Below are 144,179 nucleotides of genomic sequence, written 5' to 3' on the forward strand. Positions count from 1 at the left end.
TACAAAACCCCAATAGATCATATTATAAAACCAACTGATGCTAGCGCTATTTAGATTTATGGAAAGTTTTATGGTTGCTTTATGGTTGTACGTGTCCTGGAAGCTGTTATTTGTGCACTTAAAGTTGCGAAGTGTTTACGAGAATAAGGATCTCACAGCGAAACACCTTATAGTGTCTGATAAAGCCGAGGATAATTCCAATTTATTTATTTTTCTTTGTTTCTTTATTAAGGAGATTTTTAGCCTATGGCTAGTTCATCTCCGAATTCCAATTTAAATTGCTCTCATGAAACCCAACATATAATCCCAATGTTGATTTATAAGCAGCCACAATAAAAGTAGATGGCTATGAAGCATCCCAGGTAAAAATTTGATGCTTAACAAGTGTTTTTCAATCGATTTTAATTCAGCCTTATTTTGAATAATTGGTGTACATATACCACGTTAACCTTTGTTCAGCTTTTATACATCTAAATGTGGTGATTTTAATCGGCCAAAAACTTAACAGTTTTATAAATTATAAGCTTTTTAAGGCATTCAATAACAGTCTTTCCAATCCTTGTTCAGCCTTCTAGTTTTATTTAGAAAAAAAATGAAGACCGCTTCATATCTGATATATTTTTATGGGACTGCAATAAGGTGCTGAATAACTAATTGGATTGTTATTATAAGTCTAAAAATTACCTTTGCATTTTGGGATTCGAACCGGCTGTCGCTGATTCACAGGCATCAATCATACCTACTGGCACTCACTTAAGCATTAACTTGAAAATTGTAAAATTTATAGCAACGTACAATTTACAGCAATACAGAATTGTAAACAACAACTGGTGGCAGTAAAATATTCCTCTCATTTTTAAGTGTAGTTAACAAACACAATGTGGACACAAGTGTGTGATTTATTTCGATCGTCAAGTGAAAGCTGTTTTAGTGCCATAATCGAGTTATATTTTTAGAATTCTGTCTGAAAATTCAGTGCAATACAGTCAAACACAGAAATACAAATGTTAATGCTTCCGACATCGTCGCTGCCCACTTCTACCTGGAGCTATTCCTAAAAAGCTCCTCTACCTTGTCTCTACTGCTGCCGCTGCTTGGGATTAGAAAGCTAGGCAGTGAATTTAGAAGAACTAAAATGCCGAAAATGCAACGAGTGACACTGACTACATTCAACAAATCAGGCTATCAAAATATTTGTAGTGCATTGCTATTTTGTGGAGTAAAGGTAAGCTAAAATAAGGCTTGTTCAATCTTTAGATCAGATCTCAATTAGATTATTGAGGTTGAATTCTGGGGATACAATTAGCTTTACGCTCTACTAATCAACTATATATTCAGCTTGCTGTTAATCAGCTTTGTACGCCTTAAATCAACCAATAATCAGCTTCTGTTCTTACTGTTCAGCTTGAATTGATTAATTGATTTATCTTTATTTAGGAGGCTTTCAGCCTGAGGCTGGTTCGCCTCCAAGGTCAACTTGAATTGTTACTTTGGATCCTTTTTAAAACAGTGATAAGTACTCAATTCCAACTTGTCAAAATTGTAAACAACCAGTGCCACTGAAAACTTTCTCCACCATTTAGGCATCCCAAACTAAACTTTTGACCTGATATCAATTAAATATTTTTAAATCTCGCATAAGAATTCTGAAGTACGGAAAAGTATTTTAAACCATGATTTTATTTTCATCGTAGTAACACTTTTATATTACGGTTTGCTAGTGTAGTTGTTTGTCGTTGGCTTGTTGTATGCTAAGGCCTGTATCCACATTAATCCGGACACCTTCAAATGACTGTAACTTTTTAAATATTGTACGTAGTAGTGACAAATTTCACATAACTATAGCTGGCAGTCATTGATGAAAAAAAACTATGATTGAAGTTTACATTCCATGTTTAGTGTTAAAGATGGCGACGAATGAAAAATACGTGCGCGAGTGGATTTTGTACGGACATCCCTCACCATCCCTCTCCAAAGGGGGAGTTTGGTAAAGAGAGATGATAAAACCGATTTGTACCTTCCTAAAGTTGTCCTAGCTCGCTTTCTACTCTCTATATGCAATTTTCACACTACCGTACTCTAAACGGAACTATCAATTCTATACTTTCATCTCCTCGTCAATCGTATAAAAATTACCACTTTAGTCTGTTATTTGAAATTAGCATCTTCAACTATGTAAATCGTTGACTTCACGCAGAAGTAATACTAAAAACATATAGTCAAAGTAAACTAAATCCACTGTTCACGGTGTGGTCAAATCATTTTCGGAACGTTTGACGGTCGAGAGAAAACCGAGAAGTGATAAAACATTGAACGTGCTGATCATGCCATGGACCGAAAGGTGAAGAGGATATTGAAGGAAAACCCGAATCTCTCTGTTCGAACGGTGGCTCGTAAAATAGGAATGTCACCTGGTTTTGTCTAAAAATCAAAACAGCTCACAAAATTCACTTAATTCTATGTCTAGTAGGAGTTGGGCCGAATACTCGCGGCTTACTCGAGGTTAGAGAGGTACATTGTCGAAGGATAGGGTCAGGGGAGGAGCTTGAGGGTAAGGTTTCGTTGTCTCATCTGCGGTTCTAGTTTCGTCTGGAGTTCGCTATGGTGACCAGTGGGCGACGATGAGACTCATCGAGACGGGGGGACAAGACAAACAAAAACTATTAAAGAGAGACAATTGACAAAGCAATTAAATTCTTATACTAGATATTTGAAGAAACACATAAACCGACTGCATATAGCAAAACAGCAAAAGGGTTTATCTTCCATTTAATTCCACTTAATTAATTTTGGTATCCATGACAGATACGTATTTCGACTACAATGTGCAGTCTTCATCAGTGTCATTCCCACTAAAGAATTTATCAAAATCTAACCCCCTTAAGTACTCATCCCCTAGGTAAAAAAGTCAAGATCATAGGTATAAAAATGAAACTACAATGTGTTGAATCGGAACCTACCTAACTAATAAAAACCAAAGATTTAAGTAAGCTAAAGGAGAAAAATCTATACAAATCTCTAATAAGGAAAATCCCCAAAGGCTTGGTAGCCATCATAATGAAGTAATGAAATTGGGTTGTTAGCGGAATGCTAAATAAAACAGCAAAAGGGTTTATCTTCCATTTAATTCCACTTAATTAATTTTGGTATCCATGACAGATACGTATTTCGACTACAATGTGCAACGCAATGGCAAGATGCTATTTATATGAGCAACCACCACTACTGTTTTTGGCAATTATCCCAAGCAGGTAATGCATTCCTTATGAAATGTATAACTTGATTGGGAGAAGCAGTCCAGATTTCCCAGGGTTCCATAAGCCCCTTATCTAGATATATACGTCGTTTGTGAAATAGTGCAACGCAGTCACACAGCAAATGTTTAGAGCTCTCACTCTCTAGTTTACAAAAACGGCATCTGTCTTCATCAACTTTTCCGATAAGTTTAAGGTGATATTTACTAGGACAGTGTCCTGTAATCAAACCAGTATATGTACTCAAATCGTGTTTCGATATGGTCAGCAGTTTTTGTGTGTGCAAAGCGTTGGGCTCTATGAAACGTTTTGATTGCCGGGCATTTAAGGTATTATTCCAGTTGCACTGTACCTTTATTCTTTCCCAGTTATTGAACTCCATTTTAAGAGCACAAAAAGATAATCCTAAAAATGGTTCAGGTCCAAAAAATTGCATTGATGATCCCACTTTAGCCAATTGATCAGCTTTTTCGTTCCCTTCGATTCCGCAATGACCAGGAACCCAGTATAGGTTAACCTTATTACAGTAGGACAAATACTGCAATAGCTTAGTGCATTCCCAAACCAGTTTTGAAGTGCAAGTTTTGGACTTTAGAGCATTCAACGCTGCTTGGCTATCTGAACAAATACATTTGTTGCATTATTATAATTTCTTTTTAAGCAAATCGTGGCACATTCTAGGATGGCATATATTTCAGCTTGAAATACTGTTGGCCATTTTCCCATCGGCACCGATAGGCTGATCCCAGGACCACTTATTCCAGTCCCAACCATATTATCTTGTTTCGATCCATCCGTATAGAATACTATTGACCCAGGACGAAAAGATGGCTCTCCTGTATTCCAATCATAACGAGTCACTTCAGGAACTTTGAATTGGTGATTGAAGTTGTTACGCTTTAACATCCAGTCTTCATTCATTAAAATTAGTGGACTTATTTGAAACTCTTTAAAATGCTCAGATGTCCAATAAGATCTCCATCAAAGAAATTCATGGACCGTTTGAGCCTCAGAGCACTTTTCTTTGCATCCATTTGAATAAATTAGGAGTACTACGCATTGCTCCAGTAATGGAAAGAGTAGCAAGTCTTTGTAACTTGTTCAATTTAACTTGTGCCGTTTGTTGTCTGGTTTTCGGCCACCAGATTAGTGATGCATAAGTGATTCTGGGTTTAACAATAGCCGAGTAGATCCAATGTATCATCTTCGGCTTTAGACCCCATTTTTACCAAATGATCTTTTACAGACCCAAAAAGCATTTGTTGTTTTTTCTATTGGTTGTTTCATATGTCTGTTCCAGTAGAGTTTACTATCTAGGATTACTCCCAACTACTTAACTTCTGACGACAGTGATAATTTAACATCTCCTAGTTTAAGATCAGTGATAGAGACTCTACGTCTTTTGGTAAAGGGTACAATTGATGTTTTCGTAGGATTTATGTTCAGTCCTTCTTGTGTGCACCATGATAGTGTGAATTTTAATGCTTTTTGAATTCTATCAAATACTATTTTATCAAATTTTCCGCGAACTATAATAACAATGTCGTCAGCAAATCCGATTACTTCAAATCCTTGATGCTTTTACTTTAAAAGAAGATCATCAACTACCAGAGACCACAGAAGTGGAGAAAGAACTCCTCCTTGAGGACAGCCTTTTACAGCTGTTACTTTTACTAGTGCATCTCCAAGATTAGCTGATATTTCTCTTTTGGATAGCATCTCCACAATCCATTTAATTATTTTCATTAAAGCCACGATTTCTCATGGCGTTTATCATTGACGAAAAAGACGCATTGTCAAATGCACCTTCAATATCCAGAAACGCTGCTAATAGAATTTCCTTTGCTGTGAAGGTTTTTTTCTATTTTAGTAACTAGCATATGAAGAGCTGTTATGGTGGATTTGCCTGACTGATAGGCGAATTGGGCTCTACATAGTGGGTTACCATGAAGAACATCTGATTTGACGTATTCATCTATAAGTTTTTCTACACCAAACCGAGGGATGTAAGATTCGCTTACAATTATGTGGGATTCATCATCAGAGGATGTTAGTGGAGACCGCATGAACCGAGGATGCGATATACCTAGCTGCGGTCCAATGCAAGAAAATTGGAGACCGAAAAATGTAGAGTGTATTAGTGAGGTAAATTAGTTATGTCGAAAAAAATAGGAATCCGATTGCCGACTGGACTCGAACCAAGAACGCTTCGATTATCAGACCTGTGCTTTCTCCACTGCTCTCTCCATGCTCCTGAATATGGATAGCCTAAAAGCAAACATGAAGCGCTCATTTTCTCGCATACTCGACTTCGTATGCTTTTTCTGCTGGAGAGATTCGAGGCAAGTGTGTGCGTCGTTCTACAATGTTCTACAATGTGCGTCGTTCTACAAGCTTACTGGTGTAGTCGAAAGCGTAGATAGAACACGAAATGAAAAAGACAAAAAACCATTACATCGCCTGTAAGGTCAACTTCTAACATTCGCTGCGATGTTCATGAACAGAGGATGATAGGAAACGGAACTAACATTCATTGTAATAGATTTTTGGTTTGCGTATATTAACTTCAAAAATATTGATAAAAGACTTATTGGTCTAAATGATTTCGGTGAAGTTGGAGTTATTAACAAAAAAAAAAAAATAGAGAAAGAGATGGAGAGAATCGATCAATGTAGATTGGTCTATATGAAAAATGACGCAAGATTTCTCCTCTTAGTGGTTTCGAAAATTTGAAAAAAATAATTTATTTTTTCCTGGACGAAACAATTTCTAATGGATTTGTTGCCCCGTAACGTGGGTAGATCACCTTTTCGTGGTACGTTACGGGATGTAAGATCTACCACCGATTCCTAGTCCTGACTACTTCAAACTAGGGGAACAGGATTTTTTAGTAATCCAAGGAACACATCTTAGTCCTTGTTACTTTTTATGCCTTGTTGATAGTGACAAGACTCGGCTTTGTCTACCGAGGATGATCTTGAAATAAGGAAAAAAATGCGTTAGTTAGTCTTCATCTATGTGATTCCTAATCTTCTATTCGTTGTTGCCTAGTTTGAAGTGGTTAAGACTAGGGTTCTAATTATCGGTGTCATTCTTTAATTTTGTTGCTAAGGAATCTAATTTTGACTGACAAAGGGGCGCGCCTTTGGAGGGTGTTTCAACACTCCGAAGGGTATAAATAGCGGGACCTTTCAATTAGAGTCGGATCCTTGCGATAAATGCGAGAATGACAACTGTAAAAAAATCGATTCTCAATAGTGATGGAGTAATACGACATGCACTAAACTAATAGATCAAATTACTGGTCGCAGTGGTGTTAGGTCCCGAACAGAGAAAAAAATGGATTTGTTTTAGATGCTGTTTAGATCTCGTACTGTTAGCTCCTTCAAAAGCGTCATTGTATTATCTATGTTGAGAATCATAGCGATTCGCAGAAATTATAAATTCTGTGCAGTTGTTTGCGAATGGAGTTTCAGCCGGTATTCCTTTTTCTCAATCCCTAGTCGCCTTATCTTTGGTAGTAAGAGTACTGACAAAATACCAAAAACTAGGTATCAAGGAATCCATATAAAAATACCAGCTAACACTCGTACCTCTCTATATAATCTATGCTGCATATATTTTCCATTCAACTACAGTGAACAACAGCCACATTATTAGCGTGAAGCCATCATAAGGGTACTCTTGATGTTTTAATATCTATTAATTGTTCAAGAAAAGGAACAGAACAGTAGTTGAACGTTCAAAATGTTACGATTATCTTAGCTCCGACCACGTGTTTACAAACAAAATCCAAAAATCCCGCCATCAACCACGTGTTGCTAACCACGATGTTTCCCCTCCGCAAAAGCAACGAACTCGATGTGCGCATGTGGTGGGCATGGCGGGATTCGTTTCAGCTGATTTCGCCTCGTGCCTTGGGATGCTGTGTGTATGTTTGAGCGGTTTCGGGAAATGCACCTTGTACATAATTAATAAAACAAATAGAAATGAGGACGACGAGATTGTTTGGATTTCCCGCTGTTTTTGGAATGTGTACATGAAGTATGTGGGCATGATGAGAGAGAAAACCCAGTGAGAGTGGGAAATTCCTTCCGAGAGTTTGATCTGGTTTTGGGATGGAGGATGAAGTTTCTTGCTTGCTTGGTCTAGTTGCATTACAGACACGGACTTACTCGGTTGACATAAATCCGCGCTCGTTCCGGTGTTGGACATAAGTGGTGGTTTAACAACGCCAGAGGATAGGGGTAGTGAAAGGCCTTTCGCCATTCTCTCTGAAGAGTGGACAAGTGGTTCTACTTTAAAGCTTCAATTTAATGGTTATTTGAGTTGGAGAAGTGAATCTCAAGCACACTCGTGGGAGTTGGAGCCAATTTGAGCATTGGTCTTTGTAGGCTCAGTCCATGTGCTAGATAGTACGGAGTGAAAGACGAAAAGATGAAAATTTAAGTGTCTTTACCAGCGCATTTCGGATATTTCGGAATAGTGCCCCACCGGAGGGAATTGCTGTTTGTGCTGATATACTACTGTGATTGTGTATGTAGTGGTTTTGGGGAAAGGGATACGACCAGGCAGTAGAACGTGTTGTACAAGGGGAGTGACAGATTCAAGATAGAAGCATTAAAGGCTATAAATAAATCAAATCGTCGTTTGGCTGATGCGAGCTTTAATGGAAAATCCGGACAGTGAAATATGGAGCAGCAGAATCATCGCCGGAAGCTGTTTGGGAGGAATTTGAACCAACCGATGTGTTATTGCACTGCATACGGGCAACACAAAATGGGACAAATTCTAATTCAAGTGCTCCCTCTCGTACGTCAAGCGGATGGGTTTAACGAGCTGCATTGGAGTGCACTTGTGCTAAATGCAATAAATTAAAATTCAATTACAAAGAAACAGACTGGAGGGTAGAATCGATCGCCAGGCGCACCTCATTGTCGTTCGTAGGAGCGAGCACGGATCAACCTTTCTCGTCCAAATGAGGTTTGATAATTGAGCTTATATTAGAAATTATTCGAGGATGTTCAACTAATATCTTCCTCCTACAATTACTAATAACGATTCCATTCAGAAGAGGTGCAGAAGTCTCGATATGGAATTGAACTGAACGTTAAGAATCCGTTCACATGCAAATGTTCACTCGTGTTGTACAGCATCTGTTGAGCAATTTGCACACGGGTATTTACCTACGTCGACTTCTGCTGACTTACCTATTCTACATGGTACAACACTCTATCGGAAGCCTGGAAAATTATCTGCTCGTTATGCTTTCATGCCTGATTCCTGGCACACATCGTTGTCGTCGCTGTCGTCATTCTGTTGCTTCCGTTCTCTCGTATGCCTAGTGCTTACAACACACATAGCAGCCTTTCGCGTATGGCATGAAACAATAGCTTTTCTGCTGAATTTGCTACTTCTCACGGCCACCGTCGATGGAAACGGATGAAGCTGGATGTTGCCAACATACGGTCTTATATAGAGCATGCAATGGGCATTAGACTGATGCAACATTTTAAATCCACACTGCTCAAATGGTTCTAAATTGGATTCTGATCATTTGCCAAAATTTGAACTCATTTGCTTAGAAACTGCCTGTGCACCAACCGTTTGAAGTTTATGCAAATTATGCTTTTCATCGCCTTCTACAATTTTTTCAAACACATCAGAGAAAAAGATCCATAGCCAATATTGGGGACTGTGCACTAATTACGTAACGGATGTTTCACATTTATCAAACCCCCCTCTCTCTCCCTTAAAATCGTACGAATATTTTCCAAATTACAAAGTTTAAAAAATGTCTTTTAAGGAAACTAAAAGTCTTAAAAAAAAAATCAAATTTAGTTAAAATATTAAACTGCTACCAGAAGTTGCGTGGATTTTAGAGTTCTGCTTCGCGAATATCCGGAAAAATTAACTGGCTATAAAGTTTCTAAAAGTTCTACGAATACGATGAATTATTGACTTGGTTTGTATTAATAAATCATTCATTGTGTGACTCTAATTTATTCTCAACTATATGTGTATGTTCAAGTGATGAACTAGCCTATGGCTAAAAATCTCTATAATAAAGTATTAAAAAAAAAATCAACTATATGTGAACAACTCTGCCTTACTATTTTTTGTGAAACTTGTAATAAAATATAGAACTTAAAACAGTAATCAGCGCTTTTTTTAAGATTTCTAAGACGAAACAATACATCCAATATTCATAAAATTTATATCAAAATACCCGGAGATCAATTTCTTGAAAAAAGGAGAACTTACTGATAAGATCTATATAAAGCTTGAATGAAAATATGCCCGAATCATTTTTAGAAATATTGTAGATTTAAAAAAATAGCTATAAACATGCTATCAAATTTGTTGACAAGCTTTCAGTGAAATCCGCATCATGTGAATTCCACACAAAATACAATATACCTGCCTGATGTAACAGTTGTGAAATTTGTTTCAGAATTTTTTAGCACTGATAAACTATACGTGGACAACGCTCCATCATAAAAAATACAACTTTTGAACTCTTTGAAATGATATTACGTAAGAAGGGATCAACCCCCCCTCCACCTATGATAATATTTTGTAAGACTTTACAAGACCCCTCTCTCCCCTCTTTTCCATTATGTAATCAGTGTACGGCCCCGTGTAAGATATTTTCTCAGCAACAACTTAGCAGCAGATCGTTTTGCAGCCAAACGTCAAATAAAATAGTCATTAATTATTTACAAGATTGGCAATCATATGACATGATCAAGCAGCTGCTTTGTGGGCAACACTGTATTGTGCAGTGTGACATAGTAGCCATGATTTGTGCATTCTATTTCACGCACATTTATCACAATCTCGCCTGCCAGTTGATTGAGCATAATCTTAAGACAGCCCTAATAAACGAGCACCATACATGAACGATATCACAAATCGTGCCACCGTACCACATATTGTTGGGATGATAACCCGAATAGGTTGTTAGCCACTCCTTATGGTTATCGTTTATGCGGGAGTATCGACTTGAATCATTAAGGTGATACTCTAAGGAAGCCTTTGCGTGAAACTTCAAAGGCACAAATGTCAGCTTCCACAAAACATATAAATTTGAAATTGCTACTCTCTGTTTGTAGTAGCACAGCAAACAAGAATTAGCAATTTCAAATTTGTATGTTTTGTGGAAGCTGACATTTGTGCCTTTAAAGTTTCACGTTAAGGCTTCCTTAGAGTATCACGATTGTTCTTTCCATTGAAAAGTTGTATTTGCGAAAATTTCATCTTCATAACAGAAGATTTTGTAGAGCAAAATGATGAGAAAGATATCAACAGAAAGTTTGCTTTTCCCAAAATAATTTCCATATGAACTTCAAATAGTTTGTGCACAGTTAGTTTTTATTCAAATTAGTTAAAATTTTGGGAGAATGATTTGGAACCGTTACAGCATTTGGGAGCGAAAATTTTAAATTTTGCACCAGTCTAATGGGCAACATACTGAAGATAGATGATTTAAAAATAAAAACCCTCTCTGTGTTGGCTGATCCGTTTGGTGCTGGGGCTAGGGGGATGGGTAGGGAAAAGGAATTATGGTACATGACGAGGGAATGAAAGTTCGCCACACCATGATCCCATATCTATTATTTTTACCTAGTCGACCCGCGACAATAAAAGGAGTTATGTGGCGCAATGGGCTGAGCGTAGAATAATTCGCTACATTATTGAATGGTTGGACGTCCTGGTTTTAGTAGGACAATCGGTTTTTGGGCTTCAATGAGTTATCATCGTTTTGTGACTATTAAAATTCATCTCATTCAAAGGAAAACCGACTGGAATTTAGCTAGTCAAGTAAGATTCCGGTCTCTCATGACAACATAAGCTTTTAAGACTGAAAATCTATTAAATAAAGGAAAAAAATAAAAGCTTTTCCGACAGATTTCAGCATGAACAGTAAGTGGTGTTTCAAGCCAATGTTATATTTTTGTGAAATTCAGAGATTCTATAGAGAAGTTCCACGTAGAGGGTATTGTTTCCCGGATTTGATAAAAAAATAATCCCGGGATCCCGGGAACAATTTCAAGATTCATAAAACTAACTAAATTCCCAAAAATAATGCCTCTATATAATTTTGAAGCATGAGTACTAGCGGCAAGACGGTTGCACTCAGAGTTAATATTTTCACAGCGAGTAAATTAGAGTAACTCATAATTACTCAAAAGTAAGCATAGTAGTCTGGCATAAAAAAATTAAAATTAAATCAGTTTAAACGAACATAAGCTGTCAGAGTAATCATTTATTCTAGTTTTGTATTCTTGCAACAAATACTCAATAATCCATGTGTATTTCTTTTCAACATGAATTACTCTTATAAGCGTAGTCTCAGAACAATGGTAGGAATACACAGTTGAAAAATCAGGAATATGTATTTCCGAAATGATCCGAAGAAGGCCTGGTACGAAAAACGAGTTCGTATTTGGTGTGCTTTATGACGGGTCGCCTTAAGTTTTCGGCAAACGGTGTGTTCTTTCAATTATAAATTTCAACATTTTATTGCCACACCACTAATCCGAAATCGTGAGTGAGCTGCAATTCTAAGCTGCTAAGAGGAAGGGTTTTATTTTAAATAAATTTCCTTGACATTACCCTCAGAAATCACGACTGAATTGTCGTAGTCTTTAGGGGTTATTTCAAGAGTCAAAGCGACTTTTGTCACTAGTGAAGTGAGAAAAGTCATGTCGTGGTGACGTGACTCTCTGCGTAAATCAAATGGAGAAACGCGTCACCACGACGTGACTTTAATCACTTCACCAAAATCAGCAATCTGCCAAAATGTTCGCAATGGAGTGCTAAATAACCGTGTTAAATAACCGTTTGTATCATCACTATGATAAATTGTGTCACTACTCCATGTTAACTAGAAATTCCTACTATTATAATCGCCATCCCAATGATAAGATCTTCCTCGGCAAACATCTTTGCTTGACAATTGTGGAATGCACACAAAACAAACAGATTGCTATGTCACCTTGACATTGAATATTGAGCAACTCGAGTTACTCAGAGTTTCTCAAAATTTACTCCAATTTTACTCATTATCCAAAGCTGTCTTACCCCTAGCTTGAGTACTAAGACTGAACAAAACATTGACATATGTCGGTCTTAGCAGCCAGTTTTCTTAGGGTGTGTTTCATTTGGAGAGTTTTCACTTAAAATTTGACAGATGGAAAATTTTCAAATTGACTTGCTATTCCGGTAGACTTATTTCTGACAGACAATTTTGACAGACGCTTTCTCTAAAATCGGCCGATCAACAACAATTTATTTTCGAAGCGTCAAATTTAAGTGAATATTTACCAAATAGAATAAGATTTTAAGAGACAAAATTTATGTTTGCTTTTATTGGAGATGACGTCATTCGAGATACAATTAACTCACTTACTGAAATTGTTGGCTTCATACCAGTTAACACTATTTTCAAACGTATGTCAAGCCTCAAATCAACTCAGTTAGAAAGCTCTTTTTGAATGAACTTCATCTAAAGTTTATATTTAACAAGTCCTAACAAATCACAATTTGATAAAGCTCTTGTTCATTTTAGTAGCTGTTTATCGGGAGTTAATGAATAAAACTGAAGACAGTTTTTAAAGCGTGTCCGGAAATAAATTTTGTATCATCACACGAACGCTATAGGTTTAACAGAAATCCAAACAAATCTTTTTCTCGACATTTATTTTCCTCAAGTATGTTCCTTTACACTTTTGCAATACACTGAAACCTCCGCTTACGAAGTCTTTTGTTACGCAGTATTCAATTTACGTCACTCTTTTTACGAAGTAAATTCCAAAAAACGAGTTTTTTTGTGATTTTGGGAAACTGAGATATACTGTGAAATACCCCAAAATATGGGTATTTTTGGAATCGGAGTGACGTGTAGGAACCGGAAATCGATGTCTGACGCCATTTTTAAATCCAAGATGGCGGCTTCCGGTTACAGAAAAACTTGGAAATTCTGCCAAATACCCCCACAATATGGGTATTTTTGGAATCAGAGTGACATGTAGGAACCGAAAATCGATATCTGACGCTATTTTGGAAACCAAGATGGTGGCTTCCGGTTACATAAAAACTTGGAAATTCTGTCATATACCCCATAATATGGGTATTTTTAGAATCGGAGTGACGTGTAGCGATCGGAAATCAATGTCTGACGCCATTTTGAAATCCAAGATGGTGGCTTCCGGTAACAGAAAAATTGCCAAAAACCACCACGTCACACAATGGTTCAAAACCCCCCAAAACGTGCGTTTTTTATTTTTCGGTATGAAAACGACATTTTAGAAGGATGGTGTCTTCAGAAGAGTTGCAGAGTTTTCAAAGGGCTATCGTTTGGTGCTGGGATATTGCTGATCTATCCACCTAGAAGGGCAGGGCAAAATTAAAATTTTACAAACTTGCTCAAATCATGTTGGTGTCTTGAGCAAAGTAGATTATGTCAAATGAAACAACTTTGCTCAAGACACCAACTTCGTAAAACGATTGTGTAACGAGTTAACGAACGTTTTCTTTAAATGACCCCCCCAAAAACAGTTTTTTTTTAAATAACTTTTTTGGACGCGATTTTATAGTATCGATACGGATCTTATGCCAGAAATTCATTCCGAGGTAAATGGTAATGACTTCCGACCGCGTTTTGATTCATTCGATGAGCACGGAAGCTGCATTAAAATAGATTTGGGTAATTCAAATGGTCGTTCAAAAAACCTAACGTTTTGTTCGAACAAATAGGTCATCGTTCGGTGTTGTTTAATCCAAAGACGCTTGAATTGTTTGCACAGTACTTCTGTAATTTTTGACACCTCGGAATGAATTTCCGGCATAAGATCCGTATCGATACTATAAAATTCTATGACTTTATATGTAACTGCAGAGCTTTTTGTCTTTAACGTGCACATTGTAGACGAAATACGCGTATCTGTCAAGGATAAGCAAATAAAGTAGTGGAATTAAATGGAAAATACTAATCCTTCTCTCTCTCATTATTATTTTTATGTTTTTATGTAACCGGAAGCCGCCATATTGAATTTCAAAGTGGCGTCAGACATGGGTTTTCAGTCCTAATAAGTCACCTCGATTCCAAAAAAACTTATATTGTAGGTATTTGATAGTATTTTCCAGTGTTTCTGTAACCGGATGTCACCATCTTGGATTTCGAAATGGTGTCAGACATGGATTCCCGGATCCCACAGGTCACCCCGATTCCAAAAATATCCATATTGTTGTGTATTCAACGGTATTTTTTTGTTTTCCTGTAACCGGAAGCCGCCATCTTGAATTTAAAAATGGCGTCAGACATCGATTTCCGGTCCCTACACGTCAATTCGATTCTTAAGATACCCATATTGTGGGTTATTTAACATTATTTTTCTGTTTTTATGTAACCGGAAGCCGCCATATTGGATTTCAAAATGGCGTCAGACATCGATTTTCGGTTCCTACACGTCACTCCGATTCCACAAATACCCATATTGTGGGGTGGTATTTGACAGAATTTCCATGTTTTCCTGTAACCGAAAGCCACCATTTTGGATTTAAAAATGGCATCACACATCGATTTCCGGTCCCTAAACGTCACTCCTTTTCCAAAAATACCCATATTGTGGGGTGTTTGGCAGAATTTCCAAGTTTTTCTGTAACCGGAAGCCACCATCTTGGATTTCAAATGGCGTCAGACATCGATTTTCGGTCCCTACACGTCACCCGGATTCCAAAAATACCCATATTGTGGGGTATTTGACAATATTTTCAAAAACCTCTTTTTACGAAGTAAATCCCAAATAACGAGTTTTCTTTTTACGAAGTAAATCCCAAATAACGAGGTTTTTATACGCACTAATTCGATTTACGAACCCCCGTTTTGGTTCGTAAATGAAAGTTCCAGTATAACAGATTTAAATTTCACCCTCACACCGACACTTCCGGACCTTTGACATGACTCCTGCCATGAAGGTTTGAACAAGCTTCTCTCCTCTAGTTTTGTAAGCTTTTGTCCACTTCAAGTTTTGAACCGATTTTCACTCTCCTCCCATTTCCGACAATCAGCCTTCATTATTGCCCAAAATTTCTCGATCGGTTGGAAGTCTGGACAGTTTGGAGGATTAATGTCACGAGGTACCACAATGACATTATTTTCCTCGTACCATTTCTTTGTCACTGTTGAGTAGTGGCAAGATGCCAAATGGCAATAGGCGTTTTCTGAAGGCACTCTTGGATGAAGATTTCACTGTTAATATTCCCGGCTGGGATGAATGGTTGGCTGTTTTTACCGCTCGGCTTGCCAATTTTTCTCATTTTTTATCTTCTGTTCTTTACACTTAGACCCTACCTAGGCTTCCTCTGTCCTTCGCAGTGTAGACTTTATTACCAGGGATTTGTGAAAAATCAGGCTTTACGTACTGTACGATGCAACCTGTATCTGGAGTAACCTGCGAACTTAGTTTTATTTTCCATTCTGTACAAAGCGATCTATATTTATTTAAAATAATTTCCTGTCGCTATAGAATTTTCCATGTCCCTATCAATACTTTAAGCTAATTTCTGCTAATTATAATCGAATTTCTACGTGGGCTTAAAAAGGGCTCATCTATGTTTTCGAGTCCTTCGATACTATGTCCTTTTCGGAATCGGGATTTCTCAATATGCTCATAAATGTATTGCTTTTTGTAACTCAGATCCGATATGGCTCTACAAATAAGAATTCGAACATTGGTTATTATCCTTCGTGAAGGATGAACAAAGAGGGAAAACTAATCTTATTCTACATGCGCAGATATGTCGCGTGTGGGCATGTTTATCCTACTGGAGCATCCTAAGTAAATAGTGCAGTCAGATTATGTTAGTGAGCTGTCGTTGTTTTGCCCTACTTTTCATTTCTTTTCCCTTGCCTTCGTATCGACATCAGCTAAGACTTATGCAGCTATGCGGGTTGGCTTATAGATTTAATCTTAAATTAATTGCCTCGCGGTAACACTTGTCACTCCAAGTAATTTAGTCAATTCATCTTTGATCTGATCCAGGGATTCACCACTGTGCAGACCTTTCATGAGAACCTTGAACAGACGTTGAGTTTTGGTATCGTAAGTCAAAATTTGGTGTTGCTTCTCAGTAAGATACTTGATAAGAGACGTTGGAATCCGTCCAAGGTTTCAGCCAATACACGGCATTCACCTCGACGGCTAATTTGAATGAAAACTTAAATTTAACGAAGTTCAAAAGTTCCGTGCAAAGAGCATGGAAATCGGAAGTGGTTACCAAACATAGAGGGAATCTTTTCCTTTTGGAATCAAGCCGGGAATGTTTAATGGAATTTTGCCTGAATGGACCATTCTCATCATCCGTAAGCATATCAAATTGATTGCTCAATTGAATTTCAAGGGGATCAAGCGATTGCCCTTTTCTTTTGCGCTTAGGTGCCTTGGTGACAGAACCAAGTTGACTTCCAATCAGATTACTATAAGAATCAGAAGGATCGAAAAAGAATTCTTCAAATCGATATCCAAGCAGGATTACCTCGGGGGGGTCAAAACAAGGATCGAAGAGGAATAAGAGTCAAACAAGGTAGAAATTTAAATGGTAAGTATTGAGCACTGAAAAGTACTGTTTAAATTTGTTGAAGCTTTAGGTAGCATGTAACTAAAGGCTAGCTCAACTCTAATTTTCAGGGTCGGCATACCGCACTAGAAGAAACTCACCTGAATCCAACCAGTGACAAAATTCCAACCTGAAACTTTTCTTTCGGTGCATGCAAGAGTTGGAACACAAGCGTTACGTTAAGAGCACTAAGCCAAACCATATATTCAGGGGAAATTCAATAATATCAAGAACCAAACTTTGGAGCACTTTTGTATTTTAGGATAAGGCAAATGTTCTAAGGTTTTGACTCACTGCCTGATGTCTGCTGATGCCGGCGCCGCCGCCGCTGCCGTTGGATGCCACGTGTTCCCTCGTCGCAGGATCGCTTCACACTTAACAGCGCCAATGCAAAACGGGGTGCTACGTCGTGTGTTGACGTACGACCGGTTCAGCGCATCTGGGAAGCGGTTCACTGTGCACAATCTTCACACACTTCGAGAGGAATTCAACCTAACTCGCATCGCGACCCCTTGTCTAACCGGTTTTCACTTCACGGTGTCGACTTAAACTTCACAAACCGGAAGACGACCCTTCGGAATTCTAACTGGTCTCAACGTTAGTGATAAGGAGGTCCAGTTTACCACCACGTGGTCACTACCGTGTATTGTTCTTGGCGAGTTAGGTTACACTTGGAGCTAAGCTCCTTTAACGTTTCTATAGAGACTCAACCGGCAAGAGTAATTAACACTGGCTGTCCAAAACTTCTCTAACTCCGGTAAAATAACGGGTTTGAATCTCACTTTCTGAACTTTTAAATAACTTTTCTGGATGCACCAATCTTCCTCGCTTCCCAGGATACAAGAAACCTCTATTAAGGATCGGGAACCCTTATGTAGAAGTGTCGGTTTTGAATGTAGGTAGCCAATTGGGTTGTTTAGGTAAATACATATTCGTTATCTGCATTAAAAATGGAACCGAAATCCAAAATTTCATCAATTTTGGTACACTGGAACTATTTTAAATAAGTACGATTACATTAGAAAAAATCACCACCTTAGCGCCCCTTGGTGGGACTTTGTATGGGAGCGAGCTGTCAACGAATAGATTTAGTGTCAACGATCAAAAATTTAAATATTGATTTAAAAATCGAGATGAATGTCTACAGGATCGATAAAAATATCGTTGTGCTCAGAAAACAAAGCTCTATCAGATGATGTGTAAAAATAGGTATATTTTTCGAAGTTAAACAAGCCAATTATCATCATACGATCATCAACCCATCGATGACGATCGTATCACGTGATTTACGCTAGCTAGATTTTCGAAAACCCTATCTGCACAACTCCTATCTGACTCGTAGGGTTGTGAGTCGTCTCATTTGACAATACATTCGATATTTTTATCGTGCTGCTCGTCTTTTGGAATGATTTTTTTTTCAAAATTAAGCGTGACAACGGTTCACAACTTCTTCGGTCTATTTTTATTAAAATATGTTTTCTACTTTACGGCATTGGAGTTCATCAAATAGAAATAAATTTAATAGGTTTTAATTTAGATAATGCAATTAATTCTTGCATACAATTTATATTTAAATACAATGATTTGGTATTTCATAAGGCAAATCTGACACCAAAATATAGTATACAGGGTTGAAACATTCGTCGAAGGTTACAAGCAGTAACACTTCCTTCAGCAAAAACCAAATAGATCCGCACGGCAAGAGACAGTAAAGTATTGACCCGATTTTATAAGCCACCATTTTGAAACTGTTTTCCAATTTTCTATAAAATCATGCGCCTTTTTAGTGGTTTTATTGCAGCAAAGCTAAACATCTAGCTTGGAAATGAATGAGAAAGCTTTCGAAATACGATTATGAAAAATTATTGAAATTTAAAAGTCTGAAGCGCGGAGGGGCTGACAAAATCGGTCATTACTGTATTGGATGTTATATTTTTTCTGCAAAAATTTAATTTTTTTACACATCATATCAGTCTATGATACGATACACGATAGATAGGACCTTGAGCAATTTTAAAATCCCAGGGTGTTTAAAACTGTTCCAAAGTGTTCTTTAAGTTAAATATGTTGCTTTTAATAATTCGGCCTAATGACTGATTTGGCCTAATGGCACTAGGCCTAGTGGCATTCGGCACAATGATATTCGACCCAATGGTTGGTTGGCTAAATAAACCACCCTGATCTACCAACTGATGAAGGAATATTGAGTTAAAATTTATATCGCCTGTTGGTCATTGGAACGAAATTTGTTTGCAAAGTGAAATAATATTAAGATGATTGAAAAATATTCCACATGAATCTCACGCTTAGATTTTGACGTAGGACGTATTTCTATATGGGGGTACACTTTGTGAAAACCGAAAATGGAACATGTAACAAATTAAGAAAGATTTTGAACGTTAATAACTCAGCTGCCCCTGGTCCAATTTCAATAATTTTATCACCAATCGATCAGAAATATGGCTACGCATCAATAACAATGCTTCGAATGTTGATTTTCAACAAGAAACTATTGAAAAACTGGTAAATGTCCAGCATTGTCCAAAAGTGTCGAATTAACTAACAAATCCACCAATTACCTACATGCATATGCTGCTTCCCTAGCACAGTCGTCAGAGAGTAGTAAGTAGACGAAACAAGTCGAAGTGGCATTCGCCTTCGATCCTCGGGCGCGTGCGAATAGGGTTCAAGGTCATCAATTCCCGCAAGCATCTAGCTATCAAGGCGCAACCTGTCTATAGAAGGTGTGGAATTGTAGGCCTGAATATATTGGTGCAATTAGTTTTTCCTCGGCTTTCATTCAGCACGATTCGTTTCTTTCGTTTAATCAATTACCCTTGTAGTGACGTCAAAAAGATTGTTTCAATCGGCGCTTACATATGAAATTTAAAGTGGATTATAGAATTTGTAGTATGTTACCAAAATTTATGAATGGTTTGCCACTAAATGTTGAGATAATTTATTGATTATTGAATTATCACACTGTATACCATGAAAAAGCAGCCTGTTTGTGAGTTTTTGCGCATTCCCTAACACAGACTTAAAAATCGAATTCGATGCGGTCCCACTCAACGGTGCTCATTCAATCACCGTAAGTGGTGGTGTCCAGTCCAGCAGCAGCAGTAGTAGCAGCAGCAGCAGCAGTAGCAGCCGCAGGAGTGCTTTCAACAACAACAACAACGAAAGGCTGCCTGCAAGCAGCGAGCTGCAGAGCTCATATGAGTAACCATAGAGAAGGAGGAAGAAGTCCCACCGCTAGGCTAGGATCGGAATCAATAGCTCGTCGTGCTCAGCTCAGTATTCCTCAACCATCACTACAAAATTGTCCTTTTCAGGATCACCATAAATTTGATAAGAGTGTTATTTGGACATTTGTGAAGGTCATCAGTTCCCGCAAGCAGCTAGCTATCAAGGCTCAAAATGGTCTCTATATAAGGTGTGGAATTGTAGGCCCGAATGTATTGGTGAGATTAATCATCGTCCGACCATTTTCCAGAACACGCTGGTAGGAAGTATTAAAAATCCATATAGAATTTGAGAGAAGTGGGAATAATTCGCTTTGGGTGTATATTCAGTCCCCAGAAAACCAATAACATCAAATTTGTGAGAAAATTAGCTCTCACGAGTTCAATCTCTCGAAGTCCCTCCTTTTTTACATATTCTGCACAAACGATACTTTCCGCCCCGCCCCATTCATATAATTCGGAAGGAAATCCTGTAAGGGGTGAATTGAATACACTTTAATACCAAAATGCACAAAACTTAAAAATTCATAAATAACAAAAAAATCAAAATACACCTTTTAAAGTCGAGTAGATGAATCGAAAATACTCAAGTTGACAGTCCCTTGGCTTCTCTTCATCAACTTTTTCTTTGAAATAAATACTACGCTTACAAATAAAAAACGGAAAGAGTTAAGATAATTGATGATTTATCAATTAAAAGAAATGTTCACATTTGTTCCGTCCACTAGCGGTCCTACTTCATGCTTCCGTTCGTGCCCCTAGGCACAGACCCTTCTATTTTTTTATAAAATCTTTCACACAATCCCTCAAAGCTAAGTCTACTCAAAATTAACTTGGGATTTTCCTTAGAATTTTCAAGGGGTTTTCATTTCAAATCCATGTGTATTCTTTTCAGAATTACCGTAGAATTTAAATAAAAAATTGCTTGGAATCATCACTGAAGTCCTTTTAAAACCTTATTAAAAATAACTGGAATTATAAAAAAATCAAGGATTCAATTGGAAAGACAAATACAGCGTCGGTATCCAGACATTTCTTTCAGATCCATTACCCTTGATTTTTTTAGGTACAGTATAGTGATTTTTATTTCACATTTGCACATTTGAGTTCTGGGATTTTTGAAAACATATCTTAGTTCGGGAATCTTAAAAATTCCTGCAAGTATGAAATTTGACTATGTTTTCTATCTTAAAAATCTTTCCATGGCTTAAATATTTAAAAAAAAACAATCAAAAATCTCAATAGGGTAGAGCGTTACTTCGTCGTAATCGCCCATTTCCGTTCTATCGATCAGAAAAGATCAATAATATCAATGATTTCACCGTGCACAAATCAATAATAAGTTTGTTCCTATGCGTTAGTTCATTAGCTACAACATACATCCTATTAGAGCGCATTGTATGAAATATAAGAAAAGTTTAAAGTTCAATATTTCTTAAACCAGAGATGAACAGAGATGGCTGAAAGTCTCTTTAATAAAGAAAGATAAAGATAAAAGATTTCTTAAACTGTTAAATTTTGAATTTTGTGTGGTACAGCGAATTATTGATATTTTAAAATGTCTAGCCCACTGTACCACCATCCATCGGTACACAAATCGTCTAGCGAGAGAGGAAACGGTGCAAAACGGATGCAAGCTCAGGCCCATTTTTACCGCCGTCGCGTCATCAGCATATGGTAGGCCATGCATCACGTACCTACCTAAGTACCTGCTGACCAAAGCCCTCTTGGAAAAGTATGGACGTCTGCCAAAAGCTGTTCCAATTGACATAAACTTTACAATCTTTTCTTGTTACTTACACATACAAAATATTATCATAATATTTTATTATTCCATAATTTCATAAAACATGTTTTTCGTCAAAATGAATGGAAGACACCCTGCTGTCAACATGCACTGCTTTGCTAGATTGGAACAGCTATTTTCAGTTTTCTGATGACAGTCGTCCATACTTTTACTAGAGGACTTTAATGCCGACCCATTCAGAGGAACAAAATCGCAAGCTCCAGTGAGTGAACACCATCACAGCTCAAGCTTTTCCCGAGGGAAATTCCATATCTCTCTTCAGCTTCATTCCACCGTGGTTGGCGCGCGCTCTTAGAACAGTTTCCAGTTAGCAATGGGCAACCCTCGATCTCGGGTTGCTTCCATCATGCGTCCGTCATCCGCCTTCTTCCCCTCGTCATCAAAGGGCACAAAATTCCCATCCAACAACCCCATTAGAGTCGATTTAATATTTACTCTACGACATATTTCCAATCTATTGTAGTAGTCACGTACCTAGCTACCTACCTTGCTGTGGCTAGTAGGTGTAGGGAGGCAGGTGGAAAAGCCCGAAAGGTACAGGTCAGCCGAACCAACCGTATCGGATGGGGATGGATTTCTTCGTTTTGTTTTGCCGCTTGGATGATCGGGCCTTCGTTTGAGAAGAATGTTGCTCAAGAATCTTCTGTTCGTCCATCGTCTGTGTTCACCTCACTTATAAACATATGGCATACACAATGGGTGGGGGGCGGGATGATAGACGCTCGTTATCAGCTCGTTGCATCTATGGAGAACAAGCACGTGCTTCCATCAGATGTAGTGGAGAGCGATTGCGAGAGCCATGGAGCGAGATTCTCTAAAAATCTCTCCGTGATTTGGGTGGGAGTTGGGAGTCGTGTTTAGGAGGAGCAGTGAGGTACTTTTTCAAACTGGCGCCAAGACACAGTCCCACTCAAGCTTTCAACTCGGAAGGACGTTTTCCAATGAAGATGATGGTTCCGTTTTAGTAGAAGTGACGAATGTGTGAAAGGCAAGACAAACAGTGAGTGGAAGGGTGCTAAAAAAGGGGCGAAAGAACCCTTTTAAAGTGAACAATGTTACTGCGGTTGGCGTTTATCCTCTTGTGGTTTATGGAGCTTTCGGGTGCTGGAATGCCATCCCCTTTGTCGACGTTGGGATTGTCCTCGGGGGAGTACTTTGAGAATTTCACCCGTGGTCCGGAGTTTGCAGCGAGAAGTAGGATTCTGCGAAGCATAGATAAATCGGTCCTGTTGGTAAATGAAACGAAGGTGTTGAATAGAAATTCCATTAATACGGTTTTCGAACGAACACGACCAGCCACCGGGAAGAAACGTTCGCGAGAGATCTCCATACTGGGGCTGTTCGAGTTGAGCACCCGGCACGGGATCCGAAAGGAAGGCTACAGTGAACTAGCAGCTGCTCAACTAGCTGTTCAGCATATCAACCGAAGGGGGATGCTGTTGGGATACACACTGAAGCTGCTAACGAATGATACAAAGGTACGTATTCGTGTGTGGCTTTTGGGTGGAGGTATTTTTTGTCTGTAGGATTTGGGGGTCGCTTTTATCTTGTGATTAATTTGCTATACAAACCTTCGAACATTTTATCCTTTTTCGTTTACAATCAGGGTACGATGGGGAAACATAATGATCCTTTAAAAAGGAATCTACGTTCCATGCAAAGTTAACAATAACATGTTGCAGTGTCTTCGTATACGCAATGGAAGTACCGTAGAACGGGGTATATTTGATAATGGTAGAATATAATGATTAAATTTACTCTCTGCACTATTTACGAATTTGAAACATTGGCTCCATTTTGTAGTTTTTAGTATAGTATGGTTTACATAGTTTTTATATGTCTTATCACTTACTACAAATATTTCCGATATAGTCATCACAAATTCAATGTTGTCTTCATATTGCTTATGATGTTTCTGATTATATACTCATTCAAAGTTTCATATTCCTAAATTGTTTGAGATTCACGCAGGTTTTTCAACATTCATCGAGTATTATAAAAGTAAGCCCAAAACACAATTCTATAATTTCCATGAATTCTGAGTATCCTGAGTACTTGTTTAAGACAACTAATATTTGAACAAAAATAAATGTTATAAAAAATATTTAGAATATTCTTAAAAAAAACTATAGAATTTACCCCGGTTCATGGTAGTTACAATAGACTGTAGCGTAAAAGCAAGTTTTTTTTTCATCGAATGAATATTTACGTATTACAACTTTACGACATATTTTCATAGCCAAAAATTTTTTCGAAAATTTTCCGTGTATAACATTTAAAAATTATTTAAAAACCTTCCAACAACCCCATTACAAAATCTGTTCATCCGGTTAAACAGTACGGAATCTGAAAAAAAAATTATACAAATCTTTAATATAATCTGGTGACCAGATAATTGCCATAAATATGTTAGCCGTACAGATTAGACTGGCCCACATTTATATGGGGTTTTTTAAATATGTTTTTTTTTTCAACCAATCCCCAGATTTGTGTCATTAGGTGAGAAAACCACTCTCAGAAAATTTCTGCTCATAAACAGCATGTAACACAAGCTGGCGCTTTTGAATACAAATTAATATGGAGATAACCCAAGTAACATTACTAGTTTTATCGAGGTTTTAAAGCATGCTACAAGTCTAAATCATGATGTCCAGAACCCTCATAAAACTTGGTTTACTTGGGATTGGTTGCAATGTATGGAGAAATAACATCCCTACACTCTTTTGTACATAAAACTCGTTCAGAATCTCGATTAAGCTCAGAATTTCAGCACACTTAGCTTAAATTATAAGGAACAACTTTTGTCAAGGCAGCTCACGATTCAAGTTGGTATTATGTAGATATTATTTTTAAATTTATATATGCATTTTGTTCGTATATTGCAACAAAATACAGGCAGCTGATGATAACCACTCTCTGAATGTTTCAGCTGTTTTTGACGTAACATGGACTGGTGCTTTTGGTTTAATGATTGTATAAGGGGATTTGGTTGAATTTTTTTTCTTTCCTTTATTTAACGTCGGTCTCTGTTCCGCAATCTAGTGCCAATCATCGACGGACATCGATTGCCATCCATTGACGGCAACCGAATGTGCAGGAAGGCAGCTTCCACACCTGCGTAGGATATCGCACCCATTCACAACACACATGGGCCAGGACCAACGGCTTTACTTCCCATCCGAAGGAAGACGTGACCAGAGATTTTTATGCCTCAGAAAAATCCCACCGACCTCGGCTGGGGATTGAATCCAGACCCATTGGGGTGTTAGAAAGCTGTCACGCTTACCACTATACCACCGGCGCCGGCATTTTCGTTGAAATTGTCATATACAAAATTCACATTAAAAAGTGAATATCTCAATAAAATTAACCGGATTCATAATGCAGCAAAGTTGTTACTCATTGCTTGAACTACAAGTTTTGAAAATCTGAATCAAATAATTTTTTCAAACTAAAAGCGCCAGCTCATCTTACAACCAAATGAGCTTAAACTTTCAGAGAATGGTTTTCTCACCTAAAGGCACAAATCTAGAGGTTGGCCCGTGGAAAATCAGAACTTTTATTTTTGTAGGCCAGTCTAGTACAGATGTTTGCCATACGTATAATTGTCATAATGATTATTGCCAGAATAATCGTTTGCCATAATATACAATGGCCGTAATCAGAGTTACGGCCAATCGTTTGCTATAAAAACACGTTTTTCAGAATTATTGAATCATTTGACTAGTCATTTGATGTTTTGATGCTATTTTGTACTAGTAAGCTAGGAACGAAGAAAAAGTTGTAATCTAAGTGTTTGACTTATAAAACCTGTCAAATTATGACTCTCTGCAACCATGGCCATAATGTATGATAGCCATAATAGACGTTAATCATAATTGTGTTGCTGTGGAATTTTAAACCTATTTACTCCTATTGAAGTTTTTTTGGACTATACTGGGATGCAATTAAAAAAATCTGTGATGAAATAGCGTTAGGTTTTGAACGCTTAAAACATGGTCATTTGAATTTCAATTTTAATCACACCATTTGATTTAGATTGGATGTACGATGTGTTTGAAATAAAGATGATAGTTGTTTATCAATGGTTACATATTGAAAATTGATCAAACTTTTTAGTTGTAGTCAACCAATCATGTGCTCGCTCGCTATGACTATTGAGAGAACAGAGAGATGAGCCGATTGCGCGAGAGCGTTCCAGTATATTTTGAGTCAGTTCATCACGGAGAATACTCGACACATCGTTAGACGTTATTGCAGGTCGACTTGAATAATTCGTTGTAATACCTAAATTTCCACCAAATTTAACTATATCAGTAAAGATGTTCAGATGGACAAGGCCGAATGGAGGTCAGTTCAGTTGAGCGGCACGAAAGTGCCATTTGGCTACCTATTGTTAGCTTTGAATTAACATCTTCATTAGATTGTGAACTTCGAAAAATTGGCTCAGATGGATAATTCGTCGGTTTCATGCAATATTATCTCTAATATTAACTCATAATATACTATTTTTTCGTTTAATCGATTTAATGCTTACAAAATTTAAACACCATACACACTTATGGCGGTAAGCTCCAACTCGAATTAGCTTTTAATACCGTCCCTGTTTGTATGATCTGAAAAATGTTTGCTCAGAGTTATGTTGATTAACTCTGATGTCGACATCATACCAGCCGGACATTCTTGATCGGGATTTAATCCGAGGATAATACCGGTTGGAGCTTACCACCATTAGAGTAGAGTAGACGAGCCGATTACGTGAGGCTATAAAAGAGCGTTCCAGTATAAGTTTAGTCGGTTCGTGACGGAGGACACTGGACACACCATTAGACGTTATTGCATGTCGACTTGTATAACTCATTGTAATATCGAAATTTACAGATACCAGTAAAGATGTTCAGATGGACAAGGCCTAATGGAGATAAGTTCAGTTGAGCGGCACGAAAGTGCCATTTGGCTACCTATGGTTTGCTTTGAATTAACATCTTCATCAGATGGATAATTCTAGATAGAGCTGAAATTAGGGCATAAACGATTTCGTAAACAATGACTTCTCTCGATGATTTCTCGAAAGACATGCCTCTCCCTGGCAAATCAACATTACCATCGAATAGGGGAAGGCTTCCCCTACCCTATGGATATGTTGGTTTGTGTTGGCGTGCCTTGAGTTGCTAGAAATCAACGAGAGAAGTCATTGTTTTTCAAAATCTGTTACGCCCTAATTCCAGCTCTATCTGGACTTCGTTGGTTTCAAGCAATATTGTCACAACTCATAATATATAATTTTTCGTTTAATCGATCAAATGCTTACAAAATTTAAACACCATACACACTTAGAGTGTATTGTCGAGATGGGCATAGCTAGGAAATCTCAAAAATACTCTCGTTTATTAGCTGAATCTCGGCATGTTTTTTACTGAGATACAGCAAAATAAAATGCCTAGCTACACTCCAATATGAACGAAGTGTGCACATTTCTCTAACGGTGGATTGCCATTGGAATTCAGGCACAAAATCTACAATTAATGAGCATGAGCATGATTGACAATCAAATTGGCATTCCCATTATTCACAACGTTTGCTACTTTATAGATTTTTAGTTGAGGACAGCTAAAGATAAACTGAATTTAAATTAACTTAAATAAGTTTCAGTTGAAAGCCACTTGTCTGTAATAGTTCTGAAACGTAAAGATTGTTTTGCCACGACTAACATTACTAAGTTTCCGAAAGTTTGGTGGACATGTTTGGAACCTAAATATGAATAATAAAGGATCGAATGTCAAAAATTTAATTTTATTATTTCAAAATCAATTATTTTGTTTTTAAATTATATTAATGAGTCCTACATCAGCAATGCGGTCGTCTTTTGGACACAACCCTTATCCTTTTTTTTCTCTATTTTAAATGAACTGGCCGTTAGCCATACATATTCTTCATGTCAAACAATAAGCCCTGCTTTGATGATAAATATTTTGAGTTCAATAAGAAACACAAACATTGGAAATGAGTGCAAGTCAGTTCTTCCCTGGTCTAGTATCTAATATAACGAACAAACTTAACGGTTCTAACTTTGTGAGAATAAAACTTAATGTACATCAGGCATAACATTTGATAACGGCATTTGTAAACAAAATTTTTAAGGCCCTTTACACGCGAACCAAAGTACGCTCACGCAAATCAATACCATTTTCGGAAAGGTGATAGTTGCCCCTATCCGATGATGTTGTTGGTTTGCGTGGGCGTACTTTGGTTCGCGTGTAAAGGGCCTTAGAAAGTTTGTTTACAAATGCTTTTGTGCTGTTATCAAATGTTATGCCTGACATTACCATATTCAATATTTCGTATGCCATGCGTATAATTTGAAGATATTATAATGTTTTTTCATATTATCGTCGAATTAATGTACTTGTGCATACTTTCAAAACAAGAAATACGTTTTTCATGGAGAAATTATAAATGGCACGTTTTTCTTAGTGAATGGAATTTGTTTCAAATAAAGCTAACTCCTTCTCATAGTACGTATCAAAAGACCATAATTGTTGCTTAATTTTTAATTGCTTATATTTGAGCTATTTATTGTCATTGTTTATAGTTGCGATTCATTAGAAAAGTGGTGAAAAGATCGATCGAAGTGTGCTCTGCTTCTGTAAGGACGTGAAAAATGTCCGAGTGTCAAATTTTAGGTTTCAGTTTTTCTGTGATTGATTTTTTCACAGCGTTTTAGCCCGAAACAATGTGCCACTCGATAACATAGTTCTAGAAAAGAACTTTAGTGCAAAGAAAGTACAAGTGATCGAGTGCAATGCAATTAATTATATGATTTGAGTAGTAGCTATACTGAAGATCCGAGAGATGTCGCCCCTTCAGTGGTAGGAAAATCATTTTTGCAGTACGGAGAATATCAGAAAATCCACGATTTGTGACTAAACATGCTTTCACAGAAGGAAACAAATAAACGAGTGTTTACCTTATCACCATAGTAATGTACTCGTGCAATTTTTGTGCATCTAAAACTGCCCATAAAGACGATAATGAATAAAAACTGAAAATTCTCATGCATTTCCAAATGGTTTCCTACCATTCCCATACATTCGAAGTGACTGGCCCTCTGGATGTGGATGATGTCAAAAACAACAAAACATGATTAATTCAAAGTGTATTTTATCAGCATCCTTTTCGTCAGAGCTGTTATTAGGTGATTGGCAAGCTAGCCCGATGATTCTGATTGGAAGCGGATTGTGCAAGAGTTTCTTTGAAGATCCGATTAAATGGTTTAATGTGTTGAGCTAGAATTAGGAAATGCAACAGTCTTCCAAGTTTTTGCTTCACGGGCAAACCATCGTTCATATGGTGAGTTCGTTCCTGTTTATACATTCACCTGTTTCGGTTTCTACAACTTTGTCTTAGACATCATTTCGAAGAGCCGATTTCGTGCTGTATTTTGATGAGAAATCGAGCGCGCTATTGTCAAAGGTTGGGAACGAGTGGGTATGGCCAAGTTCCAACATAGATTTGCCAATTGATTTATTCAACAAGATAGTCGTCCTAGCCCTTTTTTGCTGGTTTTAGACGTTTGATGTTTTGTTCTTGAAAGTTCATGTGCTCATGATTTACCTGAAGAATTTTTGAACTAGTTTGGAAATAAGCCGGAAAAGTCTTGGAAGTGCCTTTGGTTCAACAGTAGTGCAGCAGTAAAGGCTTAGATCTTCCCTTTATTTTCATTTGTATGTTCCTATATTTTTTATATATATTTTCATTCTATTACTCTTTAATGAAATCTAGTTCTCACCTGTTCGTGTTCAGCGTTGGAAAATTTTGCGAGGTTTTATGAAGCATACAAAAGGAAAAGTTCACGAGTCATTGGCCTTTATTACCGATGTCACTTCACGGTGAAGTAACAACTTGTCACTCACGGTGAAGTGATTCCCATTTGATTTACATGGCAATCACTTCACCGTTAGTGACAACTGGTCACTTTACTTCGTTTTCACCGTGAAGTGACACCCGAAATAAGGGCCATTGTGAGTCTTAGCGAAGTTTTCCTGTAGATTGATTAGATACCCGCTTTTTCTCAAGGGAAGATAGAACTAGGGTTCCTTCCTCCATTTCCTTTCTCCTTTTATTCTATTTTTCTCTTTTCAGAAAGCGAGTAATGGCGCTATAACCATAAGCCACATAGGCTAGGACAAGAGTTAGTGCTCATGTCCCAACCACTCGAGGAAAATTGAGCAACACTTAACTTTTTTAGATTAGATGCTCCCAACGACCAATCATTTATAAATAACAATACAGCGGAACGTACGGTTCGAGATGTCCACGTTTCATCCATTTACTGGATTCTGAAGCATCGTGTTTTAATCTTTGATTTTAACAGGCCCGATGTTTCTGAATCATCTTGTCTCTTAAAAGCTGCACAGTAGGCCTGGCCGTTTTGATATATTTTGCGCATCTCTGATGTTCAAAATATACCAAATAGACATGAAAAAGGATGGAGGTATATCTATCATTTTCCAGGATGCTTTCATGTACTGGCTGTGTTGGTGTTAGATTAGATTAGATTGTTTATAGTTGCGATTCATTATAGGTATTTCATTAATGATAAACTTGCTCTTTTGATTATTATTGATATATTTGATACAATTTTGAGCATCATTCATCAGCAGAATTTCTCCTATTTTCAGTAAATTAACTTTATGATCAAAATGCCAAAGTTAAGAACGGCTGTAAGACATTGTTGAAGAATAAAAAATCGACGGACAAAAGTTTGATAGGACAAAAGCTTTAAGGGATTAAAGGTTGAAACATCAATACAATGGGGCCTCCCTTAGCTCAGTCGGTAAAGGCGCAGCTACAAAGCAAGACCATGCTGGAGGTGGCTGGGTTCGATTCCCGGTTCGGTCTAGGAATTTTTCGGGTTGGAAAATTTCTCGACTTCCCTGGGCATATAGAAGTATGATTGGACTTGCCACACAATCATATCAATGCAAAAATGGTACAGGCATCGAAAGCTCTCAATTAATAACTGTGGAAGTGCATCTTAGAACACTAAGTTGAGAGCACGCAATAAGCTAATATGCGATGTGCAATAAGCTTGAAATGCGAAGAAGAAGAAGAAGAACATCAATACAATGAGTTAAGCAAATAAATTAAACTCGAATACAATTTAAGTAAACAAACACAAAATTTCAAAATTTATCTCAATCTCTAGGAGATGACTCCTTCATTATCCTGAGTTGTTAATTGAAATAAAATCTTTTGAAAACTCCTATCTCTTGGAATTGACGCCTACTTTATATCATGAGCTGTGTACAATTTTTCACAAAACATATCTCACTTGAAGTTGACTCCTTTTGTGCATCATGAGCTATTCTTTGACAGGTTAAAGTTCAATAATCAAACCGTAAATGTCCAAAAGTTGTTTCTTCCTTGGAGTGGACTACTTCTTTCTTCCATGAGCTATTCTTTGAAAGGTTGTTGATTTTGAAAACCGAATATACTCAAAAGTTACTTATTTCTTCTTTAAATCATGAGCCATTTTTTTGGGTGACGAACCTTTTGAGGTTATAAGTAATAGGTCAGAAATGACATAGAATCTTAGACAACAAGTAAAAGTGATCATACAATCACTTCACTGATTTGATTTTTTTTTTTATAAACTACTGTTTTACACGTATTGTTGGAAAATGGATTTCTGTTTGGTGTTGTTTTTCCTGAAAATAATGGAGTTCGTTTACAGCAATATATTTTGGTGGAGCATACTTAATGAAATTTTGTTATGTAGTTTTATCAATTCTCATTGATTTTTTCTTGACTCTATTTTTGAAATTTCCTCCATAATTACTTATTTTTTGACAGATACGAGTATTTCGTCTACTACTTGCAGACTTAATCAGTGTCAAGTACTCAACACCACTTGGCACTGATGAAATCTGCAAGTAGTAGACGAAATACGCGTATCTTTCAAAAGATACTAGGAAAGGAAATAAATCAACACTTTAAAAAAAGCTCCCCATAAAGGGATTCCGTTAAGAGGTTCGACAAAATTAAAAGATTGATCAAAACTTTGACCAAAAGTTCTTGTTCTACGATTTTTGTCAGCTTTCAAGTGTCCTTAGTAAAGGACAAGATTTGGCAAGGACATTTTAAGATTTTGGCGTTTTATATTTTTTCCGTAAAATAAATTAAAAAAAAAACATGATTTGTTTATTCCCCCCACGAAATACACATTTTTTCTTTATGTCTGAGACCGATCGTCATTTCGATCAGAAATGTCGTTTCCGTGCCACAATGTTTTGAAAAATTTCATTGAGGCCATTTTGAAAATGGCGTACAATTACGCAAAGTTTCATACAAATCGAAGCTCCTTCAATCCAACACCCATCGATGGAGACGCATGGCTAATTGTTTGTTTATTTCATTTCAGTGCGATCCGGGCATTGGAATTGATCGCTTCTTCCACGCTCTCTACACCCATCAGGATAAACGGATTATCATGGTGCTAGGATCTGCTTGCTCGGAAGTCACCGAAAGCCTAGCCAAGGTCGTTCCATACTGGAACATTGTGCAGGTTTGCGTTCAATTAAGACAACCCCCGCCTACTAACTAGTATCAATCAATGCACCATCTTTCTAGGTTTCCTTCGGTTCAACGTCACCAGCGCTGAGCGATCGTCGTGAGTTTCCTCTATTCTTTCGGACGGTAGCACCGGATTCCTCGCACAATCCCGCCCGAATTGCCTTTATCAAACACTTTGGCTGGGACACGGTAGCCACCTTCTCGGAAAATGAAGAAGGTCACTCGCTGGCAGTGAACGACCTGGTAACCGAGCTCGAACTGGCCAACATCACCTGTGCCGCCACGATTTCGTTTGCCGAAACTGATTTCAAGGAGCAGCTCAAATTGCTACGGGTATTATGTTGTCAAGACCCCGACCAACCCTCCCTCTCTGCCAACTCTCTATTCCCCCATAAGCCATATTTTTATCTCGTTTATCGTGTTATCATACGTATCCTGTTCACAGTATGAATGCAGTAAAAAAATGTTTACACACACGTAGCATTGTTGTATCCTCGAACCACACCGTAGACCCTTTCTCAGTAGTAGTGCGTAGTATTGTAATGTTTCCTTCCCGGAATGATGCCGATTTGGGGTAAGATTTTGGTTGTTCAAATAGATGAACTGTTATTGTTCCTGAGCGGTGTATTTTTTCTCATGCAGATTTTTATTTTTGCTTTCAGGATAAAGACATCCGAGTGATTATTGGAAGTTTTTCTCATGAAATCGCTCCGAAGGTATTTTGCGAGGTACAAAAACCGCAGTAGGCATTAATTCGATAGGTTTGAAGAGTAGTTGTGTTCCTTTTCATTCTAGGCCTACTACTTGGGTATGTTTGGAACTGAATATGCGTGGATACTTCAAGATACACATATTTCATTTTGGTGGCTTGTGCAGAATCCCGCATGTCCATTGCCGATTCTGCTGAAGGCAGTCGAAAACGTTCTGCTCGTGTCCAGCTATAACAGTATCGTTGGTATGGGGACAGCCTTGAGTGGACTGGTATGCATGAGTCAAACAATAATAATCATGTATATTCACATAATCGAGAGTTTCCTTTACAGACAAATGACATTTTTCTCCAGAAATTGTCAGACATGAATGTAACGGATTCGGTATCGCAATTCGCTCCACAGACTTACGATGCGGTGTGGGCCATCGCGTTGGCTCTGCGTGGTGCCGAACGTACATGGACACAGGTGGCTCATCTAAACCGAACACGATTGGCTCACTATGACTATACCCGCTTCGACATGGCCAAAGAACTTCTCCACCAGTTTGATAGCCTGAAGTTCAACGGTATTTCCGGTCCGGTTTCATTCGACGGTGCCGATCGCGTTGGAACGACTTCGTTTCATCAGATTCAAAATGGTGCACTGCAGTTGATCGCATTTTACTACCCGAAGAACAGTTCGCTGGATTTCGGATGCCCCAAGTGCGGATCGGTGGAGTGGGAATCCGAACAGGTGCCGATTGCGAAGCGAATTTTGAGACTGCGCGTTGACACTATTTCGCCGTTGGCGTTCTACGCGGTAGTGGTTTTATCCATGGTTGGGATTGGAATTTCGCTGTTATTTCTTGGGCTGAATTTACACTTTCGAAAGCTAAAGTAAGTGCGGCTGGAGGTATTTCTTGGACACAGTAATATTATCCATGATCGTTTACTTTCCAGGGCCATCAAGTTATCAAGTCCAAAACTGAGCACGATCACAGTCGCCGGCTGCATTTTGGTATACATGGCAACGATCTTACTCGGACTGGACCATTCTACGCTTCCATGGTCATCGGTGACCTTCTCGACGATCTGTATGGCAAGGATCTATTTTCTTTCGGCTGGATTTTCGCTCGCGTTCGGATCCATGTTTGCGAAGACATTCCGCGTTTATCGATTGTTCACCCACAGTGCCGGGGGATTGTGTAAGGATAAGATCTTGAGAGACACTCAGTTGATCTCGGTGATTGGTGCACTGCTACTGTTGGATGCCTCTGTAGTTTCGTTTTGGATGGCGGCGGATCCTATGGAGCGACACTTGCACAACTTGACCCTGGAGATTAGTTCCACTGACAGGACTGTAGTGTACTTGCCTCAAGTTGAGCTATGTCGATCGAGGCATTATGAGAGTTGGCTTGGGATGTTGTATGCCTACAAGGGACTACTGCTGATCGTGGGTGTCTACATGGCCTGGCAGACTCGGAATGTAAAAATACCCGCTTTGAATGATTCACAGTACATCGGAATTTCGGTGTACAGTGTAGTGATCACCAGCGCTAGCGTAGTGGTTTTGGCAAACCTTCTGTACGAGAGGGTAACGTTGGCCTTCGTGATCACGGCAGGATTCATATTAATCTCAACGACAGCCACACTATGTCTGCTGTTTCTTCCAAAGTTGAAAGACATTTTTGAAAAGGGTGAAGTGTACGATCCGGTGATCCATAGCATGGGACTTAAAATGGAATGCAATACCCGACGGTTTGTGGTAGACGATCGACGGGAGCTTCAGTTTCGAGTGGAAGTTCAGAACCGTGTCTATAAAAAAGAGATCGAGATCCTGGATGTGGAAATCAGTCGATTGGAGAGACTTTTAAGCGAAAAATCTTCCCGATCGTCTTCACGATCGTCGGACCCGAATATCAAGCCAATGGTATTTCAGGAAAATTTCAGTAACAATTCGTCGAAAAATACCAGTGCAACCGGTGGCCTACCAATGTTGTTACTATCAGTCCTACCACCGATCATACCGCGGGCGAGCTGGCCCTCGGTTGATCCTATGCTATCGCCAATGAAACGCAATGTTACGTTTAGTTCTCAACCACAGATCGAAACGGGTCGAGATCGATTGGGATTGTCAAGATTCCGATCATGCAGTGTGGAGGATAGTGGAGGAGTACTGAATCGAATCCGGAATCTGTTTGGAGCACGATTACATAAAACGACATCGGTTGTTGGAGGGTTAAATGTTGCAACCGTACTGCCATCTAAACTAACGATCTTTGCTGAAGTGGATGCAGAGGATGAAATCTCTTCGTTGGGTGATCGTAGCCGAACAGATATTTTTACGATCAATAAGCCATCAGACGAAGACCTGCGCTTAACGGGATCTGAACCGAGGGTGAACTTTGTGCTACCTTCAGCAGGTGCTGGTAATAGGCGATCGTCAATCGCTCCAACGTTACGGGAAAAGATCAAGGGATCACCAAGGTTTCCCCATCGCGTTTGTCCGACCAGTAGCATGACAGAACTGGCGATTGATCGTCCGAAAATCAGCTTTCTGACAGTAAAGAGTTGTGAGATGTTGCAGGGAAATAATCACGATCCAAAAATGAAGTGGAAATCGATGGATTCATTCTCGAAAAGTGTTGGTCAATGTTGAGGATGGAGGAGGATGAGCGATTAGACAGATGACCAATAACCAAATATGTCGGGTTAACATTAGTCAATAGATCATTACAAATGAGTGCTGTGTTCTGTAGAGCAATAAAGTCAAAGCGAAGGTAGATTGTGTGAATAGTATGTTTTATTGAGTTATATATATATAAAGCACTGGCGATCACAAACGTAAGTAGTTGAGTTGAAAGTGTCATCATAGTCACATTACACTGTGCTGCGAGTTCAATAGCATTTTAAATGGTGGTAAGCTCAATTCAGGAGCGCGTGGAAGGAATTGAAAGTTCAGCGGTTTGCTAATCGACATATCCCCTGATCCTTGGAGTCGAATTTTAATCTAAAAAAAATTTCGTCATGTAGTCGATAGATGACGCACTTGAAGCCCAATGAACAATATATATTACGATATACTGTAGACCAAAACCCAGCAAAATAGAAAAATATGGCTGCTCAATTACATCTATACAACAATCGTGTTCACATTCTATTACTGTCAATTAACGTAATTTCTGCGGTGAATCCAATGCACTTCAACCAGGTTGATACAACTAAGAAATATTGCATCTGTAAAGAGACAATATTACTGATTAACAATGCTTTTGGTCAGAGCTCTAGAAAATGAACTCTTACTGACACCGAAGAGAGTTTAGGCAGAGTGCAAGGCGTTTATTGGCAACAAGACGAGTCAATTGAAAATGTCAATCCCTATTCTACCTAGGATCAAAGGTTTACCAAAGATTCACAAACCAGGAAACGAAATGAAAGAGATTATCTCGGCTGAAGGATCCCCCACTCCTAAGCTTGTTAAATAGCTAATAGAGGGATTTGAAAACATGCCTAACTTCTTTGCAACAGCACACAGGAATTCGCAAATCACCTTCAGGCATCAGGAGAGATTCAAGAAGATGAAGTCATGCCAAATGAAACGATGTCAAGGCACTTTTTCCGAGTGTACCAGTAAAGGAAGATATCTGCCTTTTAAAGGACTGGCTTCTGAAGTAACGTGAGGATTCTAGCTCAAGCTTACTCGTCTTTGTGTGGAGGAAAATTATTTCATTTTCAGAGGAAATTATTACAAACAAACTAAAGGTGCTCCTATGGGCAATTCGCTTTCCCCATTTGTATGTGAATTGTTCAAAGCTAGCCTAGAACATGTTCTGGAGGATAGGAATTTGTGGCCCAAGTGTTGGTGTAGGTACGTGGATGACATTTTCAGCATTGTCAAAAGGGACGATTTATGCAAAATTTTGGAGGCCATAAGCAACGTTCACAAGGAAATCAAATTTACTTACGAAAAAGGGATAGACGGCAAACTCCCCTTCTTAGATCTTCTCATCATCAGGGAAACGTCTTCATTCAATTTCGAAATCTATAGGAAACCAACAAATACAAAGAGATTAATACCAAGCTCTTCAAACCATTCCAATCAACACAAAATGACCGCTTTTCACCACATGGTTCACATGATGCAAACTGTTCCTCTTAGCGATTTTTGCAATAATATGGATGATTGTCCATAACACACAATTAATCATATTGTCGAGCAGTTTTGAGATGACCTTCTACCAGCGATTTTACGGAAATGAAACAATAAATTCCAGATTTTTCAAGCATATTACAAAAAAGACCCTATTTTCTCGAGGTTGTAGAAGAAAAAATATCAAAATATTGTTCCACGTTAAAGTTCGAGTGGTAGGAAATGTCATTTTAAACTGCTCGAATGATATGATCCATTATGCAAAGTTTCATGCAAATCGGAGAAGGTCGAGTTTTCCCGATTCATCATTTGGCATGTAACTGCTGCTCATTGATGTTATCTCGATAGAACGGTAGATTGCGACGAAGTTGCACTCTACCCTATTAGGTAGGGGAAATGTTGGCTTCGACAATACCTTAACCTATTATTGTCAGGGTCCTAGAGCACTCAAATTTGGTCAATAGTTGCTCTGAAACACAATGTATGCACACCCAAGTAAAATCTTCTGAAATTCATTGTTTACATTTACATCAATGTCAAACGGTAAAATATTATTGAAAAATTACAAAGCCATTGATCAACTATCAAGTTTTCCATCCCTGGATTTGTATGGCTGACGAATACGGAGTCTGAACACTATGAACCTAGAAGAAGTGCCGGCAAATCTCGGGTTGTTTCGGATCAACAATCAAAAACCCTTTTTTTTATCAAAAACAAATACATTGTTTTAAACTGTCCAAAGCAAAACTTAACAGATTAGGTGTTAATTGGTAAAATTTATGTACACATTGATCGCTTGCTCGAAATACCCTCCCTCCCCTTTCACTTGTTCATCATATACTATTTATCTAGGTTATTTAACCCGTTCGTAGTTAGCCTTGTGAAACTGTCCGAAAGGGTTTCAGCTTCCTGCTGAATTCGTTGCTGTTCCTGTTTGATGTCCGAAGTAGAGATGTTGGCCATCAGCGATTTCAGCTCCGCTGAATCCATACACAGTAGGCTACTGAGATTGAGCTCGTTCGTGTTGCCACTTGGCTGAAAAATCGCAGTAGGCTGGACTCCACTGGGGCCGGGCAGCCCGAGTGACGCCTCCTGGAGGTTTACGAGATTGCTCAAATTGAACTGTTGTGCGTTGTTCACGGCAGAGGGCGTTTGGAATTGGTGCGGGGACGGCTGCTGGACTGGCTGAATTGGCAACTGCTGATACATGGGTTGCCCGTTCGTTGGGGACGGTGTGGCAAAGTTGTACGGATTCTGGAACTGCGGATTGTTCAGCAGAAAATCATTGTTAAGATTGGGTTGATAACCACCCGGTGTTGGGGTTATGCTGGTAACGGCAGCATTATAGGGAGAGGTCGGTCCAACTGGTGTAGTTCCACCGTACCGTGGAGACCGCTCTATCGGAGACGGTGATTCGTTCGTAGGACGATAGGTACCTGGGAAATTGGGAAACTGATGAGTTGGTGAATCTGAAAGCGCACAAAGAATTAAGTAAACATGTGTTAGATTATTTATTAAAAACTGAGCTCACCTCTGGGTTCAGTTTTGATAGGATCTCCCGGTACATTTAAACCCGGCAATTGTCCATAGTAGGCATGGTCTGTGGAAACGAGGAATCAACATTAATTATGAGGGTATTTTTTTCCACTGCTTATTGCAATCAATCCAGTTGTTAGATAAACAATACATGCAAAAATCAAATGGTTAAAGTAAGTGAATGTTGCGTTATGAAAATAACCAATTGGTGGTATGAATCAACGATAGGTGAAAAATGGATGAAGCTAAAACAAACCGAAACCCAAGATAATACAAAAATCATGCTTTAAAACCAACAGGAAAGCTCACATAACGTAGAGTGATTAAGGACACTAGAACTTACATTTGTTACAATATGCAATAAACCTTCACCAATAAATGTACTAACCAAACCTAGAACGTAGTGACTTTAGCTGACAGATAGAAAACCTTTGGATCATGTATGATTTCAATGTATAGTTTATTTCACTTTCAATTGCACCATTAGTTGCCCGTTGTGACAAAAAATCCAGATCTTAAAAAATATTAGGACTATCAATAGGTGCTAGTACAGCTAACAATTGTTTATATTTTATATTCGATTTTGGGTTTCACTTTTTTATTTCCTATGATCAACATACAAATTTTATAAGTAAAAGTAATCTTATCGTTATTATTCTGTCAAGTAGAAAACATTCACCGTACGCCTAAAAAAACTCTCCTAGTAAAAAAAAATCATCGCTTTCCTCCACTTTCTCCAGAATAAAAGTCTTCGATGATTACTTGGCTTCCGGTTGCTTTAGTGAGTACAAATTCCAAATTTCAACAGTTTCCAAATATTGACTTAGTTGAGGATCAAGTTTGACTAGTTATGGTAATCGTTATGATTTTGACTAGCATTTCTTATTTATCAACATGTTTACGCATATAAACTATCCAATTAACAATTTGTTTTTCTGTTTGTTTGTTTGTTTATCGACCTTTTTGTCGCCATCAAATGCTAACAGTTTCCAAATAATACCAATTATCCTAATTCCTGCCCTGTCTTATCTACAACGTTTGCGTTGGCCAATTCTCATTGTGGATAGAGCAACAGTTTCCCAAACAAACAAAGCTCCCAACACCAGTTTATTATGTTTTCCAATGATACCAACCAACACCAATGTATTGAGTATTTTTATAGTGGTTCCAACGCAGATGGCCACGCAAAATGAGAGCAAATTCCAAAGCGCATTCCGCGCGACAAAGTAGGCGCTTCAACGACGCGCATTTAAACTAACTAAGGAGACCGCCAACCAGTAGTATAGTTAGGTGTGATTGTGGGGGTGAGTGTACATATGAGTGATGAAAAGTGATGGAAGATTTGTAAAACATAATGATGAGTTGATGCTTAAATGCGCAGAATTTGAGCGGAATAGAATATGAAAAGGTGGAAGAGATAGAGAGAGAGAGATCACGGAAGATACTGGGGGACACTTACGGGTTGCTTCTGGCATGTGTTCTGGGGTGTCCCAGGTATTAAGCTTTTGCCGTTTGCGTTTCTGTTGCGGATTGGCTACAAACACATAGAAATAAGTACAAGTTGTCAATAAATGTTGTTGAGTTGTGCTGTTAACGTTTAAAATCTAGGGATGATATGGAGAAAATTAGATGCGAAATGTAAGGATGCTTAGACGTCTGCGCTGTATGCTGTACTGTTAGGGCGTAAGTGTGAAAGTGGACCGGGTTCAACTGAGGCGTAATAGGCGGAGGTTTCGTCAAACTCGCTGAGTGAAGCATTGGGCGCTATTGAGGTGTAGAGAGCAAAGTGTTCAGCCTCGGTTAGATCTACACTGGGATCCAGTTTGATGCCGTAGTCTCCTTCGACTAGATTTTTTATACTTCGAGCATCGGCAATGGCTACGAGTTCCAAATTGCCATCCTGCATCGGTACGTCCAGCTGCAGGGCACTGACCGTCTTTCGATCCAAGGGTGGAAGAGAAGCTGTACTGGCCCGTTCGTATGAATCGTTTCCCGGCAGGGAAAGATGCGTACCACTGCCAGTACGAGCAATTAGATTAGTCGTGGGACCATCGCCCTTCAATGGGATGTAGATAACATCTGGATTGGACTCGGTGGTCGGACGCTTGCAGGAAACGCTGCTCACGCTGCGCGCGACTGGTTTACCAGCTTTCCGCTTTTCGCCACCCTTTTCAACAACTGAAGCCTTGCTACGTACCGAGTCACGACTGCAATCGTTTGACTTAAAGTTAGCCAAGCTTGGTTCTTTCGAAGCACCTGAGGTGCTCTTCTGCGTCAGAGTGGTTGTACTGGCGGAAAGATCGGATTTGCTCTTCTTGCGAGAGAACAATTTCGAGAAGAAGCCTGGTTTCTTACTTTTGGGTAACGTGCCGTACTCATTCTTAGTAGGTGAGGCAGGAGGAGTAGGAGGAAGTTTCTTATTGGGGGGACTGTCGGGAGATTTCATAATGATAATCTGATCTGACTGGGGACGTGGGGTGAGACTGCGCATAGAACCCTTGCGAATGATACTGTGGAGAATAGCTTCGTCACCGGTATCGACGATGGCATTTTCCTTATTCTGAGAACTGGGTTTAGCACGTTTCGGAGGAAGAGGAGGAAGTTTTTCATCTTCTTTGCTTTCGCGTTTTAATGAGCTAACTTCAATCATGGGTGGACAGATGAGCATGGGCTCTACGGCATCGTAGACACCAGGCTCCAGTTCTAGCTGAAAATGAGGCCGAGGTGGAACCGGGGGACCTAAAGAGAGTGAAACCGGATTCTTGAAGGCACGTTGCAGACTAGTGTATGTGGCTGCATCATCAAAGACGTCGTCGATATCCATCTTATCCCCATTCTCAACCAGACCGGTAGGAACGGTCTTCTCCAAGTTCTTCAACTCATTCTCAATGATCATATTTTCGCGACGAAGTTGATGGTCAGTGTAGATCTCGTCTAGTTCCGCCACCTGTTCCAGCAGTTCGTTCAGAGTTTTGTCTTCGTCCTCTTTCGGAACCTGCTGTTCAATGGATACGTTCGAGAACAACTGATTGTCGTCGCTGGAAACCACGCTATTATTGTTAACGTCGTCGAATTCGTTTCGCTCGATCCATTCGGTCGTTTTCTGATCGCTGGGGATCTGTTCCGTCACGATCGGTTTGTTCTCGGCTATCGGAGTATCCAACACAATGACTTCATCGGATTCCTGGATTGGGGGAGTCTTTTTCTCCACCTGAACAGCACTCTCCAGAAGGATCTTCTTGAAGACCTCGTTTTCCGGAGAGTCATTCTTAAGTACATCACGCTGAAGTGCCCAGAATCTACGCCTACCTGAGTCTAGTGGCACCAACTCGAATGGCAGCGGCTCGCTGGTAGCACCGTCCGATGGCCTCTTTAACTGGATGTTCACCTGTAAATGAGGATTGTTTATTGAAATCATCAATCCGAGATTTGTAAAAGCAACTCACCATGACAGATTGTTCAACCTCCAACGTTCGGTATCGTGGCGTTCGGAAGCAGATGGCCACCTGTTTGTGCACGTTGGTATGCTGAAACTCACCGTAGTCCTCCCACACGATGTTACCGTGCTGTTCTTCGTAAAACCGCACGGCAATGTCCTCTTTGGCGACCTTCTCACACAGTAGAATAATCTCTCTGCCACCGGCTATCGGGGCGGTAACGTCGCTTAACTTACAGATCACCAGATCGGACATCGCTTTCTTATCGTAGATCACATCGGACACAACTGGCTGCAACGGTTCCGTGAACCGACCCCGCTGTTGACCTTCCAAGAATACCTGGAAACAGAGGCGGATGGCATTGAGATCGATGGTGGCAGGTTGCCTGGCGTGGCCGTATCCAGCTGTAAAGGAAAGAAGAAGCATTCGTTAGAAATGGGACTTGAATGCTGGCAATGAATTTAGAAACCCACTTTTAAACGGATCCACCCGGATTTCCTCCCGTAAGCGGAGTGCTTCTTCGATATCCTTCTTTTTGACGCACTGGATTCCCAGATTGCTAAAGGTATAGCTCATGGTACTGCTGTTGATCTCCACCGTGCAGACACCCTTCTTGCAGCCTTCTTTGCCGACCAGATTGTGCGGATGGGGTCGATAGGGTGGATCCTTGGTGACACAGGACACCACCACCACTGCTCGGCCCTTGTAGCCATGGATTTCGATGCTCGGGAAAGTCTTCTGCTCCGGAGTGCTGTGTACACCGGGAATCGACCCGGCTGAACGTCCTTCACACTCATACCGAAACCGAAGAGCTTTCGACTGTGGCTGCTCGGTGAGGATGACGTACGGTTTTTCTGGCGCTGTCGGTGGCATCTCTTGGTCGATTATGTCAACTGCAAAATTAGAACAAAATGAATGATCAGTGAGTGTTTACCAAGCGATGCAGACACGTGGGGTGAAGTGTTCGGCGGACTGATCATGGTCAATGTAGTTACCTTTCTGACTGGGCTTGGGGTTTGGTGGTGGATCGCAAGGTTCAGTAACCTCAACAACAGGGATTTTGTCGGTTGAGGTCGGGGGAGGTTTCGCGGTATCTTCATGATGGACGACGTAGTTGTATAACCCAGCCAAGGGGGATCGTTTAAGCAGATCAAGTTTATGAAAAAGATTCTCGTATTCATAGTCTGACGAGGACGTCGACGACGACGAGGAAGCGGATGAATTATAATAGTAGCGATCGTCGGCGGCTTTCACAAATGATGGAACGGATCGCGATGGGAAGGACATTTTATTGTCGTCTGAAGCGTCGCAGTAGGTGAGAATAGGTTGCTTTGTTTCACTAGACTGTTTTTGTTTGTCGTATTTTGTTTCACTTGTTGTTCTCTGTTACTGTATAAAAATCATTTACATTGAAAACTTAACTCGATACAATCATTGACAAATATCCTCAAAAATAATACGCCTTATTTTACAAGTGATGAAAAAATATGACTGATGCAAGTGGAACAAGAGACTAACAATATTGTTATGGTGTGTATGAAATACACTTCTAATAAGTGAAAAACTTTCCAACCATTGATAAATTTGATATTGTTCATTGAACCCCTATCTGTTTACAACATACGAACTGCTCTCGAAATGGGTCAATCTGATCGAGTGTTTCCATTTATTACTTGTAGGTTATTCAAAGGTCACTCGAATCATGAATTTCAATGATCTTATTTTCCCGATGCCACTAATTATCACAGAATTCTACAGCAGGGAACATAAAATTCAAAAACCTAAAAAATCAAACTCAACGCGTCTGTTATAAATAGATATCCATCCGCAATTCATTTCCCAACTTCTCCGGAGCGATCATATGTTTTCCACAACTTGTTTCCCTAACCACTGACTGGCAGAGCGCCGCCTGATTCCATCAAACGGCTTCTCCTCCGGTCGTCCCGATGGTAATTCAGACAAATCATCTCTAAGTCGTCCAGCTGCCAACAACATAGTTTATAAATTTTCCCACACCTACACCAACATCCACCAATCGATCGCAATCGTTAATGATCGATTTCGTTTCTCAAATTTCGCACTAGACAGATCGACAGAAAAATCTCTTCGAAACGGACGCGTTTTTCCGACTGGTTGCTTGTTGGTGCATGAACCGGTGATTTGAATACAATCCGTTCGTACTTACCCATACACCGAGGGGCAGAATGCGAGAGCAGCAGGCTGCGATCGCAATGGGTTGGCGAAAATGGAGAAAATCTATTTTTAAACAATTTTAAACTCTCTTCTTCTGGCAGCCCCGGGGTGTAAGTGTGCGGTGCAAACGATCGAACCGGGTTGCACCCTGCGAGGTGGATCTTTTTCACTTTGCTAATGGTGAGAAAATTTTCCTCTTTCATCAAAATGTTTTAAAAAAAATTGACTCGATTAATCGTCAGTTTCCTTTTCAATCGGCTTCACGCGATCGATTCCTGTAGACCGCACCCGAAAACGGATTGCCTTGATCAGTTACCGAACAATGGAAAACATCTAGCAAGCCATGACGGACGGTGACAAGTACCATAAATTGAACGCCGTTCCACCTTCGGTCCGTGTAGTCGTTGTTTTTTTTCACTCACAAAAACGCTGAGCACTGAATTTTAAGCTGATTTCTTGAAAGTTTTACTTGCGGAAAGATTTTTTTATCTTGTTGAAGCGATAGAAGAAAACGTCGGAAGCACTACTAGTAGCGGTTTAGTTGCGCGGTTGCTTAGAAATCTCAGACTGAATGAGGAAAATGAGCGCCCCGACTCCGAGGACTTGACGATTGGGAAAAGTCGTGCGTCGGGAAAATGTGCGCTCTCGCTAATCTCCTTTGATCTCTCGCTCTCGCGTTTCTCATCGTTCTCGCTTGGCGGCGATCGAATCCCATGACGGTAGCTAAACCACTATACATACTGCCGGTGGACGTATAACTGTCCCATGTGCTGTGGGATTTCCTATACACATGGAGCAGTTATTCTTCCACCGGTAGTGTGCGAAAGTAAAAGGAAAAACATTACTCGAGCTACAGGCAGGATGCGATTATGGGAACTTTGTGGAACGGTGTACTACAGATTTTGTTTTTCAGTTAAATTTTCTAATTTTGTTGATCTAATTTTCGTCCTACTAAGCATAACCTGGACTTTACTTCTCTCTGTTGAACGGGTTTGAACAAAAAATAAATGTTTTTATAAAAGATAACTTCTAAAGCTATTCACCTTTCCATACGTCACAGTTGGATTTGATAAAGAGGCACAAATTGTTGAGATATTGTTAGAAATCTAACACTGCTTCTTGATTCCAAATTCGTCCGATGAGTTTCAATTCCATCCTAACGCATTGAAACGCCATTAGATTTTCTTCGCCTTACGGATGAAAGAGGAACAAGTGGATTAGCAAGGAGCGCATCTTTTTTTTGGAGATCAATGAGTGTTAATATTGGAACAAACGTAATGAGTGATTACAACGAAGTACAACACTGTCTTATACCTAGAGTAGCATGATTTAGTGAGTTTATTCCAGTTGAAAAACATTATTGATTTCCGTTTGTAACCCAGCGGCAAAACCTCGATAGCGCGTGATCTATTGTTCGGTTGTTGTGGTTAGGTACGTGTAATGAGTTTAGCTGTTGCTCATTTTGAATCATATTTCGGAATTCCGAAAAGCACGGAAGGAATTAGACAATTTGAATTTTATTTTAGTCATTCCATTTAGCCAGAACAAACGAAGGTAAAGTCGGTGCAATTTTAATTCGTTGTGTTTGAATCCAAATACGCCATTTGAATTGCGAATTTCAAAACCAACAAATTTTAGGTCAAATGACCAAAACAAACAATTATTCAAAGTTTCATCCAAATCGGAGATTGTCGTATCATATCGATTCGTCATTTGACATGGAATATGTCAAGTAAACTTAATATTCTTTAAAAGGATTTTAACTGTACAAGTCTTCATTATGGAGACATTTGAAAGTGTGTGAATTTCCCGCAAACGTTTACGTTTACAAGAAAACTAAGATCAACTCTTCTCAACACCCCTGGAAATTTGCTCTTCTTACGCTCCTATACTGACATCCGAAAATTCTCATTGCAGGCATCTTTCGTTTTTGGTGCAGCCTCCGAGCATCGACCAGCTCCGACTGCTGAACTGTACATGATGGTAGAAGAGATTTGACAGTTATATGGATGAAGAATTCCACTTCTTCTATCCCTCTGTAGTAAGTGTTGTCACTTAGCCCAACTTACACGACTGTCAGGCTGGAGCTGACGGTGGATGTGATTTGGCAGAAGCGTTTATCGCTTAAGGCCCCTGTCAGAGTGAAAGCTGGTGACTGAGCAAACAAAAGATTGTTTCGACAGTGAGCATGCATAAGGGCGTATACGCGATGATCGATTCTCTTCATCGTTTTTCTCTTTGCATTGCTACAGCTAAGCGAAACAATTTTGTAGAATTTGTTCAATGTAGAGTTGTAATAGGTTGTATTGGCTTTCAAAAGAAACAACAAACGCACCGACAAACGTTAAATCTAGCGAGTTATTAAGAAAAGAGAAAATCGATGAAGAGAATCGATCATCGCGTATACGCCCTTATGAATGCTCACTGTTGGTTTTATTTAACTGTTATTCCTTTTCGTTCAGCTCGGCCACCAGCTTTAACTCTGCCGGGCTTAAGATTTCTTCGTTGCAGGATGGCTCTTGAATTGGCGTTGGCTCCAAGCTCCGATCAGCTCCACTGCCTGGCTGTAAATGACGGTGGGAACTTTTTTTGACGTATGATTACGTCTTTCGGCAACATATTGGGGGTGCAATCGACCGCGTTACGAAAAGTGGTCAGGTTTTGACCATTTATAACTCTGTCAATAGCGGATGGATTTAAACTCTGAACAAGCCAATCGATTGGTAATTTTTCTACCAAGCTGCTAAAATGAATACTTTATCAATTTTTAATAGGTCACTATTGAAAATTACACAAATGTCCAACTGTTTCAATGATGATCAAAATTATCACCGATTGCCTGCAAATAGTGGTTCCCATAGCATAGTTGCCAAATATTCATACCGAGCACGTAATCCTACGTCAAATCTACGGTCAAGTCTTGGATACTTTAAGTGTATTTCTTGTATTTGTGTGGTTTACATGTATGACTTATCAAGCGACACAGATGCGTCTTTTCAAATTTAGTTCTTTTGAAATTTCAATTACTTTTAATTACAGTTCCTAGTCCTATGAGGCCCGGTTTTAGAGAATGACCAGCTTGGTGGAATTGGTTTGTAGACGGTAGGAGCGATTAGGCAGTCATTGTATGGACGCTGCTCTTCGCCTCCCCTCATTCTTGCGTTACTCTGAGCTCCGATCAACTCGCCGAAATGAAAACCGTCGATTGAGCAGTCGCACTGCGAGTCTGATTTTTGCATGAGCTGTAAAGCGATGATTCTTGTCTTCCACCCGCTTTTCTGACTGCTTCACGAAACATCACATTTTGTTCGTTAAATTTTTAAATTGCTTAATTATTTTCACTATTTGTACTATACACCAAAAAATTGCTGGATAATGTCTCCGTCGAATGAGATACTGCATGACATATTTCCCATTAATGGTTTTGAGAAATATGCGTTTGAAAACACCCCCCATTTTCGTTACATGCCACATTTTCAATTTCGTAATGTGACCTCCAGTATAGTAAAGAAAGACGTTTCTTGAATAACCACTCTATTATATGAACGAAAAACGAAACTCCTTGAACCTCTTCACCATACCACTCAGCTTATCCGAAATTCCCTGAGCGTTTTTAACGTTCCCTGAACTTGTGGTAAGTACCGACAACTTAAGGGAATTTTCGCAAACTCGTGGGAAGTTAAGTCATTGTCTAAAAACTTTCATGATTTTGTCATAGCTTATACAAACTACAACCGAATTTCTATCACGATTGCTGTCAATTTAGAATTTCCTGCAACACATTAAATAGGGGAATTTACGTATTCTCGGCAACCTAAGCAGCGACCTTCTTTCTATAGCCTTTTTCTCTAAGGAACGCTCACATATGCAGTATTGGTTTGTTTACAATCTTTTGCTGCCAGCTGCTCTAACAATTTCAGTCGAAAGAATTGCCAAAAACTGTTTTGAAACGCTTTTACAAAGCTCCAATCTTCTCTAGTGAGAGTGAGTATTGTCGGCAACCAATTTTTCTTCGGCAACCTTTTCATTTGAAATGCATGTAAATCTGCTGTTCTATTATCGGCAATTCGAAATCACATACAATTTGTAGTGCGTGTGTTGCATTTCAAGAAAACCTTGCTAGATTGCTTTTTCTCAGTGGTAAAAATATAGTCAAATTAAAGCTGAAAGCATAAAGAACCGTTTGCATGCATTCAGCGAAGTGTTTTCGTAAGAAAATCCAGTGAAAATAGTGTTTCAATTTGGGTTGCCGAAAATAGTCTGTCATGCCGTCTTCCTTGTTCCATAATTATATTTTTTTCATAATATTTACGATTGTCTCCAAACTTCCGGGAAGATCCTAAACTATTTATTTTAGTTTTGCTGAACATTTTTCCAAACCAAAGTTGCTAAAACTTCGAGGAAGTTCATTGAGCAATTTTAAAATCAATTATTTTGTAAACTGTTATGAAGATCTACCTAAAAACTTACAAGTTCTAGAGAAGTTTACTGAACTTGTACTTCTACAATGTTTAACAAACTTTACCGAAGTTCATCGAATTCCTACGTAATACGCTAAACTTCCACAAAGTTCGCTGAACTACTATGAAGTTCGCTGCACATCTACGAAGTTCTTGGAATTTTTGAGAATTTTGATGATTTTCTGCAAAGTTTTCTTATGTTTTACTAACATTTCCTGAACCTCTACGGAAGTCCCTGAACTATTTCTAGTCCATTAACATTTAACGATGTGCCCTGAGCTTTGATGAAATTTCTCAGAAATTGAACTCCTCAACATCACGGCCCTGGAACTTAAACAAGGTCCCAGAAGTATTAAAAGGTTTCCTAAATTAAACCCCTTAACACCAAGGCCTCTTGATGTTAATCTCCTTATCAACACAGTTTTTAAAACTATTACAAAGTTCCCACTTTTGCGAAGTTTTTATGATTTTTTACAAAGCTCAACTAAGTTTATTTAAAGTTTTCTGAACTTTTGCAAAATTGGTTGAGTTTGATAAAAATTCTCTGCACTTTAACGATTTACAATGCAGTTATAACAACGATTTTAAATTGGCTCACTACTTGACTAGCCTATTGGTCCCAAGTACATCTCAAAGCGTACCCCATTTTAGACGAAATCCTAGTACTACACATAAAATGATAAAATGAGGGGTTCGTGGATTTTCCTACGTTTCGAGGGGACCGAAGATAGTACCAGAGGTGAGCCAAAAATTTGAGCACATTTCTTCGGGATCTTCTGGTCTTAGAGTTACCTCTATGGTTCTACTGTGTTCGTCGAGCATTTACAAAATAAGTTGAACTCCTAAGATGTGATCTACTTCTAGAATGTTTCCAAAATTTCAACGCAGTTCTCTGAGCACCAATGAAGATTCCTGATGATCTATGATGTTGGTTGAAGCTGTACACCGTTCCCTGAACTATTACAAAGTGCTGTAAAATCAAATGCCGCTCTCTTAGCTTCTACGAATAGCCCTTGATTCCTACGAAATTTTCTTGAATTCCCTGAACTTCTGTAATGATTCAGTTGTATAAATTGGAAACATTGAACATATTTCTCCCGCCTGAAAATTTTAGAAATAGCGAGGTGAAGACATGTGAAGACATTTCGTAGATCTCGTCAAAGATTTTTTTTAAATACTCCTGGCATCCCTGACAAAGACATTCTTCGGGTGCCAGGGGAAAATAAATCAAGGGAATGCTAGAGAGAATCGTAAGATTATTTAGAGGAATCCTCTGAAAGCAATTCTGAAGACATCTTGGTATGATTCTATGAAAATTCTAAATAAACTTCCATAGCTTTCTATGAAAAGTAGCCTTGCAAAAATTAAGAAATAATCTGCAAAGGTAATAGAAATTAAAAAATTTCGGTCAAGAAATTCAAGAAGGAGGATTTAGTAAATAGATTTGTGCCTGCAACTAAGACTTTTAATGACTCTCTACCTCTGACCAAGGAAAATTACATCGTTTAGTGTTTCACCTCTGAAAATTAGGGATCTACACAAGTAGAGCAAAATTCATAAAGCAGAGAAGAAAGTACATAATTCGATCAAAACATATACAAATATATTTTGAGAATGCAACGAAATTTGCGCCAATTTTACGCCTGATTTCGATTCCCGGTTCATTGCTGGTTTTTTTGGAAGAAAGACCACCCTAAATTCCACACTTTCTTATTATTATTATTATTGAATTCGATGGAATCTTTTGAAAAATTACGTTGGTTTCGATTTCCAAACATCGAACAAAAACTTAAATTAAAAAAATAAAATGCATTAAATAAAATCATGAGGATAGTAAAATGGATTGGGCGTATCGAAACATTACGTAATACCAAAACATAATTGAACCACTAACAATTATTTTTCACTCGTCAAAAAATTGACTTTCAACCAAGTGACTATTTCAACGAAAAAAAGTGCCTTAATGGCTTTCAGTCGAAAATAGTGACCTTTATATGACCAGCTTAAAAAAAAAAGTTACCAGGTCACTTAAAAACTACAAGGGACAGCCCTATGGGGTTGTAAGCAATGGTGACGTAGAACTACGTGGTCTTATATTATAAATCTGTTTTGTTAACTGCAGCAGGAGCTTGTGCTTTGTGTAGGAATAGAAATTTGAGTAGGATTCTCTCTGTTTATACTCTTTAGTATGACGCGCTTTACATAGATGGCCCACAGCGACTTACGAAAAGCTACTGATTCCTATCAATAGCGGTGCGGCTTTTTCCTCCTTCTATGGATGCTCATAATTTAACAGATGGCGTATTAAGAATTAAAATCCATCATCTCTGGATCAAAATAAGACCACTTTCATGTCGCGACCGACTTTCATTTTTGAAATTGCACCACCAATGTTGCCTTCTAGATAGAGCTGGAATTAGGCGTAACAGCATTTGTAAAAAAAGACTTCTATCGATGATTTTTAGGGATTCAAGGCACGCCCCCGCAAACCGACATTACCGTCGGGTAGGGGAAGTCTTACCCTACGCGATGGTGATGTTGATTTTCGTGCGCGAGCCTTGATTTTTAATACATGATCGAAAGAAGTCATTGTTTACAAAAGCTGCTACGCCCTTATTCCAGTTCTATCCTGATATGGGAAGTGACATCCGATTGATGACCTTGACAAATGTCCTAAAAATACTATTTTACAATTTTATGGTGGTCCTGAAAAGGACAGTTTTGTCGTGATCGTGTGCTGACCTATTAGAGTGTTAAACACATATGAGGCTGGTGAGCTGTATGTTTTTTGGAATGAGGGTGACGCGCTTGACACAGATGGCCCACAGCGACTCTCGAAGAGCTACTGATTCCGACCAATAGCGTTACGGCTTCTTCCTCCTTCTATGGATGCACATGTGCGCTGCAGCTCACTGCTTACAGGCAGCCTTTCGTTGTGTACTGGAGAACAATGTCCAACGCCATGCGCCGAAAGCACTGCTGCTGCTGATGGCGACGACCGGACACCACCACACACGGTGATTGGAACTGAATCCGATTACCGGTTGAGGCCAGCCTTGATAGATAGCTGCTTGCGGGGAACCTTTCGTTGTGTACTAGAGAACACCACCACTATAGTCGCTAATTCATGGTCTGGCGGATAGAATTTCGATCTATCAAAAAGCGGAACCAATTCAATATATTTTAGACCAATAATTGAAAAGGTCCTATCAACTTTCAAAAACAAAACGTTGATTATTCTTTCCTCGACAATCGAACGCAAACTACGGGCATCATCGGATAGGGGAATATTTTCCCAACCCAAAGATAGTGTTAGTTTTGCGTAGGCAAGCCTTGAATCACGAGAAAACGGTTTCCGAAGTTTTGTTCGGAATTGCTGATGTGCTCTTTTCTGTTGTTGGTCGTGATTTGCTCGATTGGTTCCGCTATTTGACAGCTCAATTGGTTCCCGAGATTCTATCCGCTAGACTATGAATATAGCGACTATACTCACCACGCGGTGATTGAATAAACACCGTTTGGTGAGACCGGATGAAATTCAACTTTGAAATATGTGATAGGGAAATTGCTTTTCGCAGGCAATCGGTGATAATTTTAATTATCATAGCAAAAATTGCACATTCGTGCAATTTTCAATTAAAAAATGACAAAGTCTTTAAACTAACAGAAATATTTCTGATCTATTGGTGACAAAATTATTGAAATTGGTCCAGGGGCAGCTGAGTTATTAACGTTCAAAGTCTTTCATAATTTTGTTACGTGTTCCATTTTCGGTTTTCACAAAGTACCCCCATATAGAAATCGTAGTCCTACGTCAAAACGACCAGCTTCCAGTCCAATATAAACAGTTTGTATTGTAAAGAATGATGGAAATGTATCTTTGATTGCTCGTCACATCGTTGTAACCATAACATCGGCTACACACTTAGAAATGATTAGCGATTTGTTCAACTGTTAAAACTTTGGTGAACTTTGAATGGACTAATTTAGGGCTTACAGGTTGAAGTGTATGGATAAAGCAGGTTAAGCAATTGGCTTTTAATGAACTTGACTGAGAGGTTTCAAATTATCGATCGTCGACTGTATCGAACACGAGAGACAGCAGTGTGCGGTGAAGTCGTTTTCGCTTGTAATGTACATTGTGGTCTTAGGCCAATGCCATAGTGAGAGCGAAGAGAAGCGAAGAGGCGAATGTAAGGAATAATATCAATAATGGGAATTTCCATTTTTGATAATATTCCTTAAATTATTTTCAACGCTTCGCTCTCACTATGAAATCGGCCTGAAAGTAGCCGAATATATTTGGATGCGAGTGTTTGAGTTTAACTTAAAGTTAGTACTGGTTACTTAGTCAATTTCTCAAACGATGATAACTCTGGTGTAGTTTTCTGGCAATGCAATAGATTGCAATATTTAAGGGTATACAACTATAGTACACGCGAAGGAAATATAGTTCTGTTTCCGAACAGGAGATGCTGTAACTTCTCCTTTTTCTGCAGAGGAGAGGCAAGAGCATGAGGGAATGAAAAAAAAAAATCTGTACATAAACAGTGACTGGTTGCAGGTACGGAAACGTAGATATTAGTTTTCAGGGTCAAAGCAAGTGAGTAGAGACAAGAGATAGGCAGGCGTTGCTTTTTTCAATGGCAAAAATTGCTTAGCAACGTCAGAAATCTGTAATCACTAAATTACGTTATAATCAAATGCGTTTAAATGCATGGTGAGTCATCCGTTTGTCTTTATTAAAATATGTGAGTTATTACACCAAAAATTGAAATTTTAATCATTGCGAATAAAAGCTACAAGTTCTACTCAAGTTTTGGCTTAAACATAGTTTTAGGTGGGAAGGCTTGGAATGCACTTGAAGACCATAAAAAAACCGGAAATGTTCTTTAAATCATTAAATTAGCTTAGAAAGGAAGATGAAAAAGCGCAGTTTCTTTTATAATATTCATTTTAACGCACTTGGGTCATTCGTGACTTGTATGGATGTTAACCACTACGCCAGGGTCGCCCCCATTAAAAAGTGAAGTGAAAATCTTAGTGCGTAATCATTCATTCACAAAAAGCAAACAATTCTAGGAAACGACACATTTGAGCACCTAACAAAAGAAAACATACGGTGTGATGAAGTCCCACTGACAATCAGAAAGTGATGTATGAAGGTAGGAACACTCAATTTTGGTTTTACGCGATTTTTTTTCGCCTCCTATCTGATCGTATCTCATTCATTCTCTCTGATCTCAAATTCCAATCAAATTTAATGCAAACTAAAATACCGTGGTATTAAAAATGTTGAACACATCCTGCATGAGGGCAAAATCGAAACCAATCGCGTAAATACAGAATTGACTGAACATGAATTTTGCCAATCATTGTGACACCAGTCGCTCGCCAAAACTCACTCGAACACGAAACGAGTGATAGAAAAAGAAAGAAAAAAATAAACCCTAACAGGCGTAATGACGCAACGTCAGGAAATGTTTATAAATAATGCTGAACGCATCGTTCGTGACAGAGAAAAATCACAGAAAAAAAAGTAGAGCACAAAACAGATCACCGAACGACGACGTGCAAAATTTTCGTGAATTACCGACCTAACCAAGCGAAAACGGGACGAAGAGAAACTGGCGACGAACAAAAAACGTGATCTTCTTCACCACTTCTGGGGCGGGTTGATCATGATCGTGTGATACGAAAATAAACCTGTGAGTGAATGCTTCGTGCCACTTGGTCGCACTCAGGTGCAGACTAACACTAACAGTCAGGATTTAAGATATAGGAGTTTATAAAGCTATGATCAGGGTGGTGCTTCAAACATTTTCATTCATAATCGTCGTCGCCTACTGCCGGTGCGCGTGTAGGTCTCCCTATATCGCTCGGATGATGGCGCACACATGGCAAGCCTACTTAGATCGTCAAACCGGTGACGAGTGAGTTGTGAGTTGTTTTTAAAAAGGAAAAGTGTCGCCAAATTTTCAACTTTTTTTTCTCGTTGCCGTCCCGTAATGACGTAATTGATTTAAGTTAGTCCTGACGTTGAGGGACAACGGGGATCTGGGTGTGTAAGAAACGTCCCAATGGCGACGAAGCGAACGGCGTTTAGCAGATCATTAAGAATTTCCACGAAATTCACAGAAACTGCCGCTGCTCGCTCTAGCGTGCGCCTTAGATCTGAAATTGAGTCATTCATTATTTTCAAGTGCACGGTCTGGGAAACCGGTGTGTATCTTTTATCACAACTCAATTGGAGAATCGGATTTCACTCATCGGTGGGATGATTCACAACAGAGTAGCAAATTAATGGTTTAGCAAATGCTGCTGAGCCCAGAGATCGAGTGACAAGTGTTACTCAACCATCACATTAATTAATGTTGTCTGGTCGTTCAGGGCACAGACAACCACTGGATGGTGGGACAGATGCAGCCACTGTTGTGTGTTTGGCTGTCTAGCCAATGATGACTAATGTCAAGTTGCAGATCTGGTATGGAGGTTTGTGTTATGGAAAGTTTTTGAAGAATACTGTGTGAAATTTCCGATACTGTGAATTCTAGGGTGCTCAGATTATCCGTTTTGCTCCACATTTCTTATGAACAATGGATAAATGCTTAGTCAAGATCGTCAAACCAGGTTGTCATTTCAAACTAGACCATTTTATTCAAAGGTGTGAGCCAACCTCTGGGAAAATTTAAAATGTAATGTTTTGGGCCCGTCTATTTCGACAGAAGAATCAGTTGAAAGAAACGAGAAAATCAATTCAATCAATCGCAATTTTCGTCGAGTTAATTTTATGTGACATGTTTGTTTACGTTCTATGACAATAGTTATTTCCTTTCCTATTTCCTAATCCTTTTTTAAACTTTTGCAGTTTTTGACAGATAATACTACATAAGCTCTTGAACACTCCAAATAAAAATGCTCGAAAATTATTTCTTACTCATTCCTTCTTTTAAACATGAGCAGTTCTTTGAAAAAAATAAGCTATAGAACACTGCAACTGAATATATTCGAGATTTATATATCTCTGTTGGAGTTATTTCCTTCTTTAAAACCTGAGCAGTTATTTGCGAGTTAAAAGCTATTTCCATGTAAAAATGTGGGTTTTAGACTACATTAAACTACAGACCATGATTTAGACTACACACCTAGATATACCTAATTTTACACGTGACGGAATCCATTTTTAACATAAAGGATGAGACGTAAACACACATTTCAGGCATAACATTTGATAACGGCACAAAAGCATTTGTAAAAAAACCTTCTAAGGCCCTTTACACGCGAACCAAAGTACGCCCACGCAAACCAACAACATCATCGCATAGGGGCAACTATCATCTTTCCGAAAGTGGTATTGGTTTGCATGGGCGTACTTTAGTTCGCGTGTAAAGGGCCTTAGAATGTTTGTTTACAAATGCTTTTGTGCCGTTATCAAATGTTATGCCTGATTTCATGTAAAATTAAGTCCTCCGAGACTGAAAAGTACGTTTAATTGAGTTGAATTTTGCGACTATTATTACTCAATTTTATGTTGACGCTCGCATATGTCAGTCTCAGAGCACCAAGATATACATGATTTTTTTTTAGGTGTGTAGAAAAGCGCTTTAAAACCTTGATAATTCTAGAAATGGTGCTTGGGTTGAACACTCAAACTTAAACTATTCGAAACACCTTTTGACCTTCTGTTCCTTTGAATTTAATTCGACCTTCTGTCCATATGACGTTCTTCTATTGGATCTTGTTCGTTCGACCTTCTGTCCATTCGAGTTCTTGCCTCTCTAAATTCCATTCGACCTTTTGTCCTTCGATCATTTGCTTTTCGACATTTTGTCATTGATTTACAGTTTTACCCCGCGACTATCGGGGTTTGACTCGCTAATCCTTGACCCATATTAAAAAATCAAAACAAACAGACAGCATGCTTACAGCAAAAATCAGAAAATTTACAGCACGATGCATTCAAATGCGTGGTTCTACTATTTAATCTAATACTTTCCGATTAACGAGATGAGCGGGAGGGTACTGTACTAATATTACTCAATGAGATATTTTCCAAAAAAAAACTACAAGGGACAGCCTTATGGGGTTGTACGCAATAACGACGTAGGACTACGTGGTCTTATATAATAAATCTTATTTTTTAACTGCAGCAGGAGCTTGGATTTTGTGTAGGAATAGGATTTTGAGTGGTGTTATCTCTGTTTATACTCTTTAGTATGACGCGCTTGACATAGATGGCCCACAGCGACTCACGAAGAGCTACTGATTCCGATCAATAGCGATGCGGCTTCTTCCTCTTTCTATGGATGCTCATGTGGGCTGCAGCTCGCTGCTTGCCGGCAGAGTTTAGTTGTGTACTGGAGAACACCACCACTCACCACGTGGTGATTGAATAAACATCGTTTGGTGAGACCGGATGGAATTCAACTTTGAAATCTGTGTTAGATTTCCCTTAGCTTTTCGCTTTTGCGGTGATAATTTTTATTATCATAGGAACAGTTGCACATTTGTGCAATTTTCAATAGTGACATTTTGAAAAATTATAAAGTCTTAAATTTAACAGATGCGTAGAAATATAGCTGATCGATTGGTGATAAAATTATTGAAATTGGTCCAGGGGCAGCAGAGTTATTAACGTTCAAAATCTTTCATAATTTTGTTACGTGTTCCATTTTTGGTTTTCACAAAGTGTACCCCCATATAGAAATCACAGACCTAGTCCTACGTCAACAATCTGTGAGGTTTTCCACGCTGGTTCTGGTTTACACGCGATTAGATTTCCTTTTTTGTAGTTTAATTAATCAGTGTTCTCGAGCAACATGTGAAAAGGTTCTACAAGGCAAACGTAAACGATTACGTGATTCGTGAGTAATCGACGTTCAATCGGTTACTCACGAATCACACCACATCCATGCAAAATTACTATATCATCTGAGAGAGTAAACTTTCCCTACCAGTTTGCCGGTTTGTCTTTATGAGACCTTATCTGCGCGAAAATTACTTTTATTGATAGCGTTTTTTTCAAAAATTCTCGACTACTTTTTGATGAATCAGTAGGCAAACCGATTCAGAAAGCTAGAATTACATTCCAAATACACTGAACCCACAAATAAGGATCGGATTAAAACACTTATCGATTAATCATTCTAGTGTGTGGAAATGATCCATATTGGATGTGTGTCAGTCTAGTGGTCTCCGGAAAATCGTGTTCAAAACAAAACAAAAATCTGGTTCTGGTGTTACAACAGAACCATGTAGCCTGAATAACACAAAGTTTAGGAATTAACCGTGTGAAAACGGATAATTATAATGTGGGATACGTTACACTCAATTCTGTGTTAATGCGATTTTTTATGATCAAATTGCAACCAAATTTAGAAATATAAAGAACAATCAGAAACAAAAAAAAATCACATAAAACAGAATTGAGTGTATTTTGGAAAACAAGCGTCAACTTCAATTTCTGTTTTAAACGAAAAAACTGTTTTTGAATTTTCCAAAAATAATGACGTCCCCTTTCCTCTTAAAAACACACCTCCTCTTTACAAACGATAACAATCCCCGATTGCTTCGATTGCTGAACTCTTTTCCACTTCTGAGAAATACAACGTTTACATTATCCAAAGCAATCGTGGTTCGTACGGTGGAGCATCATGGTACATTTGGATACCCTCTTTTTCACAAAACGGGGTGAGTCACAGATAAATTACTGTTTAGTGAAGTTAATTTCCCAGACGGACAGAATTCCGCGCCAATTTAAATTGTCCGTACCGTCTGGCCTTGGCATGATGCACGAAAAAAATAATAATAAAGCCTACGGCGACCGGCGCTGTGCAGAAAACATGAACTACCGTGGACGAACCGCGGGGACGGTCAGCATTTCCGTCTTGCTAGAGTACCGATTGCGAATTTTCAACCGTCCACCTTGAACTTGAAACCCGTTGCAGTGTGCACCAAACTATTCATTCGATTGCCACTGTAATCAGTCACGAAGGAGGGACACCAAACCGTCTAGTCGAAATGCATTTATCAACGCTGTCAAAGAGCCCAGTCAGACCAAATGTGTACCCAATTCATGTGTGACTGTTTTTCGTTTTATTTTGATCGCAAGCGCGACGCTCCGCTGTTGCCAAACAACCAACGCTAATGCGCCTGCTACGATTGTTTTTGTATAATGAATTTAAGCAAAATACTTACTGATTAGATCCAAAATGTCATCCGCTACTATGAGGTTATTCGGCAAATCCGGCAGACTTGGATCATCTGGAAAAAGGAAGAAACTTTGTAAAATCGATGGAAAGTACAAGTTGGCGTGGGAAAAACATTAACTGCTACAGTGGAAAACCAGATCACCCCACGCGTTGCTAATGAATGCGAGGAATGTTAGGAATTTTGAGAGTCTTCCACTCTTCAACATGATCGTATATCTCTTTTATATAGTCTGCGGCTCGGTGTTCGTGCCCTGATGGCTATCAAAAACTTCCGATGGATTTACATACGGTGGTTAATCAGAAATGCATAACTTAGTGGGGTGGCGTTCTACCACAAGAAAGGTGAAATGTTTCAATCACACCTTTCAGCTCTAGTACATAGGAACATAGGGGATAGTTTTGGTTGGTGTGAGGCATAAAGGAATGTGGGTGGTGAATTCCACCCGTCTACTGGCCGACATGGCTGATTTGCTACTCTAACGATTGCCTGTGAGAGAATGGAAACGAGTAGGTATAAACAATCGCGTGAGTCGGTACTATTCAAATGGGTCTGAGCAATCGATATTTTGGTTTGTAATGCTTTCAAGAAAAAAACAAGACATTCTGGCCCACAGAATAGTGAGTTGTTTATATAGTAGTAAAGTCATGTGTATGGAGCCAGAGTAGACTGGATGAAAGATTATGCAATTGAAAGAAATTCCTTCAGTTGGAGTACGATAAAAAAAAAAAACATTTCTAACGCAGAAAGTCAAGTTTCCTTCTTCTAAACACCCAGCTGACCAACCTTGAATCTGCATAGGAAACTATTACGATCGAGCTGATTTACCGTACAAACGATTAGTGTTATTATTTCATCTTTCACTCTTCAAAGCGCAAGTTTTCTGCTCGATTTAGATGTACATCGCCATAACGATCATCATCATCGAAGCAAGCAAGCAAGCAAGAAGCACGCAGCCGGCAGCGTTCTTGGATTAATTATTGCCTGCTGAGTTGAATGGCAAAAAGTGACCAGAAAGAGTACGCTACCAAAACAAAGATTGCTGCGGGAGAGTATTCTAAAATAAATACCCCGATCGGTCAAAGCAGTCACTGGTTCGTGCAAAAAGGAACCATCCAAACGCATAGTGATCTTTTGTTTTGTTGACATTCGGTTGCCCGTCTTCCTGACAAACAAGGAAGAAAAGCGACTGACGGGCGAGTTTTTCTTTTCGTTTTTCCGTTGCCAGCGAGCGGCGACTGGTGTCATTTTCCTACCGCTGCAGCTGCATTCGACAAACCTTGCGGCAGGTCCGAGCGACGATGACCCTAGAGCGCATATGTAAGTGGCTGTGTGGTTGTACGTGGCGTACTTGATCATGATCACGAAAGCGAGAATTTTTACATCTGACACTGACACTTTTTCCACGGCACGATGGCGTGCGCTCATGTTGTGAGTAAACAAAGGTTTCTAGCGGTAATAACATCATCATAATTCATCTCAATTCTGAAGGGAGGCGGGGGGTGTTTGCACAAATATTGCATTTCTGGATGATCCGCTTGTTACGGATGAACGCATAAATATTGACTTACAGTCAGCTGGTGGTGTGTCTTCTTTCTTGAAATGCTTCGATTTACTTTTATTGTGTATTATAAAATTTACATCTGTCAGTCAGTATCATAGCAGGCGTATTTTTTGTAACTGTTCGCTTTATCTCCTATATCAGCTAATAGCATACAATAAGTGATTTCGTTTTTAATGGTCAGTCCATGTCCGCGCGTAGGACCAAGTTCAACGACCATGCGTCGGCTCTTGAGGAAATAAAATACGCAACCCATTAGCTCATTTATGCGCGGCTCGATTGCAATGAAGTAATAAATCTGAACAGCCAACACAATCCATCACCACTTGCATCGAAGTAACCAGTCTTCATATATGTGGCTTCTTTGTCACAGCGAGAGCAACCACCACGACTACTAGGATTGGATGGCAATGCGTGCACAGTAACGGCCACACTGCATTTTTCTGATATTGAACTGTCACCCCGCCCTGGGTACAAACGGACAGTTTCAGTTCGGAAAAGAAAGGATTATAAATAATCTTCCCAAGCAACGCACGCTCCGAAGCAATTCCAATTTATTTCCTTCAGTGTGACTAGCTGTTCACTCGAGATTCTTTGATCAAGTTGGGGTTAATGTGATCCCATATACCTTGTAGAGGATGTTCAAGGTGATCAAGCTGGAAACCCGTTTTGAGCATGAAGAACTTGTCACAGTCAAAGTCGGTGGATGCGATGTCAAATTGAGACATGTAAATCACTTGAGGTGTCACTGCATTTGTTGACTTTGTTTTTCGCCGTTGCCAAAGTAAAGGGTTGTTTTATTCTAATTCGAAATGGCATCGGTCGATCGGTAGCTGCAGTGAAGGAGGGTGACATTCTCCACAAACGATATGTGCAAGATTTATTTTCTCGCCATCGTACATCACTTAGCAGCGGTAGTAAAAATACGCAACTTCCAGCGTGCATTCTTCGATGGTAATTAAAATAGTTCATCCTCACAGCTGGGAACTCGAAGATGATGCAGCTGATTTTACATTCTTTGTGTTGTGTTTTCTAAATTCCTGCGGCAAATTACAAATGCAAAAACTGTCGAAGAACGTGTGGAATTTGTCATAGTCAAGTTGCACAGTAGGCGATGGACGTTTGGAGCGCTTGGAAATTCGCGGCTTGGGCCAGGCCTACTTGTGTGCTTCCCAGAAATTTTCGACGTAAACATCTAATCAGAATGTTTGCACTGATATAAGCTGCATTTCCGTGGCTGCCAGAGATACCCGTTCCCGGGAAGTGACATTTCTTCTCAAAGAAGATCTCGTATCATAAAGATAAGATTGCACTATTCGTTGATAACATTCCCGTATAAAATATAGTGCAACTATCTGCAGGCCAGTTATATCAGTGTCACGGTCACGGGAGCTGTACGATGGCCGTCTTTGGAAGTGTTCTGCTGATAGTGCTGGTGCTGAACGTCGCTGCCCGTGGAGATCCATTTTTCGGAAATAATTACCAGATTCCACAAGGCGCGGCTTTAGCACGTTACGCATCCGCAGTCGTAACAAACCTCAACAATGCTCGCAACTCGCTGTCTTCGTACGTCCGGTATCCTCCGACGGCTTCGACAAGTTTAAATCAAGGCGCCATCGTGCTACGGGATTACATTGGAAATGTCAGCTTGTTGGTTGGTAACGTGTATACGGAAATTTCCAGAGCAGCCACCGATCGTTCAACGGCACCAGCAGTTGTATTCTCCAAGATCAATACCCGGTTGAACGATCTGCAGCCGTTGCTACAAAATGGATCGCTCTACGTAGATTCCTTGGCCAGCAACTTCGACTCGGAAGCTGACAACAGTACATCAAATTACTTTGCCACATGGAATGAAAACCTGCGTTCTAATACCCATCATCTTTCAAGGCTCCTTCAAAATGTCAGCCAGGTTATTGAGTCTGTTGCCGGAGAAGGCCTCAACACGCAACAGTTTATTGCGGCACTTTCTGTTGACGGCTTATTGCAAGACTTGGTGGATGCCGTTCAACAAGTGTCTGCCACTACGGGTGATTTGTCGAGCACCGTCAGTAGCTTGGTGGGAGCCATCAACACTGCCAACAGTTTCCGATTGACAGCCAATTCTCGACTGCAAACGAGCCGTCAATCTGCGAACACGGTCGTTAACAGCTACATCAGTTCGTCAAACGCTTCGTTTAACTCGATACTCGTCGCAACGGATACGCTGTTCAATCACCTGAAAACGGTAAACGATTCGTTCGTATTTCGTTGGCCACTACTCCTGAGCGATCGTGTAGAGCAAAAACTCGATCTGTTGAACCGTTCGATTGAAAATTTGAGCGTAAATCTACACTTTCGCCGCAGCGTCGTCGAATCACATTACACTTATACGCGTTACGTTTTTGCAAATGAAAACGAACCTCAGGCGAACCTGGACGAGGAATCCGAGCAGTTAACCAGACGGCTCGTAAACGTAATTAAACCAGATGGCTGTGCGTCCGATTTCAGGACTCAGTTTTTGGCGTTGCCAGGGACAGCGCAGACGCTGCTTAGTCAATGTTTCAACGGCCAATTGGGATTGGAGCGACAAGGGGCCAGTCAAGTGCTGTCGATTGCGAACAATTTTCTGCGAGGTTACGTCACCGCTGTCTACGATAGCTTGGAAATTTGCTACAGCCATCCGTATGAGAAAATGAACAGCTGCTTGGATGATGTAAGGATTGGCTGGATTAGCCCGGGTAGAGTGTTGAATTTTAAGATTTATGTTTTCTTTTCCACAGATTGTCGATACCATAGATTTTGGTGGGAAGTTCTTCCTTTTGGATACGGTGACCTTCTACCTGTTTGAGCAAGTGCAATCAGAATTGATAAACTGCAACTCCCGACTGCTTAAGTATGTTCAAAATGTTGGACTACGAGCAAATTGCCAATAATGAGTGTAAGATATTTTATTGAACAACAACATCAACAACAGTAATACACAGTAACAGTGGATTCAAACCAAAATTCACCAACGACCACGTGGTCGATTTCGTTTCTTATTATAGAAGCACATCTCCTGTAGGTTGTGATAATTAAGGAAGTATCCGATCTGGGCAATGCAGGTGTTGAAGTTGCTTTGAATCTCGCTATCGATGAGCGTTTCGATCTGCTTGGAAGCCATGAGAATTCGACCATTCGCCCAGGTGTTCTCGTAACCGTTCTGCAACGTTCAAAACACGTCAGAAAAATTCAGTGCTAATGTTCTTAAAAAAAATCTTACCAAATCCAGACAATAGGCTATCTTTTTTGGAGCATATCGGAAGCAGATGTCGAACGCTGCGTATGATGCGTTAATTGCACTCACTGCGTAGTTCTCGATCATGGTGTTGACGGTTTCGAAGCTTTTCTCCTCGTTGGTTGCCTGATCTACTAGACACGAGGTCACATGAGTCATCGTGAAGTTGGGGAAAGCCAGCAGCTTCTCGATGTAAGCTTCGGTGCAATCGTTTGAGAGCATTGGATCAGCGGAGACTTGAACCGTAACTTGTGTCATGTAGGCCATCGGAGCGGAAAAAAACGAGCGGGTCTTCCACTGTTCGATCTCCCGATGTTTGTAGAGACGGAGGTTCTCAAAATTGAGCATAACTTTCTGAATCATATTCTCCAGAGATTTCTTCAGCGCTATGAAGTAGCTGATGGTGGATTTGGGAAACATTGTGATCTTTTCCTTCATTTTTTGATACAGTTCTTCCTCGTAGGTACGTAGATTGTTCAAAGATTCGGTAACGTCTTCAATTAGAGTTGCCGATGCATTCAGATAGTTATCGATCGATTCATTGAAACCTCGCTGAGCAGCCATGGCTCGATTGGTGGTTTCTGCAGTCCAGGCCTCACCCTTTTGAATTGCATCGGAAACACGGCTTACGTGTTCGACCAGCTTGTCTGTCGTAGCGAGAAGATCATCCAGAGCTGGAGTTACGTCACGTTGACCAAACATCGCCTCCGATAGACCGATTGACGCAATCCTCATGTCGCTATTGATCGACCGGAACTGGTTGTGATTGTATAGATTGTAGTCCACGTTCTGCAGCAGAGAAATGCTATTGACCAATTCGTAACCATTCAGATACCGGATAGCCTCTATTAGATTCTGTTGTATCAACTCCAGGTCGTTCTCTTCAAACTTTTCAAACACTGGGGTAAATTTGCTAGTTAAATTCGACACGTATTCCAGCAGACCTTGAGAACCAAGCTTGAGATAGTCGGTCGTAGGCATATCGGATTTTAGGGGTTCAATCGAAGCCTGTGCGGAGGCTATATTCTCCAATATTGCCGTAGTCGCATTTACCACTTCTTCATCTTTGGCCAATGGGTTATCCGCTTTGGCAGAGCCAAAAAATAAAACCACGAGCAACCAAAGTAGCTTCGCCACTGACACCGTTCTCATTTCCTCGTGATTGTTCTGTTGCTGTCGATCGATCGATGCACTCACGCTTGGTTCTAGTTCCGTACTGAACTAAGGGAGGAAGCTGCCCTGGCGACTCCCGGTCATTGTAGAAAATGATTGCCTGTGCGCGCTCTGTGGTGGGGTTTGCGGAAAATTCGCTAATCACTGCATCAACACTCTGAATTGATGCCTTCCCCCTTGGACCAGCGCGAACGAACGCGTGCTGGTGATTCGAATATTCAACATCGCGCAGGTATAATTTATATAATACACGGCGAAAAACAGTAGCAGATGCATTTTTCTTTGCTAGGGTGGCTTAATAAGAAACAAAAAAAAAAAAACGCTCCTTAATATTTTGTTTGTCATCAAGGTAGCCATGACTGATAAAAGCTCACATATTTACACTGAATGAAATGTTTTGATTATTTTAAGACAAATTATCACCGGGCTTCATTGCCAACCACCCTCGGTTCATCTTTGAGCGACGTATGGAAATACTCATCACTATCCATCACCGGGCTACACTTTGCGCGGGTTGCAATCAGCTAGAAATTAATCGCGTGCACGCTATTGAAGCCTCTCCACCCGGGAACTAACGAGAGAAAACAATGGCCGATGGGTCGCTATTCTTTCTCGTTAGGTTAGACACTGCGGGTTTGGATGAACGGACGGGTACAGAGGACGCGGGATGTTCTATTCAACCCTATCTCAAGGTCACTGGATGATAATGGCTTAGAAATAAAACATGGCATATTTTAGATACCATTGCGAGATCAACATGGCCACCTTACTGTTGGAGCTCTGGTATTTCATGATTTCTAAATGGAAATCAAAATTACTGTTTGAATAATTGAAAGGCAAATGGGTTAAAAATCACAGTCCTGGGGAAACCCCTGATTCCATACCTGTCGATCCGGTTGATCGGGAAACCACCGAGTCTCGGCATAGTTCGCCATTAATATTCCTATTGCGCCGCACGCAATTGCTTATAACGATCGTAGTGGAGAAATAAATTGTCGGAGTATGATAATTTAGCGGTGTCGCAACTTTTCATCCGATACCTACATTTCCAATGGAATCAGACATTCCGGTGACGCTCTCAATGTACAACAGGCGAAATGCTCAAAAATTGTGATTTTAATCAGAATCAAATTCAATACTAAACTACTCATAAAAGTAAAATAAATCATTCGAAAGATCAAGGTCAAACATTAGCTGACTCCTATGTATTCCGCTCATTCTAGATGCTGAGTTAAGGTATTCAACATCAATGTAACTGATAATTTGAACTGTCGAATTGCAACAACGAAATTAAGCTATCCGAATAATTAACGTACCTTCTATAGCGTTGTTGTCGTTTGGTCCCATGGCTAGCTGATTAGCGCCTGCTTTGATTTGTTTTCTTAAAGGACAATCAACACGGAGTAATATCACTTCTAGATTTTCTTTTTTTTTTATTACACTCGTCGGATTGATTTCACAAACAATTAACGTTTTTTTCCTTATCAATGATTGTACACTAGGAACTTGTTCTTTGTTTCTTTTGGTTTAAATTGTTGTTTAAAGATGTGCTTAACCACCACCAAATGATTGCTTCATTTTTGAAAGTCTATCGTCAAATTCTGTAAAAGACACAAAAAATTACTGTCCGTATTCGGAAGACAAGAAGGATTCGAAACGCCAAGCAGAACCGTGCACTATGCTAGCAAGCGTGAATGTCACTACAGCAAGCCGGTGAAACGGGGAAATAGAGTTCTCTCTGTTAAACTTGATACTCCCGGCTGTTGGTCGATCGCCATCAGAAACTGGTTTTACATGTTTCCAAAGCATCTATTTAGGATGATGAGCTGCGGTCGCTACACCTTGCGGTATGCGAAGCTACAGGGGGAAGAGGATGTTTTGCTTAAAAGCTTAAAACCAATAAAATTAAAAACAACAACAAAAGTCAAAGCAAGCGCGAAAAAAAAAAACACAATCTGAGGTGTTCGTTTATTGGAAGGAATGGGGAAAGGTTTGGTGCTACTGGTGCTATTGCGAGGGGCTGAATGTAGTTGTGAAGGAATTAAATCGCAAACTCGTGTTTGTTGGTGGGCATATATTCCAGTTTGCAAAAAAAATGACGGCTCTCGGTATGATTGTAGGTTCAAAAGGGGTGGTAAGGTCGGTCCACCAAACGATAACTGTTGAAAGTGATTCTTGCGTTGTTGTTGAGAGCAAGTATCATTCTCCCTGGATCTGGCATTTTCGTGCGTATGTTAATATGTTTAAGAGAAAAAAAAAACAGCGTAGCTTCAATCTGGCCGCCCTGCCATACAGGTCCCCGCATTCGTGCTTGCCTCTGATGGAATAACTTGAATGGGCGGAAAAGCTATCACGTTTTCAGCGGATGATCACTGCTTTTCTTCTTCTTCTCCAAAACGCCAAACATTTTAATTCGTTAGTGACCTTGACCTGGTTGAACTCAAACACTCATAAACACACAGTAACAATGTAAAACATATCTTCTTGTGAAACATACTTTTTTCCAACTGATTAAAATTCGAACTGAATAAAAGCGTTTCTTCTCGGAGACATCATCCAACGGAACTCTCGACTAAGATTCTCGAAGGTTGCGATCGATCCGAAATTCGCGACACTTTGAAACGGCACTCTGATTGTAACTGAAAGGAGCAGAACCGTTTGGTCGGATTATGAAAGTAAACGAAAGACGACTAACTATAAACACACAGATAGCGTGAGTACACCATACAATATAAACAGTGTGTATAAAATCGCCACGTCCGTCAGGTTGTACGGCGATCAAGGCGGAAGAAGAGCAGTGGGTGAGGATAGGAACCAGATGAACATGTAAGCATCACGTAACACATGGCAGTAGCTCGATCGTCGATTGCTTTCTGCGGCGGTATTGGTTACAGTATAGACTGTAAACAAGCGACTAAACGAGTGAGTAGCTGAACAAAACAAAATCAAAAATGAAATAGTCATGAATCAATGTTAGTGGCGGTGCGGTTGGGCTGCACACAAACACATTCACAGGAATCTGATCAAAACGACCGGAAAAAAAGTCTTTCGGTGTAAAAGTTAATTGAGGCGCGCATGCACCCCACCGCGCACAGTCTACTGCGATCGCAGTGTGAGCGCGCGCAAATACAACGAACGAAAGTCTACAACACTGGCCTTAATGTGTATGGGATTTGGTGGCAGTGACGTCAGAAGCAAAGTAGTGATATGAAACGGTCACACTGACGGCCGGAGTTTTCGTGAATGGGGAAAACCCTACGCTTTGGGTTTTACCAAGCACATGCTGAGCGGTCACCATCGTCGTCTCCGCCTCACTTTCCCCCTCAGTGGGGAAGATCCCGACCATCTTCTTGAATTCGAAAATGCTGGAGAGAAAGAGAGAAAGAGTAGCCAGTGCACGAGTTGACTAATCCGCTAGGCAATTATTGCTACTTGTTCTCGATTAGGCAGGTGTTTGAACGGAGCGAGGCGGGATCGGTAGCCAATCTCAGCATCCATTATCTCTGGATGCTGTTGAGAGGCTTGTTTTCGAAACATGTCAGTAGGGTTGAGCGGAGTCGGGTTTTTCCAGCACAGGTGGTTTGACCCAAAACATCATGATGTTAGAACCCGTCCGGGAAAGGTGAAGTTGAATCAATCATGCAAGTATAAAACGGGAATGCAATGGGAGGATGGAGAATTGCGTCATCGCTGGCAACGGCATAACAGGGGATCCCGCAAGCAGTGCTGATGTTTACAAAGCAACGGGATCGTATCTTCGGTGCACGTGGTTGGAATATCAGAGAGCATGGGGAAATTGTTGGTACGAAAGTGAGTGACGATATATGGTGGATGGAGGCTATTCCTATCGAAGCGTAGTATTCCTGCTCGTTATCAGGCAGAGCAAATTTATGGCCATTCCAATGTTGAACAACGACACTGATAAAATTCATACTTTTTTCTGGTAGGTATATCCAAATTCGTAAAGATTTCTGCGTTCAGTGCAGAACGATCCAAGTAGCCTGATTCAGAGGGTTGTAGAGTTTGAGTTTCCTTTTTTTTGCATGAGAATGTTATCATTTTGGAAACGTCATAACGTCAAACGTCGGAGCATAATCGTAGGAAAACCTGTTTTTTATACTGCTACAACGTATATTGTGACGATGCGTGGCATGTTATATTTGGGTTCAAACTATAATCATCAAGTATGGAAATTTTAAAGTCAAATCGGCTTAAACCTTGTGGACAGTGTAGGAGGGAGTGAAGGTTCAGGTTCCAAGCCAAAAATATTGTACAATATTTATAGAAACGAACAAATGTGCACTCCAATGGCTTGAAAGCAATATAAAAAAAAAATTAGTAAAACACCGTCATTTTTTTAAATTATGACCTAACTCACGCATCTGTCGAATATAGAGAGTGAGATCCTCGGACAACTATAACGGTCATTTCTGTTTTCAGTGTTGTTTTTGGTCACTGAATATTGAAGTATTTATGTATGCTAATTTATTTTAATTTAATCGACTGCGGGTATAATAGCTTCAAAATTTGGTCTTAAATATGCAGATGTATTAGACAATCTCTCCACATCTTGAAGTCATTGTTAGCAACTAGACCTGAAAGTTATTCCAGCTGGATTCAACAAAATGTCAACTAAAGCATTTGCTACAGATGCATAGATCTTTTGGATCAATATTTATCATGCCCTCTGGCGGCGAAATTGTGAACTAACGAAAAAAGGCAGATTTTAAATTTTAGCTACTTGCGACCCATTTTCAAAACTACTAGTTCTGGCTTTTTTCTCACAGATGGCAACCTCCTCCGTGGTGCCGTAGTTTTTGTGTAATCGAGCAAAAATGAAACATTTACATACATTCTCAGATTCACAACTTTCAAGCTCATACATTTCAAGGCGGGTGGCCTCTCACATGTGACAACTGGCAGATGCGGACTCCATCGGTTAATTTTTAAATCCATTTTTTTGATAGGGAAAAAGTGCTTTAGATAATAAAAATGTGCTTTCGCGGGGTGCAAAAAGATCTTATTTTTTCAGCATGGCATAAAGATAAACACACAAACGTAATGAGTGTGGAAACAGGAAAGTCGACTCTATGGCATTAGACTAAATACCATTACCCCGAATTCCATTATACCGAATGGAAGTAACCAGAATGTTCAACTTCTCAACTTACATTTACAAGAAATCATTCCAAACACTTTAAGAAAGAAGGAAGGAAATATTTCCTGTCTTATTACAATTTTAAAAGAAAAAAAAAATATTTACGTCCTTATCAGTGCAGGTATTAAAAGTTGTAAATATTCATAAGATTCGGAGTACAGGGCTTGTCATAGAACCCTTGACTTTTTTTGTTGATTAGAGTTTAACAAATTTCATCAAGGCTCGTTTTTTTAGATAGTGGAAATGGAGGTTTGTTAAACGTTGTGGAGGTAAAGGGTGTTACGATCAAAATATGGTCGACTTAAGCTTGACGCAATTCTTTTAATCAAGCATTTAAAATACACGAACACACCTCATTTTGTAGGTGTGTGCGTGCAGAATGATGTCTTTATTTCTATTTTGACATTTGCTCTTCAGTTATCGAAACAGCATCCAAGCAAGAGGAGGAACGCATCACAATTTTGCACGCGCATCGCGAAAATCCGAACTACTCGCACGCCGAGTTAGCGAAATCGTTAAAAGTGGCCAAATCAACTTTCACCAACGTAATAAAAGTTATCGGGGAACGTTTGTCGACAGCCAGGAAGCCTGGATCGAGGAAAATCAAAAGGCGGAGGCCGCAGCGACGACACAAATAGTGGCCAGTGCTTTCAACCAGAACCCCAACCTCTCCGTCCAAACTGTCGTAAACAAGCTGGGAGTGTCATCTACAACCGTACATCGAGCAAAAAAAAGCGAGTTGACTTATAAGAAGGTAGTAATCTTTTACCAATATCCCTTTCCCTTTGCCCCCTTCCAATCCTCTAAATAAATGTACTTATTAATCTCGAGTAAACCGCGAGTATTCGGCCCCCATTCTACTAACTTTAGTTGTAAAACAAATTATAAAAAATTACATTTAATTTGGCTCCGCAAAGCTACCGCATTTGAGCATTTACAAATAAATGGATTATAAAAAAAAAGAAGGTAGTAACTCCAAACCACGACGATATACAAAACAAGACGGCTAAAACACGATCCCGGAAGCTGTACACGACAATGCTGACAAAGTTTGGCAGAGTTCAAACAGCTTTCTGAGCAGGAGTTTTATAAAGGAGTTTTAAGACGGCAAACATTTTCAAGCATATGAAACTGTCGAAGTTCGCTAAGAAATATCTGGTTTGGCAGCCTGTAACTGTGGCTTGAAAAGCGACATTTTCATTGCAACCGGGACCGTCAACCAGGAAAACTTACGTGAACAAGTGTCTGGAAAAAATACGTCTGCTGCCTTTCCTGCAGCAACACGATTGTTCCATGCTGTTTTGGCCAGATTTGGCATCCTACCATTACGGAAAAAGGCCATGGAGTGGTATGCCACCAACAACGCGCAGCTGTTGTCTAAGGACAAGATTCTTTCCAACTCGACAGAGCTCCACCAAGCGGAACCTGAAGAAGGCCCAAACAACTGTTGGAAGCGAGAAGCATTTTAAGGCAAACTGGTGTTCTGCGGCAAACAAAGTGGACGAGGTGGCTGTTCAGAATCTGATGGCAGAATTTAAACAAAAGGCCCGGCAATTTGGATTCGGTCAACCGGAACCTAAGCTGAATATTTTTTTCAGTATTTTATACTAATTGAACTTAACTTGTTTGACCAAATTTTGATCGTAACACCCTTTATTCGTGGAATTTCCAGGAGAAATGTTTGAAGGGCCCAGGTTCAGTAAACTCAACATTATGGTGCATCATTTTGAAAATACAAACTATTTGCAATTCTTAAGGCCCCCCTCCAGTTTGACTCATAACTCCAGAAATATAAGCCAGTACAGAAATGGTAAAAATTGATAAAGGTTTAGAGGTTGGTAGTAAGCAAAAAATTTCACTACTAAAATAAAGTACTCAAAAAATAAAGAAACAATAAAACTCAATAGTTAATAGCAAATAGCCATGTTTCACTATTTTGAATTTCTTTCCATGACGGCGATGAAATCGAGGTGGTTGACGAGTTCGTGTATTTCAGCTGCTCACTACAAGGGGTTGGTCACTCCGCAGAGCGTGCCAAAAACACAGTTAGGCACATCTGGGCACACTCATTGGCACTGTTTGGCATCGTAGGATAGACATTTTCATGATCTTTGAAGTAATTGGCAACATTACACTATTTCTGCGCCTGCGCATCGCATGTGTCAAATCATTGCTGTTGACACATTATAATTTTAGGAAGCGGATAACACCCGCCATAGATTCCCCAAAACCGATAGATATATCGGTAAGCTTTGTGTGAGAGCTGACGAAAGAAAGGAAGCGATACGGATGGACCCGAACCTCCACTATTCCACTACCATTACTACTACCATAGAGGTAACTCTAAGACCAGAAGGTCCCGAAGAAACGTGCTCAACTTTTTGGCTCAGCTCTGGTACTATCTTCGGTCCCAAGCTAATCGATGCACCCCTCGAAGCATAGGAAAATCCACGAACCCCTCATTTTATCTGTCAATCTTTCATAGCGAATCAAAACAAGCATAGTGTAGTACTAGAATTTCGACTAGAATGGGGTACGTTAATCGATTTGCTTGGGACCAATAGGCTAGTCAAGTAGTGAGCCAATTTAAAATCGTTAGTTTCGAATTGATTGTTGCTACTACTGTGTGTTGTGTCTCGGTTAGAACGATTAGAACAGATTGAAATAGTCTAGTTTTAGTTAGCTTTTATTTTTCTTCTTCTGTCTTTGGCGGCGAATCCAAACACATAAAGCAACTCACGATACAAACAAAACGCTTGCTACGACTACCACGACAAACACTCTATGCAACACTGCTCGATCGGAGTGGTAGAAGGATAATGATACATTGCTTGCCTACTTTGTTGCATACATGGTTGAGGACATAGCTTGATCGGTTCGAGAAAATACATAACCAGGCCCCCGGCAAGGTGACAGATAACCTTTGTTTCACGTACCCACTTACAAATAGTAGATGTCGCCACACAAAGTAAACAAAGGGATTGTCCTTCTCTGCCGCAACGGTATTTCTCTATGTGAAACCAACATTTTGTTTCACCATGTGTGGATGTCAAACAACATGCAAGAATGCCATATGAAAAAAGCGAAACGATTTTCGAGGTGAAATGAAATAAATCCAAACGAATTGAAACCGATTGATGGTGGCTCGTTTTCACATAATAGAATGGCAATACAAATACTTTGCACCTTCGACAGATGTACAAAGAACACCGTTGTACTAACATTGTACTCATTTATCTAGTACCTCAAATAGTACTAGCAGCTTATAATTAGTACGTCCAAACTCGCTGAAAAACCATTCTTTCTTTGTTCATCATCGACGATAATAGTAATGGCGTAGAAAATACTGAAAGTATACTTGCTTAATTCTCATTTGTTTCGATTAATTCGATTACAATAACATATTTTCGTTTAACAAACCACATGTTTAAGCATTTGGTTCTGTACTCTCTTTCTGTACTTACGAGGCTACACAAAAAAGGTTTCATAAACGATTATGAATTATGATTATGTGCATTAGACTGATGCAAAATTTGACTTTTTCGCTCCACAGTGCTTAAATGGTGTCAAATCGGGTCCTGATTAGCCACCCAAAGTTGCAACTCATTTGGTTAGAAACAGACTTCGCACAAGCCATTTGAAGTTTACATGTAAATTACTATGGGAAATCTCAACTTTTTGTTCATTGCCTTCCAGTCTTTTTCCATATTAAGCTGCGAAACAGTTCGGTAGCCATTCTTATAAAACTACAACTTTGCTGAAGATCGTTTCTATGTAACATAAGACAGGAAAAAAATATTAATTATTTAAGAGATTGGTAAACTTATGACATGATCAAGCAGTGTAACATTAGAGCATGTCCCATTAAATTAAAATATACTTGTTATTGTAATTGTTTGTAAGATAGGAGCTAGATCTAGAAATTGTTAGAATATTTAAAATAAACTCGCCTATTTGAGCGCCGTCCGCTACCAAAACTGCTCGAGTAGACGACTACCACCCCTTCTCAACGGTTGGCAAACGTGTGTGGAAGGAAGTTCAGTCCTCCCATTGCGAGCGAGGGAGGAGATAAATAGGCTCCCGACCGCTTGAGGAGGCCTCTTTTGTGGAAAACCTTGTGACCGTACGGACGCGCAAAATTATACAGTCGAGATAGAAAGTATAATACGGATTTTTACCTTTCGCGTGTGTGACGCCGAGTGTGGCGAGTGAAACGGCCTGTAACCTGGCCAGAAGATCCTAAAACCAGTCTCGGTAGTGCATAACTCTGGTGTTCGGACGAAGTGTGCCGAAACCTACACGTGGCGTGCGTAGTATTTGCCACCGAGCTGGTGCACAGTCCTAAGTTCGCGAGTGTCCGTCGGTTGTGTGGTAGCCGAAGGAGTGAATAATTGCCTCCTTCGAGCTCCTAGTGTTGGTCCGAGAAGCCGGAAAAGAACAGGCCGTTAGAACGGTCCACATTAGTGCGCGAGTGGTGAAATCAAATTTCGTACCTCTGTCCGAAAAGTGCGCCGCAACCAAAAGAAGTACGCCTAACCACGTGTGCTCGCAGGATTCCTAGGAGAATCCCTGCCGCAATTGCCCCGACGCCTGCGACGACGCAGAGAGCAGCGAGCGACGGCGCGGGCCCAACGTAATCTCCCGATCGACAGAGTAGGCAGCCCCTAAGGGAAAAAGGTAAGTTGCATGCTACCTTCATAATGTTATAGCAGCTGCAAGCAACACTGTATTTTGCATTGTGACATAGTAGCCATGATTTTTGTGTCCTATTCAACACCCCAGAAACACCAATGTTGCCTGCTGAGCAGTTGATTGAGCATGATCATAAGACATCAGCGCATGGAACCATTTATAACTTTCGATCCTTGCCTTTAATCACAAAGTGGTCTTCAGCAAAGTTGTAGCTGGGTAAATTTCCTACAAGTACAAATGAAAGTTTTTGAAGCAGACCGATATGGTGAATTATCAGATAGACATGAACAAAAATCTTGGTTTTACCATAGTAATTCCCATACAAACTTCAAATGGTTTGTGCCATCTCAGTTTCTCACCAAATGGGTTCAAATTTTGAGAGGTTAGTCAGGATCCGATTTGGAATCGTTTAAGTATTGTGGAGCGAAAATTTCAATTTTTGCATCACTCTAATGTGCATATGACTGAACATCAAATCGACATTTTTTGCTGGAATCACTGGCCTTCCTTTGTCACTAATATTAATTTTACGCTAATGTTAACTAATGTTAATGATCGCCTTATCGAGGGCCAGTTTGTCTAGCTGGGGTGCTTCTGGAGCCTTGTCTTGGTTCGGTCCGGATTCCACTGCTTATTGTCTTCCACAAAACATTTGAACTGCAAATTAACCGGGATGCCAAACAACAAATGTTTCACAAACAAACAAAAAACTCAATCCAGATTGTTTTCTAGCTTATCGGTATCAAATGTTTGATAAAATCGGTATTTATCGGTATTTACTATTTTAATTAATTTTATATTTTTGCCGTTTATAAAGGCGAAAATTAAAAATTTTGGACTAAGAACGTAAAAATTGCTTTCCAGGAGAAGTCGGAAAAATTTGTGGAACGTTTGAATTAGCTTGTGAAGGAAGGCGAAAAAACTTCCAGAATTAAGGAAGTTTGAAGATAGTTCTAATGACAGTCAGAAAAACATCCCGGATGTTGTCCAAAACAAATATTGAGAAACTTCAGGTGAAAATTTAAAAAAAAAACTTTCGTAGAAAATGGGGTAACACATGCAGAGGAATAGAGAAAATATTTGGAAATCGGAAACAATAAAGAAGCTCTAATAAAGATTCATAAATCGGGAAAAAAATAAAGAATTCCTGGAGTAGCCAATTCCAGCGGAAGCCAGAAGAAGCTCGGAAAAACCTTCCAATAGAAGTCGAAAAAAAAACCCACGGAGAATGTCGTATGGAGAAATTTGCAGAAGACGAAAGAAACATCTGGGAGAATTCTCTAGACACATTCGGTAGAAGTTAAATTGAACTTCCTGGAGAATACGGAGGAAACTTCCTGGAGGCACTGAAAAAAAACTTCCTAAGGAAGATTGGAAGAAACTTCTGAATCCAGAGGGTTCCGAGTTTCTTCCGTCGAAAGAAACTTCAAGGAGTAGTTGGGAGAAAAACAAATCGAAAGACAGAGATTTCTTCGGGATGTTAGAACAACGTTTACTGAAGTTCCAAATCCAGCAATTGTTCTAATATTCAAAAAACATCCATGAAGACCCCGCAATATTCCTGAAGTTTTCGGAACATTCCGGGAATGCACTTCGGAATAATCCATAATTCTTCGGAACTCCTTGAAAGTTCCTGCAATTGTAAATGGGGCTGTTTTGAAGTTATTTGATCATGCTTGAAGTGGTGGGAAACAATCAGAAAATCTCTTATCTTCTTTGAAGATCTCTAGACTTTCTTGAAGAGTTTGGAACTTCTTAAGTGCTCTCAGGATTATCTTGAATTTGAAGTTTTCGGAACTTCCCTGAGCTTTCCGGAACACCTTTAAAGATTCAGAAACTGCAATGAAATTAATTGACATGTTCTGATGTTCTCTCAATGCTCTTGAAACAAATGGAACTATCATGAAAACCATTAAATTTCCCTGAACTTTCCCGGGTTCTCGAATTTCAACATAACAGATCTTTAAACTTACCCATAACTTACAAGTTCCTGCAGTTTCCCTGAAGCTAGTTGAACCACAATAAAACTTTGGAAGCATCCCTGAGGCTCCGTGGAAGATGAAAAACTAAACTGGCGGGAGAAAACGGAAGAACCTTTCGAGCGAGCAAGAAGAAGCTTTCAAGGGGAGCCGAAATAACTATCCGGTAGGAATCGGATAGTAACTTACGGGGCAAGGTGGAAGAAAGTTTCTAGGGGAAAGTTGGAAGATACTTCCAACTTCAGAAAGTAAAAAAAAAAAAATGAACATTTTGATGGACCTGTTTGTTCACTGATTAAAAGTATAATAATAAGATATTTTTATAGATGAATATTTTTTAAGCAGACTCTAAGAATTTGAGATATTCGGGCAGGCAATAATCATTTTGAATATTAAAAAAAAAATCGGTATAAATTGGTAAAATATCTCATAAATCGGTATTCTGATAATCCGTACCTGTAAATCGGTATCAAGTTCGAAAATCTTTACAAATACCGGTAAATCGGAATATCTGGCAATGCTGCCTACGACTGACACTCTCGGCACTGCCACGCTGAGAAAAAAGTTGGCACGAAATAAATGTTTAGCGTGACTACCCCTTGGCTCGCTGATGACCGCCGATAATGACACCAGCAGACTTCTTAAAATTTCTAAATGGGGATTTTTATTACTTACTACCAATGCAACAGCGCCATCTGTATGAAGAATAGACTTGAATTAATGGTCCATTATGTATGCAACAAAGGAGCCTGAATGGTAAGGTAAGTAAGAAGGTTGGTCTGCCACATGTTACGAAACATTTCAAAGAAACGAAATCACAAAGCAAACACTGGATTGGAATTCGGTTTGAAATTACAACAGAAGCAAAACATAATTTCGGTAAACCTATCGACTTTTATCATAAATGAATTAGCTATCGTGACCAAAGTCGCTATATTCATAGTCTGTCAAATAGCGGAACCACTCGAGCAAATCACGACCAACAACAGGAAAGAGCACATCAGTTATTGCGAACATAACTTCGAAAACCGGTTTTCACGTGACTCAGGGCTCGCCTACGCAAACTAATACCATCTTTGGGTTGGGGAAAGTTTCCCCTATCTGATGATTGTGTTTATTTGCGTTCGATTGGCGAGGGAAGAATAATCAACGTTTTGTTTATAAAAGTTGATAGTACCTTTTCAATTGTTGGTCTATAGTATATTGAATTGATAGATCGAAATTCTATCTGCCAGACTATAAATATAGCGACTATAATCGTAACTCAAGACCTAAATTTGAAAGTGGTTATAGCTACCTTTATGTCAGAAAAATAGACAACCATTGTAATCGACTTAACAGGACATCCCAGTTCTGGTTGTATCGCTCAAACGACAAAATTGAATTAGATGGAAAATGATTCAAAAATTTTGCTAACGTTGTGTTTTGCAATCAATACTAATACTTCAACAGAGGTATTTGTGAATGGCCAAACCTAGTCAAAACTATACACGCAAACCCTGATCATGCAGCAATCATACGTTAAATGAGTAATCTATGTATTTGTGCGTGACATGACATGACGGCTATATCACTGAAACGCAAATTAGTCATCCACTGGCGTGAATTTTTCAAATGAGGTTTGCTATAAAACATTAGTTTTTAAAAATGTTCTCAACTATGCGAGATTCAAAAATAATTAGTTGTTGAGATTTTGTAGAGAACCTAAGAAAGTTTGAAAATGTTTAATCGGAATATTCAAGATCACATTTTACGCAATTTACAATGTCGTCAAATGAGATATACCAATAATAAAAGTAGCTTTCTCAGTATGTTCATGGTTAATAGATTTAAAAAACACCAAATGTGTCTCTCTAATATTAAAGGTTAAAAATAAAGATGTAAAGAAGCAGGACAGGGTTTTGAAATCATTATTATGTAGATGTGATTTCACTGTAAGATTTTTAAATCCCATTAAATTCATCTGAAAAATAAATATAAAATGCTTATGCAGACGTTATTGCCATTACGTTGTGTGTCGGTGTATAAAAGTTTGGTATTCAATAAATAAAAATCGGTATTTTAAACTAAGAAACTACACCGGACAAAATATTCGTGATGCACTAGATTTATGATTTATGACATCAAAGTTTGGAAAAAGAATGAAATCAAGTTGTTTATTTGTCAAGGTTCAATTGCTGTAGCTATACGGAGCCGATAGTCATTTTGTAATTTACATTGCGGCTTAACCGTTATGTGCGCGACCGGGAAGCCGAGTATCCAGCCCCCATTTAATTACATAACACGGTGTAGTAAAAAAAAAAAAAAAACAAAAACATCCGCGCGCACATACGGGTTAATGCTAAAGTTAGTTTTATGGGAACCGATTACTCGCAGCTTACTCGAGGTTAGGGAGTGCATTTGCAAGGGGGTGTAAGGAGAGGGAAAAAGAACGGAATGTCAATTCTAATGCAGCATGAATCATTGATTCAATTTACGAGCATATGTACACTAAACGTTCGCTAACTGAAAGAGACTTTTTGATTTTTGTAAAAATAACAACTACCTGTAGCCGCTTTCTGACAAGTGTCTGAAATAAGCTACCGGCTGATCAATTTTGGGCAGTGGTCAAAATTTGGCTAAAGTAAGTTATTTTAATATTCAAATAGTTTCTTTCAGCTAGCGAACATTTAGTGTAGGTATTCCGGTTTTGTAGTGTCACTTTGTGACATGTTTAATAGTTGTACATTGGCAAAACACTTCTGTAGCAAGTTCAGCCGTCAGCATTACTGTTGTTGTACAATTTCACACAGCTGTGACAACGATGGGTAATAGGGGGTGCTCATGATGGTGCTTTGCAAACGAGTGGGTCATCGGTGTGTATGCACCAATCACATGCAAAAGAGGTGATAAAGGCAACGAATCAAAACTTTACGGATGGAAGGGGCATATAAGAAAGAAAACCAAAATACATCAAGCAAAACGACTTACCATACAATTACAGCGGCAATATAAATAGTTGTAGTTTCTCGGCAGTTGATTGACGTCAGTTCGATCCGAAGAAAACGGGAATCAATGTTTGCTGCGTCCACTTCAAATCCCGTTGAACAATTATCACAATTCCACCTGCCCAAAGTGGCCAATCGGTAAATGTATTGGTATTTTTGCACGACACTGTATGCCACTAAATGCGAGATAGCAGCGTTCAAGATTACAACTCAACCTGATAACAACCGCGGAGGTATACACTTGGATTTTGAACTTATCGTTTTGCTAGCCTATAATGACAACTACCAGATCACACCTGCTACTTGGTGACTGATCATTAGTTATGGAAATGCACTTGCTTGTTTGGCCTGCTTGGATGTGTATTAGACTTGGAAATCCTCGGTTCCCACGATGAGTTAATTCGGTCAATTGACAAATAACAAATAGAATGTTACATCTGAGAACGTGGGAAGCAAACGGTGAAAATCCTAATCAAAAGGATTATTTCTGTTTCGATGCATCGACGAAGAAAAACCCACCGTCTGTTCCAATGGTTGACTATTGTTTCTAACCGCTTCCCACCGCTGAAGCAATTTGCCTTGTAATTATATACGCAAACGAATTTGTACCAACTCCTGTCGATGCTCTGCTAATAAATCACTTTTGTTGAACACAGTCACTTTTCATCCAAAATCTCTTCGTTCAATTCTGGAGGAGGATGTAACCACTTCAAGCACCGCAAAACGTCTGACCGGCGAGCGACAGTTTTCCGGACGGCGAAAGTATGTATTCTGGAAAAGCGCTGAGGAAAACTCACCACGACAACCCATGCACTATAAAACACTCGTTGCTCGCACTCACACGGCTGGCGGTACTGACAAGTGTGAGCAGAAAACAACGCAGTAGGCACTCGCGTACGTTGCTAACGCGAGCTCAGCCTACTATGTACTAACACCGACCGATCGTGTGGACCATCCACGAGGGCAATGCAAACACAGAGTGCTTTGGTTTACTGTGGGGTGGCGATGTTTTCTACAATTTGACCGAATCTGTGTATATTGGTATTTATTGATGTGGATGTTTTAGGGTAAAGGCGAACATTTTCGGTACGGTTGAACGAATTGAACGACACCTTTCAGTAACAACCTTCAACTCGAAAAGTCAGCCTTGATAAATTGTAAGTAAACAGAGAATTACTTAGAAGCTTTGATCACATCGATTTTGACCATGCTGAAACGTGTAAATAAATTCGATTATTGGTTCGATGGTTGATCGTTGGATGGCCTCACCACGACCACTCCGTTTGCATACTGCTTAATGATGCCTATGAGAAACGAATACTTAACCTACGCGATAGAACTCCGTTGGTTATGTTTGTTGTTCGTTCTGGTGGCTTGCTTGTGTAGGTCCAATGGCTGTTATGACGCGTGCGCCTAGTCTCCTACACAACAACGTATGTCTGACAATTTGTTTGGATGCTTTGATTCGATCGAACACGCACGATGAACACACTCATAATGCACCAATGTATGTTTGTAGATATACCTACTCTCTGATGGAAGAAACCGGCAAGTGGTTGTGCAAATTTGCGGCTCAAGCAGTAACACATTGCACGACGATGCTTTGGAAAAACCGGCCTTTTGGGTACCAGTATGATTCTAACGCTTCGGTGTACGCAATCATTAATAGTGAATGGCAAAATTGAATTGTGTTGTGGGGTTCTTGATTTTCAAATAAATATGTATCGATCTTTCTTATTTTTCTGAGCACAACCATCGTTTTGTTTCAAAATTCAGAGACTTATATCTTGATGATTAAATTAAATTTAAGGGTATATATATATTCATGGAATATTTTGAAGTTGCAGGTAAAGAATGTTCACATCAAAAATTCGTCATGGGAAAAATCGTTTCAAAAAATAATGCAGCAGGTCCATTCTGTAGTATATATGATGAGCATAAGAGAGTATAAGTTAAATTCGAATTACAAGATTGTTGTTCAGTGTATAGATATACCTTGCAAACATAATCGCAAGAGATAACGCGCAACCCTATCGATAAATAAAAACAACGAAACGTTAAACGGGTTGAGATGAATGTTAAAGTAAACGGCAACGTCGGTAACGAAGGCACGAACGAAAGAACGATAGAATTGTCGGCAACCGATCGGGTTAGCATTCATCGTTGGCGGGATGCGAAAACGGGATGGTCGAATTAGACATTATGTCGGATGGGTAAAAGAGAAAGACATTGTCTCTTCGGTACAGAATGTTTCGGTTGATCGGTTGCCTGTTCGATTATTCTGTTAACGATTTTCTGGACGGATGGACGTGTTTTTCATCGTGGGACTTCTTGGCCGGCGTCGTTCACTACAATGGCGCAGCTTGTAAGTATGTGAACCTACGATAATAACTCCAGTTTGATTGAACTGGAGAGAGTTATCAAAGGAGCGAGTGGTCTCCTAAGCTTTAAATAGAATGGAATTTTCCAATAATGCTGGCCAGAGCGAGAGGTCTCTTGAGCCCAATAGTGAAGTGGAATTCTTCAAATAGAATAACTGGAGCGAAAGGTCTCCTAGACAGATAATAAAGTAGAATGATTTTTGAAATAATATGTGAAATAGCTGGAGCGCGAGGTCTCCCTGGATAAAAGAAAAGTGGTGGAATTCTCCAATGCAGTGAAAAGTGGATGTTTTAGAATGGTTGATGTAAAGCCGAAAAAAAATGGAAACTGACGAACTATGATCATGGAAATTGTAATAAAGATAATGAGTATCATGCTAATGACAATGATGAAAAAGGACACTAAAGGTTTTTAGATGATGAATATGGGAATTGGTGGCAATAGTGATAAAAAAATAGATTGTGATTACTTTAGATTGAAAAAAATAAGTACATTCAATTGAATGCATTTGAAATCAATGATGATGGTTGTGAAAGATTGTGATGCTGATTGAAGGTGCTAATGATCATGGGATATAATGTAGATTATTGTTGAAATAGTTGATGATTGAGAAAATTATGGTAACAGTAATTAGAAATGGTAATTAGTGACATAAAATACGCAAGGAGGTACAATTTTGGAAGATTTGAAATGCTGGAAAATATATATAGTGCCGAAGATTGATGTTTATTTCGATCATGTTGAAAATAATAATGAGAATGAATCATTATGTAAATCGATGACCTTGATAGATTTTAAACCACCCTTATGATAATGGTGTGTTAAGATGATATATGAAATTGCCCATGGCGTGCTTTTAATAACAAATCTGCACTCTTGAGGAGTCCAGTAAGAAATGCAGAATAAATTTTCATTGAATAATTATATATAAAAAAAAATCAAATGGCAAATTAATTATTGATACAGAAAATTTTATGTTTCAATTGATTTAATAAACATACACCCATGTTCTAGTTTTCACTCTATCATATTATTGAAAAATAAACGTTGACAATTAATTTGAGAGGATAATAACAAGCGATGATTCCAAATCATTTGATTAATTATAATAAATTACATGAGGATTATGATGTAAAAAATTTGAATATCTCCCTGGATATCTCAGTAAAATAAATGATGTGGAAATAATGATTATAAATATGAATAAAGATTTAATAAAAAGAATGCTTGATTGATCATGGATAGTAATGAAGCAGATAACGAATATGAATTTCAGAATGATGATTTGGCTCATAATTATTTATGAATTAGTTTAATCACAGCAGATCTTTGCAAATATTGAATAATTACAGATAACAATTGCGTACTCAACTATTTTTTATATTTATCTTCGGAAACATTAATTGATCATGAAAAGCATAAGTTATAATTTAAAAAAAAAACACTGATAATATGGCCAATAATTGGATCGTTCAATTTCGAAAAACATTCTGATTTCAATCAATCATCTGAAAGAGCTTCGTTTTCTGAGCACAACGATACCTTAATCGGTCTCATGGACATTAATCTCAATTTTTATATCAAGTTATGTATTGACACTAAATCAATAAGTTGACAGCACGCTCCTTTACAAAGTCTCAACGAGGGGCGCTAAGATGTTGATTTTTGCTAATGTAATCGCACTTATTAAAAATAGCTCCAGTGTACGAAAATTGACAAATTTTTTTTTTATTGAGGTTATGATTTAAATGCAAATTACGAATATGTGTACCTCAATACCCATAAACAATCTTATTGTATGGTGATTGATTAATGAAAACGATGATTAATAAAACGATCATTAGCAAATAAATAAAAACAACGATGGAAGAATTGAACATCCCGATTGCTAAAATAAAATGATACACATCGAAAAGAAATTATTTATTACAGAAAATTTAAATATATTATATAAAACATGATAACTAATTATAAATTACGATGCTTCGAAAAGATTGCTGAGATAATTGTAATAATAATTAATTATGGATTTTGCGTAGTTACATAAAATGTCATGTGGATGGAAATTATGCAAGATTACAGCATATTTTTAACTAAAATAACACAAGAACGAAATGATTGTTTACGGAAAGCTAACGTAAATTATGATGAAAAATTTGAAAATTTAAAAAAGTTACGAAAAACCTGAATAAAAATGACAAAGATAGTGATGAGAATTGATTTTTATTAAGATCATGCTATAAAATAATATGGACGATGTAAAAATGATTCTTATGAGAATGATGGATTGATGATGAATAATAACGATAATGTTTTGAATAATTATGACGATTATAAAAACATGATAAAATTTAATAAAGGAATTGATAACGAAAATTAAACCAAAAAAATAAAAATGCTTAAGAGAGTATCTTAAATTTGAAAGAAAACGGATGCATAAGGACAACACGAATTTTAAAAACCTAAAATAAAAATCTTAATGGAATAATAGTTTCCACTAACAAACCCGACAGATTTTATTCCACCAGAGGTGGATAAACCAGTTTTGCGGTACGAAGATTTAAAAAAAAATATTTGATTCCTCTTGAATCTTTGGGTACAGCGGTGACAAAATGTCTACATTTTGTTCTTTTTAGTTAAAGCGTCATCATGCAGATATAATGTATCGAACAAATTGTACTTTTATTGTTACTTTTAATTAAAAGTGATTTTTGTCATACATTCTCAAGTTGATTTTCCACCAGTCAATACGATTGAAGGCTGCCCGTCATCTGGTGGTGAATGCTGTCAGAATTATGAATCGAAAGTGCAAAATGAGCAAATTAGGAATGAATATTAATAGTGATAATAATTCTTGAATAATAGAGATTGTTATCCGAAGCTAATTAATCGATTTTTTATTGATCTAACCGCTTAATGGTTAACAGAAATTATTGGTTGAAAACAAATATTTTATTTTTTATTGAAAAAAAGGTTTCATATTTTCATTATAATTATCATTATCATTACTGATTACCAAAAAAATAATTTGTTACGACAGGGCCTCAGATAGCCTAGTCAGTAAAGGCACGAATTACCATGCTGGAGGCGGCAAGTTCGATTCCCGGTCCGGTCCCTGAGCATAAAATATCATTGTGCTTGCCACACAATATACAAATTCATGTATTGGATGACATAGATAGCACTCAATTAATATCTGTGGACGTGTATCTAGAACACTAAGTTGAAAGTCGGTAAAACGACAGCCAAAGAAGCTTAAATATAAGAATATGATAGATAGCAACAAAAAATAATATTTTCTTGAAGAAGCAAATTAATTCAATACAAAAAGTTTTAACAGAAAATTTGCCTTAATTTTTTTTTTCAATTACGCTCAATAACATTCAGTCAATAACAAAATACTGAATGGGTACGGTAATCCCGTTTATAATAAATAAAGATGGATTTTTGATAACAATGACTGCCAACGGATCAGTTCTGCTAATGATGACTAATAATTGTGCAAGTGATTAGATGAATTTGGGAGCCCATAATAAGATTTCCTATATATATGTTAAGTTGTAAATATATGGATTGGATAGTTATACATCTCAAACAATACGCATATTTCATATAAAAGTGCTTAAAGATAGATGAATAACAATAATATGTTAAAGTATCTTTAATAATATAAAAGAGTAGAGAAGGGAAAGGATGTAGTATATATGATGAGCATAAGAGAGTATAAGTTAAATTCAAATTACAAGATTGTTGTTCAGTGTATAGATATACCTTGCAAACATAATCGCAAGAGATAACGCGCAACCCTATCGATAAATAAAAACAACGAAACGTTAAACGGGTTGAGATGAATGTTAAAGTAAACGGCAACGTCGGTAACGAAGGCACGAACGAAAGAACGATAGAATTGTCGGCAACCGATCGGGTTAGCATTCATCGTTGGCGGGATGCGAAAACGGGATGGTCGAATTAGACATTATGTCGGATGGGTAAAAGAGAAAGACATTGTCTCTTCGGTACAGAATGTTTCGGTTGATCGGTTGCCTGTTCGATTATTCTGTTAACGATTTTCTGGACGGATGGACGTGTTTTTCATCGTGGGACTTCTTGGCCGGCGTCGTTCACTACACATTCGAAACTACTTTATAAATCTGTTTTTTTCCTTGATTTGTTTTCCGTCGATCTTGTTTTCCGTCTTGAGCACCAATGCTACCGACGCCAGGGAGGCAGCTCCCACACCTGGACCCTACCTATCGACCCATCAACTCATGAACCGGAGACCAATGGCTTTACTTCCCTTCCGAAGGAAGGCGTGATCAGAGATGTTATGCCTCAGAACATCCCGGCGGCGCCGACTGGGATTGAACCCAGGTCTGCTGGGGTGAGAGGTAATCACGCTTACCACTACACCACCGGCACCGCTAACTTTTTAAATCTTGATAAATATCATGATGACAACACATAGCCAGTAGGATGGTTCAAGATATCGATTTTGCTCCACCATGCTCAATCGATTCTAAATCAGGTCCTGATAATTCTCTCAATTTTTTGACGTATGACTACATCTTTAATTTCTATACTGGGAGTCACATTAAAAAAAAACAAAATTCAAACATGTAACGAAAAATCCCAAACACGGACGCAACGATAGAGCGCAAATCGAACAAACGACACATTGTGCATGCTCACATAAGCGAGCTTAATGCTCGGTTGATTGCTCACTATTTCACCAATGAACGGAAGGGAGGAGAAAAGTAGCGATAATAAAAACACGCAGCACGCATCGCACCAATACAAAGACGACGCAGTGTTGCCACATTATTTACATTTTCAATCTGTGTTGTCACCGTAAAAATTCTTTTTAATCTGTTTCTGACTGACGAAAATCTGTACAACTTCTATAGTATGAGTATGATCTTATTGCGAATCGTTGTAAATATACTTTGAGTTCATTTGAAGTTCAGAAATAGTTTGTTCATAGTTTAGAATCTTGAAGAATGACTTAAGCTTGCTTTCTATAGAATTAATCTATTTAAAAGACCTCGAAATCTTGAATCTTCCCAACAAACATTGGAAGCGGAATGAGAGCTTATTCAGGCAAACATATGCTTATTCAGCTAAAAAATAGCTTATTCAGTCCTTAACCAGCACAAATTGTTTGTTGGGTTGATTTTTATTTTTATTTTGAGTGATTTCCATCGTTTATAAAAGTCTAAAAATACAAAAAATCAAGTCCAATTAATGAGAGACAGACCCGAAAAAAAAAGAATTAATGAAGAAACAATCATATTTTCGTTAAATTTGAATATTTTATGTCTGAAAAATCTGTATATTTAAAAAAATCTGTAATATGACAGATATCTGTATCAATATGTTGAGAAAAATCTGTATCATTACAGATAAATCTGTATATGTGACATCACTGAAACGACAACGAAAGCACCCACATCGACCCGCAATTGGAAGCATGACTAGGCCGCCCTCATCCGGTTGGCATCGACTTGCACTGGTGTGGCCACCATTTGAAAAACAACCTGCCCTTTTCAGGGCCATCAATTCAAAAATGGAAAGAGGTAAGAACTAAACCCAAGTAGCAATTGGGGTTTTATGAGGGTTCTGCAGACTATGATTTAGACTTGTAGCATGCTTTAAAACCGTGATGATTTTTTCCGTCCACTAGCGGTCCTACGTCAAGCTTCCGTTCGTGCCCCTAGGCACAGACCCTTCCACTTTTTCTTTTGGATGCGAACTCATACTGCACTGGCCCTATGAAGTTTATTTGAGAATTATTATGGGAAAAGTGAACGCTGTACATAGTTATCTACGGAAAAGTTTGCTGCCGCTCTTATGGTGAATTTATATCAGCTTCATCTTTGCTCAAAACCACTTTTTTATTAGACTTCAAGGTAATTAGTTATACATTTATTTCGAAACCAATAACTGATGTGATTAATCGACTGCTTTCAGGAAACACTGCTTAATGCACATATGACTGGGTTTTTTGCCCTATTATTCGCGCCAAGTACACCAATGTTGCCTGCTGAGCAGTTGATGGAGTATTTCTAATTAATTAATAACTCATTCTACTGACGTTCAATCAAAAAGTGGTCTTAAGCATAGTTGTAGCTGGGAAAATTTCACATAAGAGCAGATAGCAAACATTTCCATATACCATTACATTTCACTTTTCCCATAATCATTCTCATACAAAGTTTAAAAGGCCAGTGCATTATGAGTTCGCATCCAAATGAGCACAAATTTTGATAGAATTATCAGGACTTGATTTGGTGGCGCAAATTCGATACATTGAACCACCCTATTAGCGAAGACAACAAATCATCATTTGTTGTCTTCGCTATTAGCCAGCTATGAACCACCGCACTAGGCTTAATTTTCAATTGAGCAGTTAATCGACTGAAAGAAGTCAATTTTATTTTGCACATAGATATGCAAATAGTAGGTAAATCTTAAAATTTGGATCAACAACAATGAATTTTTACTCTTAAAGCCCGAGATGTGCAGCGAGCATTTCTCATTTAATTTTCACAACGCAAAAACAAATACAGTTTAGTACTAGAATTAAAATCTACTCTTTTTTTTACGTATCTACAACAACCTTAAACTCTATTGGCCTTTTTAATGCACAACCAACGCCAGGCGGGTTCAAGAGGAAACGTCAACCAAACCGTCTGTTTACATCAGAGTAAAGATTTTACGAACGCAAATTAAAGAATTTGCCATTGAAAATGTTGCCAATTATCATAGGTAATCGTCGATTTTCCACAGATCTGAACTGATTTGCATCTAAACTAGTCACACACAAGAAATCCGGAAGATCATAACCATTCGAATTTTCAATTTTTCTCATCAAAAATATTCCTTAAAACCAGCAGGATCCCCCCAAAAACGATGAAGAATTAAATTTTCAACTGTATATCAGGTTATGCTACAAAACCTCAGATGGATCAATTTATCAGGAATAGTGAAAAAGTGTTCCGCTTCGTATGTCTCATGGCAAAAATTTCTGCTCACAACACTCTTTTTGATGTTCTCTTATTCACCACCAGAGGTTGAAGTGATCGCTTAGTTTCTATTAGCTTCAAAAAGAACTATGTTTCGTCAACTGTGTGCAAAGCTATTAGTAAATGAGCAGTTCGTGACCAAAACTGTGTATGCCAAGCTTGAACACACATGACAACTCCATTGTAAGTTTAAAGAACCCTATTGTTGAGTTGTTTCGTTTGGCCATTTAGTCGTCGATTTTTATCTTCAAAGGCATCAGATGTCCATGTCAAGGAGAGCATTTGGTTGTGTGGATTAGTCGTCTCTTTGATTCTCCCACTGTGCTAGGAATAAAGAGACGGCTAGTTTTACATTGCTGCCAGTGGCGTCGCGTCCACATGTGCAACCTGCACGGATAGAAATCTCGTTATACCTTTTGGCAAATTTCCATTGCTGATTATTCATAAAATGTATAAGTCAACTAATAAGCAGACACCTTGCAAAAAGTTAATAAAGATCATGTGTCAAATGAAATGTATAAGCGGTCACACATACCTTTTATGCATTCTAATAGGACCTATGTGGTTTGTTTTATGGAATGTATAAGGCTGATGCTTTGGCAAAAATGTATAAGTGAAACACATGAATTAAATAATTGATTTTCGTTTCGTGTGTGCACGACACAGGTGTAAATAATTTAAAAAAATGCTTTTAAATTTTTACAGATTTTAAGGTCACATTATAGCTGTACTTCTTTATTCCAGACCACAAGTGACCATGAATACACTATTTTATAGTGTGGCTCAATTAAATCTTCGACCTTCGTTTGCTTCAAAAAGGATTAAGTTCAGTTCGGATGGTCTGCCTAATCCCTAATGCCTTGACTCGTTAAATAGCGTTAGCGTTAGCGTTGTTATGATATACTCCGTAGATTGGATACTAGCGACACTCACGTCTCTTCTAAAATTCTCAGTTAGACTACTTTCAGGAATAATGCTGGGGAGTAAACATTGGTTGCAATCTAAACAAGAGTAACAGAAGCATGACTGTCGGTATTCCCGGCCACGCCAATCTTTACCATAACTAGGGATAGGGAAGGAAATGTTGATGTAGTACTTACTTAACGAGAGGCCACCGACTTAGCGACACCCTCATAAGTGCTACGGAGTTGGAGGGTTGGGTAGGGTATTCGGTTAGGATTCACCTCAAGTTGGCGATGCAACCAAAAGTATGTATTGTTTATTTGTTGTTTATTTAATCTCTCGATAGCCGGCTATCGAAAGAACATATTTATTTTGTTTAGTGATCATGAATTTTAAGAGTCATGACGGAGAGCTTGGGATTAAACCCATGATTTTCTGCTCAGTAAGCAAACACGATCCCTCCAGGGTCATCGAGCATCTCAGAACCATAACGCTTCGCGACAATACAGGGCTACGTTTTCGCTTGATATGCAAATAGTTTCCGAGGTTAATATTCAATATCAAATATACAAATGATGGTGGCGATTTATTGTGCTGTGGAAGAGCTTGGGGTTAAATCCATGATTTTCTGCTCAGTAAGCAAAATCGATCCCTCCAGGGTCATCGAGCATCTCATAATTCACAGCGCTTCGCGTCAAAGTACGAATATATGGATGAACTATCTATTATTGAATAACTATTATTTACGATAATTACATGAAAGAAATAAAATATAAACTACAAACAAAACGTGACTACTAAAATCTCAAAAAGATATTTTTACAAATATATTTCACGCAACCAGGAATCTCAAAACCATTAGACGCTATAATGATACCATGCACATGTTAGACACAAGAAGAGGCCAAAAAGCAAGCGTCCGACACACAAATCCACTTGCAGTCACAATCAATGATTCTACGAATCGCGAGCGCTCACGAATCATAAAACCGCCGACTGTGGCACTCTGAAATCGAAATTGACAGGCTCTATGCGTCAAACACCCGCCCTTCAATCTCCTTCCGCATCCAACAACACAAATCTCCATTACAACATCTAACGAATTCAAAACTCCGAAAAGCAAGTGAGTGGAAGCAACCCTGCATGCAACCATTCTTCATGATACACTTTTTCTGCCTATCTTTCTATTGGGCCTGTGGACATGCTTTAGCTTCGAAACTTCTAACCAAACTGGGAAAATTTTCAGATCACAAAAAAAAAAACTTGAAAATAAAACTTTCAAAGTAAATACAAGTAAATAAATATTGATTATTTAACGCAAAAACGAGCAAGTAGTATTAAATCTCTTGTATCGTATGCTAATGCTAATTGAAAATAAAATGCTTAAATAAAATAAAATATTAATAAGATTATATGCAAAATTTACTAGAAGATCATTACTTTATTAGTTAGAGGTTTGCTCAGTCTGCATGAAGCAGCCGATTTCACCAAGGAAGTTCTATTAACAACCAAGAATTAATCGTTTGAGGCATACTGAAGCATTAAGAAGGTGATATGTAATATCACTATAGGAAATCATCATCGTTGCAAATATAAAGAAATTAAATATAACCCTTTGCTTCAGTATCGTCAACCTCCATGTCCATGGGGAGGGGGTATGCAATTTCAGCCTCAGCGTGCTCAACAAAAACTCTTCAGACCCACCATGATCACAGATAAAGGGAACTTTAAAGTACAAAAACATCACTGAAGACATCAAACGTCTAAAACCAGAAACAAAAGCACTTGGATGACTATCTTGACGTTCCCACTCGATCTCAACATGTGAAAATTGTGCGCTCGATAAATTACAGTATGAACGTGGCTCTTCGAAAAGATGTCCAAGACAAAATTGTAGAAAACTGATAGATTGTATCGAAACAAGTGAAAAAATAAACAGGAACGAACTCACCAAATGAAAGATGGTTTGCACGTGAAGCCAATACTTGAAAGACTGTTGCATCTCCTAATTCTAGCTTAACATTTCACAACATTCCGTCGGATCTTCAAAGAAGCTCTTGCACCTGCCTCCAATCAGAATCATCTGGCCAGATTACCAATCGCCTAATAAAAGTTCTGATGAAAAGGATTATGATAAACGAAAACACTTTCGAATGCATTTCCAACCAATCACTTTCACTTTCTTGCACTAAAATTAGAAAACGCCAAGAAAAAATAAAACCGTAAATTTGACACTCGGAAATTTTTCGCGTCCACACAGAAGCAGAGCACACTTCGATCCTTTTCGCTCGTGTCCGTCCAGGTTCTGGTACATTAACTTATATCTATACATGGTAATTATACTTTGCAACTCACCTTTTGATTATAAATGTCGATAATGCTGAAACTATATGAATGTTAGTGATCATTATTAGGTGTGTACTGCAATGGAGTAGTAATTGAAGGAAATGAGGTTCTCATGTGGCTTATAGGTAATTCTAAAATAGGTAAATCATGCAAGCACACACCTTTTACAATTCTTATCCTACTTACCAGTTCCGTCCAGTATAAATTGGCTGTTTCCAAATGGCCTAATCCTTTCTGACCGCTTACTCTCTTACGTTTTCTCGCTTTTTGTCCTTCTTCCTATTGAAAATCTGGCCGTGTTCCCATTTGTTCTCCGGTAGGTAATATTGGTACATGAGGGGAAGAAAGAAATAGAACAAGTTAAGTGTGAGCCGCATGCGTGGTTAGTCGTTTGGGTCATGGTGTTGTGTTCCCTATTTTATTTGCCTCTATTCAGCTCTCAGATCGCCCCCTCCCCCCAAACTATTGTGGATGAGAAAAAGAATCCATATTTGGTAACCTCTCGCGAGCTGCAATGCATAAGATATGAATAACAAACAAATCTAGAACGGGACTTAAACATATAACATTTTCTAATACTGAACATGATTAGTATAGTATGAATAATGGAATTGTATGAAGAAAAGACGATCCCAAAAGAAAGTTCCCTAGCAATAAAACTATTACTCTGTGCTAATATGAGTTATTTCAGAATGGGCATCCATACTCAAAAACTATACCTACCCGACCTCAACAAACTGTACCGAAATCAGAACAGCTAAACTACTCGATAAGATTTTGGCATTTCTATTTAATTGTATTAAGCTATCTCACAGAGACCAGATGTCCAAGTTCGGTCAGAAACTTGAGTAAAGTTAAGTGGAAACGTTGCCGTTACGTAGCGCTACCATCTCCTGATTTCCTCTATAAATTTATCACTTTCGACCAATTTGGCGCTAGTACCGATAAATTACCTGCTGAAAATTGCCACTTGGCGCTACCAGCACTTAGTGTCTAGTGTAAGTTTTGCAACGCCAGCGCCATCATGTTGTCAAAGAGGGTTTTTAAGTGGGGAAGTCGCCGCTAGTGGCGAATAGGAATCTTTACACAAGTTTTTAGAGAAATTTTGGAACCTCAACGTCTGTTTTCTGTAGCTATCTTATATCGAGCTCTTTTCAATAATTGCAACATGTGAATAATGCAGAACAAGTTTAAATTGTTCTAGTGCCAAATTGGTTTTGAAGGAAGGTCAAACTACAAACGAACAGCTCAGCCGCTCTGAACCCTATGAAAATTATGCTTTCCCAATATGGTACCTTCTCTCACTATAAACCTGTCATTTCTAGCCTATCTGAACTATTTAATAAATGGAAACCATAACATGGGTTACGCTCCTCCTAAGCGGGCCCTCCGTAAACTATTTCTGTCTTATCTCAAATGCCAATGGTTTGAATGTATCAATACATTGGAAATGACGTTCAATCAAATAAACCCATACCCCACTCACTTGGCCAGGCTTCAGAATCGTCCAGTGGGAAGTGCGCTCTACACTCCAAGTACCCTTTCTTTCAAATTTACCCCAAATTTTATATTTTACCCCTCTGAGTGTTGATTAATCACAATGAAACATTGTGACAGAGCACGGACTTGAGGTTACTAGAGTATTAAATAATCTAGGTCCTATTTAGGATTATATCTGAAAAATCCAAATTTGGCCAACGCCCACCAATGCCTTGACTCGTTAAATAGTGCACCTAAAAGCGAGCTTTTTTTGGGTGGCGGGTGGCAAGTTTGTGAATGGACATATGCCTGATGTAAGCCGAGCAGACCTTCTATCATCAACATACCACAAATTTTCCACAATACATGGCGATTTGCACCACTAGTTGTAATTGAAACATTCAGCAGTCACGCGTCAAAGGGGAGCGACACGGAAACAGCAGTCTGGTACGCTTTGAACGTGTATCATACTTGCAGACCGGTTTGAATGTGTGAGTTTAAATTAGAAGAACATTTGTGATGTATGGATGATGTATAGCCTAAAGCGTGCATTTCTCACTGTGCACTTTGATATCTGATTGCAGGCAAAGAGAGTAAAGGGCTGAACACAATGATAGCGGCATAGCGGCAATCGCAAATTTTCCAATACACTGAAATCCGTTTTACAACCTACAATGAGCGCGTTGCGGCAAAAGCGGCATTGTACTACAAGGCTTTTTTTTTCAACATTTTGGAAAAACGCGCTGCGGTTGAGCGGAAGCCTGAGAAGTGCTCATCGTTTTCAGTTGTATTTTTTTGTAATTTTGAGCTAAGCAGAACTTTCAAGACGTGAACCAAATAATCATCCAAGGTCGTAGTATGTATTCAGAACCATGCATCCGGACATATTTTGGGAACCCCCGGAGAACTGGTCAGATTCTTCTTGAAGCAACACCCACATGTGACACATCAAATAACATGATAATTCAAAAATATGATCATTGGTGGCATATTAAGTACTGAAGATCACTTTAGCCAGATCCGGACATGTTACGGGTACCCCCGGGGAAGTAAATCTACACCCTCATGCGACACACAAATAAGATCATTGGTGACCATATTAAGTACCCAGTACTACCATAGAGGTAACTCTAAGACTAGAAGGTTCCGAAATAACGTGCTCAACTTTTTGGCTCAGCTCTGGTACTTTCTTCGGTCCCAAGCTAATCGATTCACCCCTCGAAACATAGGAAACACCAATAACCCCTCATTTTATCTGTCAAACTTTCATAGCGAATCAAAACAAACATTGCGTAGTACTTTAATTTCGACTAGAATGGGATACGTTAATCGTTTGCTTGGGACCAATAGGCTAGTCAAGTAGTGAGCCAATTTAAAATCGTTAGTTTCGTATTGATTGTTGGTACTACGTTGGCCAGATCCGAACATATTACATATACCCCCTGAGAAGTGAAACTTGAACCTACATCCTCATGTGATACACCAAACTATATGACAATCCAAAAGTAAGAACATTGGTGACCATATTAGATACTCAGGACCACACTGGCCTTATATCTTCCGGGTGCTCCCGGGGAGTTTCGTATATTTCCCGAAATTTTCCTGAGGCCAATGAAACTTCTCTGGAGTTCTCGGAACTTCCCTGAAATTTTCTTCAGAACTACTCTGAAATCCTCCTCAGAATTTCTCTGAAGTTCTCCTCAGAACTACTTTGAAGTTCTCGTCAGAACTACTTTGAACTTCTCCTCAGAACTACTTTGAAGTTCTCGTCAGAACTACTTTGAACTTCTCCTCAGAACTACTCTGAAGCTCTCCTCAGAATTACTTTGAAATTCTCCTCAGAACTAAGTTCTTTTCAGAACTACTCTGAGGTTCTCAAAAAAAAAACTTCTCTAGATCTTCGATGAAGTTTTCAACATTTTCCTGAAATGTACGAAGTTGTCTGAGTATTCTCTTGAAGATCTTTAAACTTTCCCGCTTGTCGGGACTTCTCTCAAGATATCTTTACTCCCCCAGAAATTCTTTTAAATTCTCAATAAATTAGAGTTGTCTGGATTTCCCTAAAATTCACGGAACTTTCCTTAAGCTCCCGCAGTTTTCCTGATATTCATACCTCTTCTCCGAAGCTCTCGATATTTCCGTCAGCGTCAGTTGTAAATCTCTCAATTACCGATGGTTGCGCCGGTGTGCCTGTCAAAACTTCCGAAGAACTTCAAGATTAGGGCGTAATTGCTTTTGTAAACTAACCGGTCAATCGCCGGTTTCTCGCGAATTAAAGCTCAATTTAAAAACCTAACATCACAAACAGGTAGAGGAATGATTCCTCCATCATTTAGTATAGTTTGTTTGCAAGATTGAGCTTTTATTCGCGAGAAATCGGTGATATACGTGTTTGCTTACAAAAGCAATTACGCCCAAATCTCAAAGTTCTCCGGAATTATGAGCTTCCCCTGGTTCATTCTGATAGTGTTGTTCTGATGAATGCTAAATTAATTCAAGTTTGCTATCCTGGGGACTTCATGAGTTTTCTATAGATGTTGACACTGTTTTGTATCAAATAATGTTATCGGAAGTGTTTGACGGATATTCTTCATTACACTTCAGTCGAAAGAGTTAGCCTTGTGATAAAAACGATAATTAGGCAAGTTTTGCAATTCCTCCTACTTGAGTTAGCGCGAAAAGGGACATACAAGTTTTTTTTTTCCACAAGATGATAGGCCCTTCAAATGTTACGTTAGGTAGTGATAACTATAATATAGTAATTGCGAATATGTCCCTCGTATTCATTGAGTATTGAAAAAGAAACAAAAACCAATATGTGGTGGTAAACTATAACGAACAATGTTTGGTGCACAGGTAAACAAATGAGGCACGCGACGCCTCTGATTGCTGCACCATTGATCAGATGCTGCTTTCACATTATCAGTGAGGTGTATACAGGTGTGGGAATTTTCTATATTTTATCCAGTGATGTGCATATGAAGGCTAGTTATAAAATGTAATAATAAGGTTAGTTAGTTATAAAATATTTAAAGCATTTCAACTTGCCCCATTTTTCGTCACAATCTCATTGCAAAAAATCAGTACAGTTGGTTGGAGGACAACCCAGAAATAGTAGTGGGTGCCCGTAAAAAAATGTACACGTTGTTACTTTAGAAAACAGTATGTTTAAAATAGAGAAAAAGGAGTTTAAGTTATCTTAACCTTAGATTTTTCTTTAATATTTTTTTCTCAAATAAACTTTCTCAACACACAATCCAGGTTGTTGAAAACTAAATACACCTGTATTTTCGCCTGTATTTAGCTGCATCAGGTAATATTTGTCTGCATAAGCGGCATTAGTTGTTTTGCAGCTTTAATTGATTGTTACTCCATCCGATCAATTTAAATGTTTTTTTTTTATTGTAAAAAAATATTATAACACATACTTATATTATAAATTTACAGACAGTCTGGTCTGCGGTCAACTTATTATAGTAACACTAATGTTAATGTTACGAATAAATAGCATTTATAATGCGAATAGTTGTCAACAATTAAAAGTATTTTGTTTAACGTTTATTTCATTTTCATTTCTTGGTTATTGTTCAGGATGGACTACACTACCAACCACTCTAAACTTTGTATTTCTTCTAGACAGATTTTTCTCCGTTTCTCCCCCTCTCTCCCCCCCCCCCTCTACCTGTCTACGTCCTCCTCCAGAAAGTCTTCAACAAAAGGCTGTTCAAACCAATTCGAAAACATCTTAATGTCAGAAAACTTCCATAGCATCTGCTGGGGCCGTCAACCACTTCCTCCGATCGCTGCTTCAAGAATTTCAGAGGCCGTGCCAGTCCGTCTCTATTTCAGGATTGGAGACATTTGGGTCTTTATAAGTCGGTTCCGAATGTTCAGTGTTCCAAGACCCCCCAGAAAATGAACTGGAAATTGATGACGTTTGATATCCGAAGATTTAGCGCCTTTGTGTGGAGGCCGACGTAAAAAGGCATTAGAACCCGAAAATGTATCGGACTTTGTCCCTGTGAAAGTACTTCCCTCACAATATCGTATCACAGCAGGCACTGCAACACTAGAGTTGTCATTTAACACAAGAAAAGATGGATAAACTGCCGACAGCGCGAATTAACCGCTCCAACAGCGATCATGCTGCCCTGGTAAACCGTTCCGTTGCCCGTGGTTGCCTTTCCGAGAAGCTCCCGAAAGTTAGGACGACACAATCCACGACCAATATGTAAGTTCTAGCGCTATGGAGAAAGGTAACTAGAAATAATATAATTTTACCGATTCTTGAACAGTTCGAAATCGCAAAACGTCTTGCCGAAGACGTTCAGCAAATTCACCGTTAGGAAACCCAACAGACCTGCTCTGAAGCCCTTCTGTCGGGAAGAAGCCAAATCAAAAGATACAATCAAGGTACCGAAACCTGTGAGAAAATTCCCAATGGAGAAATCACTTACCATGATCGAGATGAGCTCGCCAGCCAAGCAGCAACAGCATGACCAACCTACTGGGGGACTGTCCTTTTCGACTACTGCTTTGGCCGATGAGGGAACTACCCGGATGGTCAGCAACACTAGCAAGCTGATCTACGAGACGGGATTCAAGCTGCTGCTTAAATGCTGGAGGGATAATAAAAGGCAGATTGATCGGATGAATGCACAGCTCAGTCAAAAGGATAATACGGTGGGTAAGGTCCTTGATTTAAAATTATGTTACTCTAATTCACAGTAATTACAGTCGATCAAGTACCTCAATCAACTGCATACCATTCAGTCACTGTATCAAAACGAATGCCGAAACCACGAATCGGCACGAACCGATATCAAAGCGCTGAAGCAAATACTGGAAGGCCTTAAAACGAATCTTCTGCAGGAGAAGAAGGCTCATCTAGACAAGGTTTCCGAGCTGGAGGGCTTCGTTCTAATGAGAGACAAGCTGCAGTCGCAGCTGACTCACGCCGAGGAGGAACTGGCCATAGCAATCATCAACTGGCACAGCTTCGAGTTCAAGTTCAAGCAGCAGGAAGAAAGCTGTCTCCAGTTGACGTCAGAGAAGAGGGAACTACTGAAGCAGGTATGTTGGCTACGTTCGAAGGGCTAGTCATACGAGTGGCGACAGGTTCTCTAGCGGCTATCGGAAAATTAATGTTCGCTGGTGGGTGGAGCAGGTTGGGATGGAACAGGTTACACGATTCGTCATTCGTTGGTTTGATATTGTGGGATGATAGATGTTGAGTAATTTAGTGGTTGCGTCTCTAATTACCTAGAAATCTTATGATTTGATTTGTATGCATGTACTATCATACAATAGGTGCCTTGCTAGTAGCAAAATCTTTACCTCTAACCTTGTGCTGTATGGACAGTAATGTTTTACTGGAGACCTGGCCCTAGACTCCCTTCTGTGCGTGAAAATGAAAATGAAAATGAAAATGAATTTACTGACAGCGAGTGGTTTGTCTAGAATTGTTCTTAGGGGCTGTTCATTAGGTACGTACACAGTTTTTTGGGATTCTTTACTCCCCCTCCCCCTGCGTAGACAATTGTCCATACAATTTTTTTTTTAATTTGTCGACGATGGGCTCCCACTGGTTTGGCGGTGATGTGGTATCATGCAACACGTCAAAACATCATGTCGAAGTCGTGTAGCGTGTGCAACGCGTTGCTATGATGTTTTAACATGCTAGCAGATGCCACACCTCCACCACAACAGTGGACATGGCACACAACAGTGGCATAAGTTAAAAATCGTTCTGTTGTAACCCAGTCATTGATTCGTTGCTAGACCGTCTAGCAGTATAGTTCGTTCGTTCGTTCGCTTTGCTATCAAGTTTTTTCTAGTTCGTTTTATTGCTACGTTCGCGTCGTGGAAGTGCCGTCATCGACAGGCGCATTGGCAAGTCTAATTGCACTTGCCAATAAACAAAGCATGGTACGCAAGCGTACTACTGCTCCTGCATCGGAGGGCCCTAGCAAGAAGGCCCAAACTGATCCCAGTGCTGCCTCGGATGACGCAGCAAATCGGCTGCTACAGAGCAACCAATTCTCGGTGCTCGGAGTAGAAAATGGCAGTGGTGACGCCGCTGAAATTGCGAAAAAGGAGCGAATTCCCCCGCTGTTTACCCCGATGAAGGACATCGCCCAGCTTAGAGATGAGCTGGCAAAACGCAAATTCTTCCCACGATTCAAAATCTGTAGCGTTTGAACAAAGATCATGTGTTCCAGCCTACAGCAGTACAAGTCGGTCGGTGACCTGCTGAAGAACAGCACAGTGGAGTTTCACACTCACGATTTGCCTTCGATGAAACCATTGAAGGTTGTTTTACGAGGTCTGCCGTCGTACGAAGCGGCTACCAAGATGAACTGGTGAGGCTCGGATTGAAACCAGAGGCAGTGGTCTTTCAACAACAGTCAACGAGCCGCCCCCTCAGCTCAGCATCGCCTCACTGCTGCTGCTGCAGCTCTGCCAAATCAAGCTTCTGACTATCGTATGCCCGTGTTGCCTGAGGTGACTCAGTTGACGAATCTCCGTTAACATCAGAGGAACTAGTAACGCTGGCTGCAGAGGTGATCGTCATTCTGCGCACCTGCAAGACTCGATAGGAACAGCTTCATGCTGCCTTGTCACTCGTCACCAAGTATGGACCGTGAAGCTATAAAAATTGCAAATTGGAACGCTTGCTTACTGACGAACAAGCATAGAGAGCTACTCGATTTCCTCAACACCAAGGAGGTCGACATTGCTATCATCACCGAGACGCATTTGAAGCCTGAACTGAACGTATTCCTTCCCGACTTCCGGCTCGTCAGACTTGATCGCACCTGCTATGGAGGTGGAGGAGTGGCCATCGCTGCAAGACGGAACATCAGTTGCCGGCTGCTACCAAACTTCCAGCTGAAAACAATTGAAGTCATCGGAGTAGAGATGAGCACATCACTTGACCCAATCATTATCATCGCGACCTACTGCCCCAAGCAAACCAACATCAGGGACGGGTCGTCAGTGGCCCTCCGGAAAGACATCATCAAGCTCACCCGGAGGAGCGGGAACTTTATCATCGCTGACGATCTGAACGCAAAACACCAAGCTTGGGGCAACGGTTGGAGCAATAGAAACGGCCCCATCCTGAATGAAGACCTGCAAGAGGGCCACTATACCATCTTGGCCCCGGACTCTCCCACCCGGTTGAGTCGGCCTGGGGTCCATGCGACCATCGACATCTTTGTAAGCAACATGGGACACAACATCTCGCAACCTGTGCCATTCCAGGAGCTGAGCTCGGATCACTACCCGGTGGTGGCCGAAGTAGGATCCTCGGTAAACTTCCCGGCGCAACTACCATCGAGTCAACTGGGCGCAATATCAACACTGCATCGACACAACCATCGACTACGATGTCCAACCGGGGACGTCCGAAGATGTTGACCGGTGTCTACAAACCATCGAGGAGGCGATTTCCCGGGCCAGGGAACAACACGTGCCACACAGAAAAAAATTCTGAATTTTAACTATCGCGTAAAATCTCCCTTCGTTTAATGTTGAGCTATACTTGGCATAAACAGCGAAATCGTTTACAAGCTTACATACAATATTGCTAATTTATGCGATATTGCGTTTAAATTTACACGAAAAATGGCGTAAATTTGTGCCAAATCTAGCGTTTATTTTATGTGCGCTATATCTCGCAGAAATTTACATGAATTTTCCGATCGGTGCAGTATCCAGACAGGTGAGTAACACTCTGAACCTTGACAGCCCTACCAAAGGTCTCATTAGACTCCGTAACACCATTCGTAGGCAGTACCAGCGTACTGGCCTGCCTAACTTGAAGACCAATTGTAATCGATTAACAAAGATCATTCAGGCCAGGATGGTGGATCTCAGAAATAACGATTTTGCTAGTAAGATCCGCTCTCTCCCAGATTGTGCTAAGCCCTTCTGGAAACTTACAAAAATTCTTAAAAACAAGCCTAGGCCCACTCCACTACTGACCCCACTGGATCGTCCCGGCGACCCACTGGTTAATCTGATAACTCCTGAAGAGAAGGCTGCCGCGATAGGTCAATACTTTGTAACCGTTTAGTTACAATGTTCTACACAGTTCGAAAAAGTAGTGTAAATTTCTGTTCAATATGATGCACATAAATGGAGCGTCACATATCATATACGTTTACATTATATATCATGTAAAGTTCTGACACATTACATGCAATGCAGCAGATATTGTATACAAAAGCCCATCTTTCTAAACAACATTGTTTACAAGTTGCTCGGTTGCGTGAAATGAAGTACAAGTTTACGTGAATGAATGTTTAAATCACAATTAATATTCAGAATTTTTGTCTGTGTAGATTTTAATTTGTGCATGTTGTTTTAGTAAACTGTAGTGTTTGTTTAGTGTCAGTGGTAGGTTAGTAGGATTAGTAGAATCAGGTAAAATTGCTGTTATTGACAAATTTATAAATTTGTGTTAGTAGGTAGTTTGAAATTGATATTTGTTTATACAGTCAACTCTCCCTTACTCGATATTTGCTCTAACTCGATGCAGAACCGAACACCGGTGCCGTAGGTGCATTTGCCTTCTACCTGAGGGTAGAAAAAGTTGCTCCAATGTTCCTTGTAGGTCTACAGAGCGGAGATGAACTAGTAAGCCAATACAAATTCTGTCAATCAAGCTTCAAATTATACCGATTAGTCTTGGATATTTGGCCAACCAGTAGCAATAATGATGATGTATTTCGCGATAGATTGTGACAAACATACAAGTCCGATGTTGGAGGCGAACCAGCCCTAGGCTGAAAGCCTCCCTAATAAAGATAAATTAATTAATTAATACAAGTCCGATCATTATCGGTGAAAATTGGAGTGAAATAAGTTCGATTAAAGTGCCTCACCGCGTAGGGACAGACTCGCCTGTGTCTACACAGATAAAAATTCTGAATTTTAATAGTGATGTAAACATTCATTCACGTAAACTTGTATTTCATTTCACGCAACCGAGCAATTTGTAAACAATGTTGTTTACAACAATGGACTTTTGTATACAATAATTGCTACATTGCATGAAATGTCTCAGAACTTTACATGATATATAATGTAAATTTATATGATATGTGACGTTCCATTTATGTGCATCATACTGAACAGAAATTTACACTACTTTTTCGAACTGTGTACAGTTCGTGTACAGTGTACAGTGGTGAAAAGGTTTTCACTGAGAAGGGAAGTCACTTTTTTTGTGATTTCGCTTTGTAGGCGTGACATTAGGTAAGAAAATCTTTTGTTTTTCTTTATTTTACCGTCTCTGGGGTAAACAACGGGAATTCCTTCAAAATCATGTAAAGGGTGATACGGTCAAAATTTGGTCAAGGGAAAACGCGTGTAAATCGGTGAAATCGTTTATTTAAAAAATCAAATTAAATTTCTTTTTCAAGTTCAATTAGTATAAAATTCAGGAAAAATATTCAGTTAGGCTTCCGCTTTTCCAAATCCGAATTGCCGGGCCTTACGCTTGACCCCTGCCATCAGAATTTGTACAGCCACCTTGTCCACCTTCTTCGCCGCAGAAAGCCAGTTTGCCTTGAACTGCTGCTCGCCCTTAGCAGTTTTTTTTGGTCTTCTTTAGGTTCCGCTTGACAATAGCCCAGTATTTCTCAATTGGGCGGAGCTCTGGCGTGTTGGGAGGGTTCTTGTCCTTGGGAACCACCTGCACGTTGTTGGCGGCGTACCACTCCATGGCCTTTTTACCGTAATGGCAAGATGCCAAATCCGGCCAAAACAGTACGGAACAACCATGTTTCTTCAGGAAAGGCAGCAGACGTTTATTCAAACACTCTTTCACGTAAATTTCTTGGTTGACAGTCCCGGAAGCTATGAAAATGCTGCTTTTCAAGCCACAGGTACAGATGGCTTGCCAAACCAGATATTTCTTTGCGAACTTTGACAGTTTCATGTGCTTGAAAACATCTGCTACCTTTCCCCTTCCTTTTGCCGTTTAAAACTCCTGTCCCGGAAGCTGCTTGTAGTCGGCTTTGACGTAGGTTTCGTCGTCCATTACCACGCAGTCAAACTTCGTCAGCATCGTCGTGTACAGCCTCCGGGATCGCGCTTTGGCCGTCGTATTTTGTTTATCATCGCGATTTGGAGTCACTACCTTCTTGTAAGTCGATAGTCCGGCTCGTTTTTTGGCTCGATGCACGGTTGTAGACGATACACCCAGCTTATTTGTGGCATCTCGGAGAGAGAGGTTAGGGTTTCGCTTGAAACTACCGGCAACTCTCTTTGTCGTCTCAGCGGCTTCCGGTTTTCGATTTCCCCCCGATCCAGACTTCCTGGCTGTCGACAAACGTTCCCCAAACACTTTAATTACATTTGTAACGGTTGATTTGGCAACTTTTAGCGATTTTGCCAACTTTGCGTGCGAGTAGCTCGGATTTTCGCGATGCGCGAGCAAAATTTTGATACGCTGCTCTTCTTGCTTGGACGGCATTTTGACAACTGAAGAGTGAATTCCAAAATCAAAATAGGAGCAACATTCTACACACACACACACCTTCAAAATGAGGGGTGTTCAGGTTTTTTAAATGCAAAATTGAAAGAAATACGTCAAGTTGATATTGACCAAATTTTGACCGTATCACCCTTTAAATTAATTTATGATGCCGGGCAGCTATCTCCATGAGCTGCCATTATAGTAAATTTCCGATTACAGAATTTATTAAAAGAGACATCGCAGCAAACACGATGGAGGTGCCAACAGCCCACGGCAAAACGGAAATTTACGTTGCTTCAGCATACTTTCGTGGAGGCGTGGGAGATGAACCTCCACCAGAGGTTGCACATTTTGTGTCTTACTACAAGACACAAAATAAAGCATTCATAGTTGGATGTGACGCAAATGCCCATCTTACATTGTGGTCCAGTTCAGACATCAACAGCAGAGGTGAGTGGCTTTTAGACTTTATCTCAAAACATGAAATAGATATATGCAATTTTTATAAACGCAATTAGGCAAGAAGTTCTTGACTTAACACTATGTAGTCCAACGATTTCTGACAAATTCAAGAATTGGCACGTATCGAATGAAGTATCTTTGTCCGATCATAAGCAAATCATATTTGATTGTAAAGTCAGTCAACAAATCATTGGATCTATAAGAGATCCCAGGAAAACTAACTGGGAGCAATACAACTCAAAGCTTATAGTTGGAGTCAATAATTTGAGAGGATGTTCAAAAACATGCAATGAACTTAAGAAAAATTCTCATCAGCTTAATCCAACAAGTTTATTGCGACAGCTGTCCTGCAAAGGAACGCTCTACGAATAGGGATGTACCTTGGTGGAATAAAACCTTAGATAAACTTCGGAAGAAAACCAGGAAGCTATTTAACCGGGGCTGGGGCCTCATAGCCTAGTCAGTAAAGGCACGGTATTATCGAGCCGGAGGTGGCGGGTTCAATTCCCGGTTCGGTTGTGCTTGCCACACAATATACATTTTTTTGTTAGCTCTTTATTTGTTCCAAATTCAAAATAAATTTCATTTCTTTTTAACCTAGGTGCTCCAGCTACTACAGTAACTTACCAGCCTTAATTGTTATGATATATATCTAAGTGTTTTTACATTGTTCCTGCCTTGGCAATTCAGTATTTTAAACAAGTTTTTTAAAACTGCATGTCAGTATAACAATTTACATCTTAAAACTAAAAACTAACACGAATCAGGGTAACATCGAGATCAAAAATCGATATCTAACACCATTTTGAAATGAAAGATGGCGGCTTCCGGTATCAGAAAAAGTGGGAAATACTATACCTGTCAATATGGGTATTTTTTTTAATCGGAGTGAAGTCTAGAGGTCAAAAATTGATATTCGGATCCATTTTTAAATACAAAATGGCCACTTTCGGTTTTATAAATGTGGGAAGTACTGTACAATACCCATCAATATAAGAATTTTTTGAATCAGGTTCTAGAGACCGAATCTATAACCGACGCCATTTTGAAGTCAAAGATGGTGGCTTCCGATTTCAGAAAAGTAGGAAATTTTGTCAATTACCCATGAATATGGTTATTATTGGAATTGGAGTGACGTCTTGAGGCCAGAAATCCAAGTTTGTGCCTTCCGGTTTAGGAATAAGTATCAAATACCCATCAATATGGGTATTTTCACATCCAACACATCAAAAATTTTTGACCAAAATCATCACATTAAGAATTTTAAACGTTTGACATTAGAACCAAACGTTTTAGGGATGTTTTTAGAAAAGCAAACAAAACTTTTTTTGGATGGTACAATTGAAAACAGAGCTTATTGATCGCTGATGTTTTCAAATGTACTAAACGTTGTTCAGATGTTTTCAAATATGGATGCTTTCTAATGTTTTCAGTTGTACAAAATATTAGAATCAATCTTTTTCGGGTGCTTTCAATTGTACCTAGATTTTATTGATTTCTGAAGTTATCAACCAAGGTTACAAATACTCATTTCAGCTAAAACAATGTTTTTTTTTATTATGAAATAATTAGATGCTAGGATCATATTTTGAATAGGTTAGATACAAGAAGAGTGTGTTTGACATATTAAACTTGTTTATTTCACTTCATGAGAGTCACAATCAGCGATTTTTCACACACTCACTCACTAACTCACTGCAAAACATTAGAATCTAACTTTTTCGAATGCTTTCAATTCAACACATTAGAATTACATACATGATTTTGTAAACAGTACACACCATTGTTGTTAGATAACGTCATAGAAATGCATACATAATAGTCAATGCTAAAGCTCCCGTTCCTCACCAGTCAGTTAACTGACCTTAGCTAACCTAATATCATTGTAGCAACTCTCTATGTGGCATAGGTGTCAATTCGTGGATGACGAGGCACTAGGTGACGTTACAGCGAGCTTGACTATTACTGTAGCATTTTTGAAGCAGACTACCAGACCAGAAGAGCATTCTGTGGATTATATACACCACGCGGCCTTTTGATTTTTCCCAAAAGAGTCTTTGCACAAGATTTAACGTGGCCTTTGCTTTTCGAAATGATGGACCGTGTCTAATGAAAGGCTGCAATGTTATTCTCCATAAGGATTGAGTAAACTAGAAAAGCAAAGGCCGCGTGAAATTTTAGGAAAATTCCCAACTTATCTACATACTTTATCAGAACACAAATGCTCCGTGTATGTGTCGCACCACAAACGAAACTCGTTGTCGTTCAGTTGGTGGTGATTGTTGACTTCCTTGGTTGCTTTGGTGGTGTCATGCCTGTCGTGACCGGTCCATGCTCTCACTCAAGTCGGCTGACTCCTCGGGTACACCTGCCATAACGTCCGTTATCGTTCACTATATCCAAAAGACTAACACGACTCAATCCTCCAACAGAGGCCGATACATCACCCAGTTTTTTTAAACGCTCATAGACCTGAAGAACTCATGCTGAACATTGCAAAATTGTTCCATTCTCTTCGTCGACTTCCTCTTTCGTTAATAACTTGAGCGCAAAACCGTTTCGTGTTGTGTCCGTCGTATTAGATGCTAGATAAAAGCTTCTTTTATCGATCTGTGTGCTGAAAATACCTGGGAATGTCTTCTCATGGCCATGGGGATACGAAGAGAAAGTCGATGAAGAGAATCTGTCAATGTTACTTAGGACTTAATGCAATGTTCAGCTTGAAGTACCTCACGAACACTAATACAGTGTACACAGAAAATGAAACTTACCCAAAGTTTGAGTTTAAACAACTCAAATTTAAGTAAAACCGTTATAGTATCCCATTGGGTAAAAATCAATGTGTTATGATGGTTAATTTTAACTCAACGGTTGAGTAATACGTATATTACCCAAAGATGAGTAAAACCAAAAAGGAAATTTGGTGGGCCTAAATTTACTCAACGCTGAGTAACTTACTATAAAGCTTGTTGGTTGGATGAAAAAAATGCCACGACGATGCCATTAGTGAATTTGCTCCCTTCGAATGAAGTTCAACGCGTGTGTCGTCCGGAAGTTTTTCTACCCCCATCCGTTCTGTTTTTCCCGAGGTTATTCTCCCGTGAACTGGTTCCTTCGAGACCTCATTCGAGACCATCGGTTGTTCGATTCCGAACTCAACGTAACCTGGTGAGTCGCAAATCTAAAGCGCTAGTGGAGCAGCACATAAATAATTAATTTTTTTAGGTATCCCAGTACTTGCAGCTTCCACCTGGACTGTTGATCTGGTTCTTTCTAGTGACCCCGGTGTGCCGTAGAAGCCAACCGTTTCGTTATTCTCCCGTGAGCCGGTTCATTTGACACCATCGTTTGTTAAAAAATAAATAATAATAAATTTGTTATTGTCTTCACGGATTTTATTGTTTTTGATTTTTAACATTAGGAATAATTACTGCAAGCGTCCCTTTTCTTTATAATTTATTTCGGGGAAAAAAGTGCCCGGTAAAATAACGTACCGTTGGGTTAATTTTACTCAAAAATAGGTTATTTATCAGAAAAAAAACCCGGTAAAATAACTCATGGTTGAGTTAATCCGACCCAACGCTAGGTTTTTTTATTCGGAAAAAGTCCCCGGTAAAATAACCTATCGTTAAGTTAAATTTACCCAAAATTAGGTTTTTCATTATTGATCAAATTTACCCACTGCAGTCTTTTCGATAATTTACCCAAAATTAGGTTTTTTTATGTTTATACAAAATTAGCTTCTCGTACGGAACTTCGAGGTTGAGTCAAAAGAACTCTAATTTGGGTAATTTTTTATTGTTGTGTAGCTTGCAAGCTAAAGCGCAATTAAAATAAGAGTTTTTGTACATTTTTCTCTCGTTATTCATAAATCAAATTCAACCTCTCTTCAACTTGATCTCGTGAGTCGCTTTATGTATTTCTCTCTCAATTTCTCTCAAGGAATATTTGAAAACGCGCTCTATTAACTGCACAAAATGTTTTCCCGTAATGTGTCTAAGATAATGCTTGAATATATAATATATATGAAATGGGGAATACTCCTTTTTCTTTTTTTTGTTGTCTGTATTTCAACCATCTAAGAAATTGGTAAAATCTTAATATAATACTACTCACCACAATGTTATTTGGTCATTAATTTTCAATTGCATTATTTTGTGTTTATGGTTGACGTGTTTAGAAAAATGGAATAAACTTAGTTTTTCATCCTCCACAATGTTATCTGTTTGTATTTTAAGTTTTAAATTATTAACCCGGTTTTGTTCAATGTCCATCATTTTTGTTTGAACGAAACCTAATTCTTTCGTCATATCTACTCTTAAATTTTGCTTTTCAGATATTTCTTTCAAACAGCCGTATAAAAAGCTCTTGGATTCAGAGATTCTCTTGTTAATTTCATAAGATTTTGACTTAAAGAATCTTCGTGCTTTAGTTTTAAAATGACAAAATAATCTCGTAGTTCTACGTTAACAATGTGGTCGTGCTATGGACACAACCCTCAACTTTTTCTCGTAAAACTCCTTCTCCCAACAAATTGGTTAATCTTAGCCTTTAGCAGAAAGATGCTTAACTCCTTTTCCGGCGAATTTATGATTCTGTTTCACGTCATGGTTCTTATCTTTGCCAGTTCAGATAAATTAGTACTTTTATTTATTTTCTCTACTGCACTAAATCAAACGACTAGAAATAAAAAGAGATGTTGGTTACGCGCTCTAATAATTGAAAATTCGATAAATATTCGATCGAATAGCTGGAAAAATCTTGACGCCTAATCGTCAAGATTTTTCCACTTTATCGTTAATCGAATAATTGGACTTTTAGGCATCCATAGAAAATAGTGTAATTTCATGTTTTTTGGGGGGTCTTCATCGATTTCCTCTTTTGATGACCATGGCTTCACTAACCTATTTCGCACTGTTTCTGCACGTATCAATGAATATGTTTGCCGTCGAGTTATTAACGAAACAGAAAGTCGATGAATAGAATCGATCAAAATCACTTTCACCCCAGCTTCCAAGTTTGGTTACAAGATAACAAGTCTGGAGAGCATTTTGTGTGGTCGTTGGGGGCGTGTGGTTCTGAATATGACGATAAGTGTGCAAATTGATACGCAATTGCATCCTCCCTATTCGCACACGCCCGAAGATAGGAGGCGAATGCCACTTCGACTTGTTTCGTCTACTAACGACTCTCTGATGACAGTGTTGGGGAAGCAGTAATGCTACATTGACATGTTTCGTCTAGAAACGATTGTTTGATGACTGTGTTGGGGAAGCAACATACACATGTACGTAATTGGTCGATTTGTTAGTTATTTGGACACTTGGACAATGCTTGACATTTACCACTTTTTCAATAGTTTCTTGTTGAAAATTTACAACCAAAAGCATTGTTGTCGATGCGTAGAAATATTTCTGATCGAGTGGTGGTAAAATTATTGAAATTGGTCCAGGGACAGCCGAGTTATTGCTTATAGCATATTAGCTTAGTGCGTGCTCTCAACATAGTGTTCTAAATGCACTTCCACAGTTAATAATTGAAACCATTCGATGTCAATACCAATGCATGCATTTGTATATTGTGTGGCAATAAGGTTAGGGTGGCCACTAAAATCGGTTTTCTTTGAATATATTTTCATGCGTTAATTTCTCGTAAAAACATTGTTCTGATTACATTTAGAGCTTTTGATGACGCATAGTTTTGCTCAAGAAACTAGGTCACTATCTTTCTTGATTAGGAAGTTAAAGGCTATTTTCATCGAAAAAAAAATGGCTCTTTTCAATTGGCAATGTCTCAAAATGGAACAAACCAATTTTCAAACATTTAATTTCATTGGAAACATCTTTTTTCTTCTTTTATGTAGAGATTTTTAGCCAAATGGCTAGTAGTAGTAATTGGAAACATCGGTTTTTCTTCATTTTTGGTAAAAATAAACTGCAAGAGCTTTTTCTGTTTAAACATTTAATTTAATTTAAAAGAAGTAATATTTTTCAGCGAAAACTAGCCATAACTTTTCAAATAAAACGGATATCAACTTAACAAAAATATGCGTCATAAAAAGTTCTTGAAGTGTCTAGCATAAAAATTTCACGAGAAATGAACGTATAAAAATATATTTAAAGAATGGCGATTGTCTAGGGGCCACCCTAACCAGCTTGTTTAAAAAACATAACTCATGAACCATAAGAGATAGATATATGGTGCGTGTTGATGTGCTAAGAAAAAGGCAGACGCAAGTATACACCGCAGATTATATAACTTAGAAACGGATATTTTCCAAGAACACTTTACTTGTTATTCCTAATTTCAAAACTTTTCGTAAAAAATCGCAAAACAAATTAAAGTCTACCTGTAAGCTAACTTTTCTAGCTATCTTTTGGTTCCTAAAAGATAGTGGACGGATGTGTCTAAATGTGAAAAAAGTATATTTTTGCAATTTTTTATTAGAAACTGTCACTAAAACAGTGCAGACACTCTTTTTTACCATCAATTTGACGTGAAATAAGCCGAAGAACATTTCGTCTAAAGCAACCAAGTTGATAAACACATTATTTTTGCTATATTTGAGCAAAACAGTAACAAGAAACATTGCAATTTTTTTTCAAAAATTTGTGATATAGCTACACTATAACAATCATAAAAAAATGTAATCAACAGAACTGCACAAATCATTCAATTTAAAATACTCTAAACATGTAAAAATGATAAAAAAATATTGAAATAAAAAACATCAACTTTAAGTTTTGAGGTTTTGGCCAGCCAGGAACCACTGTGCAATGGCTGGCAGCACTGCTGAAGTACAAGCCAAGTGCAAGGACAAAAACAGCAATATACTTTTATGAAGAGCTTTGAGTGTGTTGGTTTATTTCCTTTTAATTCCGTTATGATTGTTAGATACGCGTATTTTGTCTACTTGTTGCAGACTTCATCAGTGCCAAGTACTCAACACCACAGACTGATCAAGATTGGATTGATCAAAAGCAATATACTGTTTGTTCACTGCTATGCTCACAACAACAACATTGCAGCAAATGTATCATTTCGGTTAAAGCCCTACTATCAAAACCATTTGACGAACCGATCATCATCGACATCGTCGATGGGATTAAATTGCCAATTTCCATTGGCTGTCCGAAAGGCATTGCAGAAGATGAACCACCACCGGAGGAAAAATTAAATAAAATTAGTTAAATTGAACAGTAGGGAAACATCCCCACGCACTTTGGAGTACTCCCCATCCCTAGATTAAAGCACCATAGAAAAAAAATTGCCCCTCCTTAACAAGATTCATGTGCACGCTAGTGATCAAATCACAAAAATACTAAAAAAAAAGACAACTCAATAATCTATCATAGGGGAATTGTTTAGGAAATAATAAACTTAAACCAATCTAATTATTAATTAAAATTTTATTGCGTTATGCGAAGTAAAGTGGGGACCTACAACTAAACTAGAAGTAATTCATTATTTATTAATAGATCGCGTAATTCAAAACGACAAAATTTATCAAGCTCAACCGATATTTTAAATTGTAAAGTTTGTCTTCAGAGCTAAATTTATTTCAAATTCAAGCAAACATAATGTCCTAGGGTGACATCACGCTTTAATGGTTTTTAGAGTTAAAATTTGTCTAGTACTAGAGTGTAGTGTGAGCAACAAAACTGTTCAGATCTGACCTTAAACTTCTTCGCAGGTCCCGCGTCGGACGTCTCTCGAAGTCAGTCGATAGGATCCCACCGTACGAGATGCCAAATTCTCAATCGATAATACTTTTCGGTTGCGTTGGTCGTCACCAACGAGTTGGCGGCTTCGGGCTCTAGCTGTTGTGGGTCTACTCACGTGTTTGGCGCGCCGGTGTATCTTTCGGAGTTAATGCGTCCCCGCTGTGCGTAGAGTTACCAGCCAGAATTTAGCTCGGCCGACACCTTGCGACTTATAGCCTTGCGAAAACACTGTGATACGGAAAATGTTGCACGGCCAGGGTCCGACGGATGATGAACGGGTCGGAATTTCGAGCAGCCGCTGGCAAACGGTTCAACCTACACGCCAGTGTCTTCGCTGCACACTGGGTGAAAGAGCAAAACCGAAAGCCAACTGACAATTGAGTCCGGTTCCTCCTGAACGAACCCGCACTAACCGCCCACGTTCTTGAGCACAATTGTCCTGAATTTAGTTGTTAAATAATTCACGGGTATTCACGTTCTTTACGAACACTATTTCGCTCGACAAATTTGGTCGTTCGAGTTTAATTAACCGGTGTTACGTTTTAATTTAAACACTTGCAAAAAAATTTCAAACCACTTCGAAATAACTTCGACTTATATCCACACTCCACACAATTAAACAAGATGACGCCGGATAGATTGGGTACAGCCTAAATTTTACTGCGCAATTTCCTTCTATTGGTAGATTACAGAGAGATTAAACGAAGCCGTTTATTGTTTTAATAATATAATACCCAGAATCTGTTCAACTCTCTACGACGCAATGGAAATATGGGGTTTTAACTACCGAGTCAAAAAATAGGTGGCGCAGTGGTGGTTTGTGTCGTCGAAATAGCATACAACTGACAGTATATTTAATGAAACGCTTGGTCAGCCAACAAACCAAACTCTTGGAATTGGTGAGTTAAGTTCAGAGTACATTGATTAAATGTCGATGGGATTACCTTGCGGTTACAATTTAAAAAAAAAAACCATAATCGACCGCGTTACGGAAAGTGGTCAGGTTTTGACCAGTTATAACACTGTCAATAGATGGATGGATGGATTTTAATTCTACACAAGCCAATCGACTAGCCTGAATTCTAAAAAAGGAACACTTTATCAATTTTCAATAAGTTACTATTGAAAATTACAAAAATGTCCAACTGTTGCAATAGTGATCAAAATTATCACCTTTTGTCTGCATAAAGCGCTTTCCCTAACACAGATTTCATCGCTGCAACAAATGTGGCAAGCAGCACGCACCCGAAGCATGCGAGAGGATAAGGCACGCCGATCCACAATGCGCCAACTGTGGTTCGGCACATCGAGCTACCAGCAAGTCTTGTCCGGAGCGTGTGGAATTCATGGACATCGGCAAAAGGGCCTCCACGCCTCCGGTACGCAACGAGCAAAATTTCCTCCGCCATTACCCAACGGCGTCCGATTCCGGTTCTTCCGCCACCTTCGCTCAACAATCGTTTGGCAGCTGCTGCAGCGAAAACGAAGTGCTGCTCACAACAGAGGAACTCATAACCATAATGGCAGAAGCAATCATCATTAAGCGCACCTGCAGAGCCAGAACCAAGCAGATTCTTGCTCCATCACGTTTCATCGACAATTATGGACCGTGAAGCTATCAAGATCGCCAACTGGAACGCTTGCTCGCTCAAAAGCTAGAACATCGAGTTCGTTGACTTCCTATACGAACGAAACATCTACATCACCGCCATGACCGAACCCACCTGAAACCGGAGGTAAACGTCTACCTTCCTGACTTCTGGCTTCTAAGACCAGCTCCGGGGGAGGAGAAGTGGTCTTTGATGTAAGGAGAAATATCCACTGTTGGCTTCTGCCGAGCTACCAGCTGAAAACCATCGAAGTCGCCACTCCTGTTGGCCCTATCACCATAATTGCGGCCTACTGCCACAAGCATAAGGGCCGGGTCAGCAGCAGATCTGCGGAGAGACATCATCAAACTAACTCGACAGTGCGAAAAGTACATCATCGCAGGCGACCTGAACGCCAAACACCAGGCTTGGGGCAACAGTCGACGCAACCAAAACGGTGCAATCCTGAATGACGACCTGTAAGAGGCTTACTACACCATATTGGCTCCGGACTCTCCCACCCGGCTGAGCAGGTCTGGCGTTCACTCCACCATCGACATCTTCGTCAGCAACATGGAAGACAACATCTCACAACCTGTGACTTACCAGAAGCTGAGTTCGGACCACTATCCGGTAGTGGCCGATGTGGGCGCATCCGTCAACCGATTCCAAGCTTCCCGACGCAACTACCATCGCGTCAGCTGGGACCAGTTCCAACACTGATAAGCTTTATCTACTTTTGTGTATGCTTTATCTACTTTTGTGTATGCTTTATCCCACCACCTTCTAGATATAACCGTTGTATAGTGTAGTATCATATAGTGTCCCATGTTAATTTATATTGAACTCAATGTAAGTCCAGTAAAGCAAAATACCGCCAAATAATACCTTAACATATCATTTAAAATACAGGCACCATACAGGAAGCTCCTCCAACTTGGCCACGCTTATCGTGGCAAAAAAAAAAATAACGACGAACGGTAGACTGTGTATGTTTATGTTATATCAATATTTAATGTTAGTAGTAGTCTCTATAAGTTGTAATATTTTCTATTTTTTGCCGAAACGTCGGGCAATGCATAACTGACTGTTTAGATTATCCTAGACTGAGAAAACCATAAAAAACGAAATCTCCCTACACCCAGTCGAACAACCAAATCTCATCAGACTCCGTAACTTCATCTTAAGGCAATACCAGTGTTATGGTTTGCGTGTCTTGAAGACCCATTGCAATCGTCTTCCAAAAACCATCAAAGCCATAAGCGTAACCAGAGAGAGGCAGGGGGGGGGGGTCGACTGACCCCCCCTAAACTCAGCAACACAAAGGCTTTCGAGGAAATGGCGTTCGGTGAAATGGCATTCGGCCAAATTTTTCATAGTAATTTTTTTCGCCCCTCTCTAGCTGGAAACCTGGCTAAGCCCTTGATCCAAACAATCATCTAACAAAAACCATCCAAGGATGGTGGACCTTAGATATTGAAATTTTGCTAACAAGATCCGCTCTCTCCCAGAAAATATGCCAAGATGCATTCTACCACTGACCCCACTGGATAGTCCCGGCCAGTGTTTCATCTGATAACTCCTGAAGAGAAGGCTGTCGCGATTGGTCAACACTTAGTCAACTCCCATAATCTGGGACAACACATCGTCAGCCCTCACGAAGCTGAGATTGCTGAAAACGCAATCAGCCTCCATCAGATTCCCAATATTTTTCTCGAGGAATCCGAGATTACGACTGACGAACTGTTGGCCGCCGCTAGGAAGGCAGCTCCCACACCTGGACCCTACCTATCGACCCATCAACTCATGAACCGGGGACCAACGGCTTTACTTCCCTTCCGAAGGAAGGCGTGATAAGAGATGTTATGCCTCAGAACATCCCGGCGGCGCCGACTGGAATTGAACCCAGGCCTGCTGGGGTGAGAGGTATAGAAAATAAGTTATTCTAACCTGCTTGCTTAATTGCTTAACCTAACGTGCTAGATCCCTGATGATCTGTTGATCAGATCGCCTACATCAATCTCTGAACCTTGCGATGGAGTCAGTGTCTGAAGACCAGCCTGGCGGTGGACCTCAGAGTTTCTAGTCCGCGGTGGACTATTGAGGATCATTCTCAGAATCTTATTCTGGATCTTTGTAATTTGAGATGGTGGCTTTTTACGCTACTCTCCCATATTGGCATCCCGTATTCTATTACGGGAAGGATGATTTATTTGTAGACAACAAGCTTATTTTTCATTCTTTTTTTTAATTCTTATTTTTTTAATTAATTCTAGTCTAGTCTAGTCTAGTCTACACATACACAGCCAGTACTTGAAAGAATCATGGAAAATGATACATCTATCATTTTTCTTGTCATTATTAATGCCTGCTGCACATCAAGGATGTGAAACAAACAATAAAGCGGCCAGGCCTACTGTGTAGCGTTTAGTTAATTTTTGTGGAAGTGAATGTTTACCATGTCTACTTAATAAGTATAGACAGTGGTTAACATTTAATCCACAGGTAATCAAAGAGCGGGGACATACCGTACCAACCGCTCCGTATGCAGGATTTGAAAATAGGCTATATAAATCGTTGTATGTTAATGTACACTCCTTGGTTGTCCGATCTCCTGGGATGGAACACAGGTATTTACCCCTTGTGTTCGAGCGTACAGTCCTCCCTCCGTACAAGCGTGGACGGCACCGCCAACCCACTGCCATCCCTCAATCGATCCAGCCGACCTCAATCGAAGGACAACAGAGAGCGGTGTGCGGACGTAACCTATACGGAGGGAATGCTGTATTCGCCTAGGTTATAGCGCCCTTGCTCGCTACCATTTTCTTCTAGCGGTTGGGACCTGAGCACTAACTCTTGTCCTAGCCCTATATGGCATATGGTTATAGCGCCATTACTCGCTTTCTGAAAAGAGAAGAAGGGAAGGGAAGGAGAGGAAAAGGACTTGGGAAAAGGAAATGCGGAATTCCTTTCCTCATTAGTATTTGTATCGTCAACTTTTATGAAAATTATATAAATCATTTTTCCTTGGTCAGAGGTATTATTGCGACATTTTAATAAGATTGTCTTATCATTTGTTATTCAAAATTTAATGTTATAATGATCAACATAGCTTTGGATTATCGAATATATTTCATAATTAAAAAAAAAAACATTTTTTTAGCTGAAATGAGTATTTTCAACCTTGTCATATAGATCTGAAAATTAAATCAGTAGCTTGCTTCTCTGCATCAGACATGCTTAGACGGCTTAGACTGACTCCACAAATCAATGGTTGCTACTCCGTGATTGGCCAGAATCAGTGAAATTGCACAGTGAATGGGGTTAGGAGTGACCGAAAATTCTCATTGTAGGGGAAATGGCTCTAATGTTGGCCTATGGGTTTAAGATTAGGCCCATAGCTAAAAATCTGCTTTTTATCAGTTTTATCTAGATGAACGCGTCATTGGGACGGTACTAATGGATATTTTTGATCGCTATTGAAAATTTAATCGATTGCTGAATTTATGTATGGGCCCAAATTAGGGTCATTTTTGCCGAAATTGCATCCATTTCCCCTAAAAGTTTCAGTGACTCCTTATATTAAAGATCAATGATGACGCCGGCCACGTCTTTGCAACCAGGTGGAAGATGGGAAAGAAAGTTAATTTGACCTTTGTTGTTATGGGGGCCGTGTTTACCTCTGCGTCCTCACAAAGGTCACAGGAGGGAGGTTTTGTTAGTAAGGTGGGGTTCTTTGGACCAGGATTCACCTTGATAAGTGATGTGATGATTGCTTTGATACAATCGCAGTTTGATAAATACACGAATGCGGAGCTATGAGAAAACGAACCAATATTATCAATTCTTTATTGTAAAGATGTCTGGGATTGAACCCATGATTTTCTGCTCAGTAAGCAGAGTAAAATCACTATGAACGACGATCGTTTTTGAATAAACGGATATTGAAATAACGGTTGATTATTTGAAATATACGTATGGTTCAACCAACACTATCAGCGGCGACGGTGGTGTAGTGGTAAGCGTGATTACCTCTCACCCCAGAAGGCCTGGGTTCAATCCCAGTCGGCGCCGCCGGGATGTTCTGAGGCATAACATCTCTGATCACGCCTTCCTTCGGAAGGGAAGTAAAGCCGTTGGTCCCCGGTTCATGAGTTGATGGATCGATAGGTAGGATCTAGGCGTGGTAGCTGCCTCCCTGGCGTCGGTAGCATTGGTGCTCAGCACGGAAAACAAGATCGACGCAATCAAGGAAAAAACAAAACCTACACTATCACGAAGACGACGGCGATGACACCTTTGCCTGTACTGCCGCTTGGAATGCGAGAAATTTTTTTTTTTTTTTTTTTTTTTTTTTTTTTTTTTTTTTATTATAGTCACTTTAACGCTCTTGGGTCATTCGTGACTTGTCCGGGGGTGAGATTTGAACTCGTGACTTTGGCGTGAGAGGTATGGATGCTAACCACTACGCCGGGGTCGCCCCCTGAAGCGAGAAAATAATACTCTTTGCCATTTCGAAGAACCAATATTCCAACACCATTCGAACTTTTACTGGACGATACCCATTTTGCTTCGCGATCGCGAAACACGAAACTAAAAATTCTGTAAATTTGCAAACATTAAAACCTTTAGAGATAGGTCTTTGCTCGTCGATTACCTTGCCCGTACTCGAAGGAAATCCAATGTAAGTAATGTTTATAAATACATAGGCGAGACCAAAACGGCCCCACGTGGCTCCTCGCCGCACTCTCACTACCAGTTCCGGGATTCCACGTGGCAGAATTCACCCCAGGGCGCGTCCTAGACCATCCTACCCTACCTAAGTATATGGCAAAAAAAATATTAAACTGGAACGAACTCACCAATTTAGTTGACTGTCCGTAAACTGGGTTCTTCTGCCGCTCTCGAGATGGCATCCATGTTTCCGTTGGTCGGCTGCTTCCCGATGTGAAAGGGTTCTCAGGCCGAAATTGTTCGCAACGTCACAAATTGTCGGGATGGAAGCGGTCTCGGAAAAGTACCGGGCTTACCTGAGCCATAACCGTTGGTTCCGTTACCACTTCTCGAAAACTAAACTGGGGATTGTTCTTCATTAAATGCACTTCAGAACGGGGAATCACGAGAAAACATCTTGACAGCAAAAACGAACGCGTCCGTTTCTAATTCTTATTTTTTTAATTAATTAATTTTTAATTCTTCTATGGCTAGTCCATCTCTGACTTATTTTTCAGGGACAGGACAGACCTCCTCTTGATAAGTGGGTACAATGATCTAATCTAGATGTTACACTCTGTAGACGGTGGATGTGTCATTTGCGACAGATCCTTGTGGAACCCCGGCACCGATGTTGAAAACATCCGATGTGATGCCATTCAGAGAGACTCGGAACGTCCTGTCCGATACATAGTTGTTTATTATCTCGCTAGGATGATTGAAAGACCGTACCGCTGCAATTTGAACACCAGGCCATCGTGCCAGACATTGTTGAATGCTTTTCAGCGTCCAACAACGCCATGGCAGATGTTTTTGAAACAGACTTGTTCCATCTGAGAATGTTTGTCACTCGAGTCAGCTGGTGGACGGTTGAACGACCTTTCCGATAACCAAACTGTTCCTCGAGTAACAAGTTGTTTTTATCGGCAGATGTTAGGAGCCGGTGGTAGACTGCTCTTTCGAACAGTTTTGATAACCCTGAGAGAAGGCTGATTAGTCGATAATTTGAAGGAGAGGACGGATCCTTCCCAGGTTTCCGGATGGGTATGACTTTAGCTGACTTCCAACACGAGGGGAAGTAGCCAAGTCTGAGGCACTGATTAAAAATCAGTGCCAGATGGTTGTAGAGTCTGGAACTCAAGTGTTTTAGTTCCAGATTCAGGATGTTGTCAAAATGTGGGGCCTTCATGTTTTTAGATGATTTGATATAGGCCAACAGTTCGTCAGTCGTAATCTCGGATTCCTCGAGAAAAATATTGGGAATCTAATGGAGGTTATTTTTGTTACCATAAACATTACATGAGATTTTCGAAATGATTGAAGTGCATCCTCTTGGATGAAATATTAAAATTTATTTTTTGCTGTGTGTACAATAATTGTAAACCACAAGACAATAAGTAAATAAACGAACATTTTAGTAGAAGTAGTAGAGGAAGGAATCTTAATTAGAGTTGCGAACTTGTGATTGCTCAATGCTTTATGTTGATTTTTTGCAAATTGATCAAAAATTACTACCGTAAAAGGATATTTCGATTATCTTGGGCCTAATGTAAATTCGGCTCCCATTGGATGTTGGCATATTCCTGAGTTGATCCGAAATCCTGAGGGTTGATAAAAATCACTTTCCGTAGAGATAGACGTTGCTAGCCTGTTGCAAAATTTAACCACCAAATGGGTAACTACCTTTTGAAATCCTATGTCAAACCTACGGTCGTCCGTTGGATACAACCTCTTACTTTTTTACCTAACTCCGCACAAGAGAAGAGGGGCCTTGAGGTTTTTCCTCGTGTGCTCGTTTGACTTGCTCGTATACTTTCTGCGGCTGTGTGATAGTTCTAGCGACGTTTTAACACTACCTATAGCCCACATGTTGTCGAAAGCATTTCCCGGCGATGGTGTGTTATAATGCAGCTCTTCTTTGTCCAACTATTGTTGCTTCTCTCGTCATGACCAACATGGCAAAAGTGGCGCAGTGGTCCGCCTTAAGGGGAGGTTCTTAATCAAAATTTTCAATAAATCGATTGTTTTGTTATTGCATTTTTTGAAAGGTATAAGTGTCTACTATATTGTGTTGAAAGGGTTTTTCGATCCACGCACAAGAAGAGTTTCTACAGGCCATTGTTCAAAGCGGCGTCCCGACCGCCATGGGACGCTCTCGGATCGAGACCTATAATTATCGCGAAACATGATTTTTTCAAAAGTGCGTGCAATCTCATTTGAAAACGGTTTAATTTATTGACTGCGACCTTTGACCATTCGAAAGAAAACCTTTTTCATTGGAGGAATGACGTATAAAATCTACAAATTCATTGTTTATCACTATTTTTTCTGAAGCCTTAAAGAGAAAAAAAAGGGGTGAAAAATCGACCAAAAAGTTTGAGATCGCACCATTTTGTCATATATTAAGTTTTTTAGCCGTTCTTAGGTCGTTCCTCCGAATAATTTAATTTGCCATCGTACTGTACCACAAATCAAATCGAATTTTTTCAAATTGAATTTTTTATGACAGATTAAATCGTATATGATGTCAAATCAACTCGTTTTATAAGAAATTAAAATTTTCACGTATATGGCCTCCATTTTCGTAGGTATAAGCCCTTTTTTTGCATTCTATACGATTTGATTGTTTGTTTGTATGTTTGTATATCATAGAAATAACTTTGAATATATGTACATTCTGGTTGTCTGAAAAGAGTCAGTAGGTTTATCAATGTACAATCATAACAAACGGAAATTAAAATAATTTTAGTTTTAGTTTAACAGTTTCAGATACACTATTTTGTAGTTGTGAGAGGTAAATCATGAATCAAATATCATCAAAATACATGGCAAGCTCGTAAGAGAATTTTCTCTCAAAATTTGAAGTTTTAGGCTCTTTGGCAGTAAAAGCAAGGAAACAATTAACAGGATTAAGCTACAGTTAGCTTGTTTGACAATAATTTCGATAATAGTTTCTAAAAGTAGCAAATGTTGGGTTAACGAGGTTCCCTAGATAAAAGCTTCCAAAAAAGTAAGGTTCTTGTACGAGAGCCGCATGGGATGTGCCATTTTACATTTATCTACATAGACTTATCGTTGCTGTTCTTTTATGCTATCTCAACAGTATTCATAACTTATAACTACTCATCAAGAATCCACCACCTCCAGCAACGTTGAAAACAAATTGGTAATGATTTGTAAAACGCCGTTGGCGATGCACCGAGGTATTCTGAGAAAAACACATAAAGCGGGGGCGTAGTGGTTAGCATCCATACCTCACACCAAAGTCACGAGTTCAAATCTCACCCCGGACATGTCATGAATGACCCAAGAGTGTTGAAGTAACAATAATAATAATAATAATAATATTTTTTTTTTGTATTTATTTAAGACATTTTACATCCATAGATGCATTCATGTCTGTTTCAGTTTAGTGTAATGATGTGTGGGTGTGAATGTTAGTGTTTATGGTTGATTGCACTTAGCTTTGCTTCGTCTCCTTCTGGTTCATCGTTGATCATAACATTGCATATCTTTTACTTCTTCTTCTCAATGAATTTCACTTTTACTTCTTCTATCTGTTCTTCATCTTCTTTCTTCATCATATTCGTTTTTGTTCGTAGCCTTCGTCCGTTTCTTGCTATCCGCCATCTTGATATTTTGTTGACGGGTCTCCCTCATCTTGCTGAAATGGCTGCGTCATCTTCTTATATCTTCTTCACTTCTGATCATTTGTTGCTTAATGGTATTCTTCTTCATTCACTTTAAATCTATCTTCTTCTTTCTTCTCACCATATTTCAAATTATTTTCTTTACTTCTTCATCATCTTCTTTCTTCATCCTTCTTTAATTCCATTGGTTTGATTTCCTCTTCCACGTCTTCACGGTTTCTCCAGATTTCCATCGGTGTCGTCTTCTTCATTTTGCTATTTCCGCTTTATCTTCTTGATCTTCTTAGTCTTTTTCCACCTAATTTTGCGTTCCGCCTTTACTTCATCATATTTTTTCTTTTGATCTTCTTCTTCTTATTCTTCTTCTTCCATCCGCTATCCGCTTTGTATTCTTGATGACCTTCACCTTCTTTACTTGATCTTCATCCAGTTACATGTTTGCCTTCCTCACATTCTTCCTTCCTTCATTGCTCCGTTAACTGCATATGATTATTGCCTCTACACTGGGTTTCGGCAGCTCAATCTTCTTCACATTTTTCCGTCCTTGCTTGCTCCGTTATCTGCTTAACCTTCATTGCCATTACACCGGATTTCGGTTGTTCCTTCTTCTTTTCTCGGTATCCTTCAAATTTTTCGGTACAGTCCAGTTTGCCGTAGAAAATTCAGCAAATTGGTAGTTTGCTCCTCAGAGTTTCCTAACGCATCTCGCAAGCTTGTTATGTCAATGTCGTTCTCTTGTCGTTACCTTTCATAGTTTTTGCACAGCAAAATCACGTGTCGGACGTCTAAAACCGTTCCACAACAACTGGGCGGGGCTTCCTTCTTCAATAAGTACGTATGGGTTAGCCGCTTGTGACCAATTCTCAGTCGTGTTAGCACACGCTGGTCGAAAGTGCTTCCCCGTTCCGTCCACTTGTGCGTGTCGTCTTTGACTTCTCTTAGTTTGGAGTCTCTGGTCGCGAACCATTGGTCGTTCCATCGTTGGCGAATGTTTTGCATCACCATTCTCAGCGCATCATCGCCTGGGATTAGTACATCAATGGGAGATTGTGTTCTCGCTATATTAGCTAACCGATCAGCTTAGTTGTTTCCGTGGATGCCGGCGTGTCCAGGTATCCAGCAGAAACGGACGGATTTGTTTCGTGCTATTTGCTCCACTTCCTGAATCCACGGGTGCTTAGATGTTCCAGCTTCTAAGGCTTGGAGACAACTAGCAGAGTCCGTTAGAATGATCAATTCGTTCGAAATATTCGGAATGGCGTACGCCTCCGCAGAAAAAACGCTGCATTCCTTTGGGAGGCTGTACTTTCCCGCTAAACCATTGTTATGGAATGCGGCACCTACAGTGTTTTCGTGTTTGGATCCATCGGTGTAGACGACGGTTGATCGGTGGAAGCTGGTCGACAGTAGCTGTTGCACTACCGGGCGGACTTTCTCTGGCGGATCGCCGGCTCGTACACATTTTTTATCGTCCCACAGGATTGAAGGTTTTCGTGTGTGCCACGGACGATCGGTCTGCCGTACAAGTTGACCGATAGCGGGGAGCGCTGAGTTTGTCAGCTCATTGAGGCGATCCGATGCTCGTCGAATGAGAGGGAGGCTGTTGTTGTTGTGATTTTTTGCTAGTATCCGAATTGCAATTCGCGCGATGGATTGTGCTGCTAGTAGTTCAAACGGTAAGGTGCCCGCTTCAGCCATGATCGATTGTATCGGGCTAGTGACGAAGGCTCCGTAAGCAAACCGTACCATTTTATTGTATGCTGGGGCAAGGTTTTGCAGGGTTACCGGTCCTCCTCGGCTAACTACTCCAATTCCATACATCAGTTTCGATGTCACTAGGGCCGAGCCCACCTGCAGTAGCGATTTTCGTTCGCCACGTGGAAGTTTGGCACCGATCATCCGAAGGATTCGTAACCGAGGTTCACACGCTTCCTTCCTCATTTGACAATGAGGTTTGAAGCTCAGAGTTCGGTCAAGGGTGTGGTATTCTGGTTGAGCGTGCACTAAAGTGTGGGAGAGCTTTCTGGGAGAGTTGGGCAGAAAGGGTCGGAGACGACGAAGGTGGAATAAAGATGGTGTGTTTTGATAATCTAAATGAGTAAGCGTAGTGTTTTGATTTGAATTTAATACCGATGATTCTGGGGATATCACATTGGCGATCCTACCATGATGTTGGTAATTAAGGTTTTTGAGAAGTCATGCTGAATGTAAGTATCCCACATATTGATTTTGTTTTGGTCGTGGAAAAGAGTGAGTTTGGATGAAAGGCATATAGAGCTTTTCGAACTTGACACTTGTACCATTTAATTCGAGGGAGTGTTAGCAAGAGGGAAAGAGATTTGTAACCATTCATTCCAATGTGTTGGACGGAAAAATACGATTAAACGTCAAAAAGATCTACACGGTAAGAAAAAGTACCCAAAATTGAGTTCCTTTCACTCATCACGTGGCTTCCGTGGGGCTAGGTAAAATTAAGTTAAAGAAGAAAACTCACTTTTGAGTAATCCTGATCAAGTTGACAAAAAAATAATAAGACGGAGCAGGCTGGAACCGAACCATGGACGTTGAGATTACGGGGCCCGTGTGTTGACCACTCGTCTATCAACGCTTGTTAAAATGAAATGGTTAAAGGCGCATAAGAGCAAGCTCAAAGAAAATAAACTTATATTTGAGTTCATTTATTATTACTCAATAGTTGAGTAAATTTTAACCAACGCCGCTTTTCTGATTCACTCAACGGCGGACCTCAAATGATACAACCCAACGTTGAGTTTTTTTAACTTAATTTTGAGTATTTTTTTCTTACCGTGTATGAAAGCTTTGTGAAGTGTTGCCAGAAATATCATTAATACACGTTTTGAGGTTGAGCAGATTTTATGAATCATTGCCAATGTGTCTCCGGTAGCAAGAGAGAAAGAGTTGTCATGACTGTTTGAGCCGGTGAAGACCATGGCCAAACAAACGGAAAAATTCAGTATATAAGTGGCTGAACAGGAATATGTCCATTGTCAAGCACACATTATACTGTTGAGCCGAGTTGAGCTCATGGCCGATAATGAGACGATCATGGTCAAAGCTAAAAACAAAAATCAAATTAATAAAAATTACGCTGAGTATAGCTCATAGCTAAAATTACGCTGAGTATAGCTCATAGCTAAAATTACGCTGAGTATATCTCATAGCTAAAATAAATTAGAAGAATTCTCGTTACAGCATGCAAAGCTTGATTCCAGTGTATTGTGTAAATAAGAGTTTTTTTTCAAGGCGACGCTTGTTTTGAAACAGAAAAGACACGAACAACAACAAAATAAAAAAACAGACTGGCAACAAATATTACGAACAAGGAGACTGAGGACCCTGTCTAAAGTGGACCCTACACGATTACTTTTATTGACAATAATCGTATTGTCAATACATTCTATATTGACGTCAATATATCGAGATTGACAATATTTCTGAATTCACATCATCAATATTATTGTCAATAATTCCCCTTCGCGTCAATATATTGATGCGTGTGGGGTTTGCTTAACACGCTACCAGCGAGAATCCAATTCTGGTTAAAAGCTTCCATGCCGACTTCGTGTTTGCGAGAAAATACTATCTGTCTCATTAAATTTTCGGCAACAGTTCAAACGTATAACGAAGTACTGCAGATAGAGAGAGTGAGAGATTGACTACATTCTGAAACAGCGCGAAGAAAACGCTCATTCGGAACGACGTCCTACCGTGTACGCGTGAACCTGTAAGTGGAAAGAACTTGTGACTTTTTGACTTTGAATGATTTATATTTCTTGTATTTGTTTGGTTTACATGTATGAATTTTCAAGTGACACAGATGCGTCTTTTCAACTTTAGTTATTTTGAAATTTTTAATTATTATTTACTGTTCCTAGTCCTATCAGGCCTGTTAAAGTATGACCACCTTAGTGGGATTGGTTTGTTTTGAATTGGAAAAAGGAGACTACTTAAAACTACTATTTACAGCTATAACTAATCTACAACTACTATATACACCTAACCTACTATATACAAATTGCTTATCAAAGCATGTTCTGATGTATTGCATTTCTGTACAAATTTGTTCCTAGTTTCGTTAATTTGAAAATCTACTTTCGGGATGTTAGCCTCTTGATGGAGGTCGGAAATGCGGGTATCGAAAGGACGATCTAGGATCATCCTCAATACCCTGTTCTGCGCTACCTGTATTTTGTTCCTGTGAGTTTGTGCACATGATTCCCACACCGGAGCTGCGTAGAAGATCGCAGGCGCAATGATTTGTTTGTAGACAGCCAGTTTGTTCAGCCTAGAGAGACGAGATCTGCGGCAAATAAGTGGATACAAGCACCTAACTAGATTGGAACACTTAACTACTGCCCTATCTATGTGCGAGCGGAAAAGGAGCTTTTCGTCAAATAACATACCAAGATATGTTACTTCGGTGGACCACTCAACCCTTGTGCCATCCATTATTACAGTACAAGAGGGAGCCGGTTTTAGTTTGGGAGATTGTCGATGGAGGAACATTATTGATTGGGTTTTGGAGGCATTGATTTTGATTTTCCACGTGTTGGCATAATCAGCAAAGGCGTCAAGGCATCGTTGAAGTTTGTTTGTTATTTCACGAGGCCTCCTTCCCTTGACGGTTATAGCGGTATCATCTGCGAACAGGAAGAACACGCAACCGTTGCCCAAGGGAGGAATGTCGGAAGTGTAGATGCTGTATAGCAAAGGGCCCAACAGGCTGCCTTGCGGAACACCTGCTGGAATGGAAAAGGTGTTTGAATTGCAACCATTCAACGATACCTTAAACGACCTTTGCTGGAGGTAGTTACGGGTGATTTTTACAAGATGTGGTGGAAAGTTGAAGTTACAAAGCTTGTACACAAGTCCGTCATGCCAAACATTGTCAAACGCCTTTTCAACGTCTAGCAATGCCATGGCTGTGGACTTGGATACAACTTTGTTACTTCGAATGTTATTCATCACCCGAACTAGCTGGTGATTTGTGGAATGCCCTTTCCTAAACCCAAACTGTTCAGGTAGGAGAATGTTGTTCTCCTCGACAAACTTGAGCAAACGATTGAGAATTAGTTTCTCGAACAATTTGCTCAGCGCTGAAAGGAGGCTGATTGGTCTATAGCTGGAAGGTAGTGATGGATCTTTACCGGGTTTGCGGATTGGTATGATTTTTGCTATCTTCCAGATACTTGGAAAGTAGTGCAGTTCCAAACATCTGTTGAAGATAGCAGTCAAAAGCGAGTACACTTTCGTGCTCTGCTTCTTCAATACCAAGTTGAATATACCGTCAAACCCGGGAGCCTTCATGTTCTTGGTGTTTTTCAGCGCTGAGCAAATCTGCTCCACTGTAATATTTTCTGCCGGAGGGACGACACAAGCGGAGGCATCCAAGTTTTGTACGCATTGCGTCACCTGATTTTCGAGCGGACTTTGGATAGTTGAGCCAAGCAAATGCGATGCAGCAATATGATTGCCAATCGCATTTGCTTTCTCTTGTGGGATAATGAGCCGATTGTCATCATTTCCGACTCTGAGAGGAGGAATGGGTTTGGGATGAGTTTTCAGCACCTTGGCTACCTTCCAGAATGGACGGGAGCGGTCATCCAGATTCTGGACAACACGCCCGAAACTTTCATTTCGGAGTGAGTCCATTCTGGAAGCAATCTGCCTGTTCAGATCGGCCATTTCATGTTTTTTGCTCAGATCTCCAGTCCTCTGAAACTGGCGTCTACGCACATTTCTCAAGCGAATCAGTAACTGGGTGTGGGAATCAATAGCAACAAACTTACCCCTCACAGGAACTTGTCGAACGCATGTCTCGTCAGCCACGGATATGGCCTGGTGGAGTCCTTCCAGAGCCCGGTCGATGTCCTCTACGGTGTCAAGCGGTGGATTTTCGTTGATGTTCAGGTCTACCACACGTCCAAACTGGACCCAGTTTACGTGGTGGTAGTCTTTTCGTAGGATTGGAGCAGGAGCTATGTTGATGCCGACCTCAGCCACCACCGGTTGGTGATCGGAGCTTAAGTCGTTAATTGCCACCGGCTTGGATAGCCCGAAGTTCGTCAGGAAGAAGTCCAGCGTGGAAGGGTTTCCCGCCGGAGAGATCAATGTCGGTTCATCCGGAAATTGCACTGTATACAGCCCATGCTGCGAGTGGTCGAAGAGCAGACGTCCATTCTGATTCCGCTGATAGTTCCGCCATGCTTCGTGGCGGGCATTTAGATCGCCCCCAATGACGAATCGTGAGCTCGTGCGAGTGATAGCGGTGAGGTCGTTCTTGAATTTCATCCTTAGTCCGTTGCTGGCAGCACACTGACGAGGGCAGTATACGGCGATGAACCGGACGTTTCCGGTTGATGATTTCACCTCCACACTAAGGGCCTCGATGATAGAAGTGCGGATATGCGGCAGCGTGTAGAACTTTATTCCTTTCTTGATGATGATCGCAACACCACCCCCCCTGGAGTCGATACGATCAAGCCGGATAATGTGGTGATCAGGTAGCCAAAAACTGTCACCGGATTTAAGGTGGGTCTCTGTTAGGAGGCCCACGTCGATACTTTGCTTGCGGAGAAAGTCAGCAAGCTCGAGTCTTTTTGCTCTTACAGAGCATGCGTTCCATGTGACGACAGTTATCGGTTTAGACACCATACTGAATAATAAACTTACCGAGCACTTGGATCTGTTCGGGCTTGCTGCGGCACTGACGAAGAGCACCGGTCATGTCGACGAAAATCTTCATCAGCTCATCCGCAGAAAAGAGATCAGGATTGGCGTTTTGTGCTGGTGGTTGTCTCCAGAATCCAGGGGGGGATGGAGAGCTTTGTCCAGCTGAGGCACCAGACGTTTCTTGACGGGGGCCGGATTGCACCCGTGGATTTGCTTGACCGTGTTGCGTATCACGAAGAGGCGGGAAGTCCTCCACCCTGAATGCCGGAATGTTTTCCTTCTTCCGTCCTGGTTGACTTCTTGTGGACGCCTGCTTTCGGATCCGCTTGAAATCCTCGCGTTTGGGGCACTGTTTGTCGGACCCTTGATGAGCTCCACCACAGTTGGCGCATTTACACGTGTCCGACTCGTCGACAACGCACTCGGAGGAGACATGATTTTGGGCGCATTTGCCACAGCGCGGCTTGATATAGCAGTTTCGGGTGCCGTGCCCGAAATTCAGGCAACGCTGACACTGGGTGACGTCGTGACGGCCGCCACGGTATGGCTCCCATCGGACAATGATGGAATTGATGGAGCGAATAGCCTTCAACGCATTAAGCGTCACCGTTCCCTTCTGGAAATGCACCAGGAAAAGGCAATCCGGATATTTATTGACGTTCTCGTCCCTCCTTGTCATCCGGAAGACGGCAGTTGGGGCCAGCTTGTAGCGGTTCTTGATTTCCGCTTCGATCAACTTCGGGTCAAAGTTCGGTAGACCCCTGATGACGACCTTGAATGGTTTCTCACCGGGAATGTCATGGGTGAAGAATTCCACCTTGGAAGTCCTCAGGTGGGCGATGACCAAGTCATACTCCATTTTCGTACGGAGCACCACCTTGGTGCCGACTCTGCCCAACTTGAATTCGGCTTTGACGCCCAGTGACGCAAGATCCGCGATGAGCTCGTTAAGATGGGCATTTTTCACTACCAGCGGAGGTAGCTTCACTTTTGCCGCGCACTTTTCAGCAGCATTTTCTATTTCGGCAGCGTCACCGAAATCTTCGTTTGTCGCAAAGGCATCCTCGCGACCAATTGTGCCATCGGACTGGCCCCGATTCTTCTTCCTCTTCTTGCTGCGTTTTTCCGTCACAGCTGGTTGGATATTCCCATCCATGGGGAGAACAGCAAACCTGTTGGATGTAGGTACACCCGAACTTCCTTCACCGGGGTTCTTGTCCTTCACCGGGCTTCGCGAGCGATGCTTCCCCATATCGGGGCACGCACACACACAAAAAACACCGCGAAAGAGAGAGAGCGCGAACACTTCACCACGAACTTTTTCGAACAACTCGTCAGAGCGAGCAATAGCCGAACTATACTGCTTGACGATCAAGCAGAGAATGATATATATGATGATGATTGAGATGGTCGGAAAGAACTTGTGGTTTCATTTGCATTCTTATATGTGCAACAGTTGGAAAAATTCCTTGTTTACGGAAGATGAGTGGTGTTTGGCGAGAAAGTGAGCGTTCATCAGCGGATGATTCGGATGCGGAGGATGGCAGAGTTCGCGTTCCGATACTGGCAGTAGATAAGCAGAAATTTCCATTGTCTACCCCAGTGACCCAAGCTCCAAATACTCCAGAGTGGTTATCGGGTACGTGGCCGTTGAAATCTTTCGACGAAACATTGCCGACTAACAAGCGGAAAGCGGAATGGGTTTGATTCCGCGATCAATTTGAGAGAATTGTCTCATGTAAAGCGCCGGTAAGTCCCAGCAAGAGACTCACGGGTATGAAAATCTTTGCCGGCAATTACTTGTTGAGCATTATCGAACTGCAAGAGAAGCTCATTAATCAGGATTCGACAGATGTTTACATTGATACTGTTTCCGCATTGAACAGTGTAGGGTACGGATGAATCCAATAATAAAATAAATAAGTCTAAAACTATTGAATTACAAATTCATCATTCGATTAATAAAAGAAAAAGGGAAAGAAGCTGTTCTATATCACTGAGAATATTCTCTCCTCTGATAGATTGCCAGTACGGTTCTATAACACTGGGAAGTTGCTCTCCTCTGATTGGTTGAAAGTACAGATCGTTTAGGTATTTAAGCGATATTCGTTGCTCGAGTCAATCATTCTATTCTCGGACGTCGAACAGTGCGCACCTAGCACAGCTAACCATAGCAGAGCGCACCTCGCAGAGCTAACCCTAGCAGAGCGCCACAGACCAGTCGTCAAGTCGGAGTCCATCTATATAAGACGGGCTGCCGGTCTCATTCCGTCATTCTATTCTCGGTCATTCCTAGTTGAACACTCAGTCTGTTAACAACGTCCCGGTCTCTGTCGCGCGGCATCTAGTTTTTTTTCGGTGTTTTTTTCCGCCCGAGCGGTTTTCTCATCCCCCCCCCCCCATTGGGTGCCCCAAGTGACCAACAGAGGAAGTGGAATTTCATGGGCCGAGCCCCTTGGAGTTGCCATCCAACTTTAATTCACCCCGATAATCCATCCGGTCGTCAAGCCATTTTTTCATCATCGTGCCGACCCACCAACACCAATCATCACCACCAGCAGCAGCAAACGGACCATCTAGCTGCAACGGCTGATAGGTTGTTTACAACCGGCATAAGTATTAGACAATACATTTTGCAAGTCCATTGCCTCCCTATTGTAGTTTAATTTTGCCTCGTGGTGCGTGACTCTGTCTCTCACCCCTGGTAGGGGAGTATGGGTCATAGTGAGACAACTTTTTGCAAGTAGATATAAGTTTTTTTTTTTTGTTTCGATTTTTTGACGTAGGACTACGTCTTTGATTTGTATATGGGGGTACACTTTGTGAAAACCGAAAATGGAACATGTAACAAATTAAGAAAGATTTTGAACGTTAATAACTCAGCTGCCCCTGGTCCAATTTCAATAATTTTATCACCAATCGATCAGAAATATGGCTACGCATCAATAACAATGCTTGATTTTCAACAAAAAACTATTGAAAAACTGGTAAATGTCCAGCATTGTCCAAAAGTGTCGAATTAACTAACAAATCCACCAATTACCTACATGCATATGCTGCTTCCCCAGCACAGTCGTCAGAGAGTAGTAAGTAGACGAAACAAGTCGAAGTGGCATTCGCCTCCAATCCTCGGGCGCGTGCGAATAGGGAGGATGGAATTGCGTAATATTTTGCACACTCATCGCCATACTCAAAACCACACGCTCCAAACGACCACACCACTGTGTGGTGGTGTTCGCTTGTCGAAATTAGTAGCAGCAGTAGCAGTGCTTTCGGCGTGTGGCGTTGAAAATTGTTCTCCAGAAACAACGAAAGGCTGGCTGCAAGCAGCGAGCTGCAGAGCCCACATAAGCAACCATCAAAGGAGGAAGAAGCTGCACCGCTATGCTATGGATAGGAATCAGTAGCTCTTCGTGAGTCGCTGCTGGTCGGTCATCTATGCCAAGCGTGTCACCCTCGCTCCAAAGACATACAGCTCGACAGCCTCATTTGTGTTGAACACCCAGCTCAGAATTACAGGGCCACCAAAAATTTGTTAAAGAGTATTATTTGGACATTGGTCAAGGTCATCAGTTCCCGCAAGCAGCTAGCTATCAAGGCTCAACCTGTCTATAGAAGGTGTGTAATTGTAGGCCTGAATATATTGGTGCAATTAGTTTATCCTCGGCTTTCATTCCGCACGATTGGTTTCTTTCGTTTAATCAATCACCCTTGTAGTGACGTCGAAAAGATTGTTTCAATCGGCGCTGATATGAAATTTAATGTGGATTATAGAATTTTTTGTATGTTACCAAAATTTATGAATGGTTTGCCACTAAATGTTGAGATAATTTATTGATTATTGAATTATCACACTGTATACCTTGAAAAAGCAGCCTGTTTGTGAGTTTTTGCCTGTTTTCAAGTAAGGAGTTATCATAAAAAAAAAAAAAACAAATCGCCAGCTGGTATTTCCCGGCGACTTTACAAATAAATAAAATCAAACAAAATCATCATGCAGAACTAGCTAGGACTTGCTTTACTTCATATTTCACAAAATTGCTTTCGAGTGTTTAGACATCGTCTCCCGCAAAGTTTACATTTTTCCCTCTACCAACACATACATCAGGGCTAGATAGATCTCCACAGGATCTGTAGAATCTATGCAATTTAAAAAAACCAAACACAGCATTACGAAAAGAGGTCAGGTTTCGACCAATAGCCAGTGCGCAAAACAGTTAGGTCCATTGAGTCATTTTGATATGAATATGAACTACCATCTGCCTCATCATTCACTACCTCGTGAGAGTCTGAATGATTCAGAGGTAAACGAGTCACTGACAGCCGAGCACTCAGTCAGTAGCTCAGTTAACACGTTTATTCAGCCGTGATGGTACCCAATGTTTGTTTTGAATGACTGAGCGTACATTTTCTATGGAAAAATGACTCAATTACATGCTGTGTTTTGTTAAGCTCTACCAATAGCAGATAGATTTTAATTCTAAACAAGCCAAACGGTTGGAAATGTATCTACCAATCTGCTAAAATGAACACTTAGTTAATTTTCAATAGGTCACTATTGGAAAATATCAAATGTCCAACTGTTGCAATGGTGATCAAAATTATCACCGACTGTCTGAAAACAGCGAGTTCCCTAACACAGACTTAAAAATCGAATTCGATGCGGTCCCACTGAACGGTGCTCATTCAATCACTGTAAGTGGTGGTGTCCAGTCCAGCAGCAGCAGCAGTAGGAGTGCTTTCAACAACAACAACAACGAAAGGCTGCCTGCAAGCAGCGAGCTGCAGAGCTCATATGTGCAACCATAGAGAGGGAGGAAAAAGTCCCACCGCTAGGCTAGGATCGGAATCAGTAGCTCGTCGCGCTCAGCTCAGCATTACTCAACCACCATAAATTTGTTAAGAGTATTATTAGCAGCTTGCTATCAAGGCTCAACCTGGTCTCTATAGAAGGTGTGGAATAATAGGCCTGAATGTATTGGTGAGATTAATCATCGTCCGACCATTTTCCAAAACACGCTGGTAGGAAGTGTTAAAAATCCATATAGAAATTGAGAGAAGTGGGAATAATTCGCTTTGGGTGTATATTCAGTCTCCAGAAGCCAATAAAATCAAATTTGTGAAGTCCCTCACAAACGATACTTTCCGCCCCTCCCCATTCATATAATTCGGAAGGAAATCCTGTGAGGGGTTAATTGAATACACTTTAATACCAAATTGCACAAAACTTAATACTCATTTGAAAGTCGGGTAGATGAATCGAAAATACTCAAGTTGACAGTCTCTGGATTCTCTTCATCAACTCTTTGAAATAAATACTACAAATTTGATACGCTTACAAATAAAAAACGGAAAGAGTTAAGATAATTGATGATTGATCAATTAAAAGAACTAAATGTTCACATTTGTTCCGTCCACTAGCAGTCCTACGTCAAGCTTCCGTTCGTGCCCCTAGGCACAAACCCTTCTACTTTTTTTCTTTTTGATTTGTTCGTACGTCGGGCAAAAAATTTAATTACTAGTAATTAAAATTAATTAATTAGTGAAGGTTTTAATTTTTTTTCCTTCTTAAGTGGTTGCGCACCGCTTTTGCGCAACACTTATGGCATCTTCCGATGCCTACGTTACGCGAACCAGATACTATGAACCGTCTTCGAAAGGACCATGGGTTGTCTTTTTTCGGCCCAAAAATAAACCTTTGAAAACTCTCGACATAACGAGAGATTTGCTGCGTAAGTATCCGGGAATCTTGGTACACAAAGAAAGATTCAACAAACTGCGTGTAGAAGCACCGACTTATGATGTGGCAAATAAAATTGCTGAACACGAGCTTTTTAGTGTTGAGTATAACATCTACATCCCTTCTCGAGATGTGGAGATAGAAGGCGTGGTCTCCGACGCGAGTCTGACTGTCGAGGACTTGAAACATGCCTCGGGAACTTTTAAAAACTCGACATTCGCTACCGAGTGAAGATACTGGATGTAAGGCAACTGCATTCAGCATCTTTGCTAGACGGTAAAAAAAGTTTATAAACATTCAGACTCGTTCCGGGTGACTTTCGCAGGTTCAGTTCTCCCAACACAGAACATCATCTGAATCTCCATCATTCCTCTCCCACAGGAGAAAATACGAAACTTCCATCGGAACTGACAACAGCGGATATATCCCTTCGTTGAACGGCGGCGGTGGTATAGTGGTAAGCGTGATTACCTCTCACCCCAGAAGGCCTGGGTTCAATCCCAGTCGGCGCCGCCGGGATGTTCTGAGGCATAACATCTCTGATCACGCCTTCCTTCGGCTGGGAAGTAAAGCCGTTGGTCCCCGGTTCATGAGTTTATGGGTCGATAGGTAGGGTCCAGGTGTGGGAGCTGCCTTTCTGGCACGTCGGTAGCATTGGTGCTCAGCACGGAAAACAAGATCGACGGAAAAAACAAACCAAAGGAAAAAAAAATATCCCTTCGTTTGGCCATAAAATCCTGTAGCCACGGACTTTTCTAAAAAAAATGTTATCGAGTAGCAGAGCGCCCGACCCAAAATGTGAAAAAAAAAACGCTACGAAAAAACATAAACAAACAATTTTTAAGTTTCTGGGCGTCCATGTTTGCACTACATTTGCGAACTACAGCAAACCAGCACTATTTCTCGGGTTTGCTTGTCACCAGTCACCAGTTGAAACTATTAAAATACTTTGAAAATTTAAAGGTTTCGAGTGGAAAAAAATGACAGAAAAAAAAACAAACACGTCCACTCGGAAACATAGCCTACTTCGATCCCAAAATTAACGAAGATAATACAATAAAAACTGGAAAATTGGGATTTGAATAGGTGCTCGTACCTACTCAAGGAAGAGAGGATTATTTATGGATATTAATAAATATAATCCAGAGTTAAATATATATATTCCACTTATTTGAAAAATCTGAAAAATATTATATATAATAAAAAATCTATAATCTGTATAAACATATATCTGTACCAAAATGTTGAGAAAATTCTGTATCATTACATATAAATCTGTATATGTGGCATCACTACGACGACGAAAGCACTCACATCGGCTGCTCATTTTATAAAGGCGGGACCAATCTAACGTTAGGTACTCTACTCTGGAATCTGTGAAAGGGAATCTACACAGCTAAAAAAAAGTAGTGTATAATGTAGAACAAAACGTCCAATGTAACGCTCATTGATTATGTTATTGAGAAAAATCGTCCAATGTGAGATGTCCGATGTCAAAACGTTCCATGTGGTTTATTTTCTATATTGTAGCATGAAACTTAAAGTAAAATTGTGATTTTACCGTTTCTACTGAATTTTCAACGTTATTATTCACTGACTTCATTGAAAATAGTATTGCAAAATGTATTGTTTCTAAACAGTTAAAATAATAATCTGTCGAACTTCAACTTTGATTTTCTCAATATGGTTGATATGTTACATTGGATCATGAATAGACGAGTGCACTTGTGAACTTTTGTTCATCTACTGAAAAAAAAAATTACAAAACAGCGGAGCACTGTTTATTAAAAATGAACACATGAATAATGCTCGCATAACATTTGAAAAGGGATTATAAATTTTTGTAAACAACTGTCTTCTCGTGTCCTTTTCACGAGAACCAAACTACACTCACGTAAACCAAGAGCACTATCGGAAAAAGGAAGAATTTCTCCTACCCGATGGTGTTGTTAGTTTACGTGGGCGTATTCGGTTCGCGCGAAAAGAAGTTTTGTGTACAAAAGTTACTAGGCCCAGTTCAAATGTAACGCGGGTATTATTTATGTGTTAATTTTTAGTAAACAGGGCCCCGCTATTGTGTCACTTTTTGTCGAGTGAGTGAACTCAAATCCATCCGTGCTACTCGTTAATGAGTAGGTGCGGCGTCGCACGAAGGGTTCCATCCTTTCTAGTACAAAAGTAAGCAAAGGCATTAGCTTTGCTTACTTTTGTACTAGAAAGTATGGATTATCTTGATACCTTAGTACTTCTGTTCGTAAAGTGATACCAGAATGTGGGTATCCAGAAGAAGTCCCGAAACACACTGTTCGAACTTTAAGTATTAACGGAGAGGCCTTATGCCTTCTTATAAAATGACTTCATGTAGTTCATCGTTTTCTGGTGAGCATCCATACTATCCTGTATTTTCCTCGACAATTCTGCATTTTCATCAAGCGAAATCTTGCTTCTTGCGGCATCCAACTCGGCGTAGCTTACATTGCTTAGGCCGGACATAAGCCCACCCGATTGCAAATCCTCGTCACACACAATCAGCTCATAGCTTCCCTTATTATCCTTCCTGGCGGTCCGTCCTTTGATTTGGATTTCCTCCTTGATATCCATCGAAAAGAACGTTTGAACGACGTGCAATCCGCCGTTCTTCTCCACAGTTACGCTGGACTTGTAGTCGACTCCTCGGCCCATTCCACGGGTAGACAAAGTGATTGTTTTGGCCACTCCTGCTTCGTTGATGAACCTTTCTTTGTCCTTGGTGTTCTCGGTCAGCACGTTCACTCGATCTAGGTGTCCAGCATATTCTGCTTCGAATGCATTCAACTCGACTTCGGTATCGAAGAAAATGATCACCGCTCGATTGGCTTTGATGATTTGATTAGCTTTACTAAAGATGTTGGTTCTCCAGGAGGGTTTTGTGGCGTGATTTTGGAAATTGGCGATTTCGTCGAACTGGAGGTTTGAGCAGTCGAAAAACGTTGGCATCACCGAAATTTGCTTGATGTTGTACAAACGTTCAATTGTATCCTTTTCATATAGATTCAACGAAGTCAGTGTTCCGGACACGCCTACAATAAGAGGGTAGTTCTTCGGGAGCATGGCGTAGGACAAGGAACCACAGCAGATATTCAAATACCCGTAATTTTCTGTCCCATTCACCTCAGTGACAAAATTTGTCTTTTTCAATCGGAAATAGTTGAAAACATTTTCGTAACCAAAAAATGGATGGGATGCATATATTCCTCGATGATAATAGGTAATTTCTCCAGCGGAGTTCAATTTGAATTTAGTACAATACAATCCATTATTGACATTTATGGCGTCTGTTACCATCATTCCAACATGTTCGTCGAACAATGTCTTATTCGTGTGAGTTATCTGTGTTCCATCATTTTTAAATAAATTGTAATTATTTGGTCGATCGAGAAATTCTAAAAACTTCCCACCTTGCCCTTTGAATTCCCCAGTTTGAATATACTGTTGAATACGACTTTCTACATCCGTCCAACCAGCGACAACATACTTCCATATTTGCTCCTGAACAAGATCCAGTCCTGGAATCAAAGGTGCGCATACTGGGTTGTATGTATTGCCATAAAATTCTTTCGTAAAGAATACATCGACCTCGTCTATCAGCAGAATATTTTTACTCGAATCAGCCGTTACGAGTTGATGTGGAAGAATAACCTTTTCTTTGAACAGTAAATCTCTTACCAGATTTCTGAGTTCAATTGTCTGATCATCAACCTTCGGAGCTATGATTTCATTGGCTAGATCATCGAAGGTGCCGTACGTTACATCTTCAGCAACATCAAACGTCTCAAAAAAAGTGAGAAAGTCCTGCTCATCTCGCTTGGCCAAATACTCGCTGTAACAAGCTATGTGAACTCTATGACCGGTCAGTGCAAATAGTGCCGCGAGAAGTCCCAAAACCAACGATTTACCCTGTCCTGTCAACACTTGAGCCAAATGTTTGTCGATTCCTTCGTCGGCTTTGTCAGCGCTCAGCAATCGTAGGATGCACAAAATCTGGATACAATGAGGATTGAAGTACTTTCTTGCTTTAGCCACGTCCTTTGATACCAGAATCGACCACACTGCAGCCAATCCAGCAATAATGTTGGGAATTTGGTCTTGCTTGAAGCGATCGTCCCACGCCTTGAAGAGAATAGTATTTGAATGCTGAGCTTTCACCTTCTCTGCAATGAGCGCTGCTCTTTCGGAGGGCCCTTTGTCTACGGACAGTTGCATAAATTCCTCGAAAAACTTTGAATACATCGCGTACGAGTCGCGGAGCAATTGCAAATCGTATGTACTATTCAACTCGCCATACAGCTGCAGCGCGTCTTCGAAGCTGATTTCGTTCTGCTTCCTAATGTACCAGAACGACTCACGGAGGAGGTTGATGCGGTTCGAGAAGTCCTGTCGTGAAGTTGTGGTCTCGATAACGCTGTTAAACGGTTTTACACGTTCGTCGTAGAACAGATCGAACGAAACGTAATCGATCTGTTCTTTGAGGTAGAGCAGCGAATTTCTGATTGCAAAAATGAGTTCGTTAGTGGACAGTACTTGGTCCGTATCCGAAAGAATTTCATCAGTTGCCCAGGAAGTCCGCTGCAGCTGGGAGCCGATGTGCTCAAGTAGAGCTTGAATAACCTCAATTACGTAATGCTTCGGCATAGCTACTGTTATGCCTAATCCCTGACAAAATGTAGGAAACTTCTCTGGAATGAGTACCCGGTAAGTTCGATTGTTCGTATCCTTACATTTGTTATCGACCAATTCGACATGTTGCAGCTCTATAATCGATTGCATATCGAACTTGGGAATTTCTTTGATGTACCATTCAAAAGAAACTTCGTTGAGATCGATTAGAAAATCGTTGTACGTACGGCAGAATGCCTCCATCGTATCCACCTCAACGTTCTTCTCCATACCGATCTGCATGATTTTCATCAAGCGTTCTTGCAACAAATTTATCTCCGGGAGGTTTATCTTTGTCGAAAATTGATCAATGATGTCACTTCGAGTATTGCAAGACCAGTTGATCACCGGGTCGCTTTTGAGGCTGAACATATTCAGTTGTTTCTGGAGAACAGCCTTATCCAGCGATGTCATGTTATGATACGAGCAGGATTGGGCGATGAAATGAACTAGATTATGCGTGACAACGCGCAGAGTTTCCATCTGATCATACTTTGCGTCACGAATCATTTGGATATATTCATCGAACACGGTATTGAACAAATCGAGCTCACAGTTCTTCGGTAGAACATGAAACAATACATCATCCAACAGACAATACCAAACGTAGAAGTCATCTGGAACCCCAAGTGGATTCGGTTTGGAACTATCATTCGAATTTTTTGTTACGTGCATTATATTCTTGAAATTACTAACATCTTTTCGGAATGACTGGCCGTTGTTGAATAGTTGCGTCTTGTGCTGAAAAGGTTGTGTACCGAAATCCACATCAAAATGCTTTATGAGCATAAACATAAAATGGTATTCCCGTTGCAAACACTTTGTTAATGCGTTCTCCGTCTTCCAGACGAGCTGTTTGAGAGCGGACCACTCGAAACTAGAGCTCTTCAGTAAATCCGTTTCTCGATGATCAGTATGCTTAGTAATCTCGATTATCAACTCCTCCAAGCTCTTGCAAATGAAAAATAAGCTGACACTTGTCAATTGCAGAGGTTTGTCGAGGCGATTATCCCTGATCGACTTGACTTGATTGATCCAACGGTTGGCTAGATCTTGAAGAGGTTTGTCGAAAATTTCCGGTTTCAGAGCGCTGGTCATATCAGTAAACAGCTTCACATCGCTACTCCTTATCAACATCAAATGGTTCAGACCAATGGTGCCGAGTGGTTTATGCAAATACGCTGGTGCTTTCGTAATCAACTTGTTCCTGTGAAGCTCAGTAATCTCCATTACCAAGCGGTTCAGCCACTCGAAAAGATTTGGAGAATTGTCCTTTGGGTCCTTCTTCCTTTGAGACGCTGTCCGCTCTACACTGTCCAATTTTCGGGCATACCCTTGCAGCGTTTCGTTCTTAAACCGATTATTCATGACCTCACGGCAGAGATCATTATAAGTCAGTTTTCTGGATTGTTTGAATTTCTCGACAAATTTCAGCAGCTCGATTCTAATGTTGATTTGCCCTTCGTCTGCAGCCAATTGTTTGAACACATGTTCCAAGCTCGTTAGAAATTGCTTCCGGTGCTTATCCCTGTATGTGGTCACTTCATCCAGCAACACACGATTGACGCGAAGTTCATCGCGTTGCACTTTAGTCCCATGTCGAAAGTTCTCCGTACCAGTCAGCGGTTGATTGAGCTTCACTAAGTTGTCATCGGTGGTGATGTAATCTTTCCCGTCATTACTTGAAAAATTGCAAGACCAGTTGATCACCTGGTCGCTTTTGAAGCTGAACATATTCAGTTGTTTCTGGAGAACAGCCTTATCCAGCGAGCAGGATTTGGCGATTAAACGAATTAGATTATGTGTGACAACGCGCAGAGTTTCCATCTGATCATAATTTGCGTCACGAATCATTTGGACATATTCTTCGAACACATTATCGAACGAATCGAGCTCGCAGCCATTTGGTAGAACATGAAACAAGACATAATCCAACAGACAATACCAAACGTAGAAGTCATTTGGAACCCCAAATAGATTCGGTTTGTAACTACCATACCCGAAGAATCGCCTAGTTCGAACTAACGCATCCTTGACTCCAGTAGAAATTCCTCGGGATGATGACTGGCCGTTGTTGAATAGTTGCGTCTCGTATGGGAATGGATGTAGACCGAAATCAGACGCCACCTCAAAATGCTTTAGGAGTCGAAAAATGAAATGGTACTCCCTTTGCAAACACTTTGTGAATGCGTTCTCCGTTTTCCAGACGAGCAATTTGATAGGGTGCCACCTCAAATTAAAGCTCTTCAGTAAATCCGTTTCTCGATGATCAGTATGCTTAGTAATCTCGATTATCAACTCCTCCAAGCTCTTGCAAATGAAAAATAAGCTGACACTTGTCAATTGCAGAGGTTTGTCGAGGCGATTATCCCTGATCGACTTGACTTGATTGATCCAACGGTTGGCTAGATCTTGAAGAGGTTTGTCGAAAATTTCCGGTTTCAGAGCGCTGGTCATATCAGTAAATAACTTCACATCGCTACTGCTTATCAACATCAAATGGTTCTGATCAATGGTACCGAGTGGTTTATGCAAATAGGCTGGCGCTTTTGTAATCAACTTGTTCCTGTGAAGCTCAGTAATCTCCATTACCAAGCGGTTCAGCCACTCGAAAAGATTCGGAGAATTGTCCTTTGGGTCCTTCTTCCTTTGAGACGCTGTCCGCTCTACACTGTCCAATTTTCGGGCATACCCTTGCAGCGTTTCGTTCTTAAACCGATTATTCATGACCTCACGGCAGAGATCATTATAAGTTAGTTTTCGGGATTGTTTGAATTTCTCGACAAATTTCAGCAGCTCGATTCTCGTTTTGACTTGCCTTTCGTCTGCAGCCAATTGTTTGAACACATGTTCCAAGCACATTAGAAATAGCTCCCGGTGCTTATTCCTGTCTCTGGTCACTTCATCTAGCGACATACGATCGACGCGAAGTTCATCGCGTTGCACTTTAGTCCCATGTCGAAAGTTCTCCGTACCAGGCAGCGGTTGATTGAGCTTCACTAAGTTACTTGAACATTTTCCAATCGCTTTGTTATTCACCTGATGATTGGCCTTGCCCTGAAAGGAATAAAACAAACATCTTTTTAGTACCGGGTGGTCAGTCAATTTTTGATTTTTAAATTGCCGACTAAAATTTGAAAAATTTCCCGGTTATAATAAATATTCAGCGAAAAACTAATATATTCAATCGAAGATGAACTAGCCAGTTAACGAAAAATCTCCATTATGGAGTTAAAAAAAAAGAAAATATTCAATGATTCTATTTTTGTTTCGTGCCCAAGTGCAATATTTTGAATTTATTTTTGTGAGAAAATATTTTCAATAGTTTAAAAAAAATCAATAAAGCTGAAAGTAGAATTCAGCAGAATGGCTCTAAAATAAACCATTGATCTTTACGATGGGGACCAATTTTACACCTTCCAGCAAACAGATAGATATAGATAAGATGGCTCGTACATAATGACTTATACGAGTCAATTGAAATCTGCCGAAAATAAATAAGACCTAAGTTGATTCTTAACATAGAAGCGAAGATGCATAGATGGAGGGCAAGAGAAAGGAGAGTCAAAGGTGATGAATGAATCATATCGTCCGGCCATTTTCCACAGAGATGGAGCTGTTCCGCTGGTAGGAAGTGATAAAAATTTCCATAAATAAATTGAGAGAAGTGGGAATAATTCGCTTTCAGTGTATATTCAGGTCAAAAAAAGTGTACGACAACCTAAATAAATTTTTCAGGGACTTTGACGTTTCACAAATTACAAAATAGAGTACCTGACACAAAGAGCACCTGAGTACCTGAGTACCTTTTTTGTGTGCAGAATGTGTAAAAAAGGAGGGACTTTGAATATTAATCTAAATGACCAATCAGCCTCATCGCTGATAATTTATGAGTAGTTTTCGATAGATGTCACCGCAAAAAACTGCAGTGACATCTGATGGAACATGAAAGTAGAAGCTTGACAAAATGATTAATTGCAGAATTAGAAGCCGTCGAGATTGAATGCTCATGTTTACGCGAATACGAGATCTTTACGATGTTTTGATCACAACCGTCTCAAAATTATGGGTCAGTTAAGTTAAGTTAAGTTTTCTTTATTAGGAAGGCCTGAGCGGTGCCGGTGGTGTAGTGGTAAGCGTGGTTACCTCTCACCCCAGCAGGCCTGGGTTCAATCCCAGTCGGCCCCGCCGGGATGTTCTGAGGCATAAAATCTCTGATGACGCTTTCCTTCGGAAGGGAAGTAAAGCCGTTGGTCCCCGGTTCATGAGTTGATAGATCGATAGGTAGGGTGTGGAAGCTGCC

At 39.8% G+C, this 144,179-nt stretch overlaps 7 protein-coding genes across 12 annotated transcripts; 3 read left to right on the forward strand and 4 right to left on the reverse strand.

Annotated features, from left to right (window-relative positions):
- Positions 1-7,426: 7,426 nt before the first annotated feature.
- Positions 7,427-35,976, forward strand: GABA-B-R3 (gamma-aminobutyric acid type B receptor subunit 3). The gene is made up of 8 exons (XM_065239202.1): positions 7,427-7,790; positions 22,895-23,407; positions 32,353-32,496; positions 32,562-32,837; positions 33,167-33,232; positions 33,300-33,485; positions 33,548-34,092; positions 34,156-35,976. The coding sequence occupies exons 2-8, from the start codon at positions 22,982-22,984 to the stop codon at positions 35,852-35,854; spliced, it is 3,342 nt and encodes a 1,113-aa protein (XP_065095274.1). The 5' UTR covers positions 7,427-7,790; positions 22,895-22,981; the 3' UTR covers positions 35,855-35,976.
- A 2,062-nt stretch (positions 35,977-38,038) lies between these two features.
- Positions 38,039-40,425, reverse strand: LOC135717226 (uncharacterized). The gene is made up of 3 exons (XM_065239212.1): positions 40,341-40,425; positions 38,877-38,945; positions 38,039-38,814 (listed from the first exon to the last, which is right to left on the reverse strand). The coding sequence occupies exons 1-3, from the start codon at positions 40,354-40,356 to the stop codon at positions 38,186-38,188; spliced, it is 714 nt and encodes a 237-aa protein (XP_065095284.1). The 5' UTR covers positions 40,357-40,425; the 3' UTR covers positions 38,039-38,185.
- Positions 40,426-40,529: 104 nt separating this feature from the next.
- Positions 40,530-80,925, reverse strand: LOC135717223 (embryonic polarity protein dorsal-like). 6 transcript variants are annotated; one of them, XM_065239205.1, is made up of 7 exons: positions 80,787-80,925; positions 79,973-80,337; positions 66,490-66,774; positions 59,169-59,234; positions 42,792-43,211; positions 42,328-42,722; positions 40,530-42,269 (listed from the first exon to the last, which is right to left on the reverse strand). In XM_065239205.1, exons 3-7 carry the CDS (start codon positions 66,518-66,520, stop codon positions 40,530-40,532), a joined length of 2,652 nt encoding a protein of 883 aa, XP_065095277.1. In that variant the 5' UTR covers positions 66,521-66,774; positions 79,973-80,337; positions 80,787-80,925. The 6 variants fall into 6 exon arrangements, with proteins under 6 accessions (XP_065095277.1, XP_065095276.1, XP_065095279.1 ...); XM_065239204.1 differs by having other exon boundaries at positions 79,973-80,925; XM_065239207.1 differs by lacking the exons at positions 79,973-80,337; positions 80,787-80,925 and adding an exon at positions 67,671-67,851.
- Positions 60,180-63,745, forward strand: LOC135717224 (uncharacterized). The gene is made up of 2 exons (XM_065239210.1): positions 60,180-63,436; positions 63,504-63,745. Exons 1-2 carry the CDS (start codon positions 62,141-62,143, stop codon positions 63,654-63,656), a joined length of 1,449 nt encoding a protein of 482 aa, XP_065095282.1. The 5' UTR covers positions 60,180-62,140; the 3' UTR covers positions 63,657-63,745.
- Positions 63,648-66,478, reverse strand: LOC135717225 (uncharacterized). Its single transcript, XM_065239211.1, has 2 exons — positions 63,986-66,478; positions 63,648-63,925 (listed from the first exon to the last, which is right to left on the reverse strand). Exons 1-2 carry the CDS (start codon positions 65,150-65,152, stop codon positions 63,731-63,733), a joined length of 1,362 nt encoding a protein of 453 aa, XP_065095283.1. The 5' UTR covers positions 65,153-66,478; the 3' UTR covers positions 63,648-63,730.
- A 17,282-nt stretch (positions 80,926-98,207) lies between the features above and the next one.
- LOC135717193 (uncharacterized) lies at positions 98,208-99,221 on the forward strand. Its single transcript, XM_065239150.1, has 3 exons — positions 98,208-98,352; positions 98,417-98,804; positions 98,859-99,221. Exons 1-3 carry the CDS (start codon positions 98,219-98,221, stop codon positions 99,219-99,221), a joined length of 885 nt encoding a protein of 294 aa, XP_065095222.1. The 5' UTR covers positions 98,208-98,218.
- Positions 99,222-137,515: 38,294 nt separating this feature from the next.
- On the reverse strand, positions 137,516-141,730 carry LOC135717194 (uncharacterized). Its single transcript, XM_065239151.1, has one exon. It carries the CDS (start codon positions 141,728-141,730, stop codon positions 137,516-137,518), a length of 4,215 nt encoding a protein of 1,404 aa, XP_065095223.1.
- Positions 141,731-144,179: the final 2,449 nt, after the last annotated feature.

The sequence above is a fragment of the Ochlerotatus camptorhynchus genome, unplaced genomic scaffold, assembly GCF_037179485.1.
Source record: "Ochlerotatus camptorhynchus isolate MF236.1 unplaced genomic scaffold, CSIRO-AGI_Acam_v1.1 ptg000052l, whole genome shotgun sequence".
NCBI lineage: Eukaryota > Metazoa > Arthropoda > Insecta > Diptera > Culicidae > Ochlerotatus > Ochlerotatus camptorhynchus.

Bases quoted from the DNA above. Each gene is read 5' to 3' on its own strand.
- GABA-B-R3 (XM_065239202.1), top strand. From the start codon at position 22,982: ATGTTACTGCGGTTGGCGTTTATCCTCTTGTGGTTTATGGAGCTTTCG. The intron at 23,408-32,352 runs GTACGTATTCGT...ATTTCATTTCAG, and splicing joins TGCTAACGAATGATACAAAG to TGCGATCCGGGCATTGGAAT. The intron at 33,486-33,547 runs GTATGCATGAGT...TTTCCTTTACAG, and splicing joins GGACAGCCTTGAGTGGACTG to ACAAATGACATTTTTCTCCA.
- LOC135717226 (XM_065239212.1), bottom strand. The intron at 38,815-38,876 runs GTGAGCTCAGTT...GTGCGCTTTCAG, and splicing joins TATCAAAACTGAACCCAGAG to ATTCACCAACTCATCAGTTT.
- LOC135717223 (XM_065239203.1), bottom strand. From the start codon at position 43,605: ATGTCCTTCCCATCGCGATCCGTTCCATCATTTGTGAAAGCCGCCGAC. The intron at 43,212-43,313 runs GTAACTACATTG...CTAATTTTGCAG, and splicing joins CCCCAAGCCCAGTCAGAAAG to TTGACATAATCGACCAAGAG. The intron at 42,270-42,327 runs GTGAGTTGCTTT...CCTCATTTACAG, and splicing joins AGGTTGAACAATCTGTCATG to GTGAACATCCAGTTAAAGAG.
- LOC135717224 (XM_065239210.1), top strand. From the start codon at position 62,141: ATGGCCGTCTTTGGAAGTGTTCTGCTGATAGTGCTGGTGCTGAACGTC. The intron at 63,437-63,503 runs GTAAGGATTGGC...TCTTTTCCACAG, and splicing joins TGAACAGCTGCTTGGATGAT to ATTGTCGATACCATAGATTT.
- LOC135717225 (XM_065239211.1), bottom strand. From the start codon at position 65,152: ATGAGAACGGTGTCAGTGGCGAAGCTACTTTGGTTGCTCGTGGTTTTA. The intron at 63,926-63,985 runs GTAAGATTTTTT...TGAACGTTGCAG, and splicing joins TAGCCTATTGTCTGGATTTG to AACGGTTACGAGAACACCTG.
- LOC135717193 (XM_065239150.1), top strand. From the start codon at position 98,219: ATGGATAAACTGCCGACAGCGCGAATTAACCGCTCCAACAGCGATCAT. The intron at 98,353-98,416 runs GTAAGTTCTAGC...ATTCTTGAACAG, and splicing joins ACACAATCCACGACCAATAT to TTCGAAATCGCAAAACGTCT. The intron at 98,805-98,858 runs GTGGGTAAGGTC...CAGTAATTACAG, and splicing joins TCAGTCAAAAGGATAATACG to TCGATCAAGTACCTCAATCA.
- LOC135717194 (XM_065239151.1), bottom strand. From the start codon at position 141,730: ATGATTCGTGACGCAAATTATGATCAGATGGAAACTCTGCGCGTTGTC.